The 144,179-nt window shown below is 41.2% G+C and overlaps 3 protein-coding genes and 1 pseudogene across 3 annotated transcripts; 3 read left to right on the forward strand and 1 right to left on the reverse strand.

Annotated features, from left to right (window-relative positions):
* Nucleotides 1–1,761: 1,761 nt before the first annotated feature.
* Nucleotides 1,762–45,009, forward strand: LOC133066779 (TIR domain-containing adapter molecule 2-like). Its single transcript, XM_061158184.1, has 4 exons — nucleotides 1,762–2,183; nucleotides 7,182–7,427; nucleotides 10,828–10,959; nucleotides 42,472–45,009. Exons 1-4 carry the CDS (start codon nucleotides 1,989–1,991, stop codon nucleotides 43,105–43,107), a joined length of 1,209 nt encoding a protein of 402 aa, XP_061014167.1. The 5' UTR covers nucleotides 1,762–1,988; the 3' UTR covers nucleotides 43,108–45,009.
* LOC133066778 (large ribosomal subunit protein uL3-like) lies at nucleotides 23,251–24,552 on the forward strand. Its single transcript, XM_061158183.1, has one exon. It carries the CDS (start codon nucleotides 23,275–23,277, stop codon nucleotides 24,484–24,486), a length of 1,212 nt encoding a protein of 403 aa, XP_061014166.1. The 5' UTR covers nucleotides 23,251–23,274; the 3' UTR covers nucleotides 24,487–24,552.
* Nucleotides 45,010–56,731: 11,722 nt separating the features above from the next.
* LOC133067132 (exocyst complex component 6B-like) lies at nucleotides 56,732–62,617 on the reverse strand (annotated as a pseudogene).
* Nucleotides 62,618–85,009: 22,392 nt separating this feature from the next.
* On the forward strand, nucleotides 85,010–110,433 carry FEM1C (fem-1 homolog C). The gene is made up of 3 exons (XM_061158187.1): nucleotides 85,010–85,166; nucleotides 86,021–86,753; nucleotides 107,428–110,433. Exons 2-3 carry the CDS (start codon nucleotides 86,210–86,212, stop codon nucleotides 108,735–108,737), a joined length of 1,854 nt encoding a protein of 617 aa, XP_061014170.1. The 5' UTR covers nucleotides 85,010–85,166; nucleotides 86,021–86,209; the 3' UTR covers nucleotides 108,738–110,433.
* Nucleotides 110,434–144,179: the final 33,746 nt, after the last annotated feature.

Consider the following 144,179-nt stretch of genomic DNA (forward strand, 5'->3'; position numbering starts at 1 on the left):
ATTCTCTGTATTGCCACTCGATCCATGAAGAAATGGAGGTTTAGAAGAGCAATGTTACTTGCCAAAAGTGAAGAGTAAGAAAATAGAATCCAAGTTTTCTCCTTTGAAACTCAGTCTTCTTTCCACTCACAGGTACAAATACTACTTCTTTTTCTGACCGAGTGTTACCGAAAGCGAGGTACAGCTGTTTGGCACTAGAAAGCTGAAACTCAAGAGCAAGATTGGTTGGAAGGGAAGGTTTGCTTTGTTTTGGAGACTGGCAATCAACAGGGAGAGGCAGACTTGTGTCCAAAGGCCAAAGCCCCACTGACAATGAGTGAGCAAGACCTTTTAAAGGGGAGTCTCAAGGGTGTATAGGTGGAGGGAGGGGGCTATACATGCAGAAACAGCAGTCAACTTTGACAGTCTTCTTGAAATCAGTCACACAGTGGTCTGGTCAGTGTCATCTTGATTGTTTTAAGTACAGTAAATCTTCATCTCCAGTCAGTCTGTTCCTATTCCTTTGATGCCAGTTCTTGGAATCGTGGTAGCTTATGTCATGGGGAGTTTGTGACAGACAGGGAGGCCTGGCGTGCTGCGATTCATGGGGTCGCAAAGAGTCGGATGCGACTGAGTGACTGAAATGAACTGAACTGATGTCATGGATACAGTCTGGTCATCATGTAGTTAATTTCTTCTAACTGGTGGGGGTTTCATTTTCTACAAGACAGCTCAAAGGATATGGCTCAGAATATTATCTATAGCCCTTGAGAAAGAACTAAAGGTCCTTGACATTGTTTAATAACTAAACTTTGTTATTTTGTCTTGTCTGTTTTCCTTTGTTTCTGCATTTTTTTCACTTCTCTGATTAGATTTATTTTTGACCAAAGTATTTCTACAGACTAAGGGCAGGCTGAGGACATTGGGAGTTGAGGGAAGGGGTTGTCTATCCTGGGAAGGCCCCATAGGGTCCTGCCCCCGTTCACTTGTTCTCAGAAAGGTACAGTCTCCCCCAAACCTCATTTCCTAGGGGCTCCTTTTCCCCTGAAGAGGCTTTGGGCACCCAAGGCCATTAAGGATCCTACATCTCTCCATCCCCCTTTCCATAAGCCCCTCTTCCCTGCCTGGTTCCTACCCACGTGCTTATTATATGCTGCTTATTATATGACAAGACTCTTACACAGCATTTTTCAAATAGTAACCATCTGGGTTAAGTACTATCATTATCCTCATTTTACAGTTGCAGACTTTAGTCTTTGAGAGAGAGCTTAAGCAGACAGTTTAAGGTCAAGCGGCTAATAAATAACAGAGTAGGGATTAGAAGTCCTGAAGTCTTGTGGTCAGAGAATTCGCACTCCCAGCAAAGCTGCTTCCCCTCAAATTTGTTCTTATTCACAGGAAAACTCTACGGAAATCGCAGAGCGCTCTCCTTCCGGGCACGAGCCCCTGACGGCCAGGAGACCCCTTCCTCCCTCCCTCCCTCCCGGCGGCTCCCCCGGCGCTCAGTGGTTGCAGAAGCACGCCCCACCTACCGCCGGCCACGCCCCCTCTCCGGGCCCGCCCCGCCACGCACGCCACGCTGGCCCCGCCTCTCGGCCCGGGGTTGGCGGGGGCAGAGCTGACGCCTCGCGAGCTTCCACGTAGGCACTCCAACGCCTCTCCCCGCGGCCCGGGGCGAGTACATCCGGGTCGCGGGAGCAGGCGCCCCAGGCCCCGCCTCGTCTCCCCCGAGCCTTAGTACCTGCTTCCGGCCGTCGCAGGCCTTTTCCGCCTGTTTTCTGCCGGCCCTGTTTCCGCTCTCCGGGTCGTTCTGGCCTCTGCGCCCTGGTGCCTCAGTGCTTTCCGCCGTACCCAGGGACTCCCTCTGCATTTCGACTGTCTCCGGGGCTCGGAGCCACGCGGCGGTGCGTCTTGGCGGCGCCGCCCGGACCGAGGCCCGCCGCGCCGCGGCGAGTTCGCGCAGACCTGACCCCGTGTCTCCCCAGCTCCGTTGAGGCCGCCGCCTCGGGATGCCCTGGCTGGGGTCCGCGCCGCGCTGGGCGGCCGCCGCGGGCCGTTGGGGCTGCAGGCTGCTCGTGCTGCTGCTGTTCCTGGTGCCGGGCCCCGGCGGCGCCTCCGAGATCACCTTCGAGCTGCCGGACAATGCCAAGCAGTGTTTCTACGAGGACATCACGCAGGGCACCAAGTGCACTCTCGAGTTCCAGGTACTGCGGGCGCGGGCAGCTGCCGGCCGCAGCGCGCGGGTCCAGGGCCGAGGCCGTTTGCTCTTTCTGTCTCTCATTTCGGAATCACATCTAGGTAGCCGGTGCAGGCCGTTTGGCTTTCCTTTCTGAAACCTCGAGCATTAGATAGTTAAGAACAGATATTAAGATACATGAATTCCAGAAATGCTTCCTGTGTGTGTGACTTTTCCATCCATTCTCTAATGTCCTTCATTTTGAACTTTCTTCCTTAAGAGCTGAAAAAAATATTACTTCTGTTCTATAGTGCCCTACGTCAGTTCGCCACTCTCTAAACCACACCTCCATTTTCATCGTATTTCAAGTGCTGCCAGTATTTGACTCCATTGCTTTTCAGCTTTTCCATGGATGTTAGAACTATTGGTTAATGTCCCTGTCGTTGGAAGAGCTCTATTCCAGACCAGATGACCATCTGCCAGAGGTTTTGTAGAAGGAATTGCTGTGATAAGTAAAAGTCACTTTTTCTTTGGGATTATATAAAAGTGCTTATTTAACAGATGTAGTTTCTTAACTTGGAGAAGGACATGGCAACCCACTCCAGTGTTCTTGCTTGGAGAATCCCAGGGACGGCGGAGCCTGGTGGGCTGCCGTCTGTGTGGTCGCGCAGAGTCGGACACGACTGAAGTGACTTAGCAGCAGCAGTAGCAGTTTCTTAACTTGGTTCATTTCAGTTCCGTTCAGTCGCTCAGTCGTGTCCGACGCTTTGCGACCCCATGAACCGCAGCACGCCAGGCCTCCCTATCCATCACCAACTCCCGGAGTCCACCCAGACCCATGTCCATCGAGTCGGTGATGCCATCCAACCATCTCATCCTCTTGGTTAGAACATTCTTTACTCTCTTTTTTACTGATGGTTGACTTCGCATATTTGAACAGCTATTGAGTACTAGGTGCTCAGAAGTGAAGAAAACATACGATCGCTGCAGTCATTATTGCTTCTCTACCCATCCTACCTTCTTTTCTTTATTAGTACTAGTTCATTCTGTAAAATTGTGCTTTAAGAGCAGTAAGAATAGGTGATAAACGTTCTGGTCTTTGGGATCTCTTGGCTTCCTTTAGGAAGCGATTTGATACCAAACTGTAAAGGATAAGTTATAAATGCTTTGATAAGGAGAAAGAGGGAATGGACTTTGCAAGGTCATTATGGAAACCGTGACTGGGAATTTGAAGAACTGTGGTAATTACGACTAGAAATTTGAAGAAATACTGCAGCTGGGAATAAGGAGCCAGAAGAAGGGAGGTCAGCAGAGGCCAGACCATGTAGTGCCCAGCTGGTTGAGTTAAAGATTTTAGTTTTTCTTGAGAGTATGAGACGCGATCTTGGGGTTGTAAGCAGTGCAATGGCAAGTTCTAAGTTTTCTGGGTAGCTGTAGGGATATTAACTTGAGCAGGTAGAGAAAGTATTGAGAGCTGCCAAGTAGATGTATCAGTAAAAGACTGATGAGGAGGCTGTTGTAGTGATTCAGGCTGAGGCTAGGGTGGTAGCAGCAGGGAGAAGGAAAGTGAAAGGTGAAAGGATGGGAGATACTCTTTTATGTAAAATCCACAGAAGTTGGTGGTAATTTGGCTACAGTGAGTGAGGGAGGCCAAGGATGACTCTAGCTTGCTTAACTTCATGAGGACAGAAGACATGATGGCAAGAATTGTAACATAAAGTGTCAGTGAAAAGTTTTATTTCTTTGAACTTAAATATTTCTTGACTTCTGCATGCAGATGCTGTGCTTGGTGGTGAGAGTACTATTACGGGCTAAAAACTCAGCATCTGTTGTGTGGCAGACAGTATACCAAGCATTTCAGGTGTAGTATTTAATTCCCTGGACAACCCGATATGAGATGGATAAAGCTTTTTTTATTACTCATTTACTAGTGATACCCAAGTCCCAAACTGTAGCAGTAGCAGAATTAGTATGCAGTTCTAGGTTAAGTTCTTAACTGTTGTACTACCTCTGAAAGATAAATGAGGCTGACCTTGACCTCAGGGACCTGACAGGCACATGGTCATGTAACATTAAGTGCAGTAATGAAAGTACACCCCAGGTATTGTGCTGGCTGAAGATGGAGAATCATCAGGGGAAATTTAATGGAGGGTCTGCTGTGTGAGCTGAGTCTGGAGGGATAAATAATAGTTACTCTACAAGCTGGCAGAGGGGGAAAAGGACTTCCTCAGCAGATATGTTATGTTTGTGAGACTTAGTTCCAACAAGCCTGAAAATTAGCCTGAGTCGGCACTGAAATATACTGAGTGGCAGTGTTGCTTTGTAATTGTGGATCTGAGGACCTCAGGGGCGATTTATACCAGTTGGTCGGCTTGTTCATTGGTAACAGTGAGACTGGTGATGTGTACGTGCTCAGTGTGAGTCCCCCGAGAGTCTGCTACTGAGAATGGTTACATGGCAGAAATATGCTTATGTGAACAGCAAAATATAAAAAACCCTGTCAAGACTCTTGTTTAGGGCTCACTAGTTCCAAAGTGTTCCCTGTACACTGGATGGTTCCTGACCCCAGAGGGTTTACTCTGGCCTCGTTCCTCACAGCGAGGACAGGGGACCCCGGACTGACATCTTGTGTCCTCTTGCCATGAGACAGCTTTTGGCTATGATGTTTGATACTGTAGTCTCTTCCTCTAATCAATTGTAGATTTGTAAACATAATCGTATTGGGTCCTGTGCTTCTTTAGCAAACAGACCCTGTGTAACTTGTCACTGTTAGTGCAGAGACTTGTTCAGAGAATTCTGGCATTCTGGTGTTTTTGGAACGCAGTGAGAAAGGGTATAAAAGGTGCTGAGACTTCCTTGAGGAAGTGCTGGGGAGCAGTATGCTGTTGATGACAGGTTTGGGTTTTTCTGTAGGCCACAGGAACTAGCAAAAGGTTTAAGACACGTGGGGAGGGAGGTGTTACTCTCTTCTGGTGGAGATGCTGCCAAATGTGCTTCAGTGCACAGGGCAGTGCAGCCCCTGCAGCAAAGACTGTTCACCCCAAATAATCCAACTGAGGTTAAGAAACCCTGGATTAGACAGAAGAGGGACTGGGTTCTGGGAAGACCTTTTAGGAAGTTGTGGCAGTAGTCCTGTCTGGACTGTGGATCAGGAACAGAAGAGATGGAGTGAATTTGAGAGAAGCAATAATGTCGACATTTTGTGACTAAACTGGGCAGGTAGGGACACATCATTCAAAGCGATCTCGTTTCTTTCTTACATGATCAGACGGATTGTTAGCCCCTGGTGGCTCAGTGGTAAAGAATCCGCTTGCCAATGCAGGAGATGCAAGCGACATGGGTTCAATCCCCGGGTCGGGGAAATTCCCTGGAGAAGGAAATGGCAACCCACTCCAGTATTCTTGCCTGGGAAATCCCGTGGACAGAGGAGCCTGGTGGGCTACAGTCCGTGAGGTTGCAAAAAGTTGGACATGACTTAGCTACTAAACAACAACAGTCTTTATCTGAAGTAAGATTATTTGTTTTAAAGTTTGGTAGAAGAAAAGTGGCAGGATGATCAGTTTTGGTTCTGTTTTTTGTTTGGATGTGTGTTTTGATTATTTAAAGTACTATGGTGTTAAGTGTGAATAATTGGGTCTGTAAAATGCAGTCAGTATTTCACCTATAGGAAAGGTTGTTCACTTTTGGTGAAAAGGGGAATACCCAATTGACAAGACATCATTTTTGTGTCAGATGTTATATCTCTATGTTAATATTTGCCTGTTCTACAGTTTCCTAAATGCCCAGTTACATTTCATTTAATTATCAAAATGATCTTGTAGTTTAGTTATTCATATCTCTTTAGTGACAAAGGTCATGTAAGTAACCAATCTTCTTTGAAGTCCAGAGTTTGATCTCTCGTTCTACAAATCTAGAATGTCAATACTGTGCTAGACCAGAAGGGTCAAGCTTGAAAACCTCAACACGTCCAGTGGTGGTGGGAAGCCCTCCTCCCGGTGTCTCTCCTCCTCGGGGGACACAGGCACCCTGGGACTGTTCTGTCCCCTCTTCCTTATAGTGTTTCTCCTCTTTACTCCTTTGCTTTTTTCTCTCTTACACTTGCCCATTTGTGTAATTCAGATGGCTCAGATATGCTTATGCTGAATAAGCATAACCCCTTGAAAATAGTTCCAGAGTCCTCTTCAGAAGCATTTCACCTACCTCTGCTTTCCTGTTAAATACAGGCTTTGCAGATGAACAAAAGATTTATCTGCTTTTGCATTGTTCTGTTTTGGCTTTCCTTTAATCACACATGTTTAAGCAAAGTAGTTTAATCATTCATGCTTCTCTTGGAAACAAGTTTATAATAATGATATACTCTTAGAACAACCCACAAGTCAATTCTCTTCAAACTGTAATTCAAAACAAAGTATGCATCAAATTCCATATAACTGACCTATAAAAGAACTTAATAAACACAGCCTGTTTGTAATTTGGCAGTAAAATGAGTTTCAATTCTATACGTATAATAGCATGGGGTGTCAGGCTAAAGACTGACCTACTTTACGGCTTCACTGAACAGTCTGTGAGTGCCTGGATCATGCTAATGGGAAACAAGATAAGGAAATTTGGGGAAGGAAAATACTACGTGGCAGTTAGCTTAGGGTCAAGAGTATAAGTTTGGCATTCAGCCTCTTATTAGGTGAGTAATCTTGGGTAGATGATTTATTTTAACTCAGGTTCTTCATTTGTAAACTGAAGGGGAAATACCCTCTTGTAGGGTGGTGGGGACAATTAAGTGATGTAACTGGAACGTGTTGGTTCATTCCCTCTCCTGTCATGAGGAAGTGTGTTCAGTTTCTGTAAAGCTTTAGTTGAACTGAAATCTGCCTCCCAGGACCCATCCACTGGTAGAAATCAAGAAACATAAATTGGCTGTGATTGTTTTAAAAACCTTACAGCCGTTCTAACAGGAAACCTGACTGATTTCTCAGGCTTGTTACCTGCAGTGGTGCCTTCATTTTCTGTTTGTTTTCCTCTTCTGTAGGTTATTACTGGTGGTCACTACGATGTAGACTGTCGACTAGAAGATCCTGACGGTAACGTGTTGTACAAGGAGATGAAGAAGCAGTATGACAGTTACACCTTCACAGCCTCCAAAAACGGGACATACAAATTTTGCTTTAGCAATGAATTTTCTACTTTCACACATAAAACTGTATATTTTGATTTTCAAGTTGGAGAAGACCCACCTTTGTTTCCTAGTGAGAACCGAGTCAGTGCTCTTACCCAGGTAATAAAAAGTCATATGTTTAAATGTGGGAAAGGGCATAATATAATATGCATTAACTCATTGATGAAACACCAAATTTTGTGACTTTAACGCAATCTTTAAGACCTGTCTTAACTCTTACAGTATATTAGGCATTTCACAGAGAACTTCAGACTCTTTTAGTGAAGACCAGTTTTAAAGTATTTTATGAAAAGAAAATAGACATTAAAATAGGAGGATCACTTTGGTAGAAACGTTATTGACAAAGGAAGTTTAAAAGCCTAAACAGTGCTCCAACATTCTGAAGCATTTTCTGTAATCTATGGAGGAATGTTGCTACTGTAACTTAGCAGGTTGATATAAGTGGAAGCAAAGTGATGCCATAATTAATATATACCTATGTATCTATTTGCATACACACACTTTTGTACAAGTATTTAGTGTTACGCAGACTGCTGTTAAAATAACTTGTGCTGTAACTGAAGGTTAAATAGTAAAGATTACTAGTAAGTCATCTAACAAAAACCTAAAATAGTTAAGGTAGCTAAATTGGGTTTTATTTTGAAGAAGAGTTTAATGAGAGAAAGATAGCAAGAGAAATTTAGAGTCAGTGAACAAATACTGCTCAGGTGATGAGAAGGGCTATTTTATTTCTAGTTCAGATACCGTAGGAGCTCAAAGTATGCCTAAAAGATACTCAGTTTGGTTTCCAAAAGAATTATTTACCACTTTGCTATTAAAACCTTGAATTGGATTTCCTGTTTCCAGGTTCCAGATAGTCTCTTGACCAAGATTACATAGTGATAGAGGCACTTTTTAAGAGTGTGTCAGAACCTTAATTCATAAACCTATTATAAACATTAATAAGATGTGTTCAGATGTCCTTATTTTTAGTAATGTTCTTTTTATTTTAGCATCATGTGTGAACAGCACTTTGTACAAAGGTTTTTTTGGGGACCATTGTTTATAACTCAACCTTGAGCAGCTTTAATTTGTGTAATACAATAGCTTGCTTTAAAAACCTAAGTAGATAAATGCTTTTAGGATCACTTAACTTCCTTTATTTGTATCATATTTTTAAGCTTTTCTTATTTACATTTTTCCACTTTTAAAAAGTCTCCTATAAAGCAGCTGTTCATGCAGTAGAGTTTAAAAAAATTACCAGCTGAGAAATGGCCAAATAAATGGTGAGTGAGTGAGTGAAGTTGCTAGTGTTTTGCTAAATCACCATTTTTTCACCATTAATAAATAGAATGACTATAGTGTAAAGTAGATGGTGTTCGTATATAAAGACTGGTGGGGAATTTTATAACAGATAGATCTGATATCCCCTAAATCTAATCATTCACAAATGCAGAGATAAGTAGATATTAGCATGTCTTCTGATAAAATGCAGTAAGTCCATTACATTGCCTGTGTGGTATTCCCATTCAGAATATTACAGCTGAATCCCATGAAGTCTGTGGCTCCATAATTTATAAGAAATACGGAGGATAGAGGAACACCAGGGGAATAATCAACAAAATCCAGAAAGTGGGAAATGCTAATGGAGAGAGGACCCCATTTTTTCAACAAGTAGATGGGAAGGGGGTAAAAAAACAGGAAGAAAACCTAAAGATTAAAGAAGACTTGAAAGACATATCAGCTAAATGATTATATTGACCTTGTTTGCCTTCTGATTGGGAAACAACTTTTGTTGAGGTGTTTGGGGAAATCTGAACACTGTCTTTTTTCCTTCGGGTCATGCCATGTGACTTGCGGGATCTTAGTTCCCTCCTCGGATCAAACCCAGGCCGAGACAGTGAAAGCTCTGAGTTCTAACCACTAGATGGTCAGGCAATTTCCACTGGCTTTATATCTGATAACTTTTAAGGAGTTATTTTTACTCTGTTACAGTGCCACTGGGATTATATTTTTTAAATTGTTATCTTTCAGAAATAAATATGAAATGTAGAAGTATAGCTGAAATGGTAAAATATATGAGATATACTTTAAAATAATTGGAATGGGGAGGAAGATAGGTGAAATAAGATTAGCCGTGTTTCATTATTGACATGGGGTTCATCATTCTAGTCTCTATACTTTTGAAGACATGAGAACATTTCCACTTTGAAGGTAGAATGAAAAAGAAAACTAACACTACCTCAAAAATTGTATGAATCCATGTAAGTAGTTCTTTAATTTCTGTGATTTTCTCTAGTTCAGTAATTCTTAACCTGTGCCCTTTTGTCATGCTTCAAGAATTCCTTGAATGCTCTGAACTTGTGTCAAATCCTTGTTTTTATACATACTTTTCAGAGGAAGAATTCTTAGACTGTTCGTCGTTTTGAGACAACAGAAAACAAAGAAATGCTAGAAGCACCTGTCTACCTCTTACTAAAACTTAGGAATCATTCTTTTTAGTACATGGTGATCTTCCATTCCTAGGAACCAAAACAAAACAAGAAGCAAAAAAGTTTGAGTATTCTAATCAGTAAATTCAATTTGTAGACCTCCTAATCTCTCATGCTTTTTAAAGAAACTTTCTCTGAAATATTTTTGTAACTATTCCTTTTCTACTTATTTTGGTAGAATTTTATTAAGTGCTTAAATTATTTTCTAATGTCTATTATTAAAATTACAACAAACTCATTTTTTTAAAACTCCTAATATGTGGTTTGTGATGTGAAATAAGTATAATATAATAAAACCTGTAGCTAACTACCAGGATTAAATTTTCAGCAGTAGAAAAATATTAAACTGGTTGTTTGTATACAAAAACCAGAAAAATTAGACTCTTAACCCTTCTCAAGCAAATAGTGTAATGTAGAAAAAGGTAAGAGGTCATCAGATGAAGGCCCACTGACTCACAGTGAAAGTAAGACTTACGTCCCATTGAGAACGTATATATTGGTTTTGTTGACTGGAATGAGGGAGAAACTTACTTAACGAAGTGGTAAATGTGGGGGGGAAAAGTTCCCACTTTGAAGTTTCAGCTGTTTTTAAGATACTTGAAATAGCTTTGACTGACAGTCTACTTTTATGCCAGGTTTTGCTTATTTTTGTATATATATGGACTTTGACTCATATGCATATTATTGGTCAAATTTGCTGACCTGCCATTCTCTTCCTCCTGATTCTTCCTCTTGGAGAAACCTGGCCTTAACACTGTGTCGCCACCAGCCCTCACTGTCTCGTGGGTCCCCTGCCGCCGTACAGATGCCGTAGCTGCCACACTGCAGTTTGGGGCAGCCAGCTGCCAGGCATCCTGGTGGGAGCGAGGGGCCAGGACCACTGACGCGAATGAGTGAGTGAGTGAGGGCCAGTGCAGTGGGATGTTAGTCACGTGAGGACTTGCGATCAGGTTGAAGGAAACGATGGATATGCTAGATGGACTGTACAGAAAGTAGGAAACCTACTAACTGAAACTCTTTCTCTTTAGATGGAATCTGCCTGTGTTTCAATCCATGAAGCTCTGAAATCTGTCATTGACTATCAGACTCACTTCCGCTTGAGAGAAGCTCAAGGCCGAAGCAGAGCCGAGGATCTAAACACGAGAGTGGCCTACTGGTCAGTAGGAGAAGCCCTCATTCTCCTCGTGGTTAGCATAGGGCAGGTGTTCCTTCTGAAAAGCTTTTTCTCCGATAAAAGAACCACAACAACTCGTGTTGGATCGTAATTTGAGAATTGATGCACCATTGCCGCTGTAATATTGCTGTCCTCTAATTAATTTTAGGTACCGAAGAACTTAATATGGCAACATTTTTAGAACCTTACTCATACACTTGTTGTGGGGGGGATGTACAATGCATATCCCCAAGCTGTGGAAAGGACACCTTTTTTTATTTGTAAAGGTAGAAAAACCTTGGAACTTATTTTGGGCTATTCATAAATATTCAGCACAATGATCTATACTTTTCTGGGTTGTTTCTATCTACTCTTGGCACACTAAACTTTGGTAATTTTGATTCCTCTTATCCTTTTAAAAGTACTTTTCTTGTAAGCAGTGGATATTTTAAACAAAGCCTTCAATTTAATGCCGATGTGTTGTGGAGGAGGAAAATTACCTTTTAGTTGTTTATAGTAAATAAAGTTTTGTTTTTAAGAAAACCATATGTGATTAACTGTAGCCCAAACCCTATTCTGCATTGTTTAATTTTATGAGGAAAAAAATCTACTGTAGAAATGTTAGTTAATATTGATATAATTTTAAATTGACACATCATGGTTTAATTTATTTCTCAGTAGCTTGGAAAATGTCATTTTGTTGTTTGGGTTTATTCTATGATCTATGACCAGATATGTTAATTTTTTTTCATAAAGACAATTTTACCACACAGGAGCTAGTATGTTTCAGTAACAGAGTTTACAGAGACCTTAAAAATCAGACTGTTGTTAACAGGTAGAATAATTACAGAATAATTTAAGACACTACAATGGGGAGCAAATGACATGAGAAAACTTTTAGTGAGTTATCAGCACACATTACATTTTCAGTGCTTTTACAAAGAAAAAAGGTGATCTGTTTCATTAAACATTGAATTGGCTAATTCTTGTTCTAATGTGGCTTTAATGTCGGGAGTCACTCCTAGCTTTAATTGACAGTTGTTAATATAAAAGTAAAAGTGTAACAGTGCCATACATTTTATTCTAGTGGGTGTGATGCACTGAGAAGTTAGGTTCTTTGGTTTTTTTCTTTCTTTTTATTCTTTGTTTTTTTGGGTTTTTTTGTTTGTTTGTTTTTTGTCTTGCACATGTAATTTGTACAATCTCTCATTTAGCAGCCCTAAGATGATTTAAACATTTAGAATGCTGTGTGTGTGTTTCTTGTTTGATAATCTTCATTGATTGTACTGCATTTAATGAGTATTAAATAGTGCATTTTCTGTACACTATAGGATTTAGTCTGTGTTTGTATTTTGTAACTTGCATAGATTGAGCTGACTGAAATAAGATTTTGTTCCAGGTATCCTAGGATAGAATACAAGATGATGCAAAATTGTGTTTAAAGCTCTTATGCTGTTTAAAAAAAAAAAAATTACGACTGCTTATTGCCATGTTTCTCCCCCCACCTGAGAGTGATGAGCGCTGAACATGACTGGCATATTTTAGGACTTTGGTATGTGGTACTACAGAATACAGGTTGGACAGCAATTTAAATCACTTAACTGCCACCAACTGAAAGTTAGCTCTTAATTCTAAGTTGTCTTAAAATGCACATACACTTCTGCATGTAAGAGCAAGATGAATTCAGGTTGTCCTGCTTGCTAATTTAAAGTGTGACAGTGTAGCAAAGGATGAACATACTTTCAACCCTTTAATTCTAAAATGTGTGAAGACCAAATAGCTACTCCTTCAACAATATTTATCAATGGATTAAGAACTGAAGTTTAAGATTTTACAGACTGTTGGGGTTCTTGTCCTGCAGCTTTTTAAGTGTCCCTCTGTGTTTAGATTTGCAGATTTTAAACAGTCCTGTTAAAGTGATAAGCCTGAGAGTATGTTGAATGCCCTTTTCTGGTTGCCTGCCTGCTCTGTTGTGTTCCGACAGTTAACACCATAATTAAGCAGAGTTGGGTATCATCAAGTGCCAAGTTTGGCATAGATAATAGTTATTTAACCTGTACCTATCTAAACTTCATGATATTTAAAGACTATTACCACAAATAACTTGTGATAAAACTATTGAGGTATGTTAAAAAGTTTTAAATCACCACTGTTACCTGTTGTAGAAAATAGTACTGACTTAGTCTAGTCTGTAACTGGTTAAAGTTTGATGGCTTGTCTATATTCAATTAGGTATGTATATAAAAATTAGAAAATACATATCTACCTGGATATGAATATTAAGTAGAACTTTTCCTTCTCCTATATAATTTGTAGCTCTTTTTTTTTTCTTTAATCCTTTCATAACTTGTTGCTGCAGTTTGAATTTCTCAAATGTTTATATTTGGACACGTGGCTCAGAATACTTATTTAAACATCATTAGCTGTATATATTTTTAAAGTAGAATAAATAATGGAAAGGGACATGATATGCAAGTTTATACTAAAATTCCAACTGTGTGATGATAACATTTAAAGATATTACTTTGTTAATAATCTAAACATTCTTTTTATTAAAGAAGCAGATGGTCTGGGGTTCACAGCTTTCATCCTGGCTTGATGATAATCAACTTTGAAAACACAGTAGACTGAAAAGCAATTTAAATTGCTTTAAATTCTTTTAAAGATTTTCTTTAAATCTCTACTATCCAGTTTTGCTTCAGTTTGTAAATGTGTAACATTTATGGTTAAACAGGACAAAGCAGACCCTATTGACTTTTGTTTTCAAAAATTAGACAAATTGATATATAAATTATTTAGAGGGCGTTTTCATTTACTTTTGAAAAGAAAAAGAAATTTGTCTAAATGACACATGTTGGTTCTGCAGGATTGTACCAATCAATTCTTGTAGAATAAAAAAAAACTTTCAACAAACTGACTTCACTTATTTCTGTCAAGATTTAAGTCTTTTTAAAGCTCCTTATCAACTTAGACCTTGGAGTGCAGTTTTGTAGCAAGAGAGTGATAATTTATTTCATATTTTATTGGAACATTTTAGGGACTGACCAACAAAGTAAGTTAAAGAAGAGGAATACAACTTCTAATCACCTCACTTTTTAACCTTCTTTTTGGTTTTCTTACTGAAAGTTGGGGGGAAAAGAAGTTTAGCCTTCAATTCCCTAAAAAGCTTCTTAGTTTTTAGGTAAGGTAACATTGGTTGTATAATATAAAGTTTTCTCAATGTTGTTCCCCCTTTATAATGTCATGGGGGACACTCGGGCTCCTAGGCCCAAGTCTACAAAAGGAGCAGATAAATAACAGTAATACAGGTTAACATCAGTCTTTTACTTGTGTTGACCCATTGCATCTTTGCAATAATCCTCTGAAGTAAGGATATTATTCCCATTTTACAGATGAGGAAATGGAGGTTAAGGAACCTGACCGTATATCAGTAATTAACAAAATATGAATATGAGCCATGGCACTGTGGTCCCAGACCCCTCTTTCTCAACCACTATGTGGTAGTACCTACAAATACCAATAAAGAGGGATCTCTGAAGGCTTAGCAGTATACCTCAGTAGTGGTTCAGTGCTTTGGTTTTGGAGTTATAGCCAAGATCAGATCATGGTTGGGTGGTCTCACACAAATGATCTTGTTATAACTCCATATATTTCTGTTTCTTCATTTGTTAGTAAGCTTATTTCTACTACAATGAGAATATAATGAGATGTTTATTATAAAGCACTCATGCTCCATTCCTATCATATACAAGTGCTTAATAAATAATAGCTATGTTTTTGTCATTGGTTCAATTTAATCTATTGATCTTTCTTTAGTTCTTAAAGTTCTTACTGTAACCTAAGCTCATATGGCTCTTAAATAATATGCAACAAATACAGAATTCCATCGTGTACATAATAATCTGCTAGGGGTTTCAAAAATGAGTAAGATAATCTGACCTCCAGGAACATAACAGTTCGGGGAGATGAGATAGCTATGTAAGGAGCTAATGTTAAGTAAGTCATGAAGCAGAAAGAACTTGAGGTTTCTAAGATACCTAGAGGGTGCTAAAGGAGCAAGAAAATACATAGATCAAAAGACTTAGTCCCCATGGCATTTTGCTTTGTCCTCTTCCAGAGTGTGGAGGGAGCATGGTTGTCTAGCTGGGCCAGCAGGTGAGTAAATTAATCTCTAAATCAGGGATGTCTATTTACTGGTACAGATCAAAAAATATTTTGTTACTAGTAAAGGTGATCTCCTGAAAAACTTCTCCATCTCGGTTGTTTCCAAATTCTGGAGGAAAATACAGGGATGCTATCGCTAAACCACAATATATGCTATTTTTCAGTCTACATTTCTCCATTTTATCCACAAGGTAGCATCAATAGGATGCTTATGTTCCTTGCTGAAATCTAGAAATAACACAGGGTCTGGCATGGTATATGTTTTTAGTGCTGTAATTCCTAGTGACTACTACTGCCTTGTGGCTCAGCTGGTAAAGAATCCGCCTGCAATGTGGGAGACCTGGGTTCCATCTCTGGGTTGGGAAGATCCCCTGGAGAAGGGAAAGGTTACCCTCTCCAGTATTCTGGCCTGGAGAATTCTATGGTGTGTAAAATTCATGGGATCGAAAAGAGTTGGACACGACTGAGCAACTTTCAGTCACTCACTCACTACTACCTTAAAAAGAGAAGGGAACACAGGAATTTCAGAAATTGTGGTTCACAGTAAAATTGACCAGTAGTCCACCATTTACTTTGATGTGTTTCAGTCTATAGATTAATGTATATATTTTTAAAGAATTGGTATCATCTATAACAAATTTTTAAAACTTTTAAGAATTGTAAACAAGGTATTAAACATGTACAGCTTAAAGAGAAATAAAATTATAAAGCACATACTCAATAACCCATGCTCAGATTAAGAAATGTAGTATTGCCAACACCATAGAAGGCTCTGTGTATCCTTTCCTGACTACATCACTGAATTTCTTCATTAGAGATAACCAGTGTTTCGCTTGTAATGAAAATTTTTTTTTCTTTTTACTAGTTACGTATGCTAGTCCTCACACTTTAAAACAATTTTCCAAGTAATCACAAACTCAGAGTTTTTTATTAGTAAATTCAAAATCATGTGTTTGAATATTTTGTTAACATCAAATTGCTGTCAGCCTGCCTAAATGCGTGCTTACGCACGTGCTCTGGTCCTCATCAGCCAGTAACAGTTCAGTATGGTCACTGGACATGACTTTGAGGATACACTAGGAGTGGAATGTTTGCTTAGAGAGTATGTGTCTTCACTAGGTGACATCTAACTTTTTAAAGCAATAGTATCAGTTAGTGCTTTCACCAGTGACAATGGAAAGTTCCACATTTGTGCTATTAGACTTTTAAAACTTTAGAAAGTCTCCTGGGTTTGTAATGTTGTAAAGGCAACACTAAAGAATTTGAGAGGAGCTTCCCTGGTGGTCCAGTGGCTAAGACTCCATGCTCCAAATGCAGGGGGCCTGGGTTCAATTCCTGGTCAGGAAACTAGATCCCACATGCTGCAACTAAGCCCCGTTGCAGCCAAAGAAAGAATTTGAGAAATAATGATTCGAAGAATAAAATCCACCCATAAGTCTGTTATCCATTTTGATGTTTTTCAGTTATTTTTCTAGATAGATATGTATATTTTTAAAGAAACTGCTGTCAAACCTCACTGTTGAATCATATTTCTATGAGGTTATTTTTTTCCTCAGGTTTGTCTACCACATGGATTTCCTCTTTTGTGAAATCCTTGTTCAAATATTTTACCCATTTAAAAAAATTGAATGTCTTGATTAACAGGATTCCTTTATATATTCAGGAGATTAATCCTTTGGTTATAACTATTTCAAATATCTTCTCACAGTTTATCTTTCTGCTTCTAGTGAAATACATCAGTCTTTTCCCATCTTGTTGGTGTTTTAATGTGTTGTTAAAGAAACACTTCTCTATCCTGAGGTCATGAATATCTTCTGTACTATGTTTTAAAATATGATAGTTTTGTCTTCTACTTGAATTGAGTTTTGTATTTGGGATGAGGTAGGTGTACAGGTTCGCTCCCCCACCCCTTAAAAACTCATCTCTCTGTTGATTTGCCATGCCAAATCTTTCATCTGTTAAGTGCCCATATTTATCTGAGTCTATTTCTGGGCTCTGTTTTATTCCATTAACATTTTGTTCATACACCAGTAACATCCTATCTTAATTACTAAAGCTTTAACAGTTCTTGATATTGGTAAAACAAATGTTTCTACCTTATTCTTCAAGATATTGGCTGCAATCTGTTCTTTACACTTTTAAACAAAGTTCAGAGTTACACAAATTTCAAAATAAGTTTCAAAACAAAATAAATCTGTTAGAATTTTGATTAAAAATTGTATTTAGTGTATGAACAGTTTCCTTTTTTTTAATAGTGCATTTTCCATTGTATGAACCTATTTGCATTGTTACGGTCTTTAGACCTTTTGATAAAGATTTGTAATCTTCTTCATAGATGAGTTCCGTATACTTCTGTTAAATTAATCTTGTTTTCTTTATATTTTTTTCATGCTATCTTAATCCTTAAATTGCTTATTTTTCATTTGTTGGCTGATACAAATACAGTATTGTGGAAATACAACTTTTAGATTGATTCTTCTATTCAGCACTTTGCTAAATTCTTTTGTCAATTCTCGTAATTTGTATATTCTTTTGGACGTTTCTGTATATAGTTGTATCATCTGCAAGTCAGGACAGATTTGTCTTCCTATTTCTTACACCTTTCTTTTCTTTGTTTTCCTTGTCTAATTACATTTGCAGAGACCTCCACTACAATGCTGAATAGAAATCATTTCAGACATTCTTGGTTTTTTTCTGTTCTCTAGGAATGCTTTCCAAGGTATCCATAGACAGTTTATGGTATTTTTACTAAATTGAGAAATTTCCCGTCTATTCTTAGTTTGCAAAGAATTTTTTATGATCTAAATGCTGTTGAATTTTATCAAAAACTTTTTTCTGAATTTATTGAGGAAAATGATTGCCACCTTTATTCTCGTTATTCTTTTTATGTGGTCAGAGAATTGCTTTCCTATTATTAAACCAACCTTCTTCTGAAGTAAAACAAGTGTAGTCATGATGTGATGTTAGTTTTTGATAACTGGATTTGGTTTGTTTATCAAGAGTACATATCCATATATGATGTTAGAGTGGCTTTTTTCCCCTACTTTCTGGAGGAGCTTCTGTAAGATTGACATTACTCTTCCTTAAATGTTTTATTACAAATCTAAGGTGAAGTATGTTTGGTTGGAGTCTGGGTTGGTTTTTGTGGGATGCTGATTTCACTTTTTTTAATTAGTAAGACTCTATTAATATGTAACACCGATAAATGGAATATTCCTGAAAGTGTCCATTTCATCTACATTTTCCAATTTATTAGCACAATATTATTTCTTCCTTTTTAAATTTTATCCCAGATCTGTACTGATGTCCTGCTTTTCATTCCTAATACTACTATATGTAGTATACAAATTTATACCACTGTGTATTACATAAGATATTTATATCTTTCTTTTTTACTTGACCAGTCTTACCAGAGGCTTATCACTTTTATTGCTTTTTATTAACCCAAAAGCCAGTATTTTTTTCCCTTTTTATTGGAATATGATTGACATACAGCACTGTATAAATTTAAGGTGTGCAGCAGAATGATTTGACTTATATACATTGTGAAATGATTACGACAATAATTTCAGTGAACATCCATCATCTCATATAGATACATAATAAAAATGTTAAAAATTTTGTGATGAGAATTCTTATGAGTGATTAACAATTCTCTTAGCAACTTTCATGTATAATATACAGCAATGTTACTTATATTGATCATATACTTTACATCCTTAGTGCTTATTTATCTTTATAACTGGTAGTTGATGCCTTTTGCCCACCTTCATTCAGTTCCCCCTCGTCCCCAAGAACAACATCTCTACCTCTGATAACCACAAATCTGATCTCATTTTCTATGAGGTGGTTTGGTTGTTGTCCTACAGCACTATGCCCAATTCTGGCATACAACATAGTGATTCAGTATTTCTGTACATTGTAAAATGGTCATTATGATGAGTCTAGCTTCCCTCTCTCACCATACAAACATGTTCTGTTGTTATTGAGTGTATTCCCCACACTGTACACTCCATCCCAGTAACTCATTTATTTTGTATGGAAATTTGTACCCCGTAATTTCTCTCACCTGTTTCATTCATCCCTCTGCCCCCTTCCCTCGACAACCACCTGTTTATTACCTGTATCTATGCCTATTTCTCTTTTTTTTTGTTCATTTGTGTTTTGGATTCCACATATAAGTGAAATACGGTATTTGCCTTTCTCTGTTTGACTGACTTCTTTATCCTGTCTACCAGTTGTCGCAAATGGCAAGATTTCATTCCTTCTTATGGCTGAGTAATATTCCATTTTATATATACGAGAGCCACTATTTCCATTATTTTCCTTGGTATATATTTAATGTCTGTTTCATTGATTTCAGCTTTTTATGATTTTCTTTTTTTCTAGGTTGAGTTCAGGAAATATTCATAGTAAAGCCCTCTTTTGCCATGGGGTGGCTACCAATCTAGAGAAATAAGTTGAGAAGCAGACTTGTATTTTCATCAACAAGTGTTGGAAAGACAAAGGTTGGGTTTGGTATCCACCAAAAGTGGTGAGGCGCCCGTTGCTCTAGACTGGAGCCCAAGGGTGCTGCCCTGGAATGAGGGTACAAACTTCCTGAATTTGACAAGGTAGATTCTATCTTGTGTCTTAAGGTATATATTGTTTTTCCTCATGTTTCAGCTTAAGTGGAAACATTGTCCAAATGACCTGTTTTTTTATTTCCAACTTGTAGAAGTTCAAGGTTACAACTTAGTCATGAAAAAGATACACAGTCTCTGTGCTTTCATTCTCTATTTTACATCACCATTGGGTGACTCAAAGAATTCCAGATGATAACATCCCTTGACCAGTGACTCATTTATTCATTAAGCAGATATTTATTTAGTGCCAAGTATGCTCGCTCTATCCTTTTTTCTAGTAATAGGGATTCAGTGATAAATAAGAACCTACTGTTTTGTTTTAAGAAACAAAGTTTTTGCATGAGAGTTTTTATAAGTTTTTATATGAGATTTTTTTTTTAAAAAAGGGTGAACCCCTTAAAATTATTTGCAAGATTTCACATATCTTTAGTCTTCTGAAGAGAGTTTATAGTGTTTATCATATTCTTAAAGTTCATGATTCACAAAGTTTTATTAAAGAATCACTGCTCTATAAGAATAATTTTAGCTTTTTTATATTAGTGCAAAGGTTTAAACTCCAAGTCTAATTTGTTACTTATTCTGCATGATGGGACTTGCAGAGCTGGATGTTGACTGACTTTAAATAAAGCTTTCTGTTATTTAATAGACGTTTGACTATCTACTGTGTGCTCAGCAGTGCGGATACTGAAGTAAATGCGATAGTTTGTACCTTCAAGGCACATGGACAAAGACCCCAAGCAGAAAACTATCAATCTTACTTAAAAACAATAGTTCTCAAATATTGGTGGTATAAGAATCACCTAGTCAGCTTGTAAAAAAAACACCCTTCTCAGTCTCCCATGACCATAAGACTGACTCAGTACGCCTGGAGTGAGTCTTGGACACCTGCCCAGAGTGCTGATGCAAGTGTTTGTAAAACACGTTTTGAGAAGTAGTAACAGTAAACAAACAAAAAAAGTAAAAATTGAAAGTGCTGCACTCAGTATGCCAGCAAATTTGGAAAACTCAGCAGTGGCCACAGGACTGGAAAAGGTCAGTTTTCATTCCAATCCCAAAAAACAGCAATGCCAAAGAATGTTCAAACTACCACACAATTGCACTCACCTCACATGCTAGCTAAGTAATGCTCAAAATTCTTCAAGCCAGGCTTCAAAAGTATGTGAACTGTGAACTTACATATGTTCAAGCTGGATTTAGAAAAGGCCAAGGAACCAGAGATCAAATTGCCAACATCTGCCAGATCAAAAAAGCAAGAGAGTGCCAGAGAAACAGCTGCTTTATTGACTATGCCAAAGCCTTTGACTGTGTGGATCACAGCAAACTGTGTAAAATTCTTCAAGAGATGGGAATACCAGACCACCTGACCTACTTGAGAAACCTGTATGCAGGTCAGGAAGCAACAGTTAGAACTGAACATGGAACAGACTGGTTCCAAATAGGAAAAGGAGTACCGTCAAGGCTGTATATTGTCACCCTGCTTATTTAACTTATGTGCAGAGTACATCATGAGAAACGCTGGGTTGGAGGAAGCACAAGCTGGAATCAAGATTGCCGGGAGAAATATCAATAACTTCAAATATGCAGATGACACCACCCTTATGACAGAAATTGAAGAAGAACTAAAGAGCCTCTTGATGAAAGTGAAAGAGGAGAGGGGAAAAGTTGGCTTAAAACTCAACATTCGTAAAACTGCATCATTTCTTCCCATCACTTCATGGCAAGTAGATGGGGAAACAGTGGAAACAGTGACAGACTTTATTTTCTTGGGCTCCATTAATCATTGCAGATGGTGACTGCAGTCATGAAATTAAAAGACACTTGCTCGAAGAAAAAAAAAAAGACACTTGCTCCTGGGAAGAAAAGTTACGACCAACCTAGACAGCATGTTAAAAAGCAGAGACATTACTTTGCCAACAAAGGTCCTAGTCTAGCCAAAGCTATGGTTTTTCCAGTAGTCATGTATGTATGTGAGAGTTGGACTATAAAGGAAGCTGAGCGCCAAAGAATTGATGCTTTTGAACTCTGGTGTTGAAGACTCTTGAGAGTCCCTTGGACTGCAAGGAGATCCAGCCAGTCCATCCTAGAGGAGATCAGTCCTGAGTGTTCATTGGAAGGACTGATGCTGAAGCTGAAACTCCAATACTTTTGCCACCTGATTCGAAGAGCTGACTCATTGGAAAAGACCCTGATGCTGGGAAAGATTGAGGGCAGGAGGGGAAGAGGACGACAGAGGAGATGGCTGGATGGCATCACCGACTCAATGGATATGAGTTTGAGTAAACTCCGGGAGTTGGTGATGGACAGGGAGGCCTCGCGTGCTGCAGTCCATGGGGTTGCAAAGTCGGACAGGACTGAGCAAGTGAACAGTGAACAGTTTAGAAATACTATATGCCTGCTGCACTGTGTTCTACATTCAGTATAATTTGTGTTCCTCTCAACACTGCTCTTTCCCACTTCACAGATTAAGAAACTGACACAGAGAATGATTAAACTGATTTGCCAAAGGTCACACAGTTAGTGCCAGAACCAGGGTTCAAACGCAGATATCTGCAGGGGCAGGCGTGTTTCTCCCTGTGTACATGTAACCTCCCAGTCACGCAAAGGTAAGTGACGAGCTGACCTTGACTTTCAGTGGGCTCGCTCATCTCCAGAATCTCCTAGTAGATTTTTGGCTAGTCCACTGGTCTGCCGTACACCTCACTTGAGTCACGACCTCAGGCTAAGAGCTGTGAGCTTTCCCCATTTATGTCCTCCCAAGTTTCCAGTTTTTATGACAGCACACCAGGTGTGGACTTGACTGAGAGCAGTATTTGGGCTCCTGGCTTTCATTGTTGGCCCCACGTGGTAGCGCTGCCCCAGCCAAGCTGAGGTGTGTACAAGGGTTGGGAGATGAGAACCATTAGTTCCTGGCAAGATTGCCACAGATTCCAACCCAGAATTCAGCAGGATTTTTCAAAGTGATTATTAACTTGTTTGCGTCCGGTCAGTTTCCAGAGCCCTCGAGTGATAGTTTTTGACTGTTTTGTCCAGTTTACATTTGTTTTGTGGGGAGAGAATCTGATGGAATCTTTGGAATCACTGGAGTCCCTCCTGTCCGTTTTGTCAGGTCTGGGATTTGATTTTACCCCACATACAATGCCTGTTACTGTTTGATGGATTCTGGCAGAAGACGCAAAACTCCTGGGTCAGAAAAAATGTTTTGTTGCTCATGATACAGGAAGCAGCACTATTTTCAGCATATTTGCAGTGATTCCTCTTGCTCAGAAGTCCCCTGGGGGTGGCATGAGGCCCAAGTCGATGCTACACATGTGGTGGGTCTGTGTCACATCTGAGGAACACTGAGCTTAAGGAATCCACCACTCTCAGAGTAAGCAGTAAGCTTGCTTGTTCTCTGTGGAGGGCGACTGTGCCTCATATCTCATGGCTGCCCACTGTGAATGCTGCCCTGAGAAATGGCTCAGGTAAATGTAGCCAGGATCTTGCATGTACTCATTAAGACAGAGAGGACTCTACCGGCAGCTTCCGACGGTGGTATGTCTCACAGAAAGTTCTCCGCTCCCAGGCACGGGTCCCTGGGCTTCCTGCCTCGGAAGCGCAGCAGCCGGCACCGCGGGAAGGTGAAGAGCTTCCCCAAGGATGACTCTTCCAAGCCCGTGCACCTTACTGCCTTCCTCGGCTACAAGGCTGGCATGACCCACATTGTGAGGGAGGTCGATAGGCCAGGGTCCAAGGTGAACAAGAAGGAAGTTGTGGAGGCTGTGACCATCGTGGAGACTCCGCCCATGGTGATTGTGGGCATCGTGGGCTACGTGGAAACACCCCGAGTCCTCCGGACCTTTAAGACCATCTTTGCTGAGCATATCAGTGACAAGTGCAAAAGGCGCTTCTACAAGAACTGGCATAAATCTAAGAAGAAGGCCTTCACCAAATACTGCAAGAAGTGGCAGGACGTAGATGGCAAGAAGCAACTGGAGAGGGACTTCAGCAGCATGAAAAAGTACTGTCAGGTCATCCGTGTCATTGCCCACACCCAGATGCGCCTGCTTCCTCTGCACCAGAAGAAGGCCCACCTCATGGAGATCCAGGTGAACGGAGGCACTGTGGCTGAAAAACTGGACTGGGCCCGCGAGAGGCTTGAGCAGCAGGTCCCTGTCAACCAAGTATTTGGCCAGGATGAGATGATTGATGTCATTGGGGTGACCAAGGGCAAAGGCTACAAAGGGGTCACCAGCCGTTGGCACACCAAGAAGCTACCCCGTAAGACCCACCAAGGGCTGCGCAAGGTTGCCTGTATTGGGGTGTGGCATCCCGCCCGGGTGGCCTTCTCTGTGGCTCGGGCTGGGCAAAAAGGCTACCATCACCGCACTGAGATCAACAAGAAGATCTACAAGATTGGTCAGGGCTACCTCATCAAGGACGGCAAACTGATCAAGAACAATGCCTCTACTGATTACGATCTGTCTGACAAGAGCATCAACCCTCTGGGCGGCTTTGTCCACTACGGTGAGGTGACCAATGACTTCGTCATGCTCAAAGGCCGTGTGGTGGGAACCAAGAAGCGAGTGCTCACTCTGCGCAAGTCCTTGCTGGTGCAGACCAAACGCCGGGCCCTGGAGAAGATCGACCTCAAATTTATTGACACCACCTCCAAATTTGGTCACGGTCGCTTCCAGACTGTGGAGGAGAAGAAAGCCTTTATGGGACCACTTAAGAAGGACCGAATTGCCAAGGAAGAAGGGGCCTAATAGAACAGATTGTACAGCTGGTAGAATCTCAATAAAATTATTTTCCAGTGGAAAAAAAAAAAAAAAGAGAGGAACATAAGAGACGAATGGACAACTCTCCTAGTTTATTTCACCTAGTTGATAGGAACAAAGTTGTTAATATCTTTCACATTTTAAATGTCTTAGGACCCCTGGTGATATTTCCTTTTTATTTTTAATACTGTTATTTGTATCTTTTGTTTCTTTCTTTCCTACTTAGTTTTACCAGTGGTTTATTAATTTTATTAATCTTTCTCAAAGAACCACATTTTGCTCTTGTTGGTCCTCTGTTATTTTTTCCTGTTTCTTTAATTTCTGGCCTTATTTTTGTTTTTTCTGTCTTTTTATTTGGATTTCATTCCCTGGGTTTTTTTTCTTCCCTGATTTTTTTTTTTTAACCACACTTTTATTGATTTACTTTTCAGTAAGTTTAAATCCTTGAAGAGTACAGCACACACAGATTCTGTGTCCAATGGCCTTTCTAAGAAGGTTGCTTCGGATTTTGGCACAAGCCATGTCACTGTTTCCATGAGCGTGAGCTATCTTTTCCCAGATTACTCTGGTTTTATTAGGTTTTTCCTCCAGGCATCACTGTGTGCGTCCTTTGCTTTGTACACATAAGCACATCTCTTGCCTAGATAGAATTCAGTTCATTTCGAGCATATACACCTTCAGTTTTCAAGAGAGTTGTGTGTTCCCTCTGGCTCCATAGACCCTGCTTATAGCCAGCAAAGATGGCCTTGGACCACAGCCTGCCAGACATATTTGTCGTTTTAAAAGTCCTGTTCCCAACAGGGCCCAAGACGGTGGAAAGAGAACGGTTTGCTCCCTGACTGCCTGACGTGGTTGTTCAAGTAAGTGACTCCCTGCTTTGTTTTCTGACATTCGTGTTTAGGAACAGAAATTCCTATTTTAGCTGTATCCCGCAAGTTTTGATATTTAGTATTTTTAGTAATATTCAAATGAAAATATTTGATGATTCACATTGTGATGTTTTGATCCATGGTATATTTTGAAGTCTGCCTTTTAATTTCCAAACATACAGGAGCTTTTCTTGTTTTTCTTTTTGCTTTTGTTTTCCAGATTAGTGGTTAGTGTAGATATTCATTTTATTTCAGTCTTTTGTTTTGATTTTGCTTTGTGTAGACTTTCTCAGTGGCCAAAAATATGATGTGATTTTTGTTATTGTTCTGTATGTATCTGAAAAGAATATTCTGAAATTGCATTAAGTGCCACAATCTATATATGTCAATGAGGTCAAGTTCATTAATTGTGTACAGATCATTTATGCCCTTACTGACTGAGGTGAGTCTGCTGGACATATGTAAGATATCCAGGGAAATGGTAGAATAAGCGAAAGAGGACAGTAGATCAACACCCTGAAAACACCAGCAAGGAATGCCAAGGGTTTCAGGGATGTGAAGCCACAGGAAAAACATCCTATGTGTCAGAGAAGCCATCTCCTTACTGACTTAATTAGCACTCCTCCCCACTTTACTCTGCTTTCTTCCATTCATTCATTCATTCTTTTCAGTGAGTAGATCTGAAATTGTAAACAGCGCCCCTTGTCTGTGTCCTGCTCTAGACTGCAAAAGCTCCATGAGGACTGGCACAGTGTCTGTCTTGGTCACATTGTATCCCTAGTGCCTACCACATGGAGGACACTAAATATTCATACTTGTGGCATAAGTGATAGGTGCATTTTCTTAAAATGTGTACTGGATAATCTGAGAAGAAAACTTGTAACCAATTTGAAATTTTAGTACAGCATGTGAATATGAAGAACAATGCAAAATTTGGAGCAACTTAAAACCTAAAGTGAGACAATTCAAGTCAATTTGTCCTTGACATGAGTCACTTTAGGTTCATTTATGCGTGTAATGTGGGTGATGAATGGGGAAGTAAATGTTTATCACCTTTGTCATTAATGGTATTTCAATGAAAAGGTTTGGAAAGCAGTGATTTGAAGGGCTGCCAGAGGAAGAGGAACAGGCAGAAAAAAATAAAGAATTTTAACAAGTTGGATGAGCATGAACGCTCCCTGGGTTGTTAATATCAACGAAATTGAGTATCTGGAGGAGAGAGTGGTCAAGCTTGTCAGTTGCCAAAGGGAGACTGCCAGAGATAATGAAGGCAACAAAACTACCAGGGTTAGGAACAGGGAGGCCACTATTTACCTGAAAGATTGAAACAGAGGGTGGAGGAAAAACCAGCTGTCAGTGGATAATGAATTGTGTTGACATAGGCTTAATACGGCATTTCACCAAGTAAATAGTCTGCCAGTGACACCTTCGATGGCCCATCCTGATGATAGGTAGTGGGGAGAGGGAGAGAAAATAACCTAGCTCTACCTCTATGTAGTAAGCCTCTGAGATCGAGGTGCTCCTCTGTCCATAGGATTCTCCAGGCAAGAATACTGGGGTGGGTTCCCTTCTCCAGGGGACCTTTCTAACCCGTGGATGGAACCTGGGTCTCCTGAATTGCAGGTGGATTCTTTACCAGCTGAGCCACCAGGGAAGCTCGGGAGATCCAGGTACGGGCCTTCAATTCCAGTTTACTATTCATTGTCTTCTCGGAGGTTTCCTAATGGAGTGCTCCTCTTTCAGCAGTGAGTAGGGATTGCCTGAAAAGGGCCCGCATACGCAGGGTAGGAGAGGTGGGGTGGTGGTGTATGTGATTTACTGAATTGGGGTCTTTGAGTATGATTAGGATTGGAAGCCTGAGAGATGGTAGGATTACGTATTTGGCTTTTCATCGTCTTAGATTACTTGGTTGCTTTTTTGTTCTTCCTAAACATTCAGTGGCGTTTCAGCCCGTTTCGGCTGCGATACAGAATCTGAGAAAGGGATCTTTCTCAAGGTGGCTTTTGGCCGGGCATGTGTGCGTTTGGGGGGCGGGGACTGGTTACTGATGCGCCACCGTCTAACCAGGGATGTGGTTGATTCCAGCAGTAGTCAGCCGGAGAACCCCAAAGAGAGGAAAAGTCAGGGGCCAACCTGGAGAAACTGGAGAGTCGCTGTACCTCGAGGCGGGTCTTAGTTTGGATGAGACTGGCTGTCTCCTTCCTTTAGAGTCTAGAGGCTTCTGTCGGGAGCCCCGGGGCTTGCTGCAGGCTCAGTGTTTGGGCGCGCTGGGTAGGCGCAGAGGCGCGCCTGCAGCTCCCACCCCAGCACCCAGGTCTGCAGGGAAGAGACAGTGGAGTCCTTTTTCCCTCCTAGCCTCCGAGGAGGGTCTCGCGGGCCTTCAAACAACAGTAACAACGAGGCAGCAGCGCAGGTGAACTCCCCCGGCCTCCACTCGGGCTGGGTGGACCCGCAAGCGGCTAAGCGGCGGCGCGCCTCCGAGGGCGGACGCGGCGGCCCCCGGACTTCCGCGCGCCGCGCTCGTGCGGGGCCGGGCCGCGGGCGGGGGCGGGTCCGCGCCGCCCGCCGGCCGTCTCCCCCCGCGCCCACCGGAAGTCGCGTACCGCTCGGCGGGCGAGGAAGACGTCGCCTCGGGGCTGCGGAGCAGCGCGCCTCCCCGGCAAGTAGCCGGCGTCCGCGCGGGTGGGCCGGGGGCCGGGGGCCGGGGGCCGGGCGGGCTGCCACCTCGGGGGCCCGGGGGTGGGGGAACCGGCCGTCCTCTCGGCTGAGTCGGCTTCCTCTGAGGGGAGGATCCCTCTCGCAACTCAGCCTTTCTTGAAGCTTCATTTTGACTATAAAACCTTTTTTTTTTTAAAAAGAAATTTCAGAACCCTAAGCAAAGAGCCCAGCGTTTCAGAAGGCTTAAAAGTTCTCCTGGTTAGAGCCTCCGCCAGGCACTCTTGAGTCTGTGCTGAAAGTTTTGGTTTTGGTTTGCTTATTTGGGACCTTGTCCAAAAGCCAATTTGGATGAAAAGAATCAGGGCTGGCAGCAGTGAGCTCGTTTTCAGTATTATGTTTGTTAGGACCTATCCAGTTTTTCATGGCAGTAAGCTTTAAAAATCCTTTAAAATATGGCACATTTTAACATCGTAAGTAATGCGTTGGTTACAGATGGAGTTAAGCAACTCACTGAAATCAAAAAGCAGATGAGCAGATGCAGAATAATGACTTACCTCCTCTTGAAGCGAAGTGAATATTCCTCAGTTGTCCAGCTGTGTGTTGGATCTTTTGCACCTCATCTGTAGAGTCATTTGCTCCCTGTGATATTTTTAAATTTATTCATTTAACAAATACATCCTGATAAATCAGTTATCTGTGCGAGTTTTCACTTCCTATGAATCAGTTATTTGCTCCCTCCTCCTCCATACTTTTTCCTTCATTTGGCTGTCGGGTCACCACCACTTTCTGAATGTCCTTCCGCCTCCCTGGTCACTCTTCATGTCTCCAGGCTTCTCTTCTCAGCCACCAAATGTTAGACTGCTACCGTATTTGGTTCTTGGCCAGATTCCCTTTTGAACCATAGTTTCTCCCAAGGCAGTTTCTACCCCAAGCCATGTTTCATGACTATAAATACCATGTATAAGCTGATGACTTCCAGATTTTTCTTTCTAGCTTCACTTCCCTCCTGAGCTCTAGATTAACATCTAGTATCTAGCTTAACATCTCCACTTGGAAGTCTGATGGGCATTTAAATTTAGTATGTCAAAAAGAATTACTGACAGGCACCCACCCAGTCCTCTCTTCTGTTCTCCTCTCATTTACCTTCCAGATCACAGAAAATGTTACTGCCATCCAGTGAGGCTGAAAGTTTAGGGATTGTCATTCGACTCCTCTTTTCAGCTCAGACCCCACATCCAAGCATCCAGCAAACTGTTGACTCTGCCTTGAAAAGATAGCTCAAATCCGATCATACGTTATGCCCTCTCTAAACAAACCGCAATCCTCTTTTACCCGGAAGACTGTGAAGACTGATCACATCTTCCCGGCTCTACCCTCGCTCTTGTCTTCAGTGTTTCTCCAAACAGCAGCTATTTTTAGAAATATCTAATCAGAGCTTTCCCCTCTCTTCGGAACCTTCTGGTGGCTTCTCATCAGAATCATAAAAACAAAATTCGGACCGTGGCTGCAGACCCTGTGTCATCACACCCCTGACTGCTTTCCTGGTCTCTTCTCTGGCTTCCCCATCCTGCTCACTCGGCTGGAGTGGCTCTGATTTGCTGCCATTCTCTTGCCTGCAGGGGTCTGGTCTCTGCTAGACTGTCGTAGGCTGTACACCTTCACTTTGCCCATTCCCCACTTCCGGCTGTCTCAAGGATTACTGCCTTAGTCCTAGTAACATCTTCTCGACCCTGACTGTCTGGGTCAGTGGCTGTTAGATACCCAACAGTACTCTCTAATATCCCATGAAGCTGATGGCACTTCTAAATCATTATTGGTTGCTAAAGCTCTCTAGTGTTAAAAGAGCACAAGGATCTTTCTCTCATCTCATTCTGATAAAATGTACAGTTTGCTCTTACAGTCTGCATTTTTGTAAAATGTTGTTCCTGGTTTTGAGAAGATTTGCCCTTTAAGGCCAGTTCTCATTTTGAAGTATAGAAAATGAAAGGAAAATCCTCCATTTACTGGAAAGAATATGCAATTTTTTTTTTCCAATTTCTTTTCTTCAGTGGGAAGCAGTAGTCTCTGACTTGGAGCCTTGTTGAATGGTTCCAGAAGCAGGTCATCATAACAGGAAGAAGAAAAATGAAGGTGCTTGTTCACAGGTTATTATATGCATTTTTAAGTTGTGTAGTGACTAAGCCAGTGCCACAGAATATCAAGCTTGCATAACAAAATTCAGTTCTCTTTTTAAAATATGTGGGAATGGAAATAAAAAACAATATTTTCATCTTCTCAAAGAGCTGTTGGGGAATAAAAGATCATTTAATTTATAATGTTGATTTCCTATTTTAATCCCAAGCATCTAATTCTGTGATATTATCAGTAGTGTATATCCTACCTTCCTCCCTTTTAAAAGAATAGAAAAAACTTTTTCTCATGTCAGGATTGGGATTTCAGATGTTTGATTAAATATTTACAATAGAAGATTAAATAAAAATTCAGAGTAAAGGGATTTGGAACATGGAAGATGTATGAGTAGGAGGGATAAAGGGAAGCCTTGAGGGAAGTTGGGATCAGAACTCCTGCCCCGGGCTTCTCTGTGTTGATCAGACGGCACTCATTGGCGTGGAGCATCTTAGCAGCTGAGAAAGAGGCAGGCTCTGCAGGGGAAGGTCAGCGTGTGCCTTTTTGTTTTTCTACCTGATAGAAGCAGTTTTTTAAATTATTTTGTTTATTTATTTTGGCTGTGTGGGATCTTCGTGGCTGCCTCCACTTTCTCTGGTTGAGCCGGGGCCGCTCTCTGGTTGTGGTGTGTGGACTTCTCATTGCAGTGTTTCTTTTGCTGCAGAACACTGGCTCTAGAGCATTAAGGCTTCAGCAGTTTCAGCTCCTGGGCTCTAGAGCACAGGCTTAATAGTTGTGGCATCTGGGCTTAGTTGTTCCCAGGCATGTGGAATCCTGGTCTTCCCCTGACCAGGGATTAAACCCATGTCTCCTGCATTGGCAGGTGGATTCTTTATACCACTGAGTCACCAGGAAAGCCTTGATAGAAGCAGTTTTTAAAAGTAATTAAACGTTTACTTGCTCAAGGATCTGTTTTAGGTACTGTGGAAATGAATATTCTGCCCTCTGGTGTGTGTGTGTTGTTCAGTGGGATATTGGAGGACCACTATTGGGTTTAGAGTTAGAAAACCCCAACTATTAAAAAGTTGTATATAGGTTTAAAAAAAAGGGTGGGGGGAGATCAAGCAGACTTAAACCTGGATGTGGGTTAAACCCATCCAAAATCTGCACTTGTGGCACCTAAGGAATATACCCTCTGGGACATTGGGTTGACATGACCTCTATTTAGAAATACAAAACCTAGAGAACAACACATTTCCTTAAAAAAAAAAAAAAAAAAATCTTTTTTTTTCCAGATTACATCCATACATCTACCACACACAGAAGATAACCAGTGTTACCTTTTTGATGTACTTCTTTCCAATCTGTATTCTCTATAGTTTGTCTTTACAAAGCTAAGATCAGACTATAGGATCATTAAAATTTCCTGTATATTATTAAAGTTTTCTTATGTCATTAAAATAATTCATAGCATTTGTAAACATTTTAATGATTTCATAGAGTTCAGTCATGTGAATAATATGACATAGTTTATGTTGCCATTCCCTACTATTTGAAAATTTTGATTATTTACCTCCAATAGAATGTTGGCTACCCTACAATACTGTATTCAAGTTCTCTAATAAGAAATATATTGTCATGTGATTCATACTTCAAAATTGCAATAAAATAGTTCCCTAGATCCTGTGATAGGAGAAAGCTGAGCAAGTTTGAGAAATAAAACAAAACCCACTTGCAGGGAACTGGGGGAGCAGAGGAGAAATAAACAGGAGATGAGCTTGGAGCTGAAGGAGTCAGATCGTGAAGGGCATCCTTTGCCATATTAAGAAATTTTGATTCTAAGAGTGGTGGGAAGCCATTGCAGGGTTGTTCGGTTCAGTTCGGTTGCACAGTTGTGTCTGACTCTTTGGGATCCCATAGACTGTAGCATGCCAGGCTTCTCTGTTCATCACCAACTCCCAGAGGTTGATCAACTCATGTCCATTGAGTCAGTGATGCCATCCAACCATCTTGTCCTCTGTCGTCCCCTTCTCCTCCTGCCTTTACTCTTTCCCAGCTTCAGGGTCTTTTTCCAATGAGTCAGTTCTTTGCATCAGGTGGCCAAAATATTGGGGTTTCGGCTTCAGCATCAGTCCTTCCAATGAATACTCAGGACTGATCTCCTTTAGGATGGACTGGTTGGATCTCCTTGCAGTCCAAGGGACTCTCAAGAGTCTTCTCCAACACCACAGTTCAAAAGCATCAATTCTTCAGCCTTCAGCTTCCTTTATAGTCCAACTCTCACATCTGTACATGACTACTAAAAAAAACCATAGCTTAAAATTGTGTGGCTGCTGAGTGGAGAATGAATTAGACTGATCAGGAGTGGCCATAGAAGACCAGTTAGGAAGGAGCAGTGTAGTGGACTAGGGGAGAGAGATTGATCTAGAATGAAAATGCAATAAGGGGGGAAGTGGAACATTTTGAGATGTGTTTTGCAGGTTGACTTGGTGACAGCTTAGAAGTGAAAGTGTAGGAGTGGAAGGTACACTGTCAGTGATTCCTGAGGTGTCTGGCTGAGGTGACTGGGTAAATCAATGGTGCCATTTTCGATGGTGGAGAAGTCTGGGGAAATAAGGTGGAAGCTACCTCCCAGACCAGCAAGGAAGCCAAGTTAAAAGTACAGGGTAGTGCGTATTATAAGAGATATGAGCAGGATATTATGGGCAGGTGGAGGCGACATGCTTAACTCAACCTGGAGATAAAATGAAATTTGTTGTGCAGTCGCTTAGTCATGTCTGACTCTTTGCGACCCCATGGACTGCAGCATGTCCATATTCTGATTGGGTCAATAATTTATATAATAAGGATGTTAAAGAGTTGTGTTTGGCTGTCTCTCAACCTGAAAAACTGTTAATCTTATATTTGGAATTTTATGATTCATTCGTTCATTCAAAAGGTATTGTTGATAGCTGACTGTTAAAAGGCTCTGGAGATACAGTGACAAGAAAGCTTTGGTGTTAGCCCAGTAGAGTTTACAGGCTAATGGGAAAGATGAGAACCTAAGCAGATACTCACCCCATAGTAATTAACTGTCATGTGACGAGTGCCACGAAGGGAAGATGTAGGATGCCAGACTCCTGAAGATGCCTAACCTTTCTAATGCCAGAGCTGGTACCTAAAGTGGAAAATACAAGCCCTGGTTTACTTTGACTCTAGTAAGTTCAATGGGTAGTAGTTTATACAATTAATCCTTTCATTTAGACTGGGCCTTCTCCATCCTTATGGATTCTATGGAACTCCCCCAAAGAATAAGTAACTGACAACTGAACTTTCATGCAAAGATGGGTACAATAAAGGACAGAAATGGTATGGACCTAACAGAAGCAGAAGATATTAAGAAGAGGTGGCAAGAATACACAGAAGAACTATACAAAAAATATCTTCACAACCCAGATAATCATGATGGTGTGATCACCAACCTAGAGCTAGACATCCTGGCATGCGAAGTCAAGTGGGCCTTAGGAAGCATCACTATGAACAAAGCTAGTGGAGGTTATGGAATTCCAGTTGAGCTATTTCAAATCCTAAAAGAGGATGCTGTGAAAGTGCTGCACTCAGTATGCCAGCAAACTTGGAAAACTCATCAGTGGCCACAGGACTGGAAAAGATCAGTTTTCATTCCGGTCCAAAAGAAAGGCAATGCCAAAGAATGCTCAAACTACTGCACAATTGCACTCATCTCACACGCTAGTAAAGTAATGCTTAAAATTCTCCAAGCCAGGCTTCAACAGTATGTGAACCGTAAACTTCCGGATGTTCAAGCTGGATTTAAAAAGACAGAAGAACTAGAGATCAAATTGCCAACATCTGCTGAATCATCAAAAAAGCAAGAGAGTTCCAAAAAAACATCTACTTCTGCATTATTGACTGTGCCAAAGCCTTTGATTGTGTGGACCACAACAAACTCTGGAAAATTCTGGAAGAGATGGGAATACCAGACCACCTGACCTGCCTCTTGAGAAATCTGTATGCAGGTCAGGAAGCAACAGTTAGAACTGGACATGGAACAATAGACTGGTACCAGATAGGGAAAGGAGTATGTCAAGGTTGTATATTTTCACCCTGCTTCTTTAACTTATATACAGAGTACATCATGAGAAATGCTGGGCTGGATGAAGCACAAGCTGGAATCAAGATTGCGGGAGAAATATCAATAACCTCAGATATGCAGATGACACTATCCTTATGGCAGAAAGTGAAGAAGAACTAAAGAACCTCTTGATGAAAGTGAAAGAGGAGAGTAAAAAAGTTGGCTTAAAGCTCAACATTCAGAAAACTAAGATCATGGCATCTGGTCCCATCACTTCATGGCATAATAGATGGGGAAACAGTGGAAACAGTGACAGACTTTATTTTGGGGGGCTCCAAAATCACTGCAGATGGTGACTGCCGCCATGAAATTAAAAGACGCTTGCTCCTGGGAATAAAAGTTATGACCAACCTAGACAGCATGTTAAAAAGCAAAGACATTACTTTGCCAACAAAGGTCTGTCTAGTCAAAGCTATGGTTTTTCCAGTAGTCATGTATGGGTGTGAGAGTCGGACTATAAAGAAAGCTGAGTGCCGAAAAATTGATTGAATTGTGGTGTTTGAAAAGACTCTTGAAAGTCCCTTGGACTGCAAGGAGATCCAATCAGTCCATCCTGAAGGAAATCAGTCCTGAATATTCATTGAAGGACTGATGCTGAAGCTGAAACTCCAGTACTTTGGCCACCTGATGTGAAGAGCTGAATCATTTGAAAAGACCCTGATGCTGGGAAAGATTGAAGGCGGGAGAAGAAGGGGACAACAGAGGATGAGATGGTTGGATGGCATCACCAACTCAATGGACATGAGTTTGAGTAAACTCCGGGAGTTGGTGATGGACGGGGAGGCCTAGCATGATGCAGTTCATGGGGTCGCAAAGAGTCGGACATGACTGAACAACTGAACTGAACTGACCTTCAGTAAATGTTATTTCAGTAAAGATAAGGTGGAGTCAAATTCTACCTATCCTATTCCTGAATATATTGATCACCCTAGTGGGGATTTTAAAGTATTTTCAGGGTGTGGGTCTGACATAAAAGTCTGCATGATCCTCGTCTTAACTGGCACAGGTCTGTTCTGTCACGTCCTGGCAATAAATATCCTGGGCCATCCGGGCCATCCGGCTCCCACAGGAATTGCTCACCTCTGCCTCTCCAGCGTGAAATCTGCTGCAGACAGCACGTGGATGAACGGTGTGGCTGTGTTGCAGTGAAACTTACAAAAGCAGATGGCTGTGCCATATTTTGCTGCTGGCTTGCTGTAGCTTCCTGGCCTGGATTTGGGTGCTGTATCAATTAGTTGTAGTTTAGTTGCAGAAAACAGAATCTACTCAAGCTAGTTTAAGCAGAAAGGTATACAGTAGCAGATATTACAAAAGGTACCCTATCATTGGGCGAGTTGAAGAGCTAGGCTCCAGGTGGAGTTTCTGGGAACACCTCGGAACACCACCTGCAGATCTGGTCTGGTGGAGCAGGGGCTTTTGCCAAAACCGTGAACCCGCCTGCAGCTCAGCATGCTGCCAGCTCCTGAATCACACCAGTTCTGCAAAGTATTGCTTCATGCTCTGCCTCCCTTCATATTTAACTCAGACATGTTGGCAGAACATAAGTTACACCCAGTACCCTAACTTGAAGGAAGTCTGGGAAATACAGCTTTTAGTACTTGTAGTACAAGAAGGTTCACTAAAAGGAAGTTGGCATAAATTTTGGTTGAGTCCATCTGCTGTACCTGCTACAGAATGCCCCCTTGGCTACTTAACATCCATACCTTCCCCTTCCATTCCTAAGCCTCCAGACAAGGACCACAGGAGCAGCACGGTCTCTTCCGATATAATGCAGCCATGCCTCCTAAAAACCAAGTGTGCTCACTTTCTCCCAAGATGCTAAATCCCAGAGTCCTACAGGTCACCACCTCATCTGCAGTGTTCATCGCAGACTTTACCCTGAGACCTGGCACCCTGAGGAATTTGGTGGCTTCCCTCCTCCTCGCAGAGAACAGGCGAATAGGAGAGAGACAGGGCTGCCCAGTCACGAAGAGGAAAACAGCTCAGCCCTCAGAAGTTCCCACACACTTTTTCATCCTCTTTCTCTCTACCAGCCAGTTCCCTGTATTTCCAGGCATTCCAGGTTTCCCTCCTCTTAGTGACGTCGGCTCCATTTGTAGCTGTTGAACTCCTGTCCTTCTTACTAAGCTTCCCTCTCTCCTGCACATTTTCGTCTCCCCGTCACTGCTTGGTTGCGGGCTCTGCTTTCTCACCTCAGTTATTGCAGCAGCCTCTCATCCGATTCCTCTTCCTGTCCACAGCCTCACGGTCCTCAGGCTTCGTCTCCTTACTCCAGCTATCTTAATCTGTCTAAAACAAGTCAGATCGTGTCATTCCCCTACTTAACACCTGCCAGGGGCTCTCTGTCTGCCCACGGGATCAAGTTCAAAGTCCTGAGCCTAATATTCTAGGTTCCTTACTCTCTAATCCTGCTGTCTGTCTATCCTGACGTCTAACACTATCCTATCCCCCTCCCATCCCTGCATATGGACTTGAGGCTTCTAAACACCAAGTGCAGAGCCATCCTAACATGCTGTGCCCTCTGGTGCCTCAAGTGTTTTTGCAAATACTGCTCCCACTGCCTGAAACTGTCCCTTCTCAGCCTTCCTGATGCGAGTGCTCCCTGCTGCAGTGTCTATCCTCAGTGCTCCAGTAGCACCTGTTACCTGGCGGGAGCACCTGTGCAGTGAGTCCTGTCTCTGCATCCTGGCTCCACATCCCTAAAACACAGCAGGGCTTGGTGCAGAGTAAGTTTTCAACAGCATTTACATTTATTAATAATGACAAAGCCTGTTAATTAAGCAAAGAAACTAATTTTGTACATATTTGCCACAAGATGGTGCTATTCAGATAGGAAAAACAACTGAAAGTTTCTCCAGGGCGGAAGGAGCCAAGTACTAGATGCCTAAATGTTCGTCAGAGGCAGTGATTTAAACACATAAGCATTTTCAGTGGTGAACACAAGGACAGGTTGAAAATTGTATATGAATGTGTATTTTGTTATCAAATTATTACGGGTCATTGTTTCACTTCCTGTTGTTTGGGAGTCTCTCTCTCTCTCTCTCTCAGTTGTCAAAATGTTTTTAAATAGCAAACAGTAACTCTTAATTCTAAGGGCAACAAACTTTTATGGAGGGTTATAGTTGGGCTTTTCAGTGAAACAGAACCAGTAGGTTTCACAGGGAGAGAGGGAGGAAGGGTGGGAGGTTCACTTTAAGAAATTGACTCCTGTGACTGGCAGGGCTGGAAACTCAGATCAGAGTTGACTTTGCTGTCTTGCATCTGAAGACTGGAAATTCAGGTGGAATTTCTCTGTTGCCTTCCAAAGGCAGAATTCCTTTGGGAAACCTCATTATTGCTCTTAAGGCCTTCATTTATTGGCTACGTCTCACCCACACTATGGAGAGTAATCTGCTTTACTCAAAGTCTACTGCATTATTCATTTACATTTTAAATTTAAGATAACAGTTGATTTACAATCTTATATTCAGCTAGACAGCAGAGTGACTCGGTATTTTTACAGTTAAAGTCTACTGCTTTAAATGTCAGTCTCATCTAAAAATACCTGCAGGGCGACATCTGGACTGATGTTTGACCAAACAACTAGGCACTGTAGCCTTGCCCAGCTGACACCTACAATTAACAAAGGTCTAACAAAGTCCTAAAAGTCTAGGTGAGGAAAGTAAACTTTGTATAAACGAGAAATTCACACTGATGTTTCAGTTTTGAGTTAGGGCCAGGGCAGAGAGTTTTGAGTTAGGGCCAGGGCCGTAACCACCCCAAGGAACCTCCTGGGAAGTTTCTGCAGGAAGAGAGGCTGTGGTGGGATAGGATGCCCCAGGTGCTGCCCTGACCCTCCTCCAACCACAGAAGGCTTCTGCTGGGGGCATGAGGGCACATGGGGGCTAGTCAACATGCCAGTTCAGTCCCTGGGTCCGAAAGATCCCCTGGAGGAGGGAATGGCAACCCACTCCAGTATTCTTGCCTGGAGAATCCCATGGACAGAGGAGCCTGGAAGGCTGCAGAGTCAGACACAACTAAAGCGATTCAGCACACACAAGCATAAAAAAGAATAATAACCTTGTGGACACCCCAACAGCTTCCATCCTCTATCATTTAAGTTTTGTTTATGCTACAAGACTGAGGTTTGGGGCGGTCCTAAGGAAGGAGTTTTGCTTCCTCTTTTCCTGAGAATAATGAAATAGTCAAAGGGAAGTTCTGCTGGCATCATCTGCCGCAGCCAACTCACCCCTCTGGATGCACATGGCTTAGTTCTGTGTTCTGTTACTAAAGTAAAACTGTGACGTGTTTTTCAGCCTCTTTGTTATATATTTAATAACAAAATTAACAGCTAAAAACTTATGGAGCACTCTTCTAAGCCATTTGATCTTCCTGAAAACCTTAAAGGTAGGTATTACAATTATCACCATTTAACACACAATGAGATCAAAGCACAGAGATACACGTAAGTAACTTGTACAAAGTCTTGCAGTTGTTTTTTTATAGTAGGCCTGGGATTTATGTTCACACAGTCTGATTCCAGAGTGCATAATCTTAATGACAATGGAAATTTGTATTTGTCTATTGCCTACTATGATTCTTCTCTATATTCTTTCTTACTTCCTGTAATATTTTTGCACACTTGCCAAGTATGCATAGATACCATTCAGTTCTTTTTGTCTCACTCCTGTTAAATGTGGGGGGATTCCATTGGCACCTTCTTTTGCCTGACTCTCCTGATTGTGGACCTGTTGCTTTTCCCTACAGAACTTCCTTTTAAGGGGTCCATTCTGATAAGTTGTATCTTTCCACGTTTCTGTTGCCCTGAGGGGATGTGATTAGCTCCATTGGGCTGTGGTCAATAGTAACTGGTTGTTTAGGTCTTAGATCTTTTCTGGGGCATGGGTTGGAGGTGGGCATGTCATTCTGTCAAGTTAAAAGCAAAACAAAAAAAGTTCAGTCTTACAGAGAGGAGTTTTGCCAAATCTATCACTGTGACAAATGCATTTGTCCTTTGATATAGAAATTCCATTTGGCTCATTATTCTACAGATGACCTTGGATGTAAATGAAGTGGCCCTTGTACAAAGTTATTCATTGCAGCATTTTCATAATAGTAGACTGGAAACAAATCACATAGTCGAGAACAGGGGACAATTAGGGTACATTCACATGTTGGGAGATTATGTTGTAAATAAGAGTGTGGAGTTTCTCTGTATGCTGATATGGAAGGCTCTAAAGTTATATTATTAAGGGAAAAAGCAGTCACCTACCTATCTATCTATTACTCTTTGGCAGTGTATATGTATATATACAATGATACTTTTTTTAAAAAGGAAAGAAATATATAGATATAAGGAAATATTGGAAGAATATAGGAGAAACTAATAAAAATAGTCACTAGTAGGAGGCCATGGGGGTAACAGGATGAATGGGGAAGACAAGGATGGCAGTAACACTTTTCAATATCAATATTTTCAAAATTTACCATTCCAAAAAAGTAAATTAAAAATGTATAAACATGCAAAAATGTGTACATACACACATTTTTATTCCTGTAAGCAATCCTATGTGCCTTTCCCCAGTGGCCACCTTCACTCTCCTCCCACTTAGCTGAGGGAAGGAGCTGAAACCTAAATCTCTTAACCCTGGTGCTGACTGTCTGTGATGGGGGAGGAAGATGTTGACAAGGCTTTGCAGGATTCTCTCCACCAGCCTTCTTTCCTTCCCTGTTTCTTTCCGCATTCCCTGCCTTCCTTCTGTTCTTTTTGTTGATGGAGTTCATTAGCTCAGGGTGAGCACAGTCAGGCTCTTCCACCTACTTTCCAGCCTTGAGAACCCCTGTGATGAATCTGGAGCACTTCTCCATCTCTGGATCATGTGGTGATGGGAAAAGCAGATCTCCAGCACAGAAAAATTTCCTGCATCTTTTCCTCTTGGCTATCTCCTTACTGTCCTCCCCAAATTAGAAGTTTTCAGACACTGTCACTGACTTGCTTCTCGCTGGTCTGCTTCAGGCGGAGGTAGGCAGCAGTGCTTGAAAGGGGAAACAGCACATCATAGATTTCTGGAGTGTTTTGCTCTTTTCTGCCTACCAGCGTTTAAGGAAAATGAGACATAAAATTGTAATTCTTATCCATGGTGTAATTCTTTCCTTTTGTTGTTTGCGCGTGTGCTAAGTCACTTCATTCGTGTCCGACTCTTTGTGACCCCACGGACTGTAGCCCACCAGGCTCCTCTGTCCATGGGATTTTTCATGCAAGAATACTGGAGTGGGTTGCCATTCCCTTCTCCAGAGTATCTTCCTGACCCAGGGGTTGAACTCGTATCTCTTATGTCTCCTACATTCGCAGGCAAGTTCTTTACCATTAGCACCACCTGTTTATTTTGTATTTATTTCAAAAAGTTCGTGATCTAACTTGACACACCGTTTTCCCTAGAGGTTTTTGACACTTCTTAGGAAAATCTGCCATCTTAACTTCACATGCCCTCATCTTCAGTGACTAGTGTATAAGATTAAGTATAAGTTAAGTCGGTTTAAAAACCTATCTTAATGAGTAAGTGAAGATTATTTTAACTGACACTTTAAATAGATTGAATAGTTTAACTTATTTTTAACGCAGGGGAAGCTTCTTTCTGCAATTTTGCATAGTAAAATTTTTTCATGATACAATAACAAAGCAGTAAATCCTAAGCAAGGAGGAGAGTCTGAATTCATTTAGGTTTATTATTTGGGATGTATGTATGTAGCGTTGGAGGGTTGTCATGCCTTGGACTACCGCTGGGTGGCTGGCATGGTGTACTGGGGACCCAAACGTGACGTACAGACAGAATAGATGACAGGTGGTAGCCAGCAATTCCTTCACTGTTCAGGGACGGTGGCAAACCTTTCACTCCTTAAGTACGTTAGAAAGAAAATTCTCTTATTTTTTCTTCCCATGACAGTTTTTCACCAGTTTTGCTGCATGGCTTCTTCTAAACCTGAGTTATTTTGGCATATGTAATACACTTCATGTTACTTAGGTCATTATGAGTAAAACTCTCATTTCTTCTTGAACTCTGGTTTTTGCCCATGAACAATAAATAAAAATGCTTGGAATATAGCCTATGGGCCCATATTTTGAAAACATGGAATTTATATTTATTCTAAGTTTTCTGTCTTTTGATAAAAGAATCCCCCTTGAAACTGCCTATTTTGGGAATTATTAGCAACACTGTGAACATCTGAATATTTATTTAAATTAGATTCACATGGAGTCCCTTTCACAGCTGATCTAATTCTTCCATCTGAATTTAGAATTTTTTAAATAAAAGAACAAGTATAGACTATATATTATTTGTTAATTTCACTGATGAAAACCACAAGGCTGTTTGCAGATTTCATGTCCACACCAGGATACTCATTGCTCCCTAGGGGAATAAGTATGTTTTCTTAAGTGTTCTCAGGATTAGCTGGAAAAAGATATTCCTTACTTTTCACAGTCCTTACTATAGTCTCTCTACCAGCCCCATTATAATGTGGCCTGACTGTAGACAAACAAAAAGACTAAACCAGTGAATCCTGGGCAACGTGTCATTTGACATTTCAGATCTTCTCTTTATTCTGAGTCAGTGGAGCTGCCTGCTAGCCATCTTTAGGATATTTGTATTGTTTTGTATTTGTGTTTGATACAAAAATAAATTTTGAATTTAATATTGGAATATTCTGGTTGTTTAGGTTTTGCACTTTCTAGTCCACACAATAATTTGTTAGAATAAAGAAGTTGGATTTATACTGCATATGATCAGTACCTTTTCACTAAATACCAAAGTAATTTATTTTAATATGGAGGTTTATGGAATGAATATAGTACCATTTAAAATTTCCAAATGCCTCCTATTGTATTAAACTGGACCCTCTTTAACTTAGCCTTGACTACCTGTAGTAGTCCTTGTGAAGCTCAAAGAAGACAAATGATTTCATTTCCCAGTGATCTGTTTGGCACTTCTTTCTTCAAGAACTTTATATTAGAATCCTTTTGAGGTTTTTCAGGTTGAATGAAATTTTCCACTTTTAATGTTTTGATTGAGTTTACAGTATACTTCTGCTTTGTTCTTTCTCCTTTTAGAACGAAATGAAATGCTGAGAAATAAATAAAGCTTCCCTCTTCTGACTCGGATCTTTATAATGGGTATCGGAAAGTCTAAAACGGATCCCTGCCATCTTTCTGTGCCTTGGGGTAAAAGCCAGAGTGTGGATCCTAGTCAAAGCCGTCCCACGCTGGATTCCAAGCAGTCGGAAGACATCTGCCTGCGTGGTGATGCTGTGTGCAGCAGTCCTGCAGAGATGCCAGCAGGGGAGCAGGACGGGGTGGAGGAGAGGCTGGAAGAGGACACGGAAGAAGAGGTGTTCCTCAAATTTGTGATACTGCACGCTGAAGAAGACACAGGCGAAGCCCTCCGAGTCCAGAGTCTGCTGGAAAACGACTTCGGCATCAAACCTGGAATCATCTTTGCCGAGATGCCGTGTGGCAGACAGCATTTACAGAACTTGGATGATGCTGTCAACGGGTCTGCCTGGACTATCTTACTGTTGACCGAAAACTTCTTAAGGGACACCTGGTGTAAGTTTCAGTTCTATTCGTCCCTCATGAACTCCGTTAACAGGCAGCACAAGTACAACTCCGTCATCCCCATGCGGCCCCTGAACAAGCCCCTGCCCCGAGAGAGAACTCCCTTTGCTCTGCGAACCATCAATGCCCTGGAGGAAGAAAGTCGTGGCTTTCCTACCCAGGTGGAAAGGATTTTTCAGGAGTCTGTGTACAGGATACAGCAAGCTATATGGAAAGAGACCAGAAATACGGTACAAAGGCAGTCTGTTGCCTGAGACAGCACACACAACACGAGACAGACTCGTGTTTTGTAAAACAAAACAAAAAGCTTCACTTGCAAAAACAAGTTCCTAGGAGAGGTTTCAGTGAAAGAGAACCTTCCTGTTACAAAACCTGTGGAGCCCAAGAAAGATAAATGTCTGCAGGACAGTCTGTAGAATTGTGGTATTTGATGTTTCCATAAACTGGAAATCATCCGAGTTTGAAGAGCTCTGTTTCCTCTCACAGTTTTCCTGGTTCATGATTACTACAAAGGGTATTTTAAATTCATCTTCCTTATGTTGAACTTGATCAAAAACTTAGAGACATTTAAAAAATGCAATTAATTACCCTTTGATTTTGTTCTCAAAGGACACACAGAAAAAAACAACCTTGAGAGATCTGACCAGCCTGCCTTTCGAGGTACCTGTCGCGAATGTTGTAACGAAGCACTCCCGGTGTCGTCACCCGGACACGGGGACAGCCAGGCTAGCACATTTAGAATGTTGAGTACTGATAAATGTGAAACCCAAAATAGATGCGGCAGTGGTGGGGCCCTTTAAATAATCCAGTCAAATGTCCTTCCCTTTCTGCTGCAGTTGACGGGCAGGCAGAACTGCAGGCAGTTCCCACCACATTTGTTGGTACTGTGATTAGGGACTCTGTGCCTGGTGTGGACATGACCCCTGGAGCCAGAAGCTCTCTATGTTGGTCGTCAGCTATGACCAGGACTTTATCTGAAGAGCTTCTGAAAGGTGTATGTGTCCTCGATCAGATGTTCTCTTTTAAAATCAATAACCTCTCCTCTGCAAGCTGTTAAAAATTCTTATCTCACACAGTGCTTTATCAAGGAAATATTTCTCAGTAGCCTGAGTGTGTGTGTGTGTGTGTAATGTGAGTGTGTGTTGTAGATTACTTTCAGACTTGAAGTGGGAAATGCATTTTATGGTTTCTTGTCCCACAATGATAGCAAATCGGAGGCTCCAAGCAGACCAGTTCCTTTCTTTCACAGCCCTTCTGCCCCAGCTGAGATTGACGGAGAACTATCAAGTGCAGACCACGAATGGGAGAGTGTGAGTCCGTCATGCTGGAATGAGAAAAGCACCCGATAGGGTATCAGAGCACCTGGTTCTTGTCCAGTCTTTTTCACTGAGGAGGAATGTGACCGTGGGCAAGCTACTACCCTCATTCATCTGTGAAAAGAAAAGATTGGATTGATAAATCTGCAAAGGGCATTGTCCTCTTCCAGAATGTGAACAACTAGGAACCAGGAAAGGGAACAAGCAAACAAATGATAGAATTTCATAATATGATTTATAATTTAATAGATGCAGGAGGCTTCATGTATATGCTCACAATGAAAGGCTGTTGTATATGTTTATAGCGTAATTGGCTTCTAATGCTACCCATTATGCTTTTACAGTCACAGAAAAATATTACAATGCATGCTTGCTTAGATTTTTTTTAATTAAAAAATTTTTTTTTTCTAGAGACCTTTGCTGCAGAAACATTCTGCCCTATTTTTCTTTCTCTTTATCCCCACTTCTCCTCCATATCCCCTTGCTAACACTGGGGTTTGCTCACAGCTTTCTGCAGTCCGCCTCTTCACAGTCATGAACCAACATGTTTCATAATCTTGCAAGTAAGTCAGGCCTCCCCCGCTACTAGTACTTATGAAAGATGAGATTCCTCTCATTGCGTGGTGACTTAAAAGCCCCCTCCTGTCATAGTAGCTGACTCCTCACTTCTCGTGTTCAGTTCTAATGATAAGCTTTTTTTTTTGCCATACTGCTTGCTTCCTGTATCTCCAGTTTCGTATACAAATAAAACATTTACTACTCACCCTTGCCTGCCTGCCTGCCAAAGTTGGAGCAATTGATGCTGGATGGTGTTTTTTAAATAAATGTTTTTATTCTTTACCTTGACTAAACTTGATTATTTTCCTGTGTCAGTGAAGATTGTAGAAAAGTGTTTTGAAAAAAGGCATCAATCTGTACTTCTCCACAGATCACCAGGCACAACGTCGTCACTTGATTTGGAGTTGAATACATTGAAAAATGTTAAGTACTGACTAACTGATTATGTTGAAATAAACAATGGTAATAAGGGGTTATCAAAATAACTGAGGATAAAAAGAGGTAAAGCTGTGGCCTTTGTCCTGTGAGTGTGTATATGCATGTACACATGCATAGATTCAGACTTACACACAGGGAAATTGGGTAAAATTTTGCTGCGTGCTGGAGAATATCCATTCTGAGTGTCTGTGGGCCTCACTGCTCAGCCTGGAGCTTCACAGAACCTGAGCTGTGTCTTCTGTGTCAGGATTCTCGGCTGTAAGAGAGAGGAACAGCCAATGCCGTGTGACCTGCACTATAAGGTAAACTTACTAACTTAGCAAGGGGACCCCTAAGGTATGTGCTTCAAAGATGTCATTAAAAACCCAGTTCTTAGATACAGTGGAGTATCATGCCACCTTAAAAAGAAATAAAATTCTGACACATGCTATAACACGGAACCTTGAAAACCCGGTGCTACAGGAAGAAGGACAGAAAAGGACAAGTTTGGTTCCACTTATACGAGGTGCCTAGAGTAGTAAATTCATAGAGAAAAATAGAGGTGACTAGGGGCTGGGGAGAGGGAAAAAACAGGAATCAGGTTTTGTGGGTATAAAGTTTTGTGTTTGGGATGATGAAGTTCTGGAAATGGACAGTGGTGATGGTTGCCCAACATTGCGAGTGTATTTAATGCCACTGAATTGTGTGCTTAAAGTGGTAAATTATATATGCGTTGTACTGCAATAATTTTTTAAAAACCAGGGTCTTTCCATCTTTCTGCTCTGCCATCCTCGGCGTCCCAGCTGAGTTTTCCTTAAGAGTCGTACCATTGCCGCTTATCAGGCACAGACATTGGAGCATCCAGCTGAATCAGATGGTGGGAGTGGTTTCACCCAAGTGAGGAAAAATATTTCTTCATTGCACTGTTGAAAATAGTTTATACATGGTGATAATAAAAAGTCGTCTGACTTCTGATTGGTTTTATTATTATTTTAAAATTTTCTCCGCCTGCATCCAGGGGGACCCTGCCCATCACCTCCTCCCGCCACCACACTGCTGTGGAGCGAGACTGCCTGGGGTTTTGTTTGTTTACTGTGTATCTTTTTAGTTAGTTAATTTATTTTCGCCTGTGCTGGGTCTTCACTGTCCTACACGGGCTTCCTCTAGTTGCAGGGAGCAGGGGCTACTGCCTGGTCGCTTTGGGCTCAGTGCTGTGGCGTCTCTCACAGCACGGGCACTGCCCACAGGCCTCGGTAACTGCTCCGTGTGGGCTCAGCGCTGGCTGCGTGTGGGCGCCAGAGGACAGGCTCGGTAGTTGCACGTGGGCTTAGCTGCCTTGCCGCATGTAGGACCTTCCTGGACTAGGGACTGAACCGGTGTACCCTGCATTGCAAAGTGAACCATCAATGTTTACCATGTATCTTTATTCTCAGTTCTGTGGTATTTGAGTATTTACATTTACAGATACCATTTTACATTTACAGATACCTTTTACAATTTTTTAAAATTTTATATTGAAGTATAGTTGATTTACAACGTTGTGTTAGTTTCGGGTATATAGCAAAGTGATTCAGTTATCCACATACCTAAATTCATTCTTTTTCAGATTCTTTTCCCATATAGGTTATTAGAAAATACGGAGTATACCTCCCTGTGCTGCATCTAACAGGTCCTTGTGGGTTATCTGATTTATGCATAGTGCGTATATATTAATCCCCGCCTCCTAGTTCTCTCCCCCATTCCCCTTTCCTATTTGAAAACAGACCACATTTGTTTTCTATGGCTAGTGAGTCTTTGTTTTGGAAATGAGTTCACTTGTAGTTATTTTTCCAGGCCAGAATGCTCGAGTGGGTAACCGTTGCCTTCTCCAGGGGAATCGTCCCAACCCAGGGATCAAACCCAGGTCTCCTGCATTGCAGGTAGATTCTTTACCAGCTGAGCCACTGGGGAAGCCCTTAGATTCTACAGATAAGCAATATTATATGATATTTATCTTTGTCTGGCTTACTTCATTTGATATGATAATATCTAGACCCGTTCATGTTGCTAGAAATGGTATTTTGTCATTCTTTTTAATGGCTAATATTCCATTGTATAAATGTACCACAACTTCTTTATCTGTTCATCTGTCAATGGACAGCTAGGTTGCTTCCGTGTCTTGGCTATTGTACATAGTGCTGCAATGAACTTTGGGGTTGAATCAGACCTATGTCCTCTACAAATTGTGATCTTCCTGGGTCTTGGTGTTCGCACCAAAAATGAAGACAGTAATGCCTCCCTGGTAGGGTTATTTTGGGGGTTAAATGAAATAATACATGTGAGGTACTCAAATAGTGAGCAATATATGACTTACCATACCACTTCTGTCCTACTAGAACTACTGTGGCCTATACACATTTACTCTGCAACATGGGATGGGGCAGAGGGCAAATATAATTACCCACAACCTTGTTCTTGGAACCCTTGCAACTTGAAAGGTATAGATTTTAAACAAAGAGGAAGCAAGATGCCGGGCCTTATTTCCATGTGCAGTTGTGTTCCCTTCCAGGCTCTGAGCTTTGAGAAGCCTGCCCTGATCAGCAGATGTGTAGATTACAGGTGTGGGTGTGGAGGAGGCTGGGGGCAGGGCCCATGACTAACAAGTTAAGGAGGCTGGACCATAGATTGGGAAAGTAGAGTCTTGATGTGCCAGCTCTGAAGCCAGTTCAGGGGAATGGCCCTGGAGGGGAGGACTTCAGCTGTGTTTTGTTGCTCTTGAGGCTCAGAAGAGGTAGATAAATGTTGCATATATTTGCTTTGGAGCAAGGTAACCCCTTTAACTCAGCCCTCTTTCAGGATTGGCGGGATCATTTTGCCTAGTTTGGGAATACAGGCTGCTTGAAGCTGCTTAGACTGTTTCTCCTGAGAGGAGTACTCATCTGCTATTCAGCTTCCCGTCCTGACTGGCTTTTTGCCCTGAGTTCAGGGTAGCTTGCAGGACTTAATCCCTTCCAGTGCAGGTCAGGGCTGTTTTCCACTTCAGTCCCATGTCCTTTGCTTCTGCAGATCCCAAATTTAAAGCCTTAGTGGAGCCTTGGCGTGGACCCAAACCTCCTGCCAGGACCTCCTCGTATAAGGATGGAGGGAGCTAGTCACAGAGACAATTTCCCTGGGTCCTCTCATCCCGTGCACTCATTTCTAAACCGCAGGCCTGTGCGGCTAGTGAGGTGAGCTTTAGCGTGTCTGCCCTGGGTGTCAGCCCTGAGTCTGAGCCTTTCCGCCTCATCAGTCTTAGGTTACCTGGTCTCCTGTCACCTGATGGGCTATCACTGAACACGACCGTGCCCTCTGTACTCGTGGGAAGGTCTGAAGGGGAGGAGGAAAGTTCAGAGAGCTGCCAGGCCGTAAAAATGACTATTGACATCTTTAAAGCAATGACCAAAAGGAATGAATACAGGAGAACCAGTATTTTTGTCTATGGAACTGATGTTTCTCAGGAGATTCCAAGGAAAAAGAAATGTGTCAGATTTAGAATGTTTAGTGGCTGGATGAAGACAATATTCTTATGTAAATTTGTATTCCAAGTCATACTTGGCAACCCACATTGTCAATTAACACATTAAGTATGAGTTGGAGTAAACAATACTTGGAAGTGCCGTTAATTAATAACTTAAGAGTCTAAAAATGACTTGATGAAACGCTAAGTTAACCTGTGGAGAAAAATAAAAGACACCGGTTCCCCCTCCTCTTTGCCAGTGTCCCAGCTTCCACATGGTTTACTCCATCTTCTGCCCTGGTTCACACCTCCCTCCCTTTCTGGCAGGAGTGAGAATAGTTCTGGGGGAAAAGAGTTCCTTTATTTGGTAGATCATGCCTCCCATCTCTCCAAATAGAGTCAGTTCTGAGTCATTTTACTCTGAGGTGAATAAATAGGAATGCTTTTTTTTTTTAAACAAATAACAGGAACCTGCCTTTAAGCAGTTTCATAGTCTAATTGAAAATACTCCTTCCAGCTTTCCAGTCACCTCCTCAAAAAAACAAGCTTCAACAAGGAAATCTACAAACGAGCTTCTCCCAGGGGATTTCCGCGGTTACACTGGCTGAGACACATTACCAACTTCACAGTTGTTCTAAGTATATTTATAAATAAAAACACTGTCACGCGAATCTAGAGTTATGTTGGGGTGATGGTTGTACAATTTTGCAACTATACTAAAAACTGTTAAATTGTACACCTTAAATGGGTAAATGTTATGATATATAAAATATAGCTCAATAAAGAATGAACAAGCAAAACCCCATAAACTGCAATAACAAAATACTATGATGATTTGGAGTACTATTTGGCAGTTGATAGTGTTGTTGTAAGTGCGCATGTCTTGCGAACCGAGCAATCTCTCTTCTATATTTGTACCCTAGAGAAGCTCCCACAGGTACCCAAAGATTCACATGTGAGAAAGGTGTCTGTTGCAATATCCTTTGAATAGTAAAAAATATATACATATTGGAAATAATCTAAATGTCCCACAGTAGAACACAGAAATATGTGGTGGGAGGTTCATACAATTGAATACTATATTTTATATTTAAACTAAGAGAGCTACAAATATCAACATAGGTACCTCCCAGAAACCTAATGTTGAGGAGGTACAGTAAACTGTAGAATAATATGGACAGTCTAATACCATTTATATAGTTACGAAGTATGAGATGACACTAAATGTAATGGGGATACACATGGATGATGGTTATTTTATTTTCTATGGTCTTGTGTGTGTTTGAATTAGTCAATAATCATTTTTTAAGTTAGCATATACTTATAGTCATGTTAAATGCTAGAGAATTTCCTTCCACCTGCAATGATTTGAGGAATGAAGGGAAAGACTCTACAGGGAAATCAGTGAAATCAATCATATGCTGGTACTAGTAGGTTTCATTTTTTATCATCTACTGTGTCAGGCACTTCCTTTTTTATCTCCAGTGGTCCCCTGTTTCTAAATGGTTGGTTTTACTGTGTCCAATACGAGTTCTGGGAAACTGAAGCTGGAGACATAAGTCATTAGCCAAGATAAGGGGCTGGTAGTTAACGGAGTCTTCAGACTATCACACCGTCTGGCTTCAAGTCTTGGTCATTTTTAGGCTCCATAATGTGACTTCTTAATGGATCTGTCTGTTTTCTGAAGGTGGAGAATCTTAGCAGAGGTCTTTAGTACAAAGAGAAAATCATGACAGTTTCTAAGTAAAAACAAGAAATGACATGGTGAACTGGCCCTATTTTTAGTCTTCTTTGCCTGGTATGAGTAACTCCTGACTGGGAGTCGGGGAATCCATGTCCTAAATCCACTATGCTGCTGTCTGGCTCATGTTTCCAGTCTTCGGTCTCTAGGACAGAAATTTTGTCCTAAGGCTTGCTTTGGACTTTTGCTTTGATTTATTTGCTTGCTTTGCTTGTGCTAGATGTTATATATGTTAAATGAAACACTGCTTTGATTTAGAGGGAAGGAAAAACATGAGAGGGACTTCCATGGCACTCCAGTGGTTAGGACTCTACTTCCACCGCAAGGGGCGCAGGTTTGATTTCTGGTCAGTGAACTAAGATCCTGAAAGCCTTGCTATGTGGCCAATAAAACATAAATAAATTTCCAAAAAGAAAAAAGAGATGGACCCTGTAAGTGGGAATCATATTTGTTTTAGGAAAATTAGTGTCGCAAAGCTCTTGCACACATGTAGCTATGTCTTTTTGTGTGTTCTTTAGAACGAAAAGGTTGTTCAGCAGTGTATGAAACATTGACTAAAGGAGACAAATATAAGACATTCACATATGAGTTTCATAAAGGCCTAGTTCTAACAAAAATTATTTTTGCAATGCTTAGATCATACTATAAAAGTGAAAATCGCAAAGTCATGTCAGACTCTTTGTGACCCCATGGACTATACAGTCCATGGAATTCCCCCTGCCAGAATATTGGAGTGCGTGGCTGTTCCCTTCTCCAGATCTTCCCAATTCAGGGATCAAACCCAGGTCTCCCATATTGCAGGCAGATTCTTCACCATCTGAACCACCAGGGAAGTATAAGAATCCTGGAGTGGGTAGCCTATCCCTTCTCCAGCAGATCTTCTGGACCCAGGAAAATTATTAATACCATGAAATAGAATGCCATACATTTTTTTTTTTTGAGATCATGGCCTATAGAGACAAATTGGTGGTGTTCAGTTATTAAGTTCTGACTCTGTGACACCATGAACTATATATATAGCAGGCTCCTCTCTGCTTAACTGTCCCCCAGAGTTTGCTCAAATTCATGTCCATTGTGTCAGTGATCCTATCTAACCATCTCAGTCTCCACCGCCCTCTTCTTTTGCCTTCAGTCTTTCCAGCATTAGAATCCAATGGTCGGCTGTTCGCATCAGGTGGCCAAAGTATTGGAGCCTCAGCTTCAGCATCAGTCCTTGCAATGAACATACAGGGTTGATTTCCCTTAGGATTGACAGGTTTGGTCTCTTTGTAAATGGAGTCACATTATCTGTGGTCAATACTGGTTCTACTATTTACTCTTGGGTGACTGGGCAAATTAAACTGTCCAGTTGCCTCATTTCTTTGTTTTTATTTTTTGGCTGTGCTTGGTCTTCATTGCTGTGTGCAGGCTTTCTCTAGTTGTGATGAGCAGGACTACTCTCTAGTTGTGGTGCAGGCTTCTCATTGCAGTGGCTTGGGAGACCTGTTGCAGCACATGGGCTCTAGAGTGCCTGGGCTTAGTTGCCTTGTAGCATGTGGGATCTTATCAGACCAGGGATCAAACCCATGTTATCCCCCAGGGATCAAACCATGTGCATTAACAGGTGGATTCTTAGTCGATTCCACCACCAGGGAAATCACGGTTGCCTTATTTTTGTAAAATGAAAATCACAGTAATGACTACATCTTAGATTCGTTGTAAAAGGTAATAAATGGGTTAAATACAGGTAAGGTGCTTCAGAGAGGAGGATAACACTTTCATCCTGACTTTGCCCGCTATTCATGGCTGATGGCTAAGCTATTCAATAAGCGCATAGACCCAGATCTTGACTGTTGCTCTGTTTTTTCCTTTCCAGACATATGGGTTCACTTTCCTTTGTAAGGAACAATCCATCTGCCACTTAAACAAGAACAGATTTATTGCTTTCAACTTAAAAAAAGACATCTGTAAAGTGGAACTCCATCTTTGTGGGCCTCATCTCCTTGCCTCCTCCAGCCCTGCCTTGATGGCTGTCAGACATCCAGTCGCTAGAGGGAAGCCAAAGGAGAGAACTCAGAGGCTGTGCTCTGAAGGGGAGGTGAGGTGAGGACCAGTAGTTAATGACCCTGGGAACTCCATTACTTTGTTTCACTGTGTCTTATGTTATCTGGAGAACCGGAAGCTTCCCAGCCATTCCTTCATTGGTCAGTCTCAGTGTGCACTGCAGTAGCTTTTTCATTTCTCTCTTCAAGCAAGGAGACGAAAGTGAGGGCAGTTTGAGGCCTGACTGTGGCAATTTGAGCCACTGGGGAAGTTCCGGCGTTGGTTAGTGTTCTGCGACATGGTTGGTGTGACAGCCGCTCAGTCGTGTCCGACTCTTTGAGATGTCATGGCTGTAGCCCACCAGGCTCCTCTGCCCATGGGGTTTTCCAGGCAAGAATACTGGAGTGGGTTGCCATTTCCTTCTCCAGGAGATCTTCCCAAACCAGGGATCAACTCAGGTCTCCTGCACTGCAAGTGGATTCTTTACTGTCTGAGCTATCGGGGAAGCCCTAATGTATAATATGATAATATAATTAACACTGCTTTATATTATATATGAAGCCCTATGGTTGGTGTGGGGAGTAGATAATTCAGACTGCCTGACAGTTGAGGTCTTTGGGAAACAACAGGTCCTGGTTACTGACCTTTTGCTAAGATGTTTCCTTTATTTTTCTTGGGACTAACTCATTAGGACCCAAGCTGTTTTCTGTGATTATAACAACCTACTCAAATTTAGAAATTTAATGTAGTTCTATTTAATTTTTAGGATAGTATGTTCAAATGCTTAAAAATTCAGAAGTTTCCATGAAGCAGTCCAGTTTCCATTTTCAAAGTCAATATTACCAGCTCACTGTGTTCTTTTCCAGAGATACTTGATACATATGCAATCAATAACACATGTGCATATGTAAATGATTTTATGTCTATCTATCCATACCCAGTAATCGATCTATCTGAGTAGTCATCCCATTTCAATACATGGGGAGCTTTCTCCTTTTATTCTTCTTTTTGACTGTCTTAATATTTCATTGCTTCAATGTATCATCTATTTTAACCAGCCCCTGTTGATGGACTTTTACATTGTTTTCAATCTTTGCATTACAGTGTTCCTATATAAACAAACTTCTATGTGTATGAAATTTCGTACAAGTGTGAATGACTATATCAGTAAGGTAAAAGACTAGTAGACTTGCTGAGTTAATAAAAATATGCATATGGACTTTGGTAGATTTTGTACTGTCAAAGTGCTTTTCACAAAGGTTGCATCAATTTATACTACCACTGTTTTCCTAGACTTTACTAAGAAAATGTCACTAAATGCATTCATCTTTGCCAATCTAATAAGTAAAAAATAGCATCTAAAAAAAATAGTATCTTATCCAGGTATAAATTGGCATTTTTCAAAAAGTGAGGATGAACATCTTTTCATAGGTCTAAGACAGAGGATGAGATGGTTGGATGGCATCACCGACTCAATGGACATGAATTTGGCTAAACTCTGGGAGTTGGTGATGGACAGGGAGACCTGGCGAGCTCCGGTCCTCGGGGGTCACAAGGTCAGACACGACTGAGCAACTGAACTGAACTAAACTGAAGAGCCTTTGGTGTTCCCTTCTCTGTGGACTAAGTGTACACCTTTCCTCAAGTTTCTATTGAGTTATTGTTCTTTTCACATGGATTTAATAGGAGATCTTCATCTGTGGGATACATTAGCCATTGTCTGTGACTTAAGCTGCAAATATTTTTCTGAATGTTGGTTTTTACTTTGCTTGTTTTTTCCCATGGATATATTTTTTATTCGAAAGTAACAGAATTTATCATTATCTTTTATCTGGTCTTTTTTCTCTTTTTTTATGCTTAGGATGGATTCCCCATGTGAAGATTATTAAAGATTATACTCTGGTTTCTTCTAATACTTCTCTGGTTTTGTTGTTTACATTACAATCTTTGACCACTACAGAATTTATTTTGGTGTAAAGTATGAGATGTTGGTGTAATTACCTTTTTTTTCTAGCTGCTCTAGCATGTTTTTGTGATAATCTATCTTTCCCCAATAGTTTTAAATTCACCTTTATCATATATTAAGTGTTCATGTATGTATTTTGGGTCTATCCATGGACTTAATACTATTTCCTATTAATCTGTGACTCTGTTCATGCATACTTATCATACTTTTTATGGTAATGTTTTGTTTTATTTTACATATATGACATTGTATACAACATTCTGTAGCTTACTTTTTTCATTCAATATTTTGCTTTTCACAGATAGCTAGTGGGAACCTGCTGTATAGCACAGGGAGCTCAGCTCGAGCTCAGACCTAGATGGATGGGATGGAGGTGGTGGCAGGAGGGAAGTCCAAAAGGGAGGGGACATGTGCAAACATATAGCTGATTCACTTCATTGTACAGCAGAAATTAACACACAATTGTAAAGCAATTATACCCCAACTAAAAAAGTACATGGTTCCAAGATCTATTCACGTTGATCCATGTAAACCTAGTTCATTGATTTTTCACTGGTAAACAGTATTCTTCACCGTATCAGTTCAGCCAGTTCAGTCGCTCACTCCTGTCCGACTCTTTGCGACCCCATGAATCACAGCACGCCAGGCCTCCCTGTCCATCACAAACTCCCGGAGTTTACTCAAACTCATGCCCATCGAGTCAGTGATGCCATCCAGCCATCTCATCGTCTGTCGTCCCCTTCTCCTTCTGCCCCCAATCCCTCCCAGCATCAGGGTCTTTTCCAATGAGTCAGTTCTTTGCATGAGATGGCCAAAACACTGGAGTTTCAGCTTCAGCATCAGTCCTTCCAATGAACACCCAGGACTGATCTCCTTTAGGGTGGACTGGTTGAATCTCCTTGCAGTCCCAGGGACTCTCAAGAGTCTTCTCCAACACCACAGTTCAAAAGCATCAATTCTTCAGCACTCAGCTTTCTTCACAGTCCCACTCTCACATCCACACATGACCACTGGAAAAACCATAGCCTTGACTAGATGGACCTTTGTTGGCAAAGTAATGTCTCTGCTTTTTAATATGCTATCTAGGTTTGGTCATAACTTTCCTTCCAAGGAGTAAGCGTCTTTTAATTTCATGGCTGCAATCACCATCTGCAGTGATTTTGGAGCCCAAAAAAATAAAGTCTGACACTGTTTCCACTGTTTCCCCATCTATTTCCCATGAAGTGATGGGACCAGATGCCATGATCTTAGTTTTCTGAATGTTGAGCTTTAAGCCAACTTTTTCACTCTCCTCTTTCACTTTCATCAAGAGTCTCTTTAGTTCCTCTTCACTTTCTTCCATAAGGGTGGTGTCATCTGCCTATCTGAGGTTATTGATATTTCTCCCACAATCTTGATTTCAGCTTGTGCTTCCTCCAGTCCAGTGTTTCTCATGATGTACTCTGCATATAAGTTAAATAAGCAGGGTGACAATATATAGCCTTGGCGTACTCCTTTTCCTATTTGGGACCAGTCTGTTGTTCCATGTCCAGTTCTAACTGTTGCTTCCTGACCTGCATATAGGTTTCTCAAGAGGCAGGTCAGGTGATCTGGTATGCCCATCCCTTTCAGAATTTTCCACAGTTTATTGTGATCCACACAGTCAAAGGGTTTGGCATAGTCAATAAAGCAGAAATAGATGTTTTTCTGGAACTCTCTTGCTCTTTTGATGATCCAGCAGATGTTGTAAGCATACTTATACTATACTGTATTTATCAAATGCATTAGTTGATGTGAATTTGCACGGTTGAGTTTCTGGCTAATAGGGAATCTCTGCAGTGCTTGCCTGTACTCAGGGAATAGGCAGCATTCTAGGTGAGTATAATGAGAAAGAAGTGTCAGTTTGTCCTTACCACCATCCATATCTGACATGATAGCAAAGTGTCCAGTCACTTAATGGGTCAAGTTAAATACCTCCTGAATCTGACATCACAGTAAGTGGCACAGAGGAAACTTTGTCTAGGCTAAGACTCCTAAAGCGGTAACTGAAAGGATTGCCATCTCTCTTTGAGAAAGAACATACAGAGGAATAAAGAAAGAAGCACACCCACTCTGACTAGAATGAAGATTCAACACAAAATAATTCTCCCCTGAATAGTAATGTCAGGAAGTTGCATTTTCATTTCTGAGCCTCTAGAAATGGATCAGGAAGTTTCTACAATATTTTCAAAGATATTTGAAGTTAACCTGGGATGGCAGAGTATAGCAAAGTCCGCTTCTGTAGCCATTATCCTCTGCCTCCTTGAACTTGAAGCACCTAAATGCTCATTAGCTAGTGTCTGACTTGGTGGGAAGGAGAAATCAGGAAGAGAAGAAAGAAGCCTCCTTGTTGGATAATTGGGTGTCATTCTCCAGGATCTTGTCTCAAGTCGATGAAGGCCAGCTGCAGCGTGTCCTCCTGGAACCCAGACACTGGGTCAGATCTGGTCAACTGTCCACATTCTCTGACATCCAAGTTGAACTGCTGTAATGCTTCCAAGGTGAGCTGTCTTACTTCAGCTTCCAGCAAAAGTTGCATCCAAGAAGTGGCTAAATGCTTGCAAACTGACATACATGCAGTCTGGGTCACCTTTCCAGGAAGGTGTGTGAACACAGCAAAGGTGCTATGTAGAAAGGCAATGCCGTCTACTAGGTAATCACTTGTTTTGCTGCCCAATCTCCTGTCATCCAGGCATAGCCAGCCAGCTGTGGAAACTGGTCAATTTCCTGGTTTAAGTTGGTATAAATCTCTTCTTCAGCTGCATGTCTGGCAACCTTAAAAGACATGGTGCCATACAGCTTGGTAGTGTGGACTGTCCCTGGAAGCACATTAGTGATATTGGTGATAAATTCTTCAAAGTACTTACAGGATTTCTCCAGGTGTATTGTATTGATAATAATCTGGACAAGCTCAGTAAGTCCAATATTCTTCCTTGTAATGATATTCTGCAGAGAGCTGTTTAGAGTCCTAGTCAGCTACAGGTCTATAGATTTACGAATCATATCATCAACTTCAGCTGAGCTCAGATGAAGATCTGAAAACTTCAGACAGGTGTAGATAAATTCTTTAATTTGATTGTACACTTTTGGCACAAATTCAAAAAATGGAAATTTTTGGAAATGGCTGCTTTTCCAGCTCTGTATCTTGGAATGGGAATTGTCCTACCATCTTTTTATACATCTCAGGAATGTAGTTGTCAGAATCAAGTATGTTTCTGAAAATACCCGACCACTTCTTTAGCAAAGTTTAACTATACTGGTCTGTGATTTCTGGCAACATGTCAAAAAACTGACTTACAGGAAAACCATACAGCTGAAGTGTCAACAAAAAGTATAGTAAGGTTCTTCAAATCTAACATGAGGTTTGGATCAGAGCAGTAAGACAAGTGAGTACGGAGTGCTGCAGTGGTTTTTGAAAGTGCCATTTCCCACAGTTCACCAATGTGGGCTCTATTTACTAAGTCCTGCATTGTATGTAAAATGCGATCTTCACAAAAGAAAAAAAAGCCGACAATTTGATTAGAATACTTCCTGTAGCCATCTAAAGTTTCACGCATGTTAGACAGAGGCTGGAGCACCAAACAAGCCTGTTTTTGCCTCTGTTTTCGGTAGTAGTTCTCAGTAGTTTCCCAGGCCCCCAGGACAGAATATGTGTAGACACTGATAAACAGGAGAGAAATCAGCCAAATCTTGGGTCCCAGGTACCTCTTCATCATCTTCCTCATCTTCAACATCCAGAATTCCTGAATCCTGTTCAGACTTGGGGCTAGTGCTTTCTATCTCTGTATCAAAAAACTGTAGATGCTTCTTTCTTAGATTTTCCTATTCTGAGTTGTTGCAAGATGATGTTATCCAGGTTTCTTTTTTGTTGAGCTTGCTTCATGGCAGTCTCTCAAATTTTGTCTGAATGTTGCAAATGCTCTCCAGAAAGTCTTTGAGATCAAACATAGACACATCCTTAATTTCTTCTCAAGGCTTGGGGATATTGTCTACCCTCACCTTGCAGAATCGACAGTGGCTTACTTGAGGCAGACAGGTATGTTCTACCTATGTTCCAGAGTTTTCAGTTCAGGATAATGCCTTTTAGTTTTCATCTGGTCCCTCAGTTTGCTATACATCTCCAGGACTAGAAGACACAAAATTAATTTATCAACAGTGGCAGAAATATTTCTCTGTTGTAGTTGACACTGCTTCAGCTCTTCCATTGCTATTACCAGTTCCTTTCCCTCATGTTGTAGTTTTCTATTAGTATCCGTCACTTGATGTTTGAGTTCCTGGGCTGCTGCTTTCACTTTCAGCAATTCTATTTTGGAGTCCACAAAGCCCTAACAAATGAAAGTTGCACAATTTCTCGGTCATGATTGCAGATGCGAGTTTCAAGCTTCTCCATGAATGGTCCATGTTCTTTACCATCATTGACAGACCTGAGTGTGGGCAGGATGCGGGCCGTGTGGGTGCTCCGGATCTCTCTCTCTCTGTTTTTATTTTTGGCTTCACAGTGGTTTAACATGAACAGAGTTGAATATGACATTGTCTGACAGAAGAATGAACATTTTGCTGAATAAAAGCCTCGAGTCAGGATATATACACAGCAGAAATGGGGCCTCAAGGCTCTCAGCACTTGTGCACAATGAAAGAAGGAATCTTTAAAAACAAATAGTCAGGAACAGAATAGAAAGCCCAGAGATAAATCCACGAACCTATGGACACCTTATCTTTGACAAAGGAGGCAAGGATATACAATGGAAAAAAGACAACCTCTTTAACAAGTGGTGCTGGGAAAACTGGTCAACCACTTGTAAAAGAATGAAACTAGAACACTTTCTAACACCGTACACAAAAATAAACTCAAAATGGATTAAAGATCTAAATGTAAGACCAGAAACTATAAAACTCCTAGAGGAGAACATAGGCAAAACACTCTCCGACATAAATCACAGCAAGATCCTCTGACCCACCTCCAAGAATATTGGAAATAAAAGCAAAACTAAACAAATGGGACCTAATGAAACTTAAAAGCTTTTGCACTACAAAGGAAACTATAAGTAAGGTGAAAAGACAGCCCTCAGATTGGGAGAAAATAATAGCAAATGAAGAAACAGACAAAGGATTAATCTCAAAAATATACAAGCAACTCCTGCAGCTCAATTCCAGAAAAATAAATGACCCAATCAAAAAATGGGCCAAAGAACTAAACAGACATTTCTCCAAAGAAGACATACAGATGGCTAACAAACACATGAAAAGATGCTCAACATCACTCATTATTAGAGAAATGCAAATCAAAACCACAATGAGGTACCATTACACGCCAGTCAGGATGGCTGCTATCCAAAAGTCTACAAGCAATAAATGCTGGAGAGGGTGTGGAGAAAAGGGAACCCTCTTACACTGTTGGTGGGAATGCAAACTAGTACAGCCTCTATGGAAAACAGTGTGGAGATTTCTTAAAAAACTGGAAATAGAACTGCCATATGACCCAGCAATCCCACTTCTGGGCATACACACTGAGGAAACCAGATCTGAAAGAGACACGTGCACCCCAATGTTCATCGCAGCACTGTTTATAATAGCCAGGACATGGAAGCAACCTAGATGCCCATCAGCAGATGAATGGATAAGGAAGCTGTGGTACATATACACCATGGAATATTACTCAGCCATTAAAAAGAATTCATTTGAACCAGTCCTAATGAGATGGATGAAGCTGGAGCCCCTTATACAGAGTGAAGTAAGCCAGAAAGATAAAGAACATTACAGCATACTGACACATGTATATGGAATTTAGAAAGGTGGTAACGATAACCCTATATGCAGAACAGAAAAAGAGACACAGAAATACAGAACAGACTTTTGGACTCTGTGGGAGAATGTGAGGGTGGGATATTTCAAAAGAACAGCATGTATACTATCTATGGTGAAACAGATCACCAGCCCAGGTGGGATGCATGAGACAAGTGCTCCAGCCTGGTGCACTGGGAGGACCCGGGGGAATCGGGTGGAGAGGGAGGTGGGAGGGGGGATCGGGATGGGGAATACGTGTAAATCTATGGCTGATTCATATCAATGTATGACAAAACCCACTGAAATGTTGTGAAGTGATTGGCCTCCAACTAATAAAAAAAAAAATAAAAATAAAAAAAGGCCTATTTAAAAATAGGAATCCTTCTGCTAAATACAAAAAAAAAAAAAAAAAATAGTCAATAACAGAGGATACAGATGAAAAAGGCAGCACCACCACCAATACTGGAAAGGTGGGAAAGAGAGCAGAGCCTCTCTCTAGGGGCTGCTCAGGCCCAGCAGCCAGAGAGCTGGTTTGTCTCAGGGAGCTTCAACATTTAGACGGACTTAAACCCCATATTAAAATCCAATCCTTAATCTCCCTGTTCAGGGTCTTGTCAGAATCAGTAATCCTTTTCCCCAAGACTATATAAAGAACTCCAATCCTTCCATGATAGGAAGTCTAATAAGCAAAGAGCCCCCACTTTTGACTTAACACCAGAGTTAACCTGCTCCTATCCCACAACTTGGGATAGACATCGGGCCCCAGCAAACCAATGACCACCTCCTAGAGAGAAGCCCAAGAAAGCTGCCAGCCTCAAGAAGCTGCTTCAGACTCTAAGATTTAGGAAATATGCCCAGCAGCTAACCCTAGCTCAACTTCTGGGGAGAATGCTGGGTTTCCATGGGAAACAAGTATAGGCAGCTCAATAACCCTGTGACCAAGCTGGGGAGGGCAGCCACACCTCTTGCCCCTAAGCCCCATTCAACAGCTCGAAGTACTCAGAAGTCAGAATGTGTGGTCTGTTCATGTGTTTCTACCTTGTGACAGCACTAAATAGGAGGGGGTAGGGAGAATGGAAGAAAGAGAGTGGTGATGTCCTTCCCTACCACTGGGAGGTACCTAGAAAATGACCCACTCCCACCCTTCAGGGAGTTAATCTGGCAGTGGTGAGTTTCCCCCAGCCCCCAAGCCACCAAACCTGCAAAGCTAACCCATAAAAGTAGCAAGGGCTTGGGGAGTGAGAGCTTCTGGCGCAGCCCATACAGACTCACCTGCTGGTGAACGAGAAACAGGCAACCAGAGTGGGGCGCCACAAAGGAGGGGCTAGACAACAGGATCTCCCCGACTTTCCTAAGGCTTTCTTCTGATTCTGAAGCAGCCAAGATGATGGACTCAAAAAACCCACACACCTTGTTCCATACAACAAACTGCTTACACTCTAAAATTACTGCCCTGAAAAGCAACAAGGGAGAAAGAATAGCAAAAGAAAACTGGGAAAACGCCTAGAGAAAAGGAGAGTTTCAGGGATCTCTTCCACCTTCCCTAAAGGAAAAAGTTCATGCAGGTAGGAAAGGCAGGGTCTTTCCCTGCTCAGCATTCCTGGTTAAACCTAAGAGTAAGAAAACGACCCTGGACTTGCAGGATCAGGGTGTACCCAAGTGTCCCACCAGCACAAGAACCCCACCCCCCGGTTAGCCTTCTGGTATGGGTAAATGCCCAAGAAATTGCCTTCCAGTCCAATACCCCCATCCACTACCCCACCCCAAGCAGAGGGCATCTGCCTGTGGTTTCCCATCTCTCCTCAGAGAAAAGGATCCTAGTAGAGCGCCCGCGGTATAGTCAAGCACCAAGAGAGACAATGCCAGACAGTCTATCAGGCCAGGGGATGGGCAGACAACTTCAGATCAAAGCGAGAGAGAGGCTTCGTGCAAAAACCAATGTCAGTTCAGCAGGAAAGCAGAGGGCAAGTGGTGAGAGAGGCTCCTACTGGCGCACCTTCCTGGGGACGTAGTTCCTGTCAGTTGCCTCCTCCTGCAGGAACACGTGTAGGCAGCGTTCCTTTCGAGCCAGTGGGTGCCCAGCAGGTTTGTTAATTAACTATTGCAGGCCCTGCCTCCTTTCTTCAATAAAGGACTCCTCAAAGACCCCTTCATCTCCTCGGAAAGGGAGCTGCCGCTTCGGGGCTTTCCCAGGGAGTGGTGGTACTGCAATCCTACTGTCTCGCTCCAGCTCATTTTTTAGCCACTCAGAGTCACTGTAGCGTCGTCGTACACGGGACTGCTTCAGTCTGAAGGAGTCCTGCCGTTTGTCCGCAAGCGAACCTCACAGGCGGTGAGGCGCGCGGCCTAGGTCCACCGTCTGTGGGTAAAGATGGCGGCCGCCAGGCAGTTACTCGGAGGCGTCGGTCAGGTCCTGCGGACCTTTGTCACTCTCCGTTTTAAGAATTTTCTTTTCCTGTACTATCATATTTCATATGAGTATAAAATACCAATTTTTACCATATTATTAAATCATGTGTATATTACTTCAAAAATCCTTTTATTACTTTTATTAGGACTGCCTTACAATATGGCTTAGTTTACAAAGATTTGATATCTTTTTTTGAAGTATTCCTGGTTTACAATGGTTAGTTTCTTGCATACTGCAGCAAAGTGATTTAGATACATATATATATTCCTTTTCAGACTCTTTTCCATTGAGAGTTTCGGGTTAGTAAGTACACACTATTACTATATATAAAATAGATAAGCAACAAGGACTACTGTATAGCATGGGATATTATATTTAATATCTTATAATAACCTCTGAGATAGTATATTTAATATCTTAAGATATAGTATATAGTTATATAATAAACATAATTACTATAATTACTAATTAATTCTAGTATAATTGTTATATATAGTATATTAGTATATACTATATATCAATAGTACAACTATGTAAGAATTACATAATTACTATATAACTAATAATTAAAATATAATTAAATTATATAATGAAATATAATTGAATTATAGTAAATGTTATATATGACTATTATAGAATTAATAATTGTTAATAATTGCATATAGTTACATATAACAACTATCTAGTGCTTATGTAATATATTGAGATATTAAATGTAGTCTCCCGTGCTCTATAGGGGCCCTCGCTGCTTCTCTGCTTTATGCACAGTCATGTGTGTCTGTTAGCCCCAAACTCGCAATTCATGCCTCCATTCCCCCTCCTCTGGCAACCATAAGTTTGTTTTCTTTGTGCATCTGTTTCCATTTTGTAAATAAGTTTATTTGTATCATTTTTTTTAGATTCCGTGATACCACATGATACTTGTCTTTCTCTAATTTATTTCACTTAGTATGATAAAAAGATATAGTATCTTGAAGATAAAGATCTCAGACGTGTGTCTTCCTGTCTAGCAATATCTTATGCCAAAGAGTAACATGGGTACCATTCTGGGAGCTTTTAACAAAAAATGTCAAGCTTTTGGATGCATTATGTGCCAAGGATTTAAAGTGGGCCTTGTATAAGTGCACCAATAATTTCTACTTTAGGACTTGGACAGGCATCTTGATTCTCTGTGTTATGGTTATGTCTCTAAAATTAATACTAAGCATTTTAAATTTAAATACATATAAAGAACCTTAAAAATTCATATTCTAGTAATGTTTGAAAACAATAATATAATTAAAGATATGTAGAAATATATATAAGAATGCTTAGTATAGTATTTTTCATAACAACAAAAATTGGAAATAATGTAAATGCATACTGGTGGAGGATTGATTAAATTATGGTAACCTTTATCTTAAAATACTATTCAGTGAGTCAAAATTTTTCTTTTCATAAATATTTATTACCATAAATATTCTAGTTATAATTTTAATGTAAAAGCAAAAGTTTAATTAGTATGTTTCTAATATGTTTTTAAAAGTTGAATGTATTCTTTGAAAAAAGACAAAAAGTCAGTAAACCAAAATGTTAGCATTCGCCATCTACAGAGTTGGATTGTATTTAATTTTATTTTTTCTTTGTGTTTTGTTGTATTTCTCATTTTCTGTAAGAAGCAGTATTATTTTATAGTAATTAATTCTTAATGAAATCCTTAACAATGAGCTTTCATAACAAGGTTGTGGTGGAAGAGCAGGCATAGGAGGTGTATCAGTAGTTGAAAAATGTTTTCTGAAATCCAGAACAGCATATATAAATGCTGAATGATCCTCCACTTTATTTATGGCATATTTGCCTTTCTGAAGGGCACTGCGAGTTTGCAAAGTCCTGGAATCATGGTTCCTTTATTGAATAGCTGATATATAAAAACATAGCTTCAAAAATGGTGGCTTGTAGGAAAAAACATGAAAGAAACACAATAGTAAAGTTAGATGTGCAAAATTAGAAAAAAAGGAATCACTGGCTAATTTTATTATTTGCCAGTGGCTTGACTGCACACATTTTGTAAACATAACAACAATAGAGAAATCAACCACTGTTACAGTTTTACTGTCCAAAAAAACAGTCTTAACCATCTGTAAATTAGCAAAAAGAAAAAGAGGCTAATTACATGATTGTGATGTGGATCAAGAGCAGACGAGGACGACAATATGTCTGCTCTGTCTTTACTGCCGCCAAAATGCCTGCTTCCCATTGTGTGTCTCTGTGCTCTCAGGATGAATGTTGTCAACTCTCTGTTGCTATTCTTGTGCTGTTTACTGCCCTCAGACACAAGAGAACAACGTGAAAACTTACTTGAACTCAGTCTTAAGAAGTGAAGATTTCTCTTTTGTTAGGTTCTATTTGAAATATTTATGGAAATGCATTTTCCTTTTATCCCCAAATTCTTTTATTGCTGAGTTTTTGAATGTTTTTTCCTGAATTTTGTAAGAAATTAAATTTATAAGACACATGGATTTTTTTCAGGAGACTTCAGTAACTAACTACTGTGGGCTGAAATTTTGTTGACACATGAGTGTAACTTTTAATCAATGGAAGAGCATCAGGGTTTAAAATGAAAGATTTACAATGGCAACCCTTTGTTTGCGTGGGTAGGGGGGCAGATGGGGAGAATAAAATTTTTCCTTAAAAATGTGTGGTTTTTATTCACTGCTGACCCTTGACCTTCCAACATGAGATATTTATAATCAAATGTTTTTCTAGGAAATGGTGATTTTTCTCAGGTTGAGAAATAGGACTCACAGTTCTCAAACTGTTGCAGTATAGAATTATTTCTATCCTCACCTACAGCTTCATTCAAAATCTGTTATTGAACACATACTATATGCAAGAGCCTGAAGATGTAAAGATAAATAAGACATGGTTGATGCTCCCAAGAAGGGTTAAGATGAGTGAAAGGCACAAACCAGGTAAGAATATGGTCATAGTATAAACTCCATTTACCTGGTATTGTGAAAGATGAAAGAGGAGCACTTCGACTCTGACCCGATACAGAAATTTCTTCCAGTGGGTGGCAGCCTCAGTGGAATGGAGTAATAATGCTAATAATGATTGACAGCGAAGACAACAGTGATAACAAGGCCAGACATTGTGCTGAATACTTTACACATATTAATACATTACCTGTTTAGGCTTTGCCATAGTTCAATGAAGTAGGTGGTACAGTAATTTCTTTTTACAAATGATGAAACAAGAGGCACAGCTAAGATGCAAACCTGGGTCCATTTTATTCGGAGTCCAAACCCTTAAAAAGTTCATGCTTTGAAATTCCATACACTAAATATTCTCGCTGAATACCTACTGGTAAGTTACTTCACCTCTTTAAGCTTTGGTTTCCTGCTTTGTAAAATCGTGATATTAATAACACCCGAGAACGCTGACTGCTTCCTACCTGATAGCTACCTCTCCTTCTTTCTTCCGTGCCAATAGAGCTCACCTCCAGTCACTAAAGCTGAACATTCCAGATGCTCATGTTCGCAGCTGCCCTTATAGCAAGGGCCTGGACGCATGACCAAGTCCTGGCCCATGGAACCTGAGAGGGAAATCAAGGGGAGGAACAGTTCATCTCTATTAAAAATTAATGCTAGGAATCTACTTTCACTTCCTGCGCTGAAGCCCGATACTACTATAGCCAACCTGCAATCCTAAAGAGCCGCCATGGACACGCTGAGGAGAGCTCCCAGAAGGCGGTGAGCAGAGGAGTCCGTGTTAACATCATGGAGTGATGTGGACAGTACATTTTCTTCCTTATTTAAACCACTTTTAATTGGATATTCTGTGACTCAAAGGTATTCCAAATTTATTGAGTTTTAGATGAGCTAAAGAGTGTACAAAGCACTTAGTATAATACTTGCATACAGTAAGTGCTCAAGAATAGAGGGTCTTATCATCTGCTTGGTCAAAGTTATTTAAGTATGATTTTTGTTAGCTTTTGATCATTAGTAAAATAGAGTTTTCTTTTCTCTTTTTAAATAACCATTTCTAAATTGACCAAATCTAGACTTATAAATAATATGTAGACCAAATCACTGATACTCTTTGACTTCTCAAGGGGTTAAGCGCAGTGAAAGTAACAACCGGGGGCTTTGTAGGTGGTGCAGTGGTAAAGAATCCGCCTACCAATACAGGAGACTCAGGAGACTCATGTTCCATCCCTGGGTTGGGAAGATCCTCTGGAGTAGGAAATGGCAACCCATTCTAGTGTTCTTGCCTGGAAAATCCCATCCTGGTGGGCTATAGTCCGTGGGGTCACAAAGAATCGGACACGACTGAGCACACAGGCAGAAATTAACAACTGAGTTGGCCCAGAGCAGTGGCTATCAGATTCGCTGCTGGATCAATCATTAAATCCAGATCCACTCCAGAACTTGTATTAAAGGGTTATAGGCATCCTTGTGCATGCATGCTAAGTCACTTCAGTCATGTCTGACTCTGTGTGACCCTATGGACTGTAGCCTGCCAGGCTCCCCTATCTATGGGGATTCTCCAGGCAAGAACACTGGAGTGGGCTGCCATGACCTCCTCCAGGGGATCTTCCCGACCCAGGGATCGAACCTGAGTCTCTAATGTCTCCTGCATTGGCAAGTGTGTTCTTTACCACTAGTGCCACCTGGGAAGCCCAGGCATACTCATAAAGAGGCTTTTGTCTTTTTAAATTAAAATAACATACAAGAATGCACCTGGAACTCCACTTTCCACCAGGTGAGCACTGTAGAAGTCATCAGTCTGCAACCTGAAAGAGGGCCCTCACCTGAACTCAGCCATGCTGGCCCCGAGGTCTCAGACTTCCGGTCTCCAAAATGGTGAGAAATGCATTTCCGTTGTTTGTGAACAAAAATAAGAATGCACCTTTAGTTAGACAGGGTGGGTTTATTACTCAGTGCAGAGAGGGTGAACATATATCATGGGGAATGATGGAGCACCTCAGTGAATGGGTGTTAGGATGGTACTACAGGATTGGGACTTGGGTTAGGTAATTTGGAGACTCTAAGGAGATGGGGGTTTGTTCCAGGTCATATGATGTAAGAAAGCAAGAGCAATTCTATGATTGGGCATCAACAAATCTTACCTATAGAGAGGGGAGTTTAGACTGAGGATAGAGTTGTCACTGGCCTAATAAGTAGCAATCAGTCATCTTGGCCAAGCAAAGAGATGTTTGGCATTTTCAGGTAATACAGTGCCTTTATTTCTGTACGTACTTAGAAAAAATTATGTAGAGACCTTATTTGGTCTCATTTTATTATGATCTTGGCGTAACCTTGCCTGAGGTTGATGTTCTGTGAGAGAGATCCACATCTAATAGAATAACATGACCTCACTGTGAGGAAAAGGTAAACTTTTGGATGTCAGGGACTGTCATTTTTGTTTTTATCTCAATTCAAAATGCAATGATCTTAGATGCACATGTGCTTCACTATATGTAATGCTGTATTTTGAAATCCAGAATTAAAATCAGTATGGGGATGGTGTGTGTGTGTGTGTGTGTGTGTGCTCAGCTGTGTCCTACTCTTTGCAGCCCCATGGACTGTAGCCCGCCAGGCTACACTGCTTATGGAGTTTTCCGGGCAAGAATACTGGAGTGGGTTGCCATTTCCTTCTCCAGGGGATCTTCCCGACCCAGGGATCAAACCCACGTCTCTTGCGTCTCCTGCATTGGCAGGTGAATTCTTTACCACTGAGCCACCTGGGAAGCTTCCACCTGGGATGGTACTTTAATGTAAAGGGAACAAGAGCAAAATCCTGTTGTTTCTATAAATGGTCCAAGTTGGGAAGATTCTGTAATTCTTTTTGGCTGATGTAAGGAAGTTAGAGAAGGAGTACCCCAACAATAGCAGAAACATACTTCCTCAGAAAGGGTATAGTCTCCAGCTAGCCACATACTCCTTCATCCCTGGACAAAAGATAAAGAAGGAATATTCTACTTTGTTTGATTCATTCACATTTATTTTTTGACAGTCAAATCCCAGCTATCATTCTAAGTTGTTGGTTTTGTTTTGTTTTTTTAAATCTTGTGTTTATTTTTAAAAAGACCTTCACCTGTCCTTGGTTTCTCCCTTTCTATCTGTTCTTGTTCATATATTTAATGAATGATTACAAAAGACCATGATGATGAGAATAACTTAAGTGTTGTTCAGGAAATGGTATTATAAGTTAAGATGAGCTGCAGTTGATGTGTTTCAGTTCTAGAAAAATTTTCATAACATGTGGCCAGCTGCAAACTGACAATAAACCATGAAGACTTAGGGGTAGGAATAATGACAAAAAGTTCTGGATTACAAGTTGGAAAATACATTTTCACACGGAAAAGTCAAGGAGACACTTAATGAAAGCATGTTAGTAACTGTCATTTCTGAAAGAAATAAAAATAAATAGTGCTTGGATGATAAAGGGAATAGATGTTCAGTTACTGCCCCTAAATAAGCACAAAACTCTGTCATACTCCCTCTCACTCCTAATATGTGATTTTTAACTCAAGATTTTCTTATTTCATCTATGTATCAAAAACAATTTTCTTCATTTAGAAGAACTATTGAAACATTTATATTTTAAAATCTTTTTCATGTGAGATATCCCATCCTCAAGGGTGAGGATTACCTGAAGTCGTTCTCATTGCTTGGTTTTCCATTTTTTGTGCCTGGCTATATTAAGTTACTGTTTGTTTTCCCCTTCTCTTCTATAACATATTTAACTTCGATTTATTCCCACAATAATAATTTATAATCTATTGCAAACTTGTCTTGAATTAATAGGTATATATGCAGCTCAACAGTAATCTGCTTTATGATATATCCAAGTTGCAGAGCAAAATGAACAGCATTTTGACTGTTGCTGCCTTCCCACGTGTCCTGACAGAGGATCTCCTGTGAGAACAGCGGAAGCTGGCTCATGGGGAAAGAGGAAGCTAGGCTGGGGGCTTGGTTCTGTGGCTTTCAGAATGCTCGCTAGTGGGAAGGAAGGCTGAGGGCACCGCTGCTGCTTCTCATGCTTCATTGTGCATCGAAATGACCAGAGGCTGTGTTAACACATCAGATGCTGAGCCTTACCTCCAAGAGTTTCTGTTTCCTTAGGTCTCCAGGCTGGAGAATTTGTAATTCCAATGAATTCCCAGGTGATGCTGTTACTACTAATGCAGGTAAATAAAGTAAATAAAATTTACTTTATCAGTGTATAGTTGATTTGCAATATTGTATTAGTTTCTCTTGCACAGCAAAGAAATTCAGATATACATATATCATTCCTTTTCAAATTATTTTCCCATATAAGTTATTACAGAATACTGAATATAGTTCCCTATGCTATATAGTAGGACCTTATTGTTTAATCCATCCTATATATAGTAGTTTGCATCTGCTAATCCCAAACTCCCAATTTATCACTCCTTATCCTTGGGCAACCCCAAGTTTATTCTCTATGTCTGTGAGTCTCTTTCTGTTTCATAGATAAGTTAATTTGTGTCATACTTTGAATTCCACATGTAAGTGATATCATAAAGTACTTGTCCTTCTCTTTCTGACTTCACTTAGTACAGACATTTCTAGGTCCATCCACGTTGCTGCAAATGGCATTATTTCATTCTTTCTTATGACTGAGTAGTATTCCATTGTGTTTATATATATATGTATACATGTATACATGTATATATATACATATATATATATATATATATATATATATATATGTATACCACATCTTCTTTATTCATCTGTTGATGGATGTTTGTTTCCATGGCTTGGTTATTGTAAATAGTGCTTCTATGAACATGGGGTGCATGTATGTTTTTAAATTGCCATTTTGTCTAAATATATGCCCAGAGTGGGATTGCTGGATCATATGGCAATTCTATTTTTAGTTTTTTGAGGAACCTCCATACTGTTTTCCATAGTGGCTGCACTAATTTACTTTCCCACCAATAGTGTAGGAGGGAAGAACCACATTTTAAAAACCTTTACCCGTGTTGATAAATGTCTATCTGTTGATCCCCCAGCTATGTGGGTTATAGGTTCCTCCTTTCCTGAATAACTTCTTACCATGCCGAGATAAGTTGGGAGTGGACTAATCTCATGTTTCCTCTGCTAGCTTGCTTCCTGGACCTCTGGTCTAGAGCCTGAAGCTTGGTGTCTTCTTAGGCTGGGTCTTATTTTTGTAGGCTCTTTGCTCATGTCCCTGAGTCTTCATTTCTCTAATATCTTAGACTGGATGCTGAATCACTGAAACATCTTCTCTTGGCCTTAACCTCTAGCCTGTCTCCCATACCCATGTGACTTACAGTGCCTGTCAACCCGTCTGTCTGTCTGCATCAATCATTCTTGGCCTGCCATGTAAATGGCAACCCACTCCAATATTCTTGCCTGGAAAATTCCATGGACAGGGAAGCCTGGCTGGCTACAGTCCATGGGTGGCAAAGAGTTAGACACACCTGAGCATGTGCATGCATGTTCTGTTATCATCTACGTCTCTTGTGAAACTTACCACCTACAGAATTCTGATTTCACTCAGTTCCATTACCATGATAAATATAATGAATTAGAGTTCCTTGGGAAGTCAAAGGACACAGAAACATGTGATCTGATTGAGTCTGAAAGAAGCAATATATGGTTGTTAGTTGTTGTCATCAGAGCTAATAAGACAATGAGAAATTAATATGAATAATAATTGACTTCACTTACAGAAAGGCATATTTAACATTGTACATGGTCAACACATACTTAGAGACTGTATTTGTTTTCTCATGCTCTATGATCAGTTCAGTTCAGTCGCTCAGTCATGTCTGACTCTTTGCAACCCCATGAACCACAGCAGCTAGGCTTCCCTGTCCATCACCAACTCCCGGAGCTTACTCAAACTCACATCCATTGAGTCAGTGATGCCATCCAACCATCTCATCCTCTGTCGTCCCCTTCTCCTCCTGCCTTCAATCTTTCCCAGCATCAGGGTCTTTTCTAATGAGTCAGCTCTTTACATCACGTGGCCAAAGTATTGGAGCTTCAGCATCAGTCCTTCCAATGAATATTCAGGACTGATTTCCTTTAGGATGGACTGGTTGGATCTCCTTGCAATCCAAGGGACTCTCAAGAGTCTTCTCCAACTGCTCTGTGATAAATCACCATAAACTTGGTGTCTTCAAGTAACACCCATTTATTAGCTCACAGTTTTGTTTGTCAGAAGTCTGGAAAGCAGAGCTGGTCCACTCCTGGGAACCACACAGAGGTGAAATCAAAATGTTGACTGGTGGCATGCTCTTCTGGAGGCCTGACCAAGGAAGAACCTGCTTCCAAGCTCATTTATGTTATTAGCAGAAGGCAGTTCCTTCTGGTTATAGGACAGAGGTAGGACAGAGGTCAGACAGAGGACAGTCAGCCAGGGACCATTCTCTGCTTGTACACAGCTCATGTAATTCCTTGATTAGGCCCAGCTGAACAATCTCCGTTTTGACATTTAACATAATCATGGGGATATAATCACATTCTTAGTTTCCACCAGCACTTAAAGGGGCAGATTATTTGATTATAAAAGACTGAAAGACACTGGGGTAGAGTTCTGACTACTGCAGTCCACCCTCTCCCCCACAACAATCCACATGTTTCACACGCAAAATACCTGTACCTGCTCCAAAGTTTCCCAAGGGTCCTATCCCTTTTAAGTATCAACTCAAAAGTTCCCCCCCCCAAAAAAACATCATCTAAATCAGGTTCTGATGGGGCTTCTAGGGCACACTCCCTCTCTAACTGTGGCCCTGTGGAACTATAGAGACAAGTAGTTTGCCCACACACTCTTAAGATACAATGGTGGGACAGGCACGAGACAACAGTTCAGGCATTTCGGCTCAAATGGGGTGAAAATGGAAAACGCAAAGGAGTTATCAGTCCAAAGCAGTTTTGACATCCAGCTCGGCTGACTCATTAGGCTTGAAAACCAGAGAATAATTCTCTTTGACTTTTTGTTTTACTCTCTTGGTTCTTGGTTCTGCCCTCTGAGTAAGGGTTACTAGGGGTCATTATTAGACTAATGTTACTGTAGTAATAATTTGATTTTTGGTGTAGACTGCATTTTAGGTATCTTGAGGAATTCATGGCAGACACATAGGAATGCATGATATTTATATTAGTAAGCATAATTCAAACATTTATAAAGCTAACAAAATGGCACCCCAATTTTTAACCACAATGATATTAACCACCTATGTCAGTCATTCCCCCAAGCCATGAGCTCATAAGATGATGACTTCTAGGAGTAAAGAGCATCCATTAGGAATGGTCATCTGATAGATGACTATCTCAGTGAAGAAATAGGAGGAAATCAAAGAACTGAGAAAACAAGTTTACAGTAATGCTTTAAATAAAGCCTACTATTTCTTATATTAACCCTTTGTCTATTGCTTCATTTGCTGTTATTTTCTCCCAATCTGAGGGCTGTCTTTTCACCTTGCTTATAGTTTCCTTTGTTGTGCAAAAGCTTTTAAGTTTCATTAGGTCCCATTTGTTTAGTTTTGCTTTTATTTCCAATATTCTTGGAGGTGGGTCATAGAGGATCCTACTGTGATTTATGTCAGAGAGTGTTTTGCCTATGTTCTCCTCTAGGAGTTTTATAGTTTCTGGTCTTACATTTAGATCTTTAATCCATTTTGAGTTTATTTTTGTGTATGGTGTTAGAAAGTGTTCTAGTTTCATTCTTTTATAAGTGGTTGACCAGTTTTCCCAGCACCACTTGTTAAAGAGGTTGTCTTTTTTCCATTGTATATCCTTGCCTTCTTTGTCAAAGATAAGGTGTCCATAGGTTCATGGATTTATCTCTGGGCTTTCTATTTTGTTCCATTGATCTATATTTCTGTCTTTGTGCCAGTACCATACTGTCTTGATGACTGTGGCTTTGTAGTAGAGCCTGAAGTCAGGCAGGTTGATTCCTCTAGTTCCATTCTTCTTTCTCAAGATTACTTTGGCTGTTCGAGGTTTTTTGTATTTCCATACAAATTGTGAAATTATTTGTTCTAGTTCTGTGACAAATACCGTTGGTAGCTTGATAGGGATTGCATTGAATCTATAGATTGCTTTGGGTAGTATAGCCATTTTGACAATATTGATTCTTTCAATCCATGAACACGGTATATTTCTCCATCTGTTTGTGTTCTCTTTGATTTCTTTCATCTGTGTTTTATAGTTTTCTATGTATAGGTCTTTTGTTTCTTTAGGTAGATATACGTCTAAGTATTTTATTCTTTTTGTTGCAATGGTGAATGGTATTGTTTCCTTAATTTCTCTTTCTGTTTTCTCATTGTTAGTGTATAGGAATGCAAGGGATTTCTGTGTGTTAATTTTATATCCTGCAAAAATATACAAGCAACTCCTGCAGCTCAAGTCCAGAAAAATAAATGACCCAATCAAAAAATGGACCAAAGAACTAAACAGACATTTCTCCAAAGAAGACATGCAGATGGCTAACAAACACATGAAAAGATGCTCAACATCACTCATTATCAGAGAAATGCAAATCAAAACCACAATGAGATACCATTACATGCCAGTCAGGATGGCTGCTATCCAAAAGTCTACAAGCAATAAATGCTGGAGAGGGTGTGGAGAAAAGGGAACCCTCTTACACTGTTGGTGGGAATGCAAACTAGTACAGCCTCTATGGAGAACAGTGTGGAGATTTCTTAAAAAACTGGAAATAGAACTGCCATATGACCCAGCAATCCCACTCCTGGGCACACACACCGAGGAAACCAGATCTGAAAGAGACACATGCACCCCAATGTTCATCGCAGCACTCTTTATAATAGCCAGGACATGGAAGCATCCTAGATGCCCATCAGCAGATGAATGGATAAGGAAGCTGTGGTACATATACACCATGGAATATTACTCAGCCATTAAAAAGAATTCATTTGAATCAGTTCTAATGAGATGGATGAAATTGGAGCCCATTATACAGAATGAAATAAGCCAGAAAGATAAAGACCATTACAGTATACTAACACATATATATGGAATTTAGAAAGATGGTAATGATAACCCTATATGCAAAACAGAAAAAGAGACACAGAAATACAGAACAGACTTTTGGACTCTGTGGGAGAAGGCGAGGGTGGGATGTTTTGAGAGAACAGCATTGAAACATGTGTATTTTCTGTGGTGAAACAGATCACCAGCCCAGGTTGGATGCATGAGACAAGTGCTCGGGCCTGGTGCACTGGGAAGACCCAGAGGGATCGGGTGGAGAGGGAGGTGGGAGCGGGGATCGGGATGGGGAATACATGTAAATCCATGGCTGATTCATGTCAATGTATGGCAAAAACCACTACAATATTGTAAAGTAATTAGCCTCCAACTAATAAAAATAAATGGGAAAAAAAATAAAATTAAAAAATAAATAAAATTAAAATAAATAAATACATAAATAAAGCCTACTAGCATGTCCTTAAGCCAACTTTTCTCTAACATAGTCAATGTCGTCAGGAGGAAAAAACCAACCAAAGGCCATATATTTGCGTACTTGTTAACATCAAAAAAGAGACCCCTAAGACCTAATCAAGGACCAGTGTCCAGTACATGGATGACTCTCTGAAGTTATTTTGGCAGTGGCCTCTAAAGCATACAACCTTGGAGACCTCTTCTGCACGAGGCTGTCCTGAATGTGACCCTTAGACAAAGCCACAAGAAGGCTGCTACAGACAAAACAGAGAGAAGATCTTTAGTCTAATGATTTGCAGCAGACAGGGGAAAGCTGAGGAAAAAGTTACAGTGATAATGTAGACATTTCATTATGTAGAAAAATGTAGACGTTTCACAGTGGCCCAGGCCCACTGTGAGCACAGAACGTTCTTTGAGATGTTTTTCAAGTTGCAATTGTGGATTTGTGCTAATATAGTCATCATTTCTTGTCCAGTCTCTCCTGTGAACAAGGGCAAGTATTACAGTGGGTTATTGTTAAAATTACTACCGTGATAGGGTCGTGTGAAAATTCAGTTTGTAGTGGGAGAACGAGACACACTCAGGCAGGCACAGAAAGAACAAGAACTCTGGGTTCTGGCCTTGTTCGACAGCCTAATGGACACCATTTATGGCATGCCCTCTGTGTGTAAAACACTGTCATGTATTTTACAAATGTTATCACATTTAGTTCTCAGAGCCATCCTTAGGCAATAGGAACTTTGATTCAGTTTCATATTTGTAGACACTGGAGCTCTGAGAGAGGTTGCCATTTGCCCGAGGACACACAGTTAGTAGGTGATGGTTGCCTCTGGAGCACTCTGCATAGTTTCATCATAGCTTGCCCATTATATTGAAATTACCTGTTCAAGTGTTGCCCACACCAGACTATAAGGTCACAAGGAGATGGATTCTGTCTTATTTGCAACCTGGTGCAGGCAATATATGTCTGTTGAACTTAACTGTCAGCCCCTAAAGCCCGTGCTCTTATCATCTGTCAGGATGTGCTAACTTCCTAACGTGATAAAAATGTGGCAGAGAGATAACCAGGGCTTGGAGACAAGGAGGGTGCAGAGTTTTGGTGTTAGAAGACCTTCTAGAAATGACCTACATCTGTCTCTTCAGAAGAATTCATTCTTGAAAGTCTTCATTCATGCAAATTCTTGTTGATGAAAAACTATCTTCATGAACAATACATAGAGAACTGTTGTAGAAATTCTCTCTTCCTCTAATTTTCTCCCCCACCCAGAGCACATGGAAAACAATAGAAATTGGACAAGCTATTTTTTGCATTTTTCCTATGTTCCTGTCGATGCTGCTCAAGAGAGATTTGGTAAATGGGTAACAAGGCACAGAATAGGTCAAGTACCTCTACCGTGTGTCTGCCATCCAGACCCTGGGGCTATAGCCACCCCTAGGCCCTTTTTACCTTGAGGGTGAAATGATCTGGGCACAAAAATGTTCTGGATATACACTAACCACTGTCTGAGGCCTGACATCCTGGCCATAAGCTAGTATGGATACCCCATGGAAGCTTATAACAGGGGGCATGTTTCAGAGAGTGGAATTTCCTGGGTGTGGTATTTACTCAAAGAAGCCAGAAACAGCAAAATAAAAGGGGCCAGTGCAAACCATAGTTCATATGAGCCATCCACTGTGTTCCAGTGAGACACGGTCACATGTCAGGTCTGAAGGCAAATCTATCTGCAAATGGACAGTAAATCCAGTTCTGGGGCCAGGCCTGAAAAGGCAGGTGGGAAGCAATTAAGGGATACAAACCATGAGCAGGACCCAGATGGAGGCCTGTTCTCATGGGTGTTTCTGCAGTGGTAGAGGGGCAGGCCCAGAGAGGCAGAGTCCTTGAAGGAACCAACTCTGTTCAGAAGCTCGGTCCCAGGACCCAGAGAGCCAGGGGGCTGGGCAAGTGGCAACTTGAAAAGAAGACATGCATTACTGAGAAAGTACCTGGGGAAGGCATGTATTGAGCTGGCCAAAAAGTTCACTGGAGTTTTTCCATAAGATTGATTTTTTAAAGTTTTTATTGAATTTGTTACAACACTGCTTATATTTTTTTTAATTGGAGGATAATTGCTTTACAATGTTTTGTTGGTTTCTGCCGTACAACATGAATCGGCCCGAGGTCTACACATGTACCCTTCTTGAACCTCCCTGCCACCCTCCTTCCCATCCCACCCCTCCAAGTGATCACAGAGCATGGCGTGAGCTCCCTGTGTTACACAGTGACTTCCCACTAGCTGGTTTGCGCACGGTAATGTATATGTTTCAGTGCTACTCTCTGCATTCTTCTCCACCCCCTCCTCCCCGGTTGTGTCCTCTTTGTCTGCGTCTCTGTTCTTACCCTGCAAACAGGTTCATCAGTACCATTTTTCTAGATTCTCTGTATATGTGTTAATGTCCAATATTAATGTATAATACATTTTTCTCTTTCTGACTTACTTAACTCTGTATAACAGGCTCTAGTTTCATCCACCTCACTGGAAGTGACTGCTTCTGTTTTTTGTGTTTTGGTTTTTTTGGCCCCGAGACATGCGGGATCTTATCTCCTTGACCAGGGATGGAACACATACTCCCTGCATTGGAAGGCAAAGTCTTAACCACTGGGCCACCAGGGAAGTTCTGGGTGTTTCCATAATATCTTAACAAATGAACATTTTGGCCAACGCAGTAGCACCATGATTCAGAACTTGATTTCTGGAGTCAAATTATCTGGATACCAAATCCACCTGCCACAACTGACCTTGTGATTTTTCTTGACTTATTCAATCTCTCAATCCCTGTCTTTCTCCAGCTGTGTAATAGTACTCACAGCATTCATTATAAAAACAATAAAGCAGCAATCCTAAAGCTTTTTTGCAGAACCCCTTGCACACTGAAGTACTAAATACATGCCTAGTGTATTGTCTACACTACATGTGTAGCTATCAAGGAAGTTTTTATAGTGTATTGTCAGTAGCAGCAAATCACAGTACTGCTGCTGCTGCTGCTAAGTCGCTTCAGTGGTGTCCGACTCTGTGCGACCTCACAGACGGCAGCCCACTAGGCTCCCCCGTCCCTCGGATTCTCCAGGCAAGAACACTGGAGTGGGTTGCCATTTCCTTCTCCAATGCATGCAAGTGAAAAGTGAAAGTGAAGTCGTGCAGTCATATCTGACTCTTAGCGACCCCATGGACTGCAGCCTACCAGGCTCCTCCGTCCATGGGATTTTCCAGGCAAGAGTACCGGAGTGGGGTGCCATTGCCTTCTCCGAATTACAGTACTAGTTAGCAACAAAAAAATATCCCGTGGACAGAGGATCTTGGTGGGCTACAGCCCATGGGGTTGCAGAGTTGGACACGAATGAGCAACTGAGCACAGAGCAAACACACACACACACACACACACACACACACACACACACACGTGTGCACAATTAGCAACAAAGGAAACTTACAAACAAATTGGAAACCCGTGGTCAGCACTGGAGCCCTCAGTGCCCACACTTTGCACACAGTGCTCCCCGTGCCTTCCCCAGGTCAGAGTCTCCTGAGTGGTGATGGAGGGCTTGAGAGAAGGCAGCTTTGAAGTAATGGTCTGGAACTGATGCAGGATGTGAACATGCCAAAGGAGTGAAGACTGTGAAAGTAAAATTCATCTCCTGGGCCCTGTGAGAAGTAAGGCACCAATGGATCACTTGGGTGTTCAGGGTGCGGCAAATAGGAACCTAGGAGTGGTGTCTGAGGCTCTGTCCCCATGGCTGGGTCAGAGGGCAGGACTGCCCCTGACCCAGGATGTGGGGCAGTAGGGGACCTAGATGGACTGCTGCTTATAAGCCATCCGATTCCTCCCTCTTCAATGAAGTGTGGCTCCTAAGACTTGGGTGGGGTGTCATGTGCTCGTACCTGACAAGATCCTGGCCTGTCTGATATCAGTATGGGTGGTGACAGAATCAACACCAGGGTTCCTCACTTAGGGTGGGACTCACTGGGCTAATTCTCCAGTAAGCTGTTCTTGAGACATTGCTGGGATGATCCATCAGCCAGAAAGATGCATGCTTGGGCCTGAGCTAAAGAATTCTATAGTGGTTTTAGGTTTTCTGCCCAGTGAGTCCTTCTGAGAAGACACCGATGTGATTAGAGGAAGCATGGTTTCTAAGATTTGTTTACAATGCAGACTCTTGTGCTTCACTTTAACTCTTAGTGAATCTGAATTTCTGAGAGTATGGCCCAGGAAGCCTCATTTTAATCAACTTTCCTTGGTGATTCTTATTCCTGAGGTCTGTGGGCCATATTCTAAGAAACAATGATGTAGAGACTTATTCTGCTACAGCAAGTGGAGACGGATTTTCCATTTTATGAAGACTGAATGAAACCTGGCCCGATTCTGTTCATCTATGATGGCTTAGATGTGGTTGTAAGGAGTTTGGAGGAGGTGTGGTCATCAGACTTTGCCATAACTGATAAAGATGAGATAAAATGAATAGATGTTGATGGTAAAATTTCTGGACTCATCAGGCCAACTGGGGACGAGGCCAAGGAATTACTGGCGAGGTGGAGCTACTTCTGGTTAAATGGATAGAAATCCACACGGGCAGGGGCAGCCAGTCAGGGGAATGGACTCAGGAAGGACTCAGACTGAAGCTGCAGCCAAGGTCATCAACACATGGGGCTCTTTTCCGGCTGCTCTTAATGTGCTGACAGGAGTGTGCAGCTGACATGGGCCTCGTATCTGGGATGGCTCTGACTTCCTTCATCTGTCCCACACCTGGGAGTCTCTTTTAAGCTATTAAAAAAAAAAAAACCCAAATCCTCAGAACAGATTCCCAGCTCTGAGTTATCAACTGAATCCTCATCTCTTCAAGAAACTTGAGCTTCTATGCCAAAACTGCTAAACAATACTCAGGTGGGATGGGTTGGAATGTGAGTGGGGAGGCTACCAGGGGCTGGAAGCTGATTCTTAAGAATCTTTGGAATCTTTCTCATCCATTGCTCCTGGAAGGCTATAGCCCTGACAACTTCAGGAAGAGAAATGACACAGAAACAGACACTTTTACAACAACGTGAGATTTCTAGCTCGAGATAATTAGACCCAGAGAAAACTGTCAGAATATGGTGACCTAGTTGCTGCCTCCTCTTCTTACAATGTTCAAGGAAGTAAAGAGAAGCTCAACTGAAATACACTAGCGGGGGGTCTGGAAATTTCTCAGCTAGAAGAATCCTGCCCTGCACACTTCTACAATTTTAAGATTCATCTGAGCTTACAAGTTTCCCTTTTAAAATGCTAGTACCCCAAGGATGTCTTCTTGCTTGAAGCAGGTCACTTTCCCCAGGCCACACATCTCCTAAAACCTCTAGGAGGACAACTGCACTGGGGGAAAGTAAATCCTAGTTGAGTTGCAGAAACAGAAAACTGTGGATTATAATGCACTTCATGGTGGGGAGTAGAGACTTTGTACATTCAGAATGTCGTCTAGTTTTCCACTCTCTACCTGGGCAGGAAGTGGGAAGAAAGAAAGAAAGAAAGGGCCATCTCTTGTGTTTTTTCAGCTCCCTGATTCTCAATGGGGTTTCTGGTCTTTCCCATTGCCTTTTGACTGGGCTTCCTCCCACTAATCCTTGAAGATCCTGTTTAACCATCGCCTCCTTTCAGATTTGCCCAAGGAGAATTAGTGGCTCTGTCCTTTGAGCTCTCACAGTTGTATACATATATTTCACTCTGGTCTGTTTATTGCCACATTTCTCCCACCATGAATTCCTTGAAAGCAGGGATCATACTCATTAGCATCTAACACACTATACAATAAGATTCAGTAACAAGTGACACGATGAATGAATTTACCACAAAATACTCTGGTAAAACAAATTATCATTGTGAATAAAATAGATTTCTTTTATAAGACAGGCATTTCTAAATAGTTTGGGGAGCATATACATTACTATACTATTCTTGTGTAACTTTTATATTCACTTAAATAGGTTGCTTTCATACTTTTCTGAATTAACTGTTCAGTTAGTTACTAAAAATAAGAAGTATTTTGTCATTCATCCTATCTTTTCCCTAAATTAGACCAAGTTAACAAAGTTTACCAAAACCGTGCAAGCTGACTCTTTCATTGAGGCTTCTGGTTTAAGCAGAGAGCAGCAAGAATGAAATATTTGAAAAATCTTCAAAGGAAAACTTTGGAAGGAATACTTTACTAATTATAGGAGATTATATGGAGCCCCTCCCACAAAATCACAAGGTGTCCAGGCAAATTTGGGAAATTTTGATGTACTATTTTACACATACCAAGCTAGCAAGAACTTTAAGAATTTAGCATACTCTCCTGCCACTAATATAGCAGATTGCCCTAACTCTTTGGGAAAATAATACAATGTGTATGAGAAACCAGAAAGATGTTCCATAATCCAACTCCTGGAAATTTATCCCAAAGCAATATATGAAAAGAAGAACACAGCTTAGACAACATGAGCATCTTTGTTGTTCTAGTAGTAAGAATACCCCTTCTCTGCTAGTCCAGTTCCTTTCCATCACCCTTTCAGGATGGGGTGGTGTCCCCTCTGGGCTTATGGTGTCTTGGGGGCTTTGCCAGGAGTTGCCTTCAGAGGCACTTGTAATGTCCTGGGTCTCAGGCAAGACCAGTGAGTCAGAGCTGTGGACGCAGGGACACAAGGCTTCCCCTCAGAGACAAACTGGGTGTTCGACTCTGCTCCTCCAAGTGCTTCCTCTTTTGACTGTCCTCTCCTGGGCACTTACCAGAATGGGTTTATTCAGAGGCTCCATCTGGTCCTTGCCCTCCTTCTTCCACTCTAGTTCTCACCTGTACCACCTGCAGGCTCCTTGACCATGAGTCCATGGTTCTCCTTGTTAAATCCCTAAAAGCACTCTGCAGTTTTCAGGAAGACAGTAATTGCTGATTAAACCAGAGTCCAAAAGCTTAGTGACCAAAGCAGTCCAAACCAAACCAAGCAAACCAACAGAACAGTTTTTCTTTCCAGTCATAGAAGGTGCCCTAGGAGATAGGTGTTCAGGAGCACAATGTAAGATCGTTCCACAGAAAAGAAAAAGGAATTTCAGTTATCTCTATGTAAGAAAACAAAAAACTAAAAACAAAGATTGGAAGAACAATACAGCCAAAATCTTTAGAAAGGGAGAAAGCCTCCAGTAGGAGGTTGATGAATAAATCAGATGTTTTTGTTCACATATATGAAATATTATTTACCCTCTTGCACATTTCTAGGTTAACATTTAAATTTTTTTGTCTTATGTTAAACAGTTCCAAAGGATGAAATTTCCTGCATATTGTAAAAATGACATTTTAAAGTCACTCTTTTGTACTTTAAAATGTCATTTTTCCAATATGGAGGAAATTGCGGGCTTCCCTGGTGCTCACTGGTAAAGAACCTGCCCAGTCATGCAGACCTCATGGTTCCATCCCTGTGTCAGAAAGATCCCCTGGATCCTGGCAACCTACTCCTGTGTTCTTGCCTGGAAAATCCCATGGACAGAGGACCCTGACAGGCTACAGTGCACAGGGTTGAATACAAGTAGACACAACTTAGTGACTAAACAACACAGCAAGTAACTCTTTCAAATGAATCCAATGAAATCTAGTTATCATAGCAATTATGCCTGTTATCAGCCATTTACAAAACATACGAACTCTTCTTTACCTTCAGTACATTTTATGTAATTTATTTTTCTTTTCACACTTATAACTCCATTCCACATCCCCACCCCTCAAGAGTTTATCCTAATTTAATGTATTTTTATGTTTGTATTTTATTGATCATCCTATTATATTTCTCTTCATTGAAAATATCTTTTAATTTTAAATTTCCATTTTCTAGATTGAGAATTATTATATTTATTAGTAATGATGAGGTATTCCAATAATACAAAATATATTATAAATGTTTATGATTACTAAACATGTAACTTTTTACAATTAGTACACACAATTGTTGTTAAACACTGTATCTTATAAGAATGAGATAAGAGTTTAGCATCAAATGTTTTTCTCAATTTTTAATTTTTACAAGTCCTAAGAAAATGTTTTTACAAGTGTTGATGTGTTATCATATCAATGTCACTCAATTCTTTGAACTACTTCTAATTTATAAACTCACTTAGTGATCTTAAGGTCATACTTTGCTGTAAGCAATTACTTGCTCTGCAAATCAATCACCTGGCTTGCAAAAAATTTTGTTATCCAGTCATTAGAAGTATACTCTTAGTCCAGTCCAATACTTTAAATTGATTAAGAACTGACAGAGGTTGCCTGAGGTTTTTACATTTTGGAACAATGCACCATTTTAAGATTCTCAGTGAGTGAAAGTTATGGCCTTTCTTTTTGAAATTTGGGAAATATAGGGCTATTGTGGAAGAGTTGGGAAAGGAGACAGGGAAACACCTTACTGCATTCCTTTACCAGCAGATCAATTTTAGGGAATCCTATAGATGCAAATTGAATATGTCAGAAACTGGTGACCTTAAAACTAAGTGTACACCTATCCCTTGAACATCTCCTGGGGGATGCACATGTGAGACTGAAGACCACTGATGTCAATTTTTACATCATCTTATTGAATTTGATAAGAAAGATATGTCAGCTCAGGTTAGGCCTTGACTGGAAAACTGTACTCTGGTGTTTACTCTTTGGGAGCATAGAACTGTGGCCTGTAACAGTAGGGATAAAACAGCCAATCCCTCTTGATTGAATTTTTATTGATAGCTGCTCTCATCCTTTCTACTCTGTCCTGTATTTGTTTCTCAGTGGTAATAACTTTTAACTTCAATTGTGGGGTAGTGATGTTAAGTTTACATGCTGACGGCCTGAGGCAAATATAATGCTCCACTTAAAAATGATTATTAAGATCATAAAAACTAAATCTTTACAGTGTATTAAAAGGGAAAAAGCAAAATTTGTAGTTGTATGAAAATTATTATTTCAGTTCTATGAAGCTACACAAACTTCTGAATAAATCAATATGCAAAAACGAAGTTGTGATTTTTTAAAATAAAATGTCTTTAGTGTTACATTACTTTTAAAGTGATAATGCTGATAACATATATGATACTGAGGGGGTCAGATAATCTAATACTCTCTTTTTCTCAGCGGTATCAAGAAACTGTGAGTTTAAGTTCCCCAGGAGACTGAAAACTATTGTTTTTTTCAAAACTATTTTCTCATCATGATTCACTATGCATGGTATTCTCCAAACACATTTAAACTCTTCCTCAATCGAGTTTAATACATCCCACGTGTTAGCGTCACGAGTCGAAGTAGCAATTCTTCTCATTCACATTAACTTTTTAGCCTCCTCTCATTTCCTGGTTTTATTGCTTAGAGTCAAGAATTCGACCATGTTGACTTACACTGGTCTCATTTTATCATTCCTTGAATCTTTATAGTTTTAAGGGTTTGTATTTTTAAAAAATAAGTTTGACACCCGCTAAAAGGAATCTCTTTCTCAAGTTTGTATCCTGCGTTGTTCTTGTTTGGCTTTTTCGAACCTTCCCAACGAGTTCGGTATATTCCAGGGCCCACCAAAGGAATAAGCCTTAGAAGAGGCTGGTTTGAGACAGTTTATGTCTGTGAAAAAAGAATATAACGACTACCACCCCTCCGGGGGTTATGGCCGTGGGACTCCAAGGCCCCCGAAACTAACACCCAGAAGCGGAGCGCGGAGAAGCCCGCGAGATCTCGGCGGCGTGTCCGCCAACCTCCGGCCGCCGCCGCCTACGTGGCCACGCCCCCTTCCGGACGGCCCCGCCCCGCCCCGCCCCTAGGCAGTTGCTCGCGGCGGCCGCCGCCTTCCCCCGGCCCAATGGCTAGGCTGCCGCGTCAGTGATGTGAAGCCGTGCTCTGGCTTGTCCGGCCCCCGGCCCTCAGCCCCATTACACCATCCGCCGCGGCAGCCGCTGCAGCCTCTGCCACCCGCGCAGCCTGGGAGGGCGGGAGGCGGCTCGGCGTGGCGGGGCGGGGCGAGCGGCGCGGCCGGATTCAGTCCTGTGGGGCGCGGGGCATGGCGGAGCGGGGCGGCCGCAGGCAGAGCGGGGCGGCCCGGACGGCGGCGCGGACAACGGTTTCACTTTGAAGGGACGGCCGGCGGCGGCGGGGAAGACTAACCCCCGGGCAGGTAGTGGCGGCGGCGGCGGTGGCCTGGCGGAGCCCAGGCTGCGGCCTGAGGGGCCTGAGGGGAGGCCTGGGCGGGAAGGGGAAGGAGGGCGCCCCCAGCCGCGGAATGCGGGAGGCGGGCTGGCGGCCCTGGGCTGGCCGGCCCGCCGCGAGCGGGTCGCGGCGGGTCGAGGAGCTTGGCGGGTGGGGGGAGACTGCCTGTGTCTGGAAATGGTACAGGTGAAGGTTATGTAGGGGCGATCATGGTTTGGGGAACTTAAGGATCCCTTGGCGGGGAGGATCAAAACGGGGCGGATGAAGTTAGCTCAAAGGCAGCCGGATTTCCTGAGTCTCGAGTAGTTTTAAAGGGAGGAGAACCTTTCGGGTGAGGGTTTTGGCGTTAGCTGGCCGCAGTTTGTTGGGTCCGACCTGTTTTTTTTTGTTCCTTCTCGAAAGCCCTCCAGGCGACAACAGGGCCTTCCAGCCGCGCGCACTTGGCCCGCTCTGCTCTGCAGATGTGAGAAAGGGAAACATTTCTGCACCGGCGCCTCCTGCCTCTGTCGGTTGTACTCTCTCTGGGCGTGTGCAGAGCAAAAACTAGAACAAAGCTTGGCTGCTTAGGAGGCGAGCAGACCGGTTGCCTGTCGTGTTTAGATTTACCGTATATAGACTGCCTCCCACCAAAACATTTGGGTCTCTGTATATTTTTGTATTCTCCTTTCCCACCTTTTTCGGGGCCGGGGGCGGGGGGATGCGGCGTAGTCACCAAAGAAAGTATGGCTCCCTTTCCCAGAAGTAGAAATTAAGAAAATCTACTGTTTCCGCCTTTACCTGTGGAAAATTCAAAACTGCTACTTTTTTTTTTTCTTTTTCTAGTTTGGTGCTCTGGTTGTCGGATGTTGGAAGGCAGTAGACAGAACATACTCTCCGTGGTTTTATATCCATTCTGGGATGCAGTGATTAACACTGAACTTTGGTTCCTCTAACTCTTGCCTGGGTCGATAGAGTTAAGCTGCAGCTTTGCTTCGAAGGATAAATAAAGCACAGCCTCTCAACTGGACATAAATGGATCTAAAGACAGCAGTATTTAACGCAGCTCGAGATGGCAAACTCCGGCTTCTCACCAAATTGTTGGCAAGCAAATCCAAAGAGGAGGTTTCCTCCTTGATCTCTGAAAAAACAAATGGGGCCACGCCACTCTTGATGGCCGCCAGGTATGGGCATCTTGACATGGTGGAATTCCTCCTAGAGCAGTGCAGTGCCTCCATAGAAGTCGGGGGCTCTGTCAATTTTGATGGGGAAACCATTGAGGGGGCTCCGCCTTTGTGGGCCGCTTCTGCAGCAGGACATCTGAAGGTGGTTCAGTCTTTGTTAAATCACGGAGCGTCTGTCAACAACACGACTTTAACCAATTCAACACCTCTTCGAGCTGCCTGTTTCGATGGCCATTTGGAAATAGTCAAGTACCTGGTAGAACACAAAGCTGATTTGGAAGTGTCAAACCGACATGGGCATACGTGCTTGATGATCTCATGTTACAAAGGACACAAAGAGATTGCTCAGTATTTACTTGAAAAGGGGGCCGATGTCAATAGGAAAAGTGTTAAAGGTGAGTTCATCTTCATTTTTTTTTAAGTGTTTGCCACTTATTTTCAGGAAGTGTGATGCATAATTTTAAGCAGTGGTGTTGAGTAAGCCAACATTGACAGACCTGTTTTGGTTAGGTGTCCCTTCCTAAAAAAGACCTCTATCACTGTGTTAAGCAGCATTTTCTCTTTTTTATTTGGAGTGACTTCCAATTCTTGAAAAGTGGGTTCCCCAAAGTTTAGAGCATGTTAGTGGTAGTTGATCTGAGCCATTAGACTTGTGTTTCCTTAAGAATATACTTTGATGTGATGCATTATTCTAGGTTTTATTTTTTTTAGAACACCCTTGGAGTAGAAACTACTATATTTAGTGAGTCATTGTTTTGTTTATTTTAGGTAGGCATTTCATTTGTTATTCCATCAGAGAAGACCAGGCCATACAACTTGGAAGGATTAATATCATTGAAAAGGAGAAAATCTGTTTCCTTATTCCCTACTTATTGTGTGGCCAATAGAAAATCCTTTCGTTAAATATAGCAAGAGGGAAGGCAGATTTTTTTAAACTGCTACAGTGCTGAGAGCAAAACAAGGACTAGCTTAAGCAGATGTGGATTTGTTGACTAGCAACAGTGTAAATATCTTTGTCCAGAAGAGGAGCTCAGGTTTATGGTTGTATATACTTTTTTAGAATATTTATTTAACTGTTAAAAACAACTGCTATGATAGTATAATATTGATACTTAACATTATTTTCCTTACACATGTTTGTTTATACAAAGGAAAGTAATTCACTGTCTAATATTAAAAAACCATAAAATTTAAAGGAGCATACATACATGATAAAAAAGAATCATACAATACAAATGGGTTTATAGTGTTTGCTATGAAAAGTCTTACTACCTTTCCTTTCTAGACCTCCAACCATTATTTACAGTGTTTCATGTGTCATCAAGATAGTCTATGCAAATAAAAGTATATTTGTCTGTATATCTCTCTCTTCCTTCTTTGTTACTTGATATATACTGTTCTTTCTTTTCTTTTTTAAATTTATCTTGGATATCATTCAACTCCACACACATAACTACCTCATTCTGTTTCATGGCTACACAGTGTTTCATTGTATGAGTGTGCATAATTTATCTAGTCCCTGTTGATGGGCAGTTAGGTCACATCCAGAATAAACAGTGCTGCTATGAATATTCTTGAACAAATGTGTGTCTTTGCACACTTCTGTGAAAACGGCTCTATTGTAAATACCTATCAGTGGATTTGCAAAATTAAAGTGAATGCTCACTTGTCATTGTGTTATGACTGATTGCCTCTCAGAGCAGCTAAACCTCAAAATTACGGGACTCTACAAAGTTACTGGAGATATTTACTGAAGTCAGTATAATCTTTTTTAAAAAGATATGTCATAAAAATGATAACAGCCTCATTGTGATTTTTTAATAATTTTTTTCCCCAAGCAAGTATAAAAATCTCACAGAATTCCAGCACTTAGAGATAATCCTCCCAAAGATACTGAATTTTGCATTTAGATATATGTATGCAATTTTATTTTATATGCTCTTCTGTACCTATTTTTTAGCTTAATAAATGTTATCCTTAATGTCATTAATTATAGCTCTTTAATTTCAATAGCTGCTTACTCTTCTGCTGATGGAGTTTTACATTGCTTTGCTCCTGGCTTCTCACTATAAGAAATGTTTCTGTAAACATTCTTTCTTGTAAATTCATTGTTCCTGATTATCTTTGAGGTAGGTATTGAGTCAAAGGACAGCATGACTTTTTTTTTTCTGAAACAGTCACCATTCTTTTAAAGAATGATTGTTTTGAAAGAAAAAATTACGCTTAATTGGCCATGTTAGTATTGGGAATGCTTTGAAATCATACCCAGAAGAGAATGGGTTAAAAGATATGGCTGCATGTTAGGCTTGTTGAATTTTTAGTTTGTTTTGGCTTTTTATTCATCAACCTAATGATGTACAGATTGTTGGTAAACTCATGTATTTAAATAAATTTGGAGCATATTTTAAACTCATGTCACTGGAGGGATGAATACTGGTACTATTTCCCTTCTGTTTTTCGAAATTTTTTATACTTTTAAAGATATAATGTTTGGGAGAACTGTACTGTAAATAGCCCATATTTTAGTGAGCATTTCTGAAATCCTTAGTAAACTGAACAATATTTAACTTGATTACCTTTGGTATTTAAGAAGACTGTTCCTTTAAACACAATCATCATACAGTTTTGTACTTGAGGATGTATATGCTCCCTCTTGGCTAATTCTAGAGTTTTTTTTTTTAATATACTTTTTTAAAAAGTACATGTAATTTTTTAATACCAAAAATTGTTTTATATAGTTTTAATTATATATACACATATATAGAAACAAACACATATGTATTATGATATGTATATATAATATATCATTTTGTGTGCAGTATTTGAATTTTTGTATGGTGCCTTTAAATTTGACAGTGAGTCTTAATTAATGAATTTTGGGCGCAGATTAAAGTACATTTGTACCTCCCCCATTCTGATCCTGAAGTTTCCATTCTTTGATAATTACTCTCTCATCTACTATTCAGATTTTTTCATTTTTTAATTTTATGGGTTTGGGGTAATAGAAAAACAGGAACCAGTTGAAACTGAGGCAGAAACACTATACAAGGATCTGGTAGAGCATCAAGAAAGGATTTTTCCCACGGTTTTTATCCTCATTCAAAAAATGGGGAAAACTGATAAGACTAGGGGTAAAATAATTTCTTAGGAAATTTTATTTTATATTTCAGCTGTTGGAAATGGTTCTGGAGAAAGAAAATGCCAGTAGATTATGCTTGGTCTGCTAAAATGTAAAATTCATGTGACTTCTACCTTCCATTACTTTTTAACAGGCAGTTGGTATTTGAATATATTAGTTAACCTCTTTCCATTACTTTTTAACAGGCTGTTGACGTTTTGAACATGTTTTAACCTAAGGTGGAATTGATTCATTAATTGAGAGTATTTATTGAGTTCCTTGAGTGTGCCAGGCTGTTAGGAAGGAAATGGCAACACACTCCAGTATTCTTACCTGGAAAATCCCATGGACAGAGGAGCCTGGTGGGCTACAGTCCGTAGGGTCGCAAGAGTCGGACATGACTTAGCGACTAAACCACCAGCTTAGAAAGATGAGTAAGACAAGATTCAGTCCTTGATTCCCTGCTCTTGAGGAGCTCATGGTTTGATTGGAGAGACAGGTTCATAAGCAGATACTTAAACCACAATATGGTAAGTGCAACAGTAGTGTTTTTTTGTCTTAGATTTTTGGAAATACTTTATCCCCAACTAACTCATTATCTGAGGGGACAGTGGGTTCCCATGGCATTCAAAAAGGAGAAAAGCTGAGATATTTTAAGTGCTTCTCCAGTTTAACACAGCAGTTGATTTTTGAGACAGGAAAGTTGGTTGCTATTTAAACAGAGTCCCTAAATGAGAAGTGATCAGACAAGCCCATCTTAGAGCCATCCACATTTACCTCAGTACTTTATAGTTATAGTCATTTTTTACTTTAATTGGTCCTTTTTTATTTGAGTTTTTTGTTTTTGTTTTTTTGTTCTGTTTTTACTTGAGGTTTTTTTTTTGGTTTGTTTTCAAATGCCAAAAACAAACAAAAGGCTTAGAGTAGGACTTTGCAGATCTATGGAAAACTTAAGTCCTTAATTCAGCTGGAAATTGAGCAGCTGAAAGTGATTGAGTGCTAGAGACCTATAGAATGGCTCTCAGTTGGAATTGGGGAGACTGGCCCCAGAGGACACACTATCCTTAGGCATGGGTCAATCACTTTTAATTATCCAGGGTAATTAAATAAATTGGTAATCAGATAATTCCTGTGCATTTTCTGTCAGCAAGGTATTGTGTCAAGACATTGTGGAAGCTTTGAAAAGATAGAGCACATCACATATGTTCCCTGTTAAAGGAATAGTATAAATTCATTCTATAGGATTTTGGAAGAGTAAACTAACTGGAAAGGCTTCATGGAGAAGTTACCTGGGCTTTAAAAGGATTGCTGGAGTTCAGATCTGCAGAAGGGATTTGATTCAGTTTTTAAGCCTTAAGCAATGACATAAGGAAAGGTGCATTGAGAAATATGCTTGGAGGGTACAGAAATTGGAAAGTAGGCATATTTGGACCAGTGGGCACTCAGGGCTAAACTTTATAGGACATTGACTTCCAGGTAAAGGACTTTGATTTTATTCTTTATGCCGGTGAATAAGCCGGTGAGTGTTTCCAGTGAGGAATGACTTGAGTTTTTTTTTTTCAAAGAGAACCCTATCTTACAACCTTCTAATTCTGTTACATTGTGAGCTCTTTGAGGTTAGAGACCTGGTGTTTGTATCCATGTGTTAGAAAGAGAAATCCCAAAAACATTGGGCATTTGGTCAATAAGCTTGTTGACTGAATGTGTTGCATTTAAGAGAGGAAAGCTCTTTGATGGCAAGGACTATGTTTTCTAGTCATTTTAGTACAGAAATACATACATGAAGACATTGGGACAGTGACTGTGAAAAATAAGTGGTACAGGTGGAACTCTATAGCAGTTCAGAAAACAGAAATTCATGTAGGCTCGTAAGTGTAGACTAGGTTGGTGAAAAAGTAATTTTGGCTTCAGACCATGAATTTTAAATCATTATAACTAGGTTCAAACACATACTTATTAATCAAAATAGGAACCATTACAGTCAACACATTTTTGCCAACAAGTTTGTTTATTCCTGTAGCATAAACATTTGTGCTTCAGGATTCAGTGAACTCTTGGAAAGCATTTTCTGCCTCCTGGAAAGCATTTTCTGCCTCCTTGTTGTGGAAGCATTTTTCCTGCAAAAAGTTGTGGTGATCCTTGAAGACATGGTAGTCAATTGGTCAGGTGAATATGGCAGATGAGACAAAACTTCGTAGCCCAGTTTGTTCAACTTTTGAAGTGTGGTTGTGTGACGTGCTGTTGGGCGTTGTTGTGGGGAAGAATTGGGCCCATTCTGTTGGCCAGTGCCAGCTGCAGGCATCACAGTTTTCTATGCATCTCCTCTATTTGCTGAGCATACCTCTCAGATGTAATGGTTTCGCCAGGATTCAGAAAGCTGTAGGGATCAGACGGGCAGCAAGCCAGCAAACAGTGACCATGACTCTTTTGGGGTGCAAGTTTGGATTTGGAAAGTGCTTTGGGGCTTCTTCGTCCAGCCACGAGTCTGGCCGTCACTAGTTTCTTACAATATCCACTTTTCACTGCATGTCACAGTCCAATCGAGAAATGGTTCATTGTTGTTGCATAGATTAAGAGAAGACAACACTTGAAAATGCAGCATTTGTGATTTTTGGTCAGCTTATAAGGTATCTACTTATCAAGCTTTTCACCTTTCCAATTTGCTTCTAATGCCGAATGACCATAGAAGGGCCAACGTTGAGTTCTTCGGTAACTTCTCACATAGTTTTAAGAGGATCAGCTTTGATGATCCTCTCAGTTGGTCATTGTCAACTTCCACTTGCCAGCCACTACGCTCCTCATCTTCAAGGCTTTCATCTCCTTTGCAAAATTTCTTGAACCACCACTGCACTGTATGTTCAATAGCAGTTCCTGGGCCAGATGCATTGTTGATGTTGCGAGTTGTCTCCACAGCTTTATGACCCATATTGGACTCAAATAAGAAGATTGCTTGAAATTGCTTTTTGTCTAACATCACTTCCCTAACTCTAAAATAAACAGCAGGTAATAAGTCATTAGCAAAAAACACGAAGTGAGAAAGGCACATTAAAATGATGTATAACATAACCACATTTATTTAAGAATGTATTCCAGTATCAAATGGCAAAGTTCAACTGCAGTTATTTTTGCACCAACCTGAATAGCTTTAAAAGGGTTTGAGAGAGAGCTGGTTCAGGCAGTTTATTTGCCTTTTTATTATGGACATTTTCTAACTTAGGTGCAAGTGGAGAAAGCAGAAGAATACTTTAAACTGCTGTGTACTACCATCTTGCTTCAACATTTATCCACATTTGCCAGTGTATGTTAAAAAATACATTTCCTTCATCCACTTATTTTGTTATCTACAGTAGTTTAAAGCAAACCCCAGGTATTATTTCTCTCCCACAGTATAGGCAGTTTTAGGTATAGATGTATTTCAATCAAGATGAATTTTTTTTTAAAGATCTTTTTTTTTTGTTACCCACTGTAAATCCAAAAAGAATACATAAAAGAAAATCTCCACTGTAAATTAAGAATGGTTGGAAATAAGGTAACGGACAAAGATAATGACTTGCCATGTAAATAGGTTATTTGTATACTTCAGGACTTAAGTCCTGATAGCTCAGTTGGTAAAGAATCTGCCTGCAATGCCAGAGAACCCAGTTCGATTCCTGGGTTGGGAAGATCCCCTGGAGAAAGGATAGGCTACCTACTCCAGTATTCTTGGGCTTCCCTTGTGGCTCAGCTGGTAAAGAGTCTGCCTGCAATGTGGAAGACCTGGGTTCGATTCCTGGATTGGGAAGATCCCCGGAGAAGGGAAAGGCTACCCACTCCACTATTCTGGCCTGGAGAATTCCATGGACTATATAGTCCATGGGGTCCCAAGCAGTCAGACATGACTAAGCAACTTTCAATCTACTCCACTCAGGACTTAAGAGTGTTGGAAGCTGAAATTCTCTTTCTCTTTGAGAACTCTAGCTCAGGTCTTGGTTACCTCAGAATACACCTACTAGCAGAGAAGAGTAAAAGAGAGGGATTTAAAATTTTCTACTTGTAGCATTCTGCATTTATTTTGATTTAATAATAACATTTAATAGTTGAATTAGTTATTTTATTTATTTTATTTTTTGGGGGCAACACCACACGGCATGTGAGATCTTAGTTCCCCAACCAAGGATTGGACCTAAGGAGTCTTAACCATCGGACCACCAGGGAAGTCCCAAATTCATTTAACGTTTTAATCACAGATCAGGTTACTCCCACAAGCTGTTTCTTGTTCACTCCTTTCCTTCCTGAATCCCCTGGCACACTTTTTCTGTGTCCTCAGGGAGACTTGGCATCCTAGTCAGGGAGGCTAAGCTGTAGATGGTGTGTCAGTTGAGTGCAGTAGGAAACTATCCATCGTGTTCCTCCGTCCCTGGAGATGAGGTTGGGAGCTGTGCTCCTTTAATATCCTAAAGGGTTCCTCTCTACCCTTTCCCACCTGCTCTCTTAACACATGTTGCTGCTGTTGATTAGTTGCTAAGTCATGTCTGATTTGTGACTCCATGAAATGTAGCCCGCCAGGCTCCTCTGTCCATGGAATTTCCCAGGCAAGAATACTGAAGTGGGTTGCCATTTCCTTCTCCAGGGGATTTTCCCAACCCAGGGATCAAATTCATGTCTCCTTACCAATTAGCTATTGGTATAAATAGCTAATACCAGGAATAAATACAGGAATAAAATGCTTGAAATCTGTATTTTTATGTAGTTGAACTATACACCTCCCTCCCAGTCTTCATAGGTAGACCTCCTTTAAAGACTCAGCTTAGCCCCAGCTGCAGGGTTGCAAAATGGATGCCAAGCACAGTATGCTAAAGAGGAGGGGTGAGAACTGTTTTTGCCCATTTCCAGATGAATCTATTACAATAGATGACCTTTTAATTGCTGCTTTTATCAGTCAAAACTTATACTTTACTAGAGACACACTTTGGTTTTAAAACAGCTTTGACACATAACTCATATACCATTCACCCATTTAAAGGGTGCACAATCGCTGATTTTTAGTATAGTCATAGATTTGTGCAGCCATCACCACAATTAGTTTTTCATCCCCCCTCCCCCCACCAAAGACCCCTTACCCATTAATAATCACTCCCATTCTCCCCTTCACTCCATTCTCACCCCCAGGTGCACTAGTCTTAGGCAATCACTAATATTTCTGTCTTTGTAAATTTGCCTGCTCTGCACATTTCTGGTAAGTAGAATCATACTATGTAGTCTTTTGCAGCTTTCATTTAGCGTAGTGTTTTCAAGACACCCATTTTGCAGCATCAGTGCTTTTTATTGCTGAATAATCCATTCTGTGCATACACTGCATTTATCCTCATCACTTAATGGGCATTTGGGTTGTTTCTACTTTTTGGCTATTATGAATAATGCTGCTATGAATATTTGTGCACAAATTCTTTTGTGGATATATATTTTTCATTTCCCTCAGGCATATATGTAGGGATAGAATTTCGGAGTCATATGGTAACTATTTTTTTTAATAAACTGCCAAACTGAGTTTTTCAAAGTGGCTGCATTCCTATCAACACTGAAGAAGGGGTCTGATTCTTCCACACCTTTACAAACATGTTATTACTCTTTTTTAAAATATTAAGTTTTTATTTATTTTTGGTTGCACTGGGTCTTTGTTGTTGCTCATGAGCTTGCTTTCGTTTTGGCACGTAGGGGCTACTCTGTAGTTGCAGTGCGAGGCCTTTTCATTTCAGTGGCTTCTCTCATTGTGGAGCTCAGGCTCTTGGGTGCACGGGCTTCAGTAGTTGTAGCTCGTGGGATTAGCTGCTCTGCTGCATACGGAATCTTCCTGAGGCAGGGATCGAACCCATGTCCCCTGTGTTGGCAGGCAGATTCTTAACCACTGGACCCCCAGGGAAGTCCCCCTTCTTTTTTAACATAGTTTTCTTAGTGGCTGTGAAATGGTGTCTCATTACGGTTTTGATTTCTTTTTCTCCAGTGGTTAATGATGTTGAGCATCTTCTCACGTGCTTACTGGTCATTTGTATATCTTCTTTAGAGAAATGTCTTCTTATCCTTTGCATGTTTTAAAATTGGGTAATTTATCTTTTTATTACTGAGTTGTAAGAGTAATTTACAACTCTTGTTGGAGTTGTAACATCACCAACTCGATGGACGTGAGTTGGCATCATCAATTGGAGTTGGCATCACCAACTCGATGGACATGAGTTTGAGTAAGCTCGGGGAGTTGGTGATGGACAGGGAAGCCTGGCGTGCTGCAGCGTGTGGGGTCACAAAGAGTCGGACACAACTGAGCAACTGAAGAGTAATTTATATATTCTGAATACAAGTCTTTACCAGATATATGATTTACAAATACTTTCTCCTATCCTGTGGATTTTCACTCTTTTGATGGTATTGTCTAGAGCAATTTGAATTTTCTTTTACAAATTAATTTTTTTTTAAAAATCTGACTTTGGATCACTTCGATTTGACTTAAGAAAATTGTTAAAGATAGTCTAAACTAGTCTGCAGGGTTTACTGATACCTTTTACTACATAGCTAAAAACTTTCTGTGGATCAAGCTATAATCTAGTAGACCCACCCTATTCCTGCTATGGCATATGATGTTTAAATTTAGAATAAAGAGGAATGGGGAATTGTCATTTCTGTATGATATAAAACAAGTCTGTTTTAAACTTCTATTCTTAACACTTGATATAGTTATTGGACATGTTAGCTGTATGGCAAATATCTATATAGCAAACAAGAAAATAAGATTCTTTTTCTATTTCCTTTCTGCTTGAAGTATCGAAGACCAGGAGTATAGTCATCACTTGGACCCATCTTGGCTCACCTGAATCAGAATCTGTATTTTGCTATGATCCTCTGGTGTTTTTTACTTTAAAGTTTGAGAAGCACAACATTATTTCACTTATACGAAAAACACACAAAGTTTGAACTCTATGAAGACTTGAAGAAAAGTGGAATCTATTGAATTGATATTGTTAGAAAAAGCAGTTTAAATTATAATGGACATTTTGCATTTGTTAAATATTTTACAGCTTTTATGAAGACTTTTTCGTTTCATTAAAAAGATAAATTCTGTTTGCTACTTGGGAGTACTTTAAAAACTGGCAATTCTGATCCTAGTGAATCTTAAGTAGTTTTACCCAAATTGAGTTATTTATAATGCTGTATTGAAGTTATTGTATAATTTAAGTGGTTGGTGACAATCACTTATTTACTGTTTAGTCAATCCCTAAACATCTGGTTTGGAGCAAGGGAACTCAGACTAATCCTTATGCAGAATACTAGTATGTTTTTGGATTATTAATTTTAGAAAAATCTTGACTCCACCGTTAGGTACCTTTCACAATTGAGCATAAATTCCTATCTCTTTTGAGCCTGCTATCAAAAATTGCAAGTCTCTTTTAAGTTATCACCATATAGGACTGACACTTCACACCAGTCTTCTTGAGGAATACCATCATATTTTAACGCGTGAGCACTTACCCCAATCTTCTTCCCATAGTAGCCATCTCCAAAATAGCCCAGGGAACATGGCTATTTTTTTTCCTTCATGTTTTTTAAAGCACTGTTTCTGTGTTATTATACAGTTGAAAACTAGTGTATTTGGATGATTACTATTTTAACTTTCTTTGGAAATAACTTTTAAAACTTAATGTATCACCAGTTTGATTTTATAGAAATGACCATATAATAGACACATCTTTTGAGAAATCATAAAAAATTTGCCATTATGAATTCAGTACCAGAAATTTTATTTTTCTCCAGAAATTTATTTTTTCTTAATCAGGCATTGAGAATTGTATAATAAGGTACTGGTGACCCTTGAACAACATGGGTTCGAGCTGCAGGGGCCCATTTATATATGAATTATTTTCAGTAATAGCTATAATACACACTGAGGATAAGGAACCATGGATACTGAGGGCTGACTGTAAGTTGTCTACACTTGAATTTTCCACTGCATGGAGTGTTGGTGTCCCTAATCCCCGAGTTATTCAAGGGTCAGCTGCTCTTAATTTTTTTTTTGTTTAACTGAGGGTAAATTCATTAAATTTTAATGCTAAATATCCTTTATTTCACTTTTTAGAAAAGATAGGTATTTTTAATTAACTTTTGGCTGTGCTGGATCTCATTGCTGCCCACAAGCGTTCTCTGGCTGTGGCGGGTGGAGGCTCCTCGCTAGTTGTGGTGCACGGGCTCCTCTCGTTGCAGAACAGGGACTCTGGGGCTTGCAGGCTTCTGTAGCTGTGGTGCACGGGCTCAGCAGTTGTGGCTCATGGGCTTAGTTGCCCTGTGGCTTGTCGTGAGGGATCTTAGTTTCCAGACCAGGGATCCAACCCATGTCCCCTGCATTGATAGGTAGATTCTAAGAGGCACGTAACCCAGGGAAAATGCCTGAGTTGAATCTTCAGTAGTACCTGGCAAATAATATTATGCATTAAAAGTTGAAATCAGTGACGTTTCCTAGCAAGAGTTGGATGTGATCTTACTGGATCTTTGGCATATATAGTTTAACACAGACTACTCACAAGGCCATGGTAACTTGATTTTTAAATTCAGCTTGTTATGTTTTTTCATGGGACCTTCCGTTTATAGTGTATTTAATTCTTGAATGAAAGAACAAAGGAAAATATATGCAGTAAATATAACAGACTATTATATACATATATCATTTTATAAAGTACTTATATGTTGAAAATCAGACTTACCCTAGAAACGGGAACATAAATATACATGTCCTGAAAGAAAATAAAGTTTGTGAACAGACATGGGAAAATATTCTGTATACCTAGGTATAGAGGTAGTACAATTACAGTTAATTCCAGTGCTAGAAGGAATACCGTAGAAGCATGCTTTTGAAGGAATTTATAATTCTTTTGAATTATAAAGATTCAAAAGAATCTTTTGAAAGATTTTATGACTCCTTTGGAAGTGAATTAAAGATGTCTCTTAAGCTGTCACACATTTCTGGTTCTAAGGTAGGAATTAATTTTTATATCATTTGTTTATTGAATTACACTTCATGTACAATAAAATCCATCCTTTTCAGTATATAGTTCTCTAAGTTTTGATGAACATAAGCAGTAATTTAACCACCACTACAATATAGATGGAATGAAAAATTCCTGTATTGCCCCTTTGCATTCTCTCAGCGCCCACCCTCTGGCAATCACTGGTCCCTTATCTGTCCTTACAGTTTTTTAGGCATTAGTTTTAATAGTGAAAATTCTAAAGCAGTGCAAATGTCCATCAGCAAAGTGTTTATGCAAATTGTGACATGCCTACTTGCTTGAATTGTAACCAAAAAGCCTGTAAGAGTGATCAGTTAGATAGTTTCTATGTAGTTCATGTAGACTGTGTACATGGGACATGACAGAATGACTCAGATGTAGGTGAAAAGCAGGAAACAGTTGTATATTTTCTGATTACAGCTTTATAAAAATATACTATGTAAAAAGACTTGGAGACATGACATAGTTGCTTTAAAATTATGCTTTTCGGACTTCCCTGGTGGCACATTGGATTAGAATCTGCTTGCCAGTGCAGGGGACATGGGTTCGATCCCTGGTCCAGGAGGGCTTCACAGGCAGAGCAGTTAATCCTGTGGACTACAACTTCTGAATCTGCTGCAGAGCCCGCCTGCTGCAGCTGCCCCCGCTGTGTGCTGCAGCTCCCGAAGTCCTCGAGCCTGTACTCTGCAATGAGAAGCGGCGGCAGGGAGAAGCCCGCACACTGCAGCGAAGAGCGGCCCCGGCTTGTGGCAGCTGGAGAAAACCCATGCAAAGGAACGAAGACCCCGTGAAGCCACAAATGAATAAATAAAACTAGGCTTTTGTTTTGTTTTGGATTTTGGTGGGTTGTTTTTTTTTTTTTTTTAACCTGTTTTCTAAACTTTTAAGTAATGGACTAGGCTATAATTTGAAAAATTTTTTAGGGTTCCAGGGCAGGGGCATGAAGTATGGTGGTTATATACTTGTTAGAATAAAGACCATATCCTCCTCCTAAGATTTTACTTTTTAAAGTTATTTTGTCCTTATTTGAAATCATGTTTTGTGACATCAAGTGTTAAAAATTTAAGAATCTACCTTAAAAAAAAAAAAAAAAAGAATCTACCTTAGCTTTGATATTGTGCTAACTGCTATCTGGGACATAAAGGAAATACAGGCTCTGTGTACTTTTAGGAATAGGCCATTTAGGTAAGAAAACCTATTTGTGAGGCCAGAACATATTATGTTACTTCCCTTGTGGCTCAGAAAAGAAACAATCTGGTTGCAATATGGGAGACTTGGGTTCGATCCCTGGGTCGGGAAGATCCCCTGGGAGAAGGGAATGCCTGCCCACTCCAGTATCCTCGCCTGGAGAACTCAGAGGCGAACACAACTGAGCAACTAATACAGCAACAGCATGTTACGTGGACTTCTCCAGCGGCCAGTGGTCAGGAGCCCACCTGCCAGTGCAGGAGGTGCGTGTTTGATCCTGGGACTGGGAAGATCCTCTGGAGAAGGAAATGTCAACCCACACCAGCATTCTTGGCCTGGGAAATCCCACGAACAGAGGCGCCTGGGGTGCTGCAGTCCCTGGGGTCACAGAGCGGCGAAGACGACTTAGTGCCTAAACAGCAGCAGCAGCATACTGCGCAATGTGTTATGTGAGGTGTTACATGAGTGCTTATCAGGATGAGTGAAACACTCAGCAGACATTCTCAAGATGATAAACTAATATAGTATAACCGAGAAAGCCTCTTTGAACAGCTAAAATCTGTTGAAACATGGCAGAAGAGCAGTTAGAAAAGTAAAGAAGCAGGAGTATAATACAGCAAAATTAAGAGGCGTGGAGGTGGAAGTAAGCAGGACTGTTTGTGGGGCTGGAAGAGGTAACTTAGGATAGAGTGATGGGAAGGCTAAGCAGCTTCTCTGCCTTGTGTATAGCAGGTATTGATAATGGCTTTTGGGTCAGAGTAGGTGTTGGCAAACTGTGCCCCAGAGGTCAAATTCTGCCCACCACCTGTTTTTGTACTGCCTGAGAACTAAGATTTGTAATTTTTTAGTGGTTGAAAAAAATCTAAATAATAATTCAGGACCCAAAAGCTGTATTTTGGCGTCCATAAATAAAGTTTTGTTGGATAACGGCCATTCTGTTAATTTAACCAATTGCCTGTGGATACTTTTTGTTATTTGGTAGAGATGACCAATTTACAACAAAGACCGTATGGCCTGCAGAACCTTGAATACTATCTAGTCCTTTACAGATCAAGTTTGTGGCTCCTGGGCTAGATACACAGAGCAGTGTTCATACTGGAGGTGACGAGAAGTGTGAAGCTGGTAGGGTAGGGAAACATTTCTCTTTTCAAAAATCTGTTTCCTGTAGTGTTTGTTCTGATGCGTGTTTCCACTACCAAGATTAAGCTTTACTTCACATAACATGCCTTCTAAAACTAGAATTCTGCTTTGTTGCTTTCTTACCCTCTCACAGATAATGATTTGAGAATCAGTGCTGTAGAATTTTTAAATCTTAAAGGTTTTCAGCTGTCCTTAGAGGAAGCATAAAAGCTTTTGAGCTGGAAAGTAATGTGATTGGTAGAAGTTTTGTTATGAAGTTTGTTTTTATTAGAAATAACTTATTCACAGGAGTATAGTTGGACTAGCATTTAAAATACCACCTTAGATATGTGCAGTACATTGAAATGGCAAATGGGAGGCATGGATTTTGATTTTAATACTAATTCCTCTGGTTTCTATTTGTAGAACAAATTTATCTTCTCTAGTTTGCATAGTTACTAGTATAAGATTACAGGAGGGCAATAGTTAATAAAATTACTGGTACCTTTTTTCTTCATTTATATCTCTTTTTTATTATTCACTTCTAGTTTGTCTAAGCTTACTTTACTTTTTCCCCTATAACTTCTTGAGATGGAAACTTAGCTGTTTTTTCAGAAAGTCTTTCTTTTTTATATCATCCAGCTAAAAATATTTTCTACTATCCTTTGGGATTCCTTCTTTGACCCATGTGCTATTTAGAAGTATATTTTTAAATTTCAAGTATGTGGAGATTTTTCTAGGGTTTTTTTTGTTTTTTTTTTCTTTTTTGGCTGTAATGGGTCTTTGCTGCTGCACATGGGCTTTCTCTAGTTGAGGCAAGCCAGCGCTACTCTAGTGCATGGGCTTCTCACCGCATCAGCTTCTTCTGTTGCGGCTCCCGGGCTCTAGAGCAAAGGCTCCGTAGCGGTGGTGCACAGGCTTATTAGGCTTGTGGCATGTGGAATCTCCTGGACCAGGGGTTGAACCTGTGTCCCCCTGCGTTGGCAGGTGGATTCTTAACCACTGGATCACCAGGGAAGTTCCGTTTGTTTTTACATCTGACTTGTAGTGTGAACTTACAACATATTCAGTGGTTTCAGTCCCTTGACATTTATGTGAGCCTCATTTTATGGCCTAGAATGTGATCAATATTTATATATGCTCCAAGTATCCTTTCCAAAAAAAAAAAAGAAACTGTAGTGTTCATTATGCAAAGTCAAGTGGGCCTTAGGAAGCATCACTACGAACAAAGCTAGTGGAGGTGATGGAATTCCAGTTGAGCTATTTCAAATCCTAAAAGATGATGCTGTGAAAGTGCTGCACTCAGTATGCCAGCAAATTTGGAAAACTCAGCAGTGGCCACAGGACTGGAGAAGGTCAGTTTTCATTCCAATCCCAAAGAAAGGCAATGCCAAAGAATGCTCAAACTACTGCACAATTGCACTCATCTCACACGCAAGCAAAGTAATGCTCAAAATTCTCCAAGCCAAGCTTCAACAGTATGTGAACTATGAACTTCCAGATGTTCAAGCTGGATTTAGAAAAGGCAGAGGAACCAGAGATCAAATTGCCAACATCTGCTGAATCATCAAAAAAGCAAGAGAGTTCCAGAAAAACACCTATTTCTGCTTTATTGACTGTGCCAAAGCCTTTGACTGTGTGGATCACAACAAATTGTGGAAAATTCTGGAAGAGATGGGAATACCAGGCCACCTGACCTGCCTCCTATGAAATCTGTATGCAGGTCAGAAGCAACAGTTAGAACTGTACATGGAACAACACACTGGTTCCAAATAGGAAAAGGAGTATGTCAAGGTTGTATATTGTCACCCTGCTTATTTAACTTACATGCAGAGTACATCATGAGAAATGCCGGACTGGATGAAGCACAAGCTGCCATCAGGATTGCTGGGAGAAATATCAATAACCTCAGATAGGTAGATTATACCACTTTTATGGCAGAAAGTGAAGCAGAACTAAAGAGCCTCTTGATGAAAGTGAAAGAGGAGAGTGAAAAAGTTGGCTTACAACTCAGCATTCAGAAAACTTAAGATCATGGCATCCAGTCCCATCACTTCATGGCAAGTAGATGGGGAAACAGTGAGAAACTTTATTTTTTTAGGCTCTATCACTGCAAATGGTGACTGCAGCCATGAAATTAAAAGATGCTTGCTCCTTGGAAGAAAAGTTATGACCAACCTAGACAGCATATTAAAAAGCAGAGACGTTACTTGGCCAACAAAGGTCTGTCTAGTCAGAACTTTCGTTTTTTTCAGTAGTCATGTATGGATGTGAGAGTTGGACTATAAAGAAAGCTGAGCACCGAAGAATTGATGCTTTTGAACTGTGGTATTCAAGAAGACTCTTGAGTCCCTTGGACAGCAGGGAGATCTAACTAAGGGAAATCAGTCCTGAATATTCATTGGGAGGACTGATGCTGAAGCTGAAACTCCAATACTTTGGCCACCTGACGCAAAGAACTAACTCATTGGAAAAGACCCTGATGCTGGGAAAGATTGAAGGCGGGAGGAGAAGGGGATGACAGAGGATGAGATGGCTGGATGGCATCACCAACTCAATGGACATGAGTTTGAGTAAACTCTGGGAATTGGTGATGGACAGGCAGGCCTGGAGTGCTGCAGTCCATGGGGTTGCAAAGAGTCGGATACGACTGAGCGACTGAACTGAACTGATAGTGTTCATTTAATTTTCTGTATCCTTACTGGTTTTGGTCTTCCATACTGAGAAAGGTGTGTTGAAATGTATTATGTAGTTATGTTGATTTTTGCTTTATTTTAAATGAAAACAAACTTAGAATTATATCTTTATGTTGTTTTGAATTTTATATTATTATAAAATGTTTCTTTATCTCTAAACATGCATTTTGTTTTAAAGTCTACTTAATCTAATGTTTTAATATCAGACAGCTTTTTCATGGTTAGTTTTTGCATAAGATATATATATTTTTTCATCATTTTACATCAGACTTTTTCTCTTCTTACATTTAAGGTATTTCTCATGTAAGCAGCATGTAGTTGAGTTTTATGTGTTTGTATTTTTAGTCTGATAGTTTTTGTATTTTAATGGCATATTTCGTTTGTTGTATTTAATATAACTACTTATGTATTTGAGTTTTAATCTCCTAGCTACTTAGAACTAATTTTTATTTGTCCTACCTGTTTTGTAGTCTTTGTTTCTGTCGTCACTTGGATTAGTTTTCATTTTTTCAATTTTTTTCTGTATTGTAGGATATGTAGTAATTATCTGCATGTATGCCCTCTTATTATTTTAGTGGTTCTTCTAGATAGTACTACTTTGACTTATTAAGGGCTAACATAAATTACTAATTTTACCTTTTTCTAAGCAATGGAGAAATCTTAGCATACTTTAGCTTGTTACCATCATTACTTGTATGCTATTTCTATCAAGCATTTTTCTTCTATACAGGTCTCAAACCCTGTTATAATGTTTAAAGTAAATATTTATTTAGATATCTCACAAATAAGTTGGCATTTATTTTCCTTTACTGCTTTAAGGCTTCTTTTGTTTCTAATTAGAACTTTGCTATCAGTCTAATTGTTATTCTTTTGCTGGTCATTTCTACCTATTCTTTTGTTTTAAGAATTTTCTCTTTGTCTTTAGTATTCAGCAGTTTTGCTGTAGTGCCTCAGTGTAAGTTTCTTTTTTATCTAGCCTTCTTGTTTGTAAAACTTTATAAATTTGTGGCTTAATGGTTGTTCAGCTTCAGAAAATTCTCAGAGTTTATTTCTGTAAATATTGCCTTGCCTTGGGCCCTTTTTTCTTCCTCTAGAATTCTGGTTTTAAGTATATTAATCCTTCTGACATTATTTCGTCTGTCGACAGTCTCCTGCTTTTTCATCCTTTTACTTTCACGCGTCTTTCTGTGTGTTTTCATCTGACTTATTTTCTAGTTCACTGATTCTCTAGTCAGGTGTGTGTCGTCTACTCTTAAAGCCACCCATTGAGTTTTTCAGCTCTAGAATATTCATCATCTAGGTCCTCTGTTGGGCTTCTCTCTCAGCGCTTATTTCTCTCGGTTTTTGTGTTGTGGCTCCTGGTTTTCTTTTCTGTCCATTATGTTTGATTAGATACCAGGCCTTATAGATGAAGAATATGTGTATAAATAATTTGAACCTAGTGTGATAATTGCTTCATCTAAATAGTATTTGTATTTGCTTCTGGCTTTTGATTACATATGCCAGCAGTCCTGGATTACTTTAATTCCATATCAAGATGATTTTAATTTCCATTTCAGTTCCTGTGATGACAGGTTTATTTGCGCTTCATCTTAACTCCTAGAGAGCAGCCCCGCAGAGCTGTACCCTGAAGTGTAGAGGGATTTCTTAATGGGCTCTGGACTTTAGTTTCCTCCTCTAACCCAACAAATCAAAAGCTCTGCTCAGTTTTCCAGATGCCTCTTCCACAATCAGTAGAGGTCGTTGGGGGAAATTTCCCCAAATTCTGGACTTAACTAATTTTTTTTATTCTCCTGGATGTTGTCTCCATGTGAGCCCTTACCTGCTGTCATACGGATTTTTTAAAATGCACTTCTCAGCTTTTCTGCTTCTTAGTGGGAGGGGATCCTATTACCTCTGCCGTTACTAGATGTGAGTCTTGTAGTCCTTTAAAAAAAAAAACAAACATTTTTTTCAGCATATGGTGTATTCAAAATATATGTATATTCTGCATTTTTCCGATACAGCAGTTCAGTTAATTAAAAGACTGGCTTTTGCTGCATTTTTATTCTTGATTTCATTACTATGAATGGAGAAGAATGCCATCTAAGCTGTCGCTTTATTACACTATTTCTTAGAGAAAAAGGAAGTATTATGGATCTAATTCAAGAGATTTTTAAACAGTATACTTAGTAGTAGTCATGTTTAACTGAAACTATTTTGAGCAAATAAACAGGAGTAGTCAGAAGTTCTGGGCTCTCGAGTGCTTGGTTACTGTACACGTTGCTAAAACCTTCCATCAGACACTGTGAAATGCTGAGTCAGAATAAATACACAGATGTTGTCAATGTAATCCCCGTAGATACAGAAGACAAAGAAGCAGGATACATTTGTGAAGAGATTAAAGTCCTATTATAACTTGTGCTTTTTTGAATTTTAGTTGTAGATTTGTTATGTGAAGGATTCAGGTTTAAACCACTTTCTAGAAAATATCCTGCACCTGGGGTTCCCATGGCCACCCCCACGTTTGGAGTTAACACACAGTCGTACTCATGGCTAAGATTTATTACAGTGATGTAATAAGGACATAAATCTGGATCATAAGAGGAAAGGTACAGGGGGGTCTAGGGGACTCTTGTGCAGGCTTGTTTATGCTCTGTCCTTACGAGAGGTTCTCCTAGCAAGGTAAATGTATGCGTGTCATGTTCCTGCCCAGGGAATCCCATTTGATTGATTAGACACTCAGTGCCCAAGTTTTTATTGGGTGCTTGTTACATAGGCATCCTCTGCTGAGCACATATTCAAAATTCCAGACTCCCAGAAGGAAAGCAGGTAGTCCGCATGAATTCACCCTTATCATTTAGGGAAACTTATATCTTGGAACTGTTTACCAAACAGCATTCCAGATGCCAGCCAAGGGCCATCCTTGCAAGCAGGTCTTTCTAAGAATAGCTGTCTCAGCCACCTAGGTTAGCTCTTTTCCACACACATGCCTAAAATGACTCACTGTTGAAATTTTGTGTAAACACTATGTAAATACCAAAGATCTGCATGATAATTTCTGTTTTGACCATAAGTAGAATGTTTATCATTAAACTTAGGTAGCTAAAAATAACTTGAGTGGTTACTATGTCTTAGTATGTTCCATCCATACAGGGCTTTTTATTAATGTGCCAGTGCCTGTTGTCAGTTTTAATCCATGTGTGGGAAGAAGCGGACAGTATTAGAACATTTAGTACATCTAAAAAGAATGTTTAAAAAAATTAAATTACAGTGGGAAGTAATTCATTATGAAAGGACACTTCAGATGTCTCCTTTTAAAGTTCATATTCAACCACCCACATGTTCTTTAGATTTCAGTGGATTTGTTTTTCTTATGGGAGTTTTTTGAAGAAAGTTCTTTGTTACCAATAGTTTTGACTAAAGCTGAAGTTCACTTGGCAATCTGGAAATACTGAAAAAATAACTTCTCACTCTTAGAATCAAATTGAAGAATCTTAGATACTTATAGACTAGATTTCTTGTTTGTAAATGTGGAATCTGACTCAGAAAGTTACGTGACTGTCAGCAAAGCTGCACAGCTGGTTAATTTCATTAGTTTTTAGTTGTAGAATATACACTTGAAATCATTATCAAAAAATACCAAATGGGCCATGGACTAGTTTTGAATTTCATTTAGTGACTTTGAATATCTTTTCATGCCTAATTTGGTCATTTCATTTATTCAAAGAACTTAACCAATATTATTTTTCCCTTGCTGTGTGTCAGACATTAATTTTAGGTGCTGGGGATTTTTTTTCCTTATTTGGAAGCAAATTAAAGTATGTCCCATTGAGGGTGGCTTGGAGCTGCCTACTTTTCTTTAGATTTTAAAGTACATTTATATATTACATTGTATCCTGGTTCCTCAAAATATGTTATTTCTTTTTTCCTTCTCCTTAAGGTAATACTGCATTGCATGATTGTGCAGAGTCTGGAAGTTTGGACATTATGAAGATGCTTCTTATGTATTGTGCCAAGATGGAAAAGGATGGTTATGGAATGACTCCTCTTCTCTCTGCAAGTGTGACTGGTCACACAAATATTGTGGATTTTCTGACTCACCATGCACAGACCAGCAAGACAGAACGGATCAATGCACTAGAGCTCCTGGGAGCTACATTTGTAGACAAAAAAAGAGACCTCCTTGGGGCTTTGAAATACTGGAAAAAGGCAATGAACATGAGGTACAGTGATAGGACTAATATCATTAGCAAACCAGTACCACAGACACTAATAATGGCCTATGACTATGCCAAGGAGGTAAACAGTGCAGAAGAGCTAGAAGGTCTTATTGCTGATCCTGATGAGATGAGAATGCAGGCACTATTAATTAGAGAGCGTATTCTCGGTCCTTCTCATCCTGACACCTCTTACTATATCAGATATAGAGGTGCTGTCTATGCAGACTCCGGAAATTTCAAACGATGCATCAACCTATGGAAGTATGCTTTGGATATGCAGCAGAACAATTTGGACCCTCTCAGCCCAATGACCGCCAGCAGCCTATTATCTTTTGCAGAACTGTTCTCTTTCATGCTGCAGGATAGGGCTAAAGGCCTGCTGGGCACCACTGTTACCTTTGATGATCTTATGGGCATACTGTGCAAAAGTGTCCTTGAAATAGAGCGAGCTATCAAACAAACTCAGTGTCCAGCTGACCCATTACAGTTAAATAAGGCTCTTTCCATCATTTTGCACTTGATTTGCTTATTAGAAAAAGTTCCTTGTACTCTAGAGCAGGACCATTTCAAAAAGCAGACTATATACAGGTTTCTTAAGCTGCACCCAAGGGGAAAGAATAACTTCAGCCCTCTTCACCTGGCTGTGGACAAGAATACTACCTGTGTAGGGCGGTACCCTGTTTGTAAGTTTCCATCTCTGCAAGTTACTGCAATACTGATAGAGTGCGGTGCTGATGTGAACGTCAGAGACTCCGATGACAACAGTCCGCTCCATATCGCTGCTCTGAACAACCACCCAGACATCATGAATCTCCTCATTAAATCAGGTGCCCATTTTGACGCCACAAACTTGCACAAACAAACTGCTACTGACTTGCTGGACGAGAAGGAAATAGCCAAGAGTTTGATCCAGCCTATAAACCACACCACGCTGCAGTGTCTTGCTGCCCGTGTCATAGTGACTCATAGAGTGCACTATAAAGGGCACATCCCAGAAAAGCTAGAGGCCTTCGTTTCACTTCACAGATGATGTTTGACTGTTAAGGCACGAATTGGTCACAGTTGTTGCATAAATGAGCACTCTTGTGATAACACCAGCATTCATTTAGCTTGATTCCATTGTGCTCTCATTGGCTAAAGCGTTGTAAGCATCAAATTTACAGGATTGGTTTCCCAGTATTTAATATAAATATACCATATAATATATTGTTTGTGAATTACTGAGAAATGAAATGTCATATTCAACTTCTAAAATTGTCTGCCAAAGGCTTATCCATTCTGGTTTTGTTTGCGTTGGGTGTTTGGGACAGAATTAACCATTTTTCAGTGGTGTCTTTATACTTTTCTGATTTGTGAATTTTATACAATTGAAGGTCTTTTTTCCTGCTTCTTCCCTCTTTTCTCCAAACTTCTCTCCTGTTTCCACTTTATTTTTAACTTAACCATTTCTACTTAGCAATTTTTCTCCCCTCATGGACCCATGTTAAATTGTACAAACTTTATGGACTTGTTACCATTTGCAGTTTACCATAAGTGCTTTATCTTCTCTATGCACGGGCTTCAACTTGACTGTTGTATGTTAGCATATTTCTATGCAGCAGTTGGTCAGCTTCAACTCTGAAACACTGTTAGATATGTTACAAAGTTCATTTTATGAAAGTACTCTTGTAGCATGACAATTTGTAGAGCTACAGGTTAGCTACCAGAGCTTGAGCTTTTTTGTTGTTTTTTTCTTTACATCTGAAATTTCTTTTTCTAATCCACTGAAATTATTGTGTGCTAAATTTGGGGAGCAAATCTATTCTAACTCATTAACCCGGTTGAGATCTAGGTCTGTCATCTTAATGTATCATGCAGTAAGAGAAGGACTCTTCATAAAGAAACCCACCTTTCACGCCAGCATCGTCCTGCTTGTGCTGATGGTGTGATTAAGTGTAGAGAGTTTGCTTACATTTAACCTCAGAGTTTATCACACAGCTTAATGAGTCACACTGAAATACTCAATAATTGAACTGCAAATCACTTTTAGTTACTAAAAGAGCTGAAGCATGTCAGTGGCATGATGCTTGCCAAGCCAGACCTAGGCGTCTAGGATAATTAAGGTATTTTAGTATGCAATTTACTGCCATAGTATCAAAGGTCAGTAACAGTGCTCTTTCTTTCTTCAAGCTTAAGTATGCTTTTGACAATGACCTGCATGGATTACTTCGGTCTCAATATTTGTCACCATAATTAAACACAAGGTTGCAGTGCTTCCTGTTCCTTTGCTGAAAATTAACTTTTTTCTTTCTTTTTTTTCTTCCTTTCTTCCCCTTGCTTCCTCCCTTCTTTCTTTCTTTTGTTTTTTTAACAGCTTTGCTAATGCCACAGAAAGGGCTCTTTTAACTTAAGAAAAAATAAGTGAAAAGTACTAAAAAAGTTCAGGTAATTATCATTCAGCACTTTATTGTTACTCAGAATAAAATTTATGATGGCATATTTGCCTTGCCAATGTCTTAATGAAATTGTTCTGAATAAAAAGCTCCTTATTGGTTTGAGAAAAACTCAGTTTACCTGTGAGTTTAATGAGCTGGATCACTTGGGTTTTTGTGTTGACATTTTATTCTGAGGGTGGATGTAGTGGTATTAAGAGTTGTCATCGCAAACAGTCATGTTAGGTTTATTTCATCTTTACTCAGTAAAAAACTTGTAATGAAGAATCGTAAATAAATAAAGCTTTAGACTCACTTTCTGGTTAAAAAATTGAAGTTTAATTTTTTAAAAGAGATACCCTTACTCATTTTACTAGGTTGTACATTTCATTTCACCAATGAAAAAAGTGGTTTGGATATGCATGGTTACTCTTCAAACTTTTGATGAGGAGATTTGCATATCATGTTTACTGTGGGCAAATTTGATGAAATATTTGAACTGCCACCATATGTTATGACTTTGTGATTTAGAGAAATATTCTAGAAATATCAGACGTCAATTTTTGAAGTCATTTGCCTCTAACCCTGTGGTATAAGAATTATATATGCATAAACTACTTTTTTAAAAAAAGTGAAAACTTTGTAAGTATAGTAAATTTGCATTAGTTAATCTCAATAGTTTACGGATGAAAGGTGAGCAATTGGATTTTAAGTGACTTATTAGTCTTTTTGGGGATGGGGTAGGAGGACTTTACATGCTCTTATAGTAAGGCACATCTCACACTACTTTATAGGTGAATTTGAATTGTGCAACTTGAGTATAAAACAAGGATTTCTTTACATAGCATTTTCCCACCACTGACTATAGATAACTTAGAATTATTCCTCAGTTTTGATAACTGAAATGCATTATTTCAATTAGGATACAGTTCTGTTTGCCATCTCCCCAAATGCTGTTAGGAGCTCTTCAAAAATCAGTTAGTTTAAAAGGTCAAAATTATCCATTTTATTTTAAAGGAAGTTGTTTCATAAATGTGACCTCAGACACTGTTTAAGGCCTTTGTCAGAAAGTAATCTCAAAATTATGAGGCTGAATTTTTTAAAAACTTAACATTTGTGTTATTTTTTAAACCCTCAGATGAGTAACTTAATACTTAATGAGCTAATTGTATTCTCTACTGTACACTGTAGCATGGTAATGTTGACTGGAGCTAATGTATAAATTGATTATATTTCCATGGAAGTTCTCAGTTAAGGCCTGATGAATTTTAGATGTTCCACTCTTGATCGTTTCTGTAAAAGAAAAGAAATGGTAATTTTACTCAGATTAGATACCAGTCTACTTTATAAAGACAAGTGGATTATAGATTTTAAAAATAGTCCTTTTCTTCCCATTAATTGGACAGGGACATAAGCCTACATCACCAAAAGGTAATTTGGTGCCCAGGATGATTTTGCAGTTAAGTGATTGCTCATTTGTAAAGTGACTACCTTAAGGTATAATGTTTTCAAGACCCCTATCTACTGTGACTTGGGAAAACTGTTTAGGTTATATTTGAAAAAGTAGCTTTTTAAAATCATATAGCTCAGCAGAAACCTTAGGTTGAATTTTACAGGTATAATAATCCTTGTAATTTTCCCAGAATTGTGGGGCCTGGATGAAATAATAACCATATTCTTGTGCATTGTAACAGCAGTTTTACTGCTTGGATCTTTAACCATTTTAGAGTTAGATACTAAGGAAAGTAAAATTGTTGTCATGGTTCCCCCCACCCCATATCACTAAACAACTAGTTCCCCTACCCTTTTGTCAATTCCCATTGTGTGTTTTTCAAAAAAGTACTGTATTCTGGTGCCAGCCAATAAATTGTCACACAATGGAAAATGATATTCATTGTAAGGTTTAATAAAATTAAATTTGCACCAAATACTAGTGTATTATTATTAACTCAATACTTGATTGATATTATCTTAGTGAACTCCTGTCTCAAAAAGACCCACTGGTAATGTATAGTTAGAACTCATGAGATAGCACTTATTATTATACTTCTGTGTGAAAAACAGGGATGATTTTTCTAATTTTTTTTTCCATTTGTAACCACAGAAAGTAAAGATACAGTAAGATTTTTGTTGTGAGATGAATGGGAGAGGGACTGCTTTTACCTCTTGTTTTTTAACTAAATTCAAGTTTTAAGTAGTCATTATCTTTTCCGTATGTGTAAGTTCCCCCATGTAAGAAGTTGTCATAGATCCAGAAAATGCATACTTTGTAAACTCCAGGCATAAATTATAATCTTCAGTTGTATGGGCTTTCCTCTTGAAAATTTGAATTTGTTATATTTTGAATATATTATTGAAAATTTGAATTTACCCGTAACAGATGTGGATATGTCTTTGTCATCATTGTGACAGGACTCTTCAGAGTTAGTACTCTTTACCCTTGGTCACATGGTCGTTCTCTACTACAGCCAGAGACACTTATGAGGAAGTCTTACCAAACTTATAAGGATAAGCATATTTTTAAGGATCTGAGCCAAAGAAAAGTTATTATATCCTTTTTTCCCTCCATCTCTGCACTTTGTCAGAAAATTCTTTGTTGAGTAATATTGGGATTGTGGGAGAACTGTGAAGTTACTGGTTTCTGTGTGCCATGTCATCTTACATTCTATTATAAGGCTCTTTTAAATAATATTTTTTCCTAAAATTAATTCAGTTTTTAAATACTTATCTCAATTTAGTTTCTTAATATGTCTGATTTAAAAAATAAAAATACGGTTCCATGCCTTTAAAAAAATTGAAAATTTAAACTTTAAAAAGAAATACACTTCAGACATATGTTTACATTAAAGGATTTAATTTAGTCCCACTAAAAGAATTTGTGTGCTTATCAATCATTATATTTTGGTGTAAGTCAAGAAGTGGAGTGGTATAAAGTAGTTGACATCGCCAAAAATATGAGGAAAAGATAATTTTCCTGGTGGCTCAGATGGTAAAGAATGTGCCTGCAATGCAGACCTGGGTTCAATCCCTGGGTCAGGAAGATCCCCTGGAGAATGGAATGACACTCACTCCAGTCTTCTTGCCTGGAGAATCCTATGAACAGAGTAGCCTGGTGGGCTACAGTCCACAGGGTTGCAGAGTCAGACATGACTGAGGGACTTAAAAACAAAGCCCCAGTAAAATAATTTGAATGTATTTTGTTCTAAGTCAAGGAATGGAATGGTATAAGATATTTGACATTGCCAAAAATATGAATAAAAGTTGTTATGGTCTATCGCTGAAAAATTACTTAACTTCCCAGTTATGTCTTTCTAAAGTGAGGTCTACTTGATTTATTTTAGACATTTGAGCCTTATTTTTTTCCTTTTCCAGAAGAAGATTTTGTTAATAGCAGTCTCCCTTTTTGTTTACATAATAGCCATATTAATTGACCCTAGGATTGATACTTCTAAAATACCTGCATCTATATAAATGAATGGGTTTGTAGATTATATAGCTTTATAAGGATACTTGTGATAATACTTGGTTCTAAAAGTTAGAAGGTACCTGTTGTTTTATATATTTCTTTTAAAAAACAAAATTATCTGATTTATTACAAGGACTCAGCTGAAGACAACTGAAAAAGCTAAAATGACACACAGCTTTTTAACAAATCGAAGAAAGGACAGACCATCTAAGGAATAACCAAGGCAACACAGTGAAAGAGGCTGGGCAGCTGGAACCGGGGTTCTTAAGTGCAGGGAGACCTGCTCTAACCGCAATTTCTCGGCGGATACTTAAAGGTGGTGGGTGTTTCTAGAATTTAGCAGCGTGTGTGTTCTGAGGCCTGTCGATGTTGGGTTCTACCAGGTTCTACGTGGAGAGCAGGTGGTCCTGACGTCACGCAGGTGGACCCACTCGGCCTCCAAGCACTTCAGCCCGAAGTGAGCCTGGCGTCCACGTGGCGCCGGGGCAGGGCTGAGGAGCTTCACTGCGCATGCGCTGCCATGGAAGCTGCCCGGGAACCCCAGGGACAGACCTGGGGTCTTCACGGACCGTTCCCGCTGCGCTGTGGATGGTTCCCCCACCCATTTGGAAAGCTCTGATGCAGGGTAGGCAAAAATTTCCTTGTCTCCAGACTTCCTGGGGGTCACCAGCTCCTACTGGAGCGTCTTGTCCACGGGCCGTCGCCGCCTCCGCTGGGGGACGTCCCATTCCTTTAAAGGAGTGCCTGCGGGGTCTTGGATCCAATCGGTCACCTTGATTCTTTAATAGCAAAAGTAATACCGGTTCAGTATTCAGTCAATAATATTGAATTCCTGCAGACGTTGTCAAATGATTGTTTTTAAGTCACTATGGAAGATTCTCAAAGATGATCTAAAAGAAACCAATTAACCCATACCTCCCAGTTACACACAGTTAATGCTTAAGTATTTTTATTTTTCTGTTTTCAATCTTAAGTTCTTTCAAGACAAATTCTTAAAGTAGTGGATTGTAGCTAAAACTCGGAAAATTCTGAAAATAGAGTTAGGTCACAGTGAATTTGAATGAGTGTGACCTGTTTATAATCAAATGTTAAGGGAAATGTAGGCATATTCTCCTTGCCCTTTCAGCGTAATCTTCACAAAAAAATCAATTAGCAAAATGAGAACACGTTCTTTGTCAGTCGGTGACAATTCATTCCTGTTTATCTCTGAAATAGCTGATGCCAGGACAGCTTCTAGACACCTAAATATAACTTATTAAAGAAAACATAGAAACTTTAGTTACATAAACAGCTTATAAAATACATTTAATTCTTTCTGATTTTTCTGTAATCTTTAAAAATAAGATATTTCTAGTATTTAGTTCTATTCCTACACACACTGACTTTGAACAGGATATATTTGAACTACAAAAATTTTATTTTACAGATGAATTACACAAATTAGTAAGAGTTGTAGAATATTTTTATTTCTATGAATACACTGAAACTTTTAAAAGTTTTGGAGTAATTTTAGATTTAGAGAAAAGTTGCAAAGATAGTACTGAGAGCTTGTATATATCCTTCATCTAGCTTTGCCTAGTGTTAACATGCTACATAACATTGATACCTGTTCAGCAAAATTTTGTTTGTGAAAACCAAGAAATTAACATTGGTATAATGGTATACTAAATTAATGTTATACCAAACTATAGACTTTACTTGGAATTCACAGTTTTCCACTAATGTCCCTTTTCTGTTCCTGGATGAAATTTAAGCCACCACAATTGGATTTAGTCATTGTGTTTCCTTAGCCTATTAACAGTTTAGACCTTGAAGTTTTTGAGGACTACTGGTCAGATATTTTGTAGAATGCCCCTCAAATTGGATCTGTCTGATGTTTTCTCATGATGTTAGTGGGATTGTGATTTTCTGGGGAGGAATACGACCAGAGATGAGGTGCCCTTATCTTTACATCACATCAGGAGTATGTGGTACCAACAGGACAAGACTGATGACACTGACCTTGATCACTTGGTTAAGATAGTATCTGGTGGGTTCCTTTCTTTATTTGAGAGGTGCGTTTTTCTATTCCATAGGCTCCTCTTTGGAAGTGAGTTGCTAAATCCATCCCTTGTTCGAGGAGGAGAGGAATGAAGCTCCTCTTTCTTGACGGAGGTTGTGTGTGTATGTTATTTCTAATTCTAATGGAAAGAAAGTTTGTCTCTTCCCTCGTTCAGTCATTTTTCAGTTATAGGCTCATGGGTATATATTTTATTTTTTTGTGTTATAATTAAATGCTGTGATTGTTGTGTTGCTCAGATTGTTTCAGCTTTGGCCATTGGGAGCCATGCCATTTTGACACGACCCCCTTTTTCCTCCTTAGCCTTCCTTCCTTTCTGTAAGCATACTCCAGACTCATGTTGTATTTTTTCTGCCCTAGCCCTAGAATCATCCCTTTCTCTAGAGCCCTGTTGTCTTAACTGGAGAATGGTATTTACAGCCGAAGCCTTGATTGTTGGGTGTGCTTGTTGAATGTGTATTAACATGTGTAAACACACATATCTTTAGTTGTTTCTGCATCTGTGAGTATGTAAAATAAACCTGAGTTCAGGCTGACGTCTCCTGCACCCTGTCTGACAGCACAGGTTTTGTTACTGCTTCCTTCTTTCTCTGCTTTGAACTTCTTTTCTGTCAGTGATAAACTTGAGTCCCATTATCTACACTTTGTTTACTTATTTTTTTCAGCTCCAGTACACACATGAAGTACTTTTAAAATGGCTAACCCAGTATCCTTGTGAGAAATTTACCTGTTAGAGTACGGTGCTCATGTACATTTTGTTTTCTACTTTTGTTGTTAGCTTTATAGTATTTAGTCAAAACTCCGTATCCCAAGATACCTTAAGGCAGCATCTTTTATCCCCATGACTTTTTTAATGCCTATTTTGTAACAGACATCAAAGAGAGTAACTTTAATGTTCTAACTGCAAGTTATAGCTCTGTAAAACAGGGAAGTGTATAAAAGACATAATGTATATAAATGTTAAAGTAAAAATATATATATTCAACCTCTAACTAAAATTGTCCCCTTTTTCCTGTCTCAGCTGATTGTTCAACCAAGCTCACTCCAGTATCTTTTCACTACTTTTGCTGATTTGCTAGTTTTTTTAAATGTTAAATTTAGAAATTGTGATTACTGAAATAGAATCAAAATGTCAGTTGGTGAAATTCATTGTCCGATATTTTGAGTAGGCCTTAAAAAATGAGGTGATGTTTGAGTATTGTTTGAAGTAGATGGGAGCAAGGTTAGAGAAAAGTCGTTTATCTTTTTAAGAAAGATGAAAGGAAATTATTCTCTGTGTTTAAATACTGAAACACTTTAATTATTTGTGCTAAGAGCCAAAATAAGGGAGTTGCTGGTAACCACTATAACAATTTATAGGATCTGTAGTGAAGGCACTGGCTTTTCTTTAGACCCCATCTACTTCATCTGCATGCAGCAACATGAGGCCAAGTTCAAACTTCTCTAGCCTACCAGCGTACTGAAAGTTTAGGGAAAAGAGTCCTTATGACCGAAGGGAAATAAATTTGGGAGGAGTTTATCATGTAAATTCACACATTCAGTAAATGTGTTGGCCGTGCAGTGAGTGTATGCAGTGAGTCTTCAGTATAAAGACTGATACAAGTCTGCCACTGAAAAGAGCAGTATTTTTAAGGAAGCAAATGAAGCTCTTTCAACTGTATTCTGAAGGGTGGAGGGTTTTTATGACTTTAGGTGAGAAAAGAATTGAGGAAGATCTTGAATTAAAATTGCTTATATGTTACATTGTACACTAAAAATAAAAAACCGTCCATATTTTTAAGACTGGCTAGTTCATCTTTTTATCAAAATGAGGTTTAGAGGAAAAGTGCATAGTCCACTGACTTGAATTTTCCTCATCATTTTGACATCACTGTTGTGTTAAAATTTGTACTTTGTATTTTATTTTGAAGTTTGTCCTTTTCCTTACATAATGTTGTAGGAGCTGTCCTTTGACTGAGTGAGAGAGTGTGTGTGTGGGTTTCCAAGTAACGTCTTTTGTATTCTGAACTTGTTAAATCTGGCCTGTGCTGTGCATTCAGAATTTGTGCTCACCAGGATTGAAAATCAGTCAGAGCCTACCAGTTTCATTAGCAAGATCTGTTCTCTAAAGTCTGGAATTTCAAAGAAATTTTATTTTATTAAGACATAGAATTGCAGAAGAAAAAAATTTGTGTGAGGGGTCAAAAATAAATCTCACAGTTTTAACCTTTTGCTAATCTTTTAAGCCATCTGAAACTATGTTTTAATCTTAAAACTGATCCAGAAAACTTAACTCCTTAATTACCACTAGAATGGGGGAATGACTAGAATGACTAGAATGGGGGAAATTTGGTTTGAAAACAGTTTTTTTTCCTTTTTTTCTATTTTGTAACCTTTGTTTATAGTCTGGTCTTAGTGTTATCGCAGGTGAAAATGATTTCAGGATATTAATCAAATGAGAATGTCTGCCTTGGTAAACTAAGTTGCTGAGGAAGGTATTAAAGAGAATGGGACCCAAGTGTGAATATTCTGATCAACAATAGTACATGTGGGTTTTATTTCATTTTTAATTTAATCTGAAGTTGTCTTTTAACAATTGCAGTTTAACTTATTTACACTTACTTTCTAATTCCTTTGGACTTAATTTCTAGCATCTTATTTTACCATGCTTTTATTTAGCTTTTATTTCTCATTTCCTACTTCAGGGAGATTGTTTTCTATATTTCTTTTTCCCTCTGTTTGGAAGTTTTGCATTCCATTAGGAAAACACATTTTTAATGGCTACCTTTTTAACATGTTCACTGGGTTAAATTGTGGTCTCTAAAGATACGTCCGCCCAGTACCTGGGAATGTGACCTTTTTTGGCTTATGGGTTGCAGATACAACTAAGGATCTTGAGATGAGATCATCCTGGATTAGACTGGGCTCTAAATCCAGGGGAGTGTGGAGAAGGCAGTGTCAGAGGGGCACGGGATGGAAGGCTGTGTGAGGCTGGGGCAGGGAATGGGGTGGCGCGGCCCCAGGTTAAGGCACGCCAAGGGTTGTTGGCAGCCCTCGAAAGCTGGGGCCAGGTTCTCAGAGACCCCAGAAGGGGCTAGGCCGCTCGACACTTTGATTTAGCACTTTGGCTTCCACAACTGAGAGAGAATGTATTACTGTTGTTTTAATTACATTTGTGGTAAACTGTTACGACAGTTCTAGAAAACTAGTCCAGCATGAGCCCTGGCCTCACAGAGCTATGCATACTGTAAGGGCCTTCGAATGTTTTAACTCCTGTCACCTTTCTCTTCTTGTTGTTTAGTTTCTAAGTTGTGTCAGACTCTCTGTGGCCTCATGGACTGTAGCCTTCCAGGCTCCTCCATCCATGGGATTTTCCAGGCAAGAGTACTGGAGTGGGGTGCCATTGCCTTCTCCAGGGGATCTTCCTGACCTGGGATCGAACCCACGTCTCCTGCACAGGCAGGCAGATTCTTCAGTGCTCAACCTCCTGAAAAGCCGCTCTCGTCTTCTTTTTGTTTGTCCAGTTGCTAAGTTGTGTCCGACTCTTTGTGAACCCATGGACTGCATCACATCAGCCTGCCCTGTCCTTCACCAGCTCCTGAAGTTTGCTCAAACTCCTGTCCATTGCGTTGGTGAGACCATCCAGCCATCTCATACCTTCTAGGTTGTTACAAATCTAAGATAATGGTCCACCTTGGTTTAACCTCCCTCCCATCCAAATGAATCATTGTGTTGTTTTACTTTGTACTCTTGTATACTTATTTACCAGTTTTATTAATAGTACTACTCATTACTTGAGCCCCATTTCTTCTTTTTGGGAAAATTTGTCTTCTTTGTAAAGCACTTCCGATTTTTTTAAAAAGTATATTAAAATACCTTTAATATTATTCTTTTGTTAGTGGGGGTGGGTATTGTGTGTTATGTCTCACTCTGACAGCTTGTCCCTCAGCATTTTGAAGATACTCTTACATTATCTTTTGGCCTCTAATGTTGCTGCGAAGTTCTGTCATTCTCTGTTCCATTGTGGTAATTATTTTTAAAAATCTCATTTACATTGAGATTGTCTCTGTCTCCAGCATTTTGCTGTTTCCTTCTTAAGCGACTAGGTTGGGATTTATTTGCTTAGCTTGCTTGTGACTCAGCATGAGTCTTCAGGCTGTGGGCTGGCGTCTTACTTCAGTTCTGGAAAATTATCCATGAGTGGGCTTCCCCGGTGGCTCAGCTGGTAAAGAATCTGCCTGCAATGCCAGAGACCCGGGTTCGATCCTGGGTCGGGAAGATCCCCTGGAGAAGGGAATGGCAACCCACTCCAGTATTCTTGCCTGGAGAATCCCAGGGACAGAGGAGCCTGGTGGGCTACAGTCCATGGGGTCGCAAAGGGTCTGACACAGCTAAATGACTAACACACACATGTATCTATGTGTATTGACTCTTCCTCAGTCTCTCTTTTCTTTCCTTCTCGATCTCTTATCAGACGTACTCTTAGACTTATCTGATCGCCTGTCTTTTACTTTTTCTCAAATCTTCAGACTCTCTGTACCAGACTCTGGTTTTCTGAAACCTTTCTTCCCTTCACTAATCCTGTCATTTCTGTCTAATCTGCTAACACAACAATGAAGTTTTAAAATTTCAATGCTTGTATTTTTATTTTTAGAAGTTCTGTTTCGTTTATGATTTCCTATTCCTTTTTCAGTTTCCACCTCCTCCTCATCTTGCACGTTTTCCCTTTACCATCCCCTGCAGTTAGGCCTGCCCGCTCCCCTGTTTCCAGTGCTGCTCCCTTCGGGATGGCTCCTCTCCTCCTGGAGGTTGTAACGGGGTTTTTGTGGCTGTCTTCAGCATGCAGTGTTTCTTCAGGAGGAAGACCTGCGTGTCCAGGGTTTTGCGAGTAGCCCATAGAGAAGCAGGGCCCCGGGGGGTCCAGAACAAGTTTTTATAGTAAACCTTCAACTTGGGCACCCTAGAAGAAAGGCCCGTCTCCTCAGCGGGCGTGTCTCCTGGGTTCCTTACGTTCCGTGTGGAGTTCAGTTCCAGCTCCCTGTCTAACTGGGACTCAAGCAGATGCCTCTGTGGGTGCGAAGCCCTCACCCCCTCGTTGTTAGACATCCCTGCCCCATCAGTGTCGCATCAGCTCACGCACTTAGGCCGTGAATTGCCCTCTTCACTTCTGAAATGGAAACGCTCTCCTTTCTCAGCTCAGCTCTGCATTAGAAGCGGGGGAGGTTTCTCTGTCGGCGCTTCCACGTTTGGAGGGAGAGCGGCCCGGCCTGCACGCACGTTAGGGTGAGAGCGGCCCGGTACCCGCGCGCACCTCGGGGTGAGAGCGGCCCGGCCCGCGCGCACCTCGGGGTGAGAGCGGCCTGGTACCCGCGCACCTTCGGGTGAGAGCGGCCCGGCCCGCGCACCTTCGGGTGAGAGCGGCCTGGTACCCGCGCACCTCGGGGTGAGAGCGGCCCGGCCCGCGCGCACCTCGGGGTGAGAGCGGCCCAGCCCGCGCACACCTCGGGGTGAGAGCGGCCCGGCCCGCGCGCACCTCGGGGTGAGAGCGGCCTGGTACCCGCGCACCTCGGGGTGAGAGCGGCCTGGTACCCGCGCACCTCGGGGTGAGAGCGGCCCGGCCCGCGCGCACCTCGGGGTGAGAGCGGCCCGGCCCGCGCGCACCTCGGGGTGAGAGCGGCCCGGTACCCGCGCACCTCGGGGTGAGAGCGGCCCGGCCCGCGGGCACCTCGGGGTGAGAGCGGCCCGGTACCCGCGGGCACCTCGGGCTGAGAGCGGCCCGGTACCCGCGCACCTCGGGGTGAGAGCGGCCCGGCCCGCGCGCACCTCGGGGTGAGAGCGGCCCGGTACCCGCGGGCACCTCGGGGTGAGAGCGGCCCGGCCCGCGCACCTTCGGGTGAGAGCGGCCTGGTACCCGCGCACCTCGGGGTGAGAGCGGCCCGGCCCGCGGGCACCTCGGGGTGAGAGCGGCCCGGTACCCGCGCACCTCGGGGTGAGAGCGGCCCGGCCCGCGGGCACCTCGGGGTGAGAGCGGCCCGGTACCCGCGGGCACCTCGGGCTGAGAGCGGCCCGGTACCCGCGCACCTCGGGGTGAGAGCGGCCCGGTACCCGCGCACCTCGGGCTGAGAGCGGCCCGGTACCCGCGCACCTCGGGGTGAGAGTGGCCCGGTACCCGCGCACCTCGGGGTGAGAGTGGCCCGGTACCCGCGGGCACCTCGGGGTGAGAGCGGCCCGGTACCCGCGCACCTCGGGGTGAGAGCGGCCCGGCCCGCGCGCACCTCGGGGTGAGAGCGGCCCGGTACCCGCGGGCACCTCGGGGTGAGAGCGGCCCGGCCCGCGCGCACCTCGGGGTGAGAGCGGCCTGGTACCCGCGCGCACCTCGGGGTGAGAGCGGCCCGGCCCGCGCGCACCTCGGGGTGAGAGCGGCCTGCCTGCGCGCACCCACCCGTCCTGCCTCCTGGTCTCTGGCATTATGCTGGGTCACCAGTAACAGAGGCGACTCAGGGGTTTTCAGGTTTAGAAATTACGGTTGAATCAAGGTTATTTTTATGTTGACTTTCTCCTTAGAAGTCAGCTGCACTTTGTTAATGGACCAGGGAAGCGTAGGATTAGAATCGCGACCCTGGGTATGCCCACAGAGCTCTGCTCTGAATGTGAACGGTGTTTTTCCTCTGCCACAAGAAACCGAAGTTGCTTAGAGCAGCCTGTGCTCAGGCCACGACTTGGGGCTGAAACCTCTGAGCCACAGAGCAGTCTTCATTTCATAGTCAGAGACTGCGGGCTTAGCTAGTAAACCCTGCTGCCATTTCCAGGGCGAGAAGGAAGATGAGAGTTTGTGTAATGTGTTTTCTCTGATTTACTAGAAAAATTCACTCATGGGTTATTTAAGGGTAGAAAATACATCTTTTCTTTCTCTTTACATGTATCCGAAGCACTTAGTCTTTCATGATTGTATGCCTCTAGCGATGAACTAGTATCTCAAGATACCTAAAAGAAGAAATGTGTATTTAATGTAACCTTTCATCATAAACATTCCATTACATGTGTGTTATATGTTGACCCATAAGACACTCCATTTAATATGCACATATAAAAATATAAATATATATATGCACATACTATACATAAATGTGTATATGTGTTTGTGTGGGTATGTATGTATAGAGAAGAGAGAAAGATCCTTCCCAAAACATGATTAAATATGTGACTAAGAAGTAATGCACTTCGTTGGACTGTACCAACAGCATCACAGATAGTGTATTTGTTAGAGTGCTTGTGCTCAAGTCAAGGAGTGACTTATTTAATTATAATGGCAACACTGTCTGTAGCCCTAGAAAATGAGAGCCATTCAGTCAGGTGTCTCAGACCAAATGGGGTCCATCCATGGGAACACACTTTAAATACTTGTGACCACGTTTGTGTTGCTTGCTTGTCTCCTGTCACACAAGCCCAGGACAGCCGTGCAGCCGCAGGGAGGAGGTGGTCAATCACCCCGGCTATCAAACAGCTGCGAAAATAGTTTGGCTCCGGTAGTGAGTGAGAAACTTAGGTTTAGAAAATAAATCAAAGCTCATTGGAGATTTTTCACTGCAGTGAATTCATTCAGCATACCTTCTTTGTAACATAACATTACAGTGTTAAAGGATTAAGTGTTAATTATGGATGTTCAGTTTTCTTAGGTAGCTAGTGAATACTGCCTTCTCAAATGTAAAATTCCATGTGATTTTATTTATTCATTCAGTTAGATTCAACAAGTCAGGTCAATGGCAGTGATGAGCAGAACACAAAATTTAAAACAAATAATTTATTGGACTGTAAAGATTAATATATTACTTGACACATGGGTCTCTGTTACTAGCTCTGTGACCTTGAGCTTCAGTTCCATAGTTCATGAGAGTTGATGCCAGCCTCACAAAGTTTTTCTGAGGAGTAAATAAAGCATTTCAAGTGCTAAATAGAACACCTGGCACATGATAATTTTTTTTTTAATAAATGCAAGTAGCTGTTACTATTTTTTGGTGGAATAGTAGATAACAAATGCTGAATTTATTTGTATTTTAATCCTCAAACAAACTTAATACGTACAGTGAGGTTACTTTATACTTGATCAAAAATGTGAATTTTTTATTTTCTGAAATCCAGAATATAAAACTGAAGAGTGCAGCTGGTTTTCGAGACTAGTAAGTTGTACTTTCTTGAGAGATGAACTTGGAATGTATAGTAGGAGGAGAGAGCTTAGAATTAAAGAAGCTTCTTTCTTAATTTTGAATCATGAAGAGCCAGGCTGTGAGACCTAATACATCAAAATTCTGTAATATCTGTAAGATCGAGCCCTGCAGTAGCAGGTCCTGGAATGAGAAATGTGCCTAAATTTTCAAAGCTTTGCTTCGAAGGATCCCAATTGTATTGTCTTTCAGACAGGGAGACCTGATTTCTATCCTGCGTATAAGAGGAAATTGGCCATATTTTCAGTATTATGTGGAGAAGGAAATGGCAACCCACTCCAGTGTTCTTGCCTGGAGAATCCCATGGACAGAGGAGCATGGTAGGCTAAAGTCTATGGGGTCGCAAAGAGTCGGACATGACTGAGCGACTTCACTTCGTAGCAGATTCCTAATATCCAAAGGGAATTATGTTCTGTCTTTTATTGCCTGTGGGAGGGGTGTTGCTAAGAAACAGAATTCCTGATACATTCCGAGGAAGGCAGTTTGTCATTTTAGTGATGCACTGAGAATAAAACAGACTGAAGACAATGTAAATTCAAAATCTAAAGCTGTTACTATCCAGAGGAGACGGTATCTCTAGACAGTTAGATGTAGCTCATCTGACCAGGCAAGGCTCAGAAAATGGCCTGCCAAGTCATTCTTTTATGAGTGTCTGAAGGACGAAAGACAGTGACCTCCAGCTTGAAGGCTGAAGGAAGCAAGCGTGCACCGAGGACTTCCGTGTAAGCACTGAGCTGGACTTGGTCAGTCATACCTTGCTGACGCTCCATGGTAACCTGTCAGGTCGGGGCCATAGTCTCCACTTTACACATAAGAGGATGAGTTCATCTGAAATGACCAGTCACAAGGCCATGAGTGTCATTACTTATAACTTCAGATTTACGTTTTCTCACTCCAAGTGCAGAGTTCTTGCCACTACACTTACCATCTACTGACTTCCGTTTTTAGAGACTGAAGTAGGGTCACAACTGCAGGGGAGATCAGACAGCATCTGTGATGTCAGGACACAGGCCTAAATATTCTGGATGGCCTCGATTTCTGGTTCCCTTGGCTGCTAAAGAACAGGTGCTTCCTCATATTTCATCCTCTGAATTACTGTACCCTCAAGTGAATAGGAATTCTTGGCAAAGATCTTTAAGGTACAGAAGTCAGGGAAGTACTGCCAGCCTTCCAGTGGCCGTGTGATCTGGTGCCATGTAGGAGGCTCTCTGAAATGACTGGGGCCTCTCAGGGCCCACCCAGTTCTGTGTCTCACATACCAGCACATTTTCAGGCACCTGTTCTCGCCTTTATGGCACTCAGGTAAGCTTTCTCTGTTATGATACCTGGGGTTATAAATCGTTCATGGAAATAAACATGGTAGGAGAATTCATTCATCCAGCTGGTATTGATGGAGAGCATGCCATGTGAAAGGCAGTGTCTTAGGATCTGGGAATCAGCAGGAAAGACAAACTTCCTGTTCTCAGAGGGCTTATCTTCCAATAGAAGAGAGACATATACATATAATTTCAGACATTCTTATGTGCTCTGCAGGAAAAAAATAAGGGCAATGTGGAGGGATGGAGAGTGAGTAGGGACGGGGATGTGGAGCGGGTTTAGAAGATTGGTCTGCAGGTGGGTCCACTGTTTGTGCCGAGACCTGAGGGGTAGCAGGGAGGGAGTTGTACCACCCTCAGGAGACAGAGTGTTTGAGACAGAGATAATAGCAGCGTAAGGTCCTGAGATGGGTGCTCCAGCCTGGTTATTTAAGGGGGGCAAGGACATAGCACCCAGGCAGGAGGGGCTGGCAGGTGCGTGGTGTCTGCCTGCATGGGCGTGTGGAGGAATCTGGGTCTTCTTTGGGGTGTGATGGACGGGAAGTCACTAGAGGTTTCTGACCTGTTATTGAATGATAAGTCTGGCCGCTGTTGGGAGAATCAGTTGTTTGAGTGGAAGCTGGGAAACCTGTAGAAGGCTCTTACTCTAGTCTGGATGAAAGATGGTGCTGCTGGTAATGGGCCTGGAAATGGAAGGACGCAGGCTAACGCTTAGAGGTAGTTCTTGAAGGACTGCTGATGGACTGAGTCATGACTATGAGGGCAAGGAGTCAGGGACTCTATAAACAAGTGCTTGGCAACTTGTCACTTTCTTAACAGTTGTAAAACAGAACACCCAGTCTTTTTTGCCACTCTCTGAAACCCAGCAGCAGTGACTGGCTCTACACTCTACTTGTGAGTGATAATGAGATTTTCTAAATTGAAGCTTTAAGTGCCTTTCCTTTCATTCCTGCCCTCATGCGGTCTGTACACCCAGATCAGGCCCAGAATGTACCTTTTACATGCACTTCTGGAGACCTTTGTCTCTTTGTCCTTGCTGTCGGGATTTAACTGGTTATAAGGCGGGAATTTCCTTTGGTACTGACTGGTAAGTTTGGGGGTACTGACTGGTAAGTTTGGGGTAGTCTGGAAGCCCAGCCTCTTCTGCAATTGGGTCCTAAGATCCAGACCCAGGAAGCAAGTGGTATAAATTCTGTCTCGAGGTCACCCTGATTCAAGGCAAGCACACGTGCTGTGAAGAAATCCCAGCAGTCCTAGGGGTGAGAGGGCAGGGGGTAAAGGAGATAGGGTAGTTAGGGAAGACCCCTCTTAGGACGTGAGGTTTAAGCTGACACGTGAATATGGGAAAGGAGGAAGCTATTGTGAAGATTTGTGGACAGAATTTTTGGGGCAGAGGACTGAGCAAAAGTAAAATCCTTGAAGGGAAATCAGCTCAGATGTTCCAGAAGTAGCAGGAAGACCAGGGGAGGTGAGTGGTAGGACAGAAGTTCAGAAAGAGGAGCAGGGGAGCGTGTCATGACTCTGAGACCCTGGTTCACTCACTTCAGGTCAGCTGCTCAGTCGTGTCTCTTTGTGACCCCATGGGCTGCAGCACGCCAGGCTTCCCTGTCCATGACCAACTGCCAGAGCCTACTCAAACTTATGTCCATCATGTCAGTAATGCCATCCAACCATCTCATCCTCTGTCATCCCCTTCTCCTCCTGCCTTCAGTCTTTCCCAGCATCAGGGTCTTTTCCAATGAGTTGGTTCTTCACATCAGGTGGCAAAAGTATTGGAGTTTCAGCTTCAGCATCAGTCCTTCCCATGAATGTTCAGGAGTGATCTCCTTTAGGATGGACTTGTTGGATCTCCTTGCAGTCCAAGGGACTCTCAAGAGTCTTCTCCAGCACCACAGTTCAAAAGCATCAGTTCTTCAGTGCTCAGCTTTCTTTATAGTCCAACTCTCACATCCATACATGACCACTGGGAAAACCATAGCTTTGACTAGATGGACCTTTGTTGGCAAAGTAATGTCTCTGCTTTTTAATATGCTGTGTAGGTTGGTCATAACTTTCCTTCCAAGGAGCAACCGTCCTTTAATTTCATGGCTGCAGTCACCATCTGCAGTGATTTTGGAGCCCCCCAAAATAAAGTCTGTCACTGTTTCCATTGTTTCCCCATCTATTTGCCATGAATTAGGCCCTGATTAGGAGTTTGGATTTTATTCTGAGCATGATGAAAACCACAGGAGGGTGTCGAGTACAGAGCGATGCAGTCAGATTCGTGTTTGAAAATGCCACTGACAGCTCTAGGGAGAAGAGATGGAGAGGAGCTAGGATGGAGGGAGACAAGGTGGTGGAAGTGATCAGTGGACAGAGCTGGGATATGTTTTGGATATGACTGATACATCTTGTTAAAGTTTTGAATATTAGATATGAAGGAATAACAGGGAATCAAGGATGCCTTCTAAGTATTGAGCCTGAGCAACTAGGTATATGGTGGTACCATTAATTTAAGATGGGTGAGTGGAGTGGGGAGAGGGTGGGAGTGGAGGGCAGAGTTCTGTCTGGGATGTTACACTTGGGATCTTATTGGACATCCAAGAAGAAATGTGAAGTGTAGTCCAGTCTGTAACTCTGAGGAGAGATTGGGGCTGGAATATAGCTGTCAGTGTCAGGATGATGATATTTCAAGTCATGGGTCTGGCTGATCTCACCTATGGGGAGATTTACACAGGCAAGATTTTTGAGAATTCAACATTAGAATGCTGTTGTCATTTAGATTGGAAAATGGAGGCTGAAAAGGAGACTGAGAAGAAAGTTGTTAGGATCTTCCAGAGAAACAGAATCGATAGGATATGAATGTATAGAGAAAGAGATTTATTTGTTTCAAAATGTAAACTTTTTATCTTTTATTGGGGTATAGCCAATTCACTAGGCTTCCTTGGTGGCTCAGACAGTAAAGAATCTGCCAGCAGTGCTGGAGACCGAGGTTTGATTCCTGGGTCGGGAAGATCTCGTGGAGAAGGGAATGGCTGCCCACTCCAGTATTCTTGCCTAGAGAATTCCATGGACAGAGGAGCCTGGTGGGCTACAGTCCATGGGATTGCAAGAGTTGGACACGACTGAGCAACTAACACTTTCATAGCCGATTAACCATGTTGTGATCTTCAGGTGAACAGTGAAGGGACTCAGCCATATAGATACCTGTATCCAGTCTCTCCCCAGTCCCCCTCCCGTCCAGGCTGGCACATAACGATGAGTAGAGTTCCTTGTGCTATATGATAGGTCCTTGTTGGTGATCCATGGCCTTCCCAAACTCCCTAAGTATCCCATCACCACCCCCACCACCCCACCAGCAACCATAGGTTCATTTTCTAAGCCTGTGAGTCTCTAGAGAAAGATTTGTTATAAGGAATTGGCTCACACAGTTGTAAAGGTTGGCAGGTCCAAGGGTGCAGGAGGGGCCGGCTGGTCAAGACTGGGGCGAGCTATTGGTGCAGATCAAGCCCCAAGGCTGTCTGCTGGAGAATTCTCTTTCACTTGAGGGAAGGTCATGAGGCCCACCCACATTAGGGAGAGCAATTTGCCTTACTGATTAAAATGTTAGTCTAATGTTAAACCTGTTGATATAAATGTTAATTCCACCCCAAAACAAATAGAAATACACAGACCAAATATCCAGGCATCCTGTGGCTTAGTCAAGTTGATGCATGAAATTAACCATCACAGTGGTACAGTCAGGTAAGAAAGTGGGTTTCTTGACTCTTGATACGTAACAGTTTCTCATGCATATGTAAATGAGCTGAACAGAAGTGGCAGAGAAAAATGGCTCGTTTGAGTCTACTTTTCAGCAAGAAGCATAAGACCCTGGAAGAGACCGTAGAGGTCAACTTTCCATCCAATTTTTTAATGTCCACTAAACATTTGCAGTGCTAAGGTGCTCACTACTTTCTAAGATTAAAAATTCTGTTAATTTGACTCTCTGTTTCCTAAGGAAAAAAAAGTCATCCTCATGTTGAGCACAGTCTTCCTTTCAAAGCCTGCATAGCTGTCAGCTTCCAGGCAGGTAGTACAGATGCGAAGCTGCCAGATCACCGCTGCCAAGGCTTGCGTCAGTTCTGGAGCTTTGTGGAGTTTGGAGAGCTTTATCAGTGCTGGAACACAAGGCTCTTTCTCCCCAGGACACCGACATGCCACCCAGGTAGCTAGGTCAGGATGGATGAAAGTTTTGTTTATCTGAAACCACTTACCAGACACTCAGGCCTTACTGCTAAATCTGCCGGCTGCTTCAAACGGTGAGCGTGTTCCCAGATGCCTCTCTGACCCCAGCAGCTGACATCTGTCAAAGCTGAAGGCTGTCAACCCTGACAGCATAAGTCTGAGCCAACTATGGACATGCTGCTTTTTTTTTTTTTTAATTTCTCAGCCTCTGTTTAGGTCAGTAGAAGTGAATAGACTGGAAGAAGGAGACACGTGGTTTAACTCCAAATCCCTGTGCAGACATTAGCTCCATTCTCCCTGGAGATGCTGTAGTTGGGAGGACCACACATTGCTTCTGGTTTTGTTCCTTGGTGACACAACCCTTTTTATAGCCAGTAGACTCAGCTTTGCCCTAATACCAGCTCCATTTTTATAAAAATGCGAGCAAGTTGCAACCTAGACATCGATGAAACAAGACGGCTTCTTTGTGAGTGAAGCCCGGGAATGTAAACACATTCCAGAGGCTGCCAGATTTCCAGTGCTGGTGGAGACACAGGCCTCAGAACTGTGCGGGTGCCACTCCAGTAGGACTCCTGGATTGGAAAATTGACCACAAGCCCAGGAGAGAATTGTCATATAAGCCAAAGGAAGAGGATTAGGACAGGATTAGGTCCCACTGCTTTAAAGTCTTGCTTTCTACCTGAGTAAATGAAAGCTCTTAGAAAAAAGCAGCGCGGGAGGGGCCTGGCTCTGGGGTTCGGAACCCTGCTGGGCAGTCTTTTCAGCCTGCTCTTTGCAAACGCTTGGGTGTGATGCTCAGGAGGAACGTTTGTGTCCTCCACCCCCACATTCATCCACTGAAACCCTATCCCCAGTGTGATGGTATCAGGAGGTGAGACTTTTGGGAGGCAGTTAGGTGGTAAGGCAGAGCCCTCATGAATGGGATTGGTGTCCCCAGAAAAGAGACCTCAGAGAGCTCCCCACCCCCTCCAGCCCGGGAAGACACAGTGAGAAGACCACTTGTACAGGAAACAGGCCCTAAACACTGAGTCTCCGAGAACCTTGATCTCAGACGTCCAGCCTCCAGAACTGTGAGAGAGAATTTCTGTTGTTGATAAGCACTCAGTCTCTGGTATTTTATTATAACAACCTAAACAGACCGACACATATAACATCTTTTGTCTTTTGTTTTTTTTGGAAAATGCAGTGGCCATAACTTTTTCGACATGTTGTCAAAAAAGGGCAACACGTCAAAAGAGGGCTTGGTATGCAAATAATCACCAGTGATATGTTTGATTATTGAGTTCTATAAATTGAGGACACTGCTGAACTGAGGTCTGGTAAACAGGAACCACTCTGGGTGTGAGTCTTTTATTTTCTTCACTACAAGGCAGTGTTCACCGTTCAAATCCTCCCCAGCCCCACCGCCCCTCACGGGATAATAAACTGTCCATTCAGTAATTATAGGCGCACATCAGCATTCACACCTCTTTCCTCAAAAACAAACAGTTTCTCTTAACACAGATACTCTAAGAACACTTATGCCTTTTATAGAGTTTGTAGTGACATCATTGGCTATTCGGTTTTGTTGATTCAGCTGTGACCTTGAGAAGAGGATGATATCTCAAATATCTTTTTAGGTGCATATATTCGCAAAGCGTCAGACTAACATTTTCACATATTTTAAATACAGTCCTGAACTTAATGAACTATACATATTTAATGAAGGGGTAAAAATAATAAATGCATTATGAATAGATTCCTATGTACTGATATCTCTTGGTAGTAAATTGCACTTTGTTTAAAAAAGGATGATGTATACATAGTATATACAGTTTGCCTTCTGTATTCACAGGTTCACATTCACAGACCCAACCAATTGTGAATAGAAAGTATTCAGAATAATAATTCCAGAAAGGATCAAAAAGCAGCACTTGAGCTTGTTGTGCCCTGGTAACTACTTCCATGGCATTTACATTGTGTTACATATTGTAAATAACCTAGGGATGATTTAAAGTATACACAGGGGATGTGCATAGGTTATAGGCAAATGCTATGTATGCCATTTAATACAGTATAAGGGACTTGAGTATCTGTGGATTTTGCGCTTCAGGAGTCCTGAACCCAGTTCTCTGAAGATACTGAGGGACAGCTATATATATTTTTGAAATTAAAAAAAAAATGACTGTCATTATAATTCCACTGTCCAAGTGTAACAATTACTGAAACTTTGTTGTGTTTACTTTAGTCCCGGATTAGTGGAATTATTAATACCGCATCAAACAACTTTCATTATAAGTCAAACTTTCCTTGTGTAATTGTGCTGTTTCCAGCTCTTAGTTCACAGTAATGAACTATTAATAGTTGAAAATAAGCTAATGTGATTTCATTGGTTTGCTTTGTTTAAGAGAATCCTCTGTGTTCAGGAGCAGGTAGCTTTATTAACATGGCCCTTCAGGTCTGAGAGGTATGTGCATTGTTTAGAAAAAGCAGCTCCTCACCACACCCTATTGAACTGCAGGGTTTCAGGATATGTCTATAAGTACAAAAAATGACTGAAGTGATTATTCAGATTTTAAGGGTTTTTTTGGGGTGGGGGGTGGGGGTTGTTAATTTGTTTCTTACCTTTTGCCTTAATGATCAGGTAGAACTTTTTGAGGTCTGAATTATCTGAGTAAAAAGTTCTACAGTATTCAGTTGAAATATTCCGGTGGTGTCAACCCTCCAGGCACCCCTTGGATCTGCTACTTTTCTTTTTAGAAATGTGCTTATGCCACAGATCCTGAGGCCAATGCTTCCTTGTCCTCTGGAACAGTCGGAACAGGTGTAGAGATAAAGGGGAAGAGCTCTGGGCCTCCCGATTCTCAGGGAAGGTGCCGGAAGCTGGTTTACTCAGCACGCACTCCAATGCCCTTTTCTCTTGACTCCTGATCGGAGAGGCTGCAGCGCAGAGCATTTCTTTCCCACCCGCCTGGCCCCAGGGCTCTCTGCGTGTGATGCTGCTTCAGCTCAATCCGGGGATCTGTGAGACGAGGCGTGCGTGCAAGCTGGCAGGCAGCGGCTAGGCCTGGGAGTGGGCTGGAGCGCGGTCCTTTTGACGGCGTGGTGCTGGAGGCGTCTGCTCTTCTGGGGCCGCTGAGGCGGCGTTTCTAGCGTCCAGCCCCTGCTGGTGTGGATTCAGGCGGTCGAGAGGCCTGTGTTCCGCCAGCACAGTCAGGGCGCGGGGTGGCTTTCTTCTAGCGCTTACTTCTCTGTACTCCCAGATTCCACGAACTTCTAGGAGCTTTTCAGTAATCCCTTCTGTTCATCCTAAATAGAAAGGACTCTCTTGACCTTAAATAAGAATCGGGTTGTAGAATGACATCTCTGGGCTTGAACCGTAGTAGTTCTCCGCTGTTTGAATTTCTTGGATAGAAAAAATTTTCCAAGAAGTGTTTTGGAATTCCATCAGTGTGCCCAACTTTTCTTTTTCCAGGAAGGGATATTGACAATACAAAGTGAATAATTTGCTATAAACCATATTTTACCTGAAGAAATACTTTTGAAGACTGAAAAAGTAAGGAAGGACATAGATGCAGAAGAAAGGACAGCTTTTAAGATGAAAAAAATTAGCATTATGAAAAGCTTCACAGAAACATCCTTATATTTTCTTTTATTGCCCTTGGTGAAAGGTATTCTTAGGAAGTCACTGGGCAGGAGACCGGTGGTCTAGAAGGAGTCAGCACGCGTCAACCCCACCACTGACTGTTTTGGTTTTTAGTATTTATTTGCTGCACTATGTCTTAGTTGCAGCACGTGGGATCTTCTGTCTCTGTTGTGGCTTGTGGGATCTTTACTTGCAGCATGCAAACTCAGTTGCAGCATATGGGTTTTACTTAGTTCCCTGCTGAGGGATCAAACCTAGGACCTTCTGCATTGGGAGCTCCTGGAGTCTTAGCCCCTGAACCACCAGGGAGGTCCCACCACTGATCTTTTTTTTCTTTTTTTTTTGGTGCATGAAGTTTTCTTGGAACCCAACCAGGCTCATTCACAAATGTTCCTTCCCTAGGGCTGTTTTCATGGGTGGCAGCAGACGTGAATAGTCATGGCCGTGACTGTAAGGCCTACAAAGTCTGAAATACAACTGTCCGGTCCTTTAGCAAAAATTTGCCAACTCTGAGTGACTTATAAGACTCCTTCTATCTGGAAGAGTCTCAGAACCTTGAGTACTCTCTTTCAGAGCAAATCCTTTGTACTCCCCAGAATCGTTGGGGAATTCACTCCTTCAGCAAACTTTGATCGACTATCTGTATGTGCCAGGCTGTCTTCTAGATGCTGGGACACGAGAATGAATTGCAAAGACAAGTTCTCTAACCTCACGGAAATCATGTTCTAAGAACAGATGGATGCTAAACAATTACATGAAAAAATGAACAAGACTATTTCATTTAGTAATAAATGTTTCCGTGAAAATAAAATAGGTTCAGTGATGATGAAGACTGACCCAAGAGGAGGATGCCTGTGTATTCAGTTTGGGTGGGAAATGAGGGGGTAATTATCAACTCTCATGTCTCCTTATGCTGAATGGGTTAAACCATTAAGGTCCTAGTTGTAAATCATGTAGAAGCACTTCTGCCTGGGCCAGTACATGCTTGTGAGTGGGGCAGAAAAAGAAGATGCAGAAACACGTAATCCAGAGAATGTAGACACTGGTTACCAATAATATAAGTTCCTCAACCTGGGGGAAAAAGATCAGATGACAGGGAGCTATACAACTAGATCCTAGCTCTATTTTTTAGATTTTTTCCTGTATCAGGACACAAAAACAAGTTTAAAATCAAAATGTTTTACTCTGCACAGAATATTGTGATATAGTTTTTGAGTTGAGAGGGACACATAATTTCTGGTACTTTTCTATACTTTATGTATTTTTGTAAAGCCACTGTGGTGAAGGTGGGGACATTCTATGACCAGGTTGAGAATCTCCTAAACAGAAAATAAAAGGTGATACTAAACTGGCAGACAGGAGTGTTATAGAAACCTTGTTCTCGGGAGAACTGTGGTTGCACACTATAAGTGATTTCACTTATTCTGCTGGTATTTCTCATTATTTAAATAATAAGGCATGCTCTTCTACCTAATTCAATGACACAAAATAAATCAGCTTAATTAGACTCATCTATTCCAGCCTGAATTTCTGGTCGGTCAACTTTGGAAAGCAAAAAACAAAGTCAAAATAGTCTGAGTCTGCTTTTCTGAACTTTAACACTGGTATAATACCTTTTCAGGAAGGGGAACACATCTTGTTTATAGTTTCCTTTGATCAAATTCCTCAGATCATAACCAATGCTAAAATACAGTCTTGACTAGCACCCTGCCACAGGGCTTGGAAGTGATGGTATAGAGTGGACTTGAAGCATCTGATCTCTTGCTTGTTTTGAAACAGAGAGCCCCATATTGTAAAAATGGCAGAGTTCTTACGGTCCCTGGTTGAGCATAGCTAATTCCCAATCCGTGGGAGCATGTTTGTATTACAGTGATCCTAATTTACCCATAAATAAATTATTCTCCTCTGAAGCCCATAATAAATATAGTTTTAATTGCATGCCAACTGTTAGACCCTAAAATTAGATCACTTCGGTCCTCCTTTGCCAATGGGAGGAGGTGTTCCAGAATACTTGAGTGGAGATGTTCTATGGTTCCAGAGGCACTTTGGGAGAAAGGAGAGGCAGAGATATTTTGGGTGAATGTCTGAACAGATTTCAGTTGTAGAAGCCTGATTTCTGGGTCAGACAGAAGCCATGTTCAAATGTTTTTCAGCCATTTGAAGAGTGGTATTCCAGCCATGCATTTGATCATCTTGCTTCTTTTGAATCGCCAGGGTCCATTTTCATAGAGGAAGCCAAAGAGGGTGAGTCAGAAACTGCCCTCCTGCCCTGTCCAGCTCTCAGTCTGCCTTCATTAGCAGAAACAGTACCCATTAGAAAAGATGTTTGTGCCCTGGTGACGAAGAGCCTTCAAATAGCGTCACTCTAAGGGGAAATGTAGGACAATCTTACAAATTAACTTGGGCACAAGGGAATATAGGCCATGTGTGAAATTAGGTTGGCCCTGATAGAAGTGAGGTTAAGGCGCTTGGGGGGAGATTCTGAGCTACCCCACCCCCATCCGTCCCCCCTTCCCAGCCCCCTCCAAGCGTAGCAGCTTGCAGGAGCTGAGTGACTTCAGGCAAGTCCCTAACCTCCTGACACCTGTTTCTTCAGTTGAAAAGCAGAGAGAATAACAGTCCCTTGGACTGCAAGGAGATCAACCAGCCCATCCTAAAGGAAATTAGTCCTGAATATTCATTGGAAAGACTGATGCTGAAGCTGAAACTCCAATACTTTGGCCACCTGATGTGAAGAACTAACTCATTGGAAAAGACCCTGATGCTGGGAAAGATTGAAGGCAAAATGAGAAGGGGGCACCGGAGGATGAGATGGTTAGACAGCATCACCTACTCAACGGACATGAGTTTGAGTAAACTCTGGGATGTGGTGATGGACAGGGAGGCCTGGCGTGCTGCAGTCCATGGGGTCACAAAGAGTTGGACACGACTGAGCCACTGAACTGGACTGAATGGAACAGTGCCTGCTTCCCTGAGTGGTTGTAAGGATTAAATCAGATGCTGTTTGTAAAGTCACCCTGCTCCCACGAGGGTCATTAGAAGTTACCCCTGGCTTCTCGCCTTTCTTCTGTAGTGAGTTACCTCCTAGCCCTGTTCTTCCTTTGCTTCCCACCTTCCTCTACGCCCACATTTTCCTTCTGTGCAATGATAAGGACAGATGCGCTAGGTGAGTTTCTTTTGAGGGAAGGGGCTTGTGTGCTAATACTGGATGCAAAGCCCTGTAGTTCTTGTTTAATGCACCAGTTGATGGAAACCCTGGTTGGAGCCGATCCAGGATCCTGGGGGCGCCTCAGGGTCATTGCAGTGATGGCAATCAGGACATTCTTGTCTGCTACCACTGTGGCATTCTGGAAGCTTCCTTAACCCCTGGACTTACTTTGGAGTGAAGCACCAAGTGTCCTGTTACTCCTCAGTTCACATTTTTAATAGACAAGAATAAATCTTTTAAAACAATTTTGAAGCCATGTTCTTTCAAACAGTATCATCTTTCTTGCCCTTTTACTAATTGAAACTCTATTTACTTAGGAATATTCAGAACTTTAACATACCCGCAACTCTTCTTTTTGTTTTTTACAAGTGTAGGGTAAGTATTCTGTTAATAGATCAATAATTTGAATTCCTCGTTTCTTTCCTCTTTGGAAAGAGTGTAGGTTTTGATTTCTTTTTCATGATAGTCTTTGTTCACCTTTGCCATGCCTTCAAATTTCCTTTCTCTTTGGCAGATCTGCCCTTCTACATTTCTGAGCGCATTTAAGAAATTTCCGAGTAATTGGCTAAAGCATTTGAATACTTCTTTTTTCTTGTGCCTCTTGGCTTCTTTGAATTTCCTTTGTCCGTGTTTAATTATTTCTCCAAATATTAGAAAATAATGTTGCTGATTTTTTTTTTTTTTTTTTTGCTTCCTCTACATAAGGAATAAACAGGAAGCAAGAGAAACAAAGGAAATAAATTCTGGAAGCAAATTCCAGGTCTCAATTAATCATACATCAGTCAAGGAACTCAGGATTTCCCAATGGTTTTGTCTGCAGGGAAGAGCCAATTTTGACTCCATGTTGGATCTGTTTCTTTAATCTTTGCTTCCCATTGCTTTTTGCTAAAAGAATACTGTTTATACATAATGGCATGCCTCAGAGAACCCTGCCCCTCTGCTTGAATGTTAAACCAAAGTGCCTTTGCTCAGAACTTTGGGCTTCCAGGGTGGCCCAGTGTAAAGGACCCGCCTGCCTGCCAACCCCGTAAGAGACATGGGTTTGATCCCTAGGTCAGAGGGCTAGCCATTCCAGGAGGTATTTGTAAGATTAATGGCCTTTTAAATGTTAATTCCTCACCTCCACCCTTCTCTGTTTTTTTAAGAGAACCTGTCATCCAGACCCCATAAGATGACTATTTTGAGACATTAGTCTGCCATCTTTTCAGTCTGCCGGTTTTCAAAATAAAGTCATATTCCTTGCCTCAACAGCTCATGTTGGATATATTGGCTTATCATGTAGAATGAGCTTGGACTTGGTAGCAATTTCTTTTAAAATATTCCATTTGCTTGACTTTGCTTCTTGGAGGATGTATTCTCTGACAGGGGTTGGGCCATCCTTGTTAACGTCCAGTCCTGCAGCTGACTTTCCTTGTATAGTTTGAACAGATAACATATATACATGTTCTGTTCTTTTATGAATCTCTGGGGTAATAGTATGGACAAGGGCATCTCAGCTTCTGTTTCCTTTGCTTTCACATCACTTTCCCTCCCTTCCCAGTTCCCCCACCACCAGTCCCTGCTACCACTTTCTTTAATTTACTCATATACCTTCCAGGATACTTTAAACACATGCAGGTATGAATGTACTTGTAATTCTTCCTTATTTTCACATAGTTCTCCCCATACTTGTCACAGTGTTCAGCAGCTTGCCTTTTCCAGGTAACAATATGTGTAATGAATCAGTACACATAGGCTTCTGTGTTTCTGAAGATGACTTCCTTCCCTCCTTGTTACCTGCATACATGTGAAGCTTTCATTAAATAGTTTATTTTGCACATTCAGTACCTAGGTCTCTCTGTTTTATAAGTAGGGGACTGGACGTAGAAACTTAAGGCGTCTGACCGTTTAGTGAGAATCCTCTGATGCTCTAAGCTCCTTCTCTGCTTGTTGCGGTATGTGAATTAACATGCCCAATGATGCACAGTGAGGCCTGACAGACTGAAATTCCAGAGTTTGGAGCAGAGGCTGGTTTATTGCAGGGCCATGCAAGGAGATGGGTGGCTCGTGACCCCAAAACCTCAACCTCCCAGAAGGGTTTCAGCAAGGGATTTTCAAAGGCAAGGTGAGGGAGGAACATGGTTGGTTGCTGCAAACTTCTTGGTGTAGGAATCCTTTGTTGTTGCAGTTGTCCACAGAGGTCAGGTCGTGATGTTCCTGTAAAACTCCAATAAAATCTGTTATTCTCTGTTACGTAACTTTTTACCTCTATGTGAATGGACTCTTTTTTTAAAAAAAAAATTTAATTGGAGGCTAATTACTTTACAATATTGTAGTGGTTTTTGCCATACATTGACGTGTATCAGCCATGGGTGTACATGTGTCCCCGTCCTGAACCCCCCTCCCACCTCCCTCCCCATCCCATCCCTCAGGGTCAGCCCAGGGCACCAGCCCTGAGCACCCTGTCAAATGCATTGAACCTGGACTGGTGATCTATTTCACAAGATAATATACATGTTTCAGTGCTATTCTTTCAAATTATCCCACCCTCGCCTTCTCCCACAGAGTCCAAAAGACTGTTCTTTACATCTCTATCTCTTTTGCTGTCTCACATATAGGGTAATCGTTACCATCTTTCTAAATTCCATATATATGCGTTCAGTTCAGTTCAGTCACTCAGTCATGTCCCACTCTTTGTGACCCCATGAATCGCAGCATGCCAGGCCTCCCTGTCCATCACCAACTCCCGGAGGTTACTCTAACTCATATCCATCGAGTCGGTGATGCCATCCAGCCATCTCATCCTCTGTCATCCCCTTCTCCTCCTGCCGCCAATCCCTCCCAGCATCAGGGTCTTTTCCAATGAGTCAACTCTTCGCATGAGGTGGCCAAAGTATTGGAGTTTCAGCTTCTGCATCAGTCCTTTCAGTGAACACCCAGGACTTATCTCCTTTAGGATGGGCTGGTTGGATCTCCTTGCAGTCCAAGGGACTCTCAAGAGTCTTCTCCAACACCACAGTTCAAAAGCATCAATTCTTCGGGGCTCAGCTTTCTTCACAGTCCAACTCTCACATCCACACATGACCACTGGAAAAACCATAGCCTTGACTAGACGGACCTTTGTTGGCAAAGTGATGTCTCTGCTTTTTAATATTCTGTCTAGGTTGGTCATAACTTTCCTTCCAAGGAGTAAGCCTCTTTTAATTTCATGGCTGCAATCACCATTATTACATATGTGTTAGTATACTGTATTGGTGTTTTTCTTTCTGGCTTACTTCACTCTCTATAATAGGCTCCAGTTACATCCACCTCATTAGAACTGACTCAAATGCATTCTTTTTAATGGCTGAGTAATATTCCATTGTGTATATGTACCACAGCTTTCTTATCCATTCGTCTGCCGATGGACATCTAGGTTGCTTCCATGTCCTGACTGTTGTAAACAGTGCTGCGATGAACACTGGGTTACACGTGTCTCTTTCAGTTCTGGTTTCCTTGGTGTGTACGTCCGGCAGTGAATTGCTGGGTCATATGGCAGTTCTATTTCTAGTTTTTTAAGGAATCTCCACATTGTTCTCCATAGTGGCTGTACTAGTTTGCATTCCCACCAACAGTGTAAGAGGGTTTCCTTTTCTCCGCACCCTCTCCAGCATTTATTGTTTGTAGACTTTTTGATAGCAGCCATGTGAATGGACTCTTAAAGGTCAGAGCCTCGAGAAGAGCCTTACCTGCATAATTCAGGCTATAGGCAACATTCTTTTTACAAAAGATGCAGAGCCAGCATGACTAAGCCCAGGCAACAGAGTGCAAAGGTTGAAGTAACAGGAACAGGTCTAATATGGCGTCAGACTTGTTTTTCCCTATTGCATGCTGTTTCCCTCCCTGCCTTGGGTCTTGGGTATATGTCCAGGACAGTATATTGGTCAGGAGAGAGCCACGGTGGATGTTTCTGTTGTAGATCCCATTCTAGCCCTGTCTTGTCCTAGAACTGTGTTTCTCCTTGTTGCCATAGTCAAAGGATTCTTGTGCCTATCTGAGGGATTTTTAAACTGATAGTCTATGATACCTTTCTTCATTCTCTTGTTTATTTACATTAGTTCCAAGGGAGTGGAGACTTTGGGGGTGGGGGTTGGGGTTATGTGGAAAGAAGTAGAAAGGTAGGTTGATGTGATGTCAGCAGTGATCAAATAAACACTCTTTGGCCTCTGATCTTGGGGTGTACTAAAAATTTTTAGTATTGACTACAGATCTGTTTTCTTTTGGGTGGGATTGGTGATAGGCATGCTCCAAGAACACAGAGTGCATAGCTATTATGAATTGAGAAGTGCTTACGAGTGAAAATGAGTGAAAAATTGAAAACAAGTCTTAAGTGCTGCCATAAGTTTTTGTTGCTTTAGGACTGTTTGGCCAATCGCCTGTGCCCACAGTGCCCTGGTTTTTTTCTTTTGTTGATTGTCTTGAGAGGAAGCCCAAGGACGCAGGTGATGCCTCTTCCTTGGAATAGCCTTGGTGGGGACAGGTGGCAGGTTTGGCCATTGGCGGCTGGTATCTCCCTTTCCTAGGCCTAGGCAAGAGGACGCCACTGTTATTCCTCTGGCTTCACCTCTGTCCACCGGGATCCCATATCCTCTTTTCTAGATCATTATCTGGGTATACCATGCCCCAAGCTGTGAGGTCAAATCAGGCCACAGTGTTTACACTCCCAGGTCCAAAGGGTAGCTGAGAGCATGTTTTGGAAGGGGAGTGGTGTATAGAAGGAGCTTGGATGAGAGCTTCTCACCAGTGTGTAAAGGCCCCTTGTGGAGTGAAATGCGGTGCAGCTGGCCACAAAGGCCCATCTAGTCAAGGCTGTGGTTTTTCCAGTAGTCATATATGGATGTGAGAGTTGGACTATAAAGGAAGCTGAGCGCTGAAGAATTGATGCTTTTGAACTGTGTTGTTGGAGCAGACTCTTGAGAGTCCCTTGGACTGCAGCGATATCCAACTGGTCAATCCTAAAGGAAATCAGTCCTGAACATGCATTGGAAGGACTGATGCTGAAGCTGAAACTCCAATACTTTGGCCACCTGATGTGAAGAACTGACTCACTGGAAAAGACCCTGATGCTGGGAAAGATTGAAGGCAGGAGGAGAAGGGGACAACAGAGGATGAGATGGTTGGATGGCATCACCAACTGGATGGACATGGGTTTGAGTAAGCTCCCGGAGTTGGTGATGGACAGGGAAGCCTGGCCTGCTGCAGTCCATGGGGTCACAAAGAGTCAGACACGACTGAGTGAACTGAACTAGAATGAGACAGGGTCATGAGCACAGGCCCTGGGCCCCATTTGTAGGCTTGTCATGGGTCCCATGAATGTTAAGAGTGAGCCTGGCTAGACCCTGATGCCTTAGACTCTCTGGAGCAGCCTTGATTCCAGCCTGTTTTCAGAGCCTGAACTTTAGCCTCCTGTGAATTCTGTGAGTTCCTAGTAACCTTTTGAATGGTTTTGCTTGAGACAGTCTGAGTTGGTTTCTGCTATGTCAAAAGCCACAAAGAACACAGACTGTAACTGAAATCTGAAAGGGAATTTCATTCCACTTTCCATCCAGTAAACACTTTTTCTCCCCATCACCCTGGGGAGCATCCTTTTTTCTGGGGCTGAACACCTGGCTTAGAGGCCAAAGTCACCATTGCCATGCTCATACCCAGCCTCTGCTTCACCTTCAAGCCAGATCAGAAAAGGATAAACAAATGAAACCTGTGAGTATTTATACTTGTAACAAGTTATCATCTGGGTTTCACTGTTCTGGAAAAAAATGACACAGTCTCAAACATTTGAAATATTAAAGGTTGAATATTAAAGGTTGTTAGAGAAAATTTGCCTTCTCATGCATTTTCAATGACTTTCATTTCAAAACCATTGAAATTCATCATTCTTTCTAAAAGGCCTTTATTACTTTAGATATTTATTTGAGTAGTTATATGTGTAATGTTTGTGTGTGTGTGTACTCAGCCCACCAGGCTCCTCTGTCCCTGAAATTTTCCAGGCAGGCATACTGAAGTGGGTTGCCATTTCCTCCTCCAGGGGATCTTCCTGCTCCAGGATCAAACCGACGTCTCCTGTGTCTCCTGCATTGGCCAGAGGATTCTCTACTACTAGCGCCACCTGGGTAGCTCATGGGTAATGTTTGTTGTTGTTCAGTCGCCCAGTTGTGTCCGACTCTTTGCGACCCCATGGACTGCAGCACGCCAGGCTTCCCTGTACCTCACCATCTCCCGGAGTTTGCCCAAGTTCATGTTCATTGCATTGGTGATGCTGTCCAGCCATCTCATCCTCTGTTGCCCTCTTTTCCTTCTGCCCTCAGTCTTTCCCAGCACCAGGGACTTTTCCAATGAGTTGTCTCTTTGCATCAGATGAGCAAAATACTGGAGCTTCACCTTCCAGTGACTATTCAGGGTTGATCTCCCTTAAGATTGACTGGTTTGATCTCCTTGCTGTCCAAGGGCAGAAAAGGCAATGGCACCCCACTCCAGTACTCTTCCCTGGAAAATCCCATGGATGGAGGAGCCTTGTAGGCTACAGTCCATGGGGTTGCAAAGAGTCGGACACGACTGAGCGACCTCACTTTCACTTTTCACTTTCATGCATTGGAGAAGGAAATGGCAACCCACTCCAGTGTTCTTGCCTGGAGAATCCCAGGGACGGCAGAGCCTGGTGGGCTGCCGTCTGTGGGGTCACACAGAGTCAGACACGACTGAAGTGACTTAGCAGCAGCAGCAGCAGCAGCTGTCCTAGGGACTTTCAGGAGTCTTCTCCAGCACCACAGTTCAAAGGCATTCTGCCTTCTTTATGGTCCAGGTCTCACAACTGTATGTGACCCCTGGGAAGACCATAGCCTTGACGATACGGACCTTTGTTGGCAGAGTAATGTCTGCTTTTCAACACAGTGTCTAGGTTTGTCATTGTTTTCCTGTCGAGAATCAATTGTCTTCTGATTTCGTGGATGCGATCACCATCTGCAGTGATTTTGGAACCCAGGAGAAGGAAATCTGTCACAACTTCCACCTTTTCCTTAGTGACAAGTCTTCACTCCCAGACTAGAGTAGGATATCTCTCTGAGGGCAGGAGCTGTTTCTGAGTCATCTCAGGAGCTTAGTCCCCTGCACACAGTAGGACTTCAGCAGTATGTATATTGACATCATATATTTTACTTAGCATTTATAATAAGGGCTACCATGTGCCTACTATTAATAACATTTTGCATATGCTGATTCAGCACTAGTTCCTGTGGGCTGGGGGAAGTAGATTGAAGTTTTAAAAAATTAAAAAGAATACATATACAGGTATTTACCACCATCCCAGAGTAACAAGTTCGAGGCACATTTGAAAGGTTATTAGTAGTGATGTGTGAAGATTTGGGTAGAAGGGAAAGTGGAATGATTGAAGATGATGATAAGTCACGACATAGTAGGAAAGAAAGTTCGAGGCAGGAAGCCAGAGAAGAGCATGGGTGATAAAGAGAAAGACAAGCATCAGAATTATCAGAAGTATAAATAAGGTGACATTATATGTTGAGTTTTGGTCTTCAAAACTTTGTATTCAGAGCCTTTCATCTCTAGAGAGGTAGATGGGCTGACCACATATCTGATGAAGCATCTGATGATGTCCTGACACCGTGAAGTTTTTTAAGAGAAGGAACAAGAATTGAAAGCCAGGTTTTCCCTCTGCTGCTCTTATAGTGACAATTTGCCAAGTGAGTGAGAGACAGACTAGATTAAGGGCATCCTTATTACAAAAGGAGAAAACCCGTTAATGATAGCTGATCTTTGTTGACAGTTTACATGGCAGGCATTTGTATTAACTTGTTTAATCCCACGACTTAATGCCTATGAAAAAACTGAAGCAAGAGGTGATTCAATAACTTCTCCAAGGTGACATAGCTCCTCAATGGTAGCAGTGGGAGCAGATTGAATCCTGTTTGGTCCTACAGCCACATTCCTAGTCTCTTACCTCAGCCTGAACGT

This window comes from Dama dama, chromosome 12 (genome assembly GCF_033118175.1).
Source record: "Dama dama isolate Ldn47 chromosome 12, ASM3311817v1, whole genome shotgun sequence".
Lineage (NCBI taxonomy): Eukaryota > Metazoa > Chordata > Mammalia > Artiodactyla > Cervidae > Dama > Dama dama.

Coding starts and splice junctions, on each gene's coding strand:
- LOC133066779 (XM_061158184.1), top strand. CDS start 1,989: ATGCCCTGGCTGGGGTCCGCGCCGCGCTGGGCGGCCGCCGCGGGCCGT. Junction 2,184..7,181: donor AGTGCACTCTCGAGTTCCAG/GTACTGCGGGCG, acceptor CCTCTTCTGTAG/GTTATTACTGGTGGTCACTA. Junction 10,960..42,471: donor CGAGAGTGGCCTACTGGTCA/GTAGGAGAAGCC, acceptor GGTAAAAGCCAG/AGTGTGGATCCTAGTCAAAG.
- LOC133066778 (XM_061158183.1), top strand. CDS start 23,275: ATGTCTCACAGAAAGTTCTCCGCTCCCAGGCACGGGTCCCTGGGCTTC.
- FEM1C (XM_061158187.1), top strand. CDS start 86,210: ATGGATCTAAAGACAGCAGTATTTAACGCAGCTCGAGATGGCAAACTC. Junction 86,754..107,427: donor CAATAGGAAAAGTGTTAAAG/GTGAGTTCATCT, acceptor CTTCTCCTTAAG/GTAATACTGCATTGCATGAT.